The sequence below is a fragment of the Corythoichthys intestinalis genome, chromosome 18 (genome assembly GCF_030265065.1).
Source record: "Corythoichthys intestinalis isolate RoL2023-P3 chromosome 18, ASM3026506v1, whole genome shotgun sequence".
NCBI classification, from domain to species: domain Eukaryota; kingdom Metazoa; phylum Chordata; class Actinopteri; order Syngnathiformes; family Syngnathidae; genus Corythoichthys; species Corythoichthys intestinalis.
In genome coordinates this window covers 33,818,519-33,962,697 of record NC_080412.1, presented here as the reverse complement: position 1 = coordinate 33,962,697, position 144,179 = coordinate 33,818,519, and the positions used below count along the sequence as shown (strand labels likewise).

Below are 144,179 nucleotides of genomic sequence, written 5' to 3'. Positions count from 1 at the left end.
ATAAAATCAGTAAATAATAACAAATTCAAATTGATTAGAAACATTTACTCTTCAGGACAACATGCCAAAAAATTTGACCGAAAAAAAAAACAAAACTGAATAGAAGGGGGGAAAAAGGTCTTTGGACAGAAGGAAAGTTTTTATTTTCGCTGATTCACCACAGTGCTCACTGGTTTACTGATATAACACTGACAAAGCAGGACGATTGTGACAATTGGCAATATTCGGCACGTTTTCGCTGAAAAACAATCAAGCGGCTTATCAATGAGATTGAGGTCTAATGTCTTTAAGTGGCGTCTTAACTGATTTGGCTTCTCCGCTATAATCATTTTTAGACTCAGTAAACAGTGGTCTTTCCTCATTTCCCACTACAGGGATTCCCCTATATTCAACAGATTGTGGCGCACCGCCACACTAAAATGAAAGCCGCCACGCCTGGCAAATGAGATGTATTTTATTTATTTATTTAAATTTTAAAAAAAAATTTTTTAAGGCCGCTTCAAACTAGCGGCAGCCGAGTGGGAGGAGTTCAGCGGACACCTATTCATTGTGTATTGTAGCCTAATGTTCGTAACTATGCAGGCCCCCCCCTTAAGAGACGCAAGGGGAACGAGTAGGAAGAATGGGAGAACGAGCGAGATAGCGAGAGATAGCGGTCGCATGTCGTAGCAGCCCGCTGTTATTTTGTTATTGTTTTTCTTTATTATTGTTACAACAATAAAGTGGGTAAGCAAATACAGACTTCTCTCCTTCTTGCCCATATCCGGGGCATTACAATAATTTGGATCGGACTTTTCGGCGAAAGTGAGCGGTGGACGGCCGTCTTGGACGGAAAGCAAACTTTGACTAACTTGCGCTGAGAGACTGCGGAGAGGCGGGGCCCAAAATAAAGCCTTGCTCTATTTTCATTGCGTTGGTCACAGTAAACGATTTATCAGTTCAAGCAGAGTAAAATGATACATATTCACGGTACAAGAACGTCGTTTCTGTGTCCATCGATTGGTAAGAAAAGGCTGTTTGTACGAGTGACGTGTGGGCGCTCTCGTCAGGGGAGACATTTCACGTGGAGTGGCTATTTTTCGGCACAACACCGGCGCGCCAACTTCAGACAATTACGGCTGACGAAACTTTGATAAATGCGCCCCCCCACCCAAATTTCGCGAGCTCTGGGACACTCGAAAAATGACTCTCATACCTCTCCTTGCTAAGTTAATGGTACCTCGACGTGCCTTTGTGTGGAAATTTAGTTTACGAACAACGGGGAAAAAACTATTCACCTTCTCACCGAATCAAGTAAAACTCTTTACACGGCTATTAGAATTCCCCCAGTGCTCTAAATGGGTCAGTTGACAGAAGGACTGTTATTGTTGTGGTAATGTAGTACTTATGAGGGTCAAATAAAAGGAAAAAGGAGGACTACGACGGTGGTCTGCAACCCGCGGCTCTCGGGCCGCATGCGGCTCTTTAGCGATGCTTCAGAGCTTTTTTTTTTTTTTTTTAAATGGAAAAAGATGGGGGAGGGAAATATATTTTTTTGTTTTAATAGGATTTCTAGGAGGACAAACATGACACAAACATTCTTTCAATTCATTAATATTGTAATGAAGTTAAACTTGTGGTGGCATAGTACAACAGAGTAGTCACGTGGTGCATCATTCTCTATAGGATCCACTGCAGGGAAAACAAACATTTAATCATGAAGGCTAATTACGTATTTCTATAGTAGGCTAATATAGCTAGTATCGATAATTATAAGGCTTGTAAAAGGCTTTTAATTTTTTGTGGCTCCAGACATACTGTATCAGTTTTTTTTGTGTTTTTTGGGGGGTCAAATATGGCTCTTTCAACAGTTTGGGTTGCCAACCCTGAGTCACTACGAGATGTAAGTCGTACTATTGCCACGAGAAAAAAAGTCGCATTAGTACATCGGGTAACGTAGCTGTAATCAGCTACGCATTTTACATACATGTACTGTAGCTGAGAGGTACAACATTAGCCTGGCTAATGAAATATTTCAAATATATCTTTGTTATGGTTCTTCTTGGGGGAAAAAATGAAGAAAAAAAAATTCGCTGTGGCACGACATGGTGAGGCTGTCCGACTCCGATGCAGCTCACCACCACAGCTTCAAAAAATCCTAGGGGAAACACTGCACTATATTAAAAGTCAAAGGCAAACGGCCCGAAAAAAGCGCATTCTCGGCGGCCGAGGGAGAACCGTAGGTGAGGGCGGTGGTCGTGACGATCCCAAGCCGAAAACGGCACTTCTCGGCCGGACACGTGAGAACCGAAGACAGTGGGTCGCTGCGTGAGTCCAGCTCTGCATGAGTCTCTTCCGTGTGCTCTTGCTTACTTCAAAAATACTGCACGCACTTTGAAAATGAGAGCGCCACTGCCACCCACGGAGTGGATGTGCAAGTACACTTTATTCTAGTACGGCAAAAAAAAAAAAAAAAAAAAAAGCATGTTCCCCGAGGTCACTCGCGCCCCCCCTGGCATCGCTCTGCGCCCCCCTGGGGGGGCGCGCCCCACCATTTGAGAAGTACTGCTCTATTAGCAGCTAATCATCGCTGATTTACGTTGATGCAAACCTGTTTGTTATTGAGGACGAAATTGATTTGTTTCATTTCCATTTTTAGTTTCACTCTTCAAGTGATGGTTGAATAAAGTCAGCAAATTATACCAACGTCTTCTGTATCGTCATTTCGGAGTTTAGCTAGCTGTATAGCTGTCTCGGTGAGGACAGTGCAGTCTATTCCCTCCCGATGCAGTTATCTCCACCTTGCAATGACTGCAAGTCGTTTTGTTGTGATTTTTCCTCGTGAAGTGAAGACACACTTTCGAGCGTTTGAACCTACGTGCTGTCATTGTTATGTTTACGGCTACAATGCTCGTGCTAAACCATCGTAACCTTTCATTTTCACCCTCTTTCCTGGTGAAGTGTAGCCAAACTTTGGAGAGGGTGGTTCTTGGTGCCATGCTAGTTTGATGCGTCTGGACAACAAGACAGTCACGACGCAATATGCGTCTTTAGGAATCATTAAAGGGATCATTAAGGCTTTTGCATTGTGATGTCGAGGCCTCGAAACACTAGGAACTGGTTCAGAATTGGAATCGGATTTCGATTCCCATCCCTACTTAGGAATTTGGATTGACAGTAATTTATCATTCAAAACTCATATTCATCATCTAATCCGTAAACTTAAATCTAAACTTAGCTTCCTGTATAGAATCAAAGGCTGTCTGTCAACTTCTAACCGAAAAACCATTGTATTATCTACTTTTGTTTCTGTTCTTGATTATGGGGACATCCTGTACTGCCATGCAGCTCCATCAACTCTTCAACAGTTAAACCCGGTCCATCACAGTGCACTACGTTTCATCACCAATGACAATTTCTGCACTTATCAAAACGTTGGTTGGTCCTCAATACAGTCAAGATGAAATATCCACATCATGTTATTCATCTACTGGACTGTCTCAGGAAATTAGAATACACAATATTCTAATTTTTTGAGACAGTCCTGTGTATATATACAGGACTGTCTCAGGAAATTAGAATACACAATATTCTAATTTCCTGAGACAGTCAGGAAAAAAAAAAACATTCAAAGAAAAATAGCTTTCAAATGCATTTTTTTTTTGTTTCAAATTTATTTTTGCATTCAAACAGAAATGTTTTAAAATCAAATAATGAAGACACAAATCTACCTCCATATGGCTCCGCCCAGGGGATACAATTTTTTGACTGGGGTAACTACATTGGCACGACACCGGTGGGCGTATCATATTCAATGGATGACGATCTAGGCGAAAAGTATAGCTGCCCTAAGCTGCCTGATTTAGAATTACCCTCAAGAACGATGGGAAACAAAAAAATGCTTATTTTCAACATACTATTATAAATATTGTTGTAAGTTCATTTTATTGCTGACACTACGTTTTGGGGTCATCAACATGTTGTGCCTTCCCTGGCACGATCAGTCAAACCCCGCCAATGAATGGACAGTCCAGAACATTGAAAGGACATCCTTTCCTCCCACAAGGAACATCTGGTAACAGAGGAACCCAAAACTGAGAAGTGGACACTCAGTACTCACATGGCGCTGAGGAAGGCAAAATTCTCAACTCTCGTTGCCCTGACAACAGTAACGGCTGAATTCTCCTGTCAATCCCCAACAGACAATGCCCAAACACGCCCGACTTTCGGCCCACAGCTCGCCCCACAAAAGCCTTCAAAAGACTGAATTTTTTAGCTAGTGCTCTCTTTTCACGGGAATCTTTTGTTGACCTGTGATATGGTGACCCTAGATCCAGCCTTCCTCTTCATCTGGGTCTGTTTGCTGTTTTTGCCTTGCTGTCTGATCGCTGTCGGCTTGGAATCAATTGTCAACTTGTGTTTTTCCAGCTTTTAAAATGGAGTCAGTATCAGGGGTTAAAACTAAGGTAAACGCAGAGTTTGGCATTTTGGCCGGGTTGTTGATGTTGCGCCGGCCTGGGCCGTTGGAAATGCGCTGGCGCAGTTCCAGCTGTTTGGCTTGCGTGGTTCCGGCAATCTGACTAAAAGGTCAGATTCCAACAATACTAGTTTACTTTAGGTCTGTACCACTTTTGTTTCGTCAATGATGACGATAACAAAAATATTTCGTCAACAAACAATTTTTTATGACGACGACGGGACGATGACGAGCTCAAAACGTGTTTTGGGAGACTAATACATAACAAGACTAATGCCAGTTTTCATGTGACGAGATGAGAACGAGACAAAAACGTGCAATAGTTCCCGTCACATGTATGCAATGTGTGACATTTTACGTGTGTGACATATTTTTTGACATTCTTCCCTTGCAGTCTTAGAGCAATCACCTGTTACTGAACTGTTCATTGCCCCTAGGAAATGCCCCGATGGAACATCATCTTAGTTTTGAACAAGAAATTGCCAAGTCATCCTTGTTCCTGTATGTTTTTCTTTCATAAAAGAATCCATTCATCCGAATGCTCCGTAATTGTCCACACATTGTTATTGTAGTTACAAAGTGTTCCGACACTCCTCTGCCCCTTTGCGGTAAAGCAAAATTATAAACAGGAAAGCTGCTAGCTTCTTGTAAATGTTTTAAACAGAGCACACAATGATACGCATTGTGCATAAATCTTACTTTCCAAACTCAAGGGAACTCAATTATTGAAATATGGAATACTGAACTGGTAAAAATAAAGTGATTACGCTCAATTATAGCCAAGGTTTGTCAAACCAAACTTCCTCAGAGTTGCATGTGGTATTATTATATTTTTCACATTTTGGTTTTGAAAGTCGATAATCAAGCCAACAATGTACTGTATATCCCCTGCCCTCGCCTCCTTCCTCACACGCGCCTCTGTCCTGACCCCGCTCGTCAGCAAGCACGCCGCGAGCACGGTTTTACGACGAAAACTCTAACCCCGAGCCTCCCAACACCTGTCCAATAAATCACCGTCCCTCTCCGCTAAGTGTTACATAACCCTGCTGTGCTTGCCTGAAACCAAACACACAAACTTCACCGGAGGCCTGACACGAAGAGCAGGGTTGTCAAGGGTCGAGCCGTCATCGCCACACATGGATGGCGCTGCGGTACGACTGTGTTATTACAAGTGCGCCACGTAAAAATCTTTAGGTTTTCACTTGAATCACAACTCAGCTGCAAGTACCCTATATACTAAACAGGTGAGTATTCAAACGACTAAATACAAAAGCACTTGAGATTTTGACATACAGTGGGGCAAATGAGTATTTAGTCAACCAATTGTGCAAGTTCTCCTACTTGAAAAGATTAGAGAGGACTGTAATTGTCAACATGGGTAAACCTCAACCATGAGAGAGAGAATGTGGAAGAAAAAAAAACAGAAAACCACATTGTTTGATTTTTAAAGAATTTATTTCCAAATTAGAGTGGAAAATAAGTATTTGGTCACCTACAAACAAGCAAGATTTCTGGCTGTCAAAGAGGTCGAACTTCTTCAAACGAAGTCTAACGAGGCTCCACTCGTTACCTGTATTAATGGCACCTGTTTTAACTCATTATCGGTATAAAAGACACCTGTCCACAATCTCAGTCAGTCAGACTCAAAACTCCACTATGGCCAAGACCAAAGAGCTGTCGAAGGACACCAGAGACAAAATTGTAGACCTGCACCAGGCTGGGAAAACTAAATCTGCAATAGGTAAAACGCTTGGTGTAAAGAAATCAACAGTGGGAGCAATTATTACAAAATGGAAGACATACAAGACCACTGATAATCCCCTCGATCTGGGGCTCCATGTAAGAGCTCAACCCGTGGCGTCAAAATGATAACAAGAACGGTGAGCAAAAATCCCAGAACCACACGGGGGGACCTAATGAATGACCTACAGAGAGCTGGGACCACAGTAACAAAGGCTACTATCAGTAACACAATGCGCCGCCAGGGACTCAAATCCTGCACGGCCAGACGTGTCCCCCTGCTGCAGCCAGTACACGTCCAGGCCCGTCTGCAGTTTGCTCGAGAGCATTTGGATGATTCAGAAGAGGACTGGGAGAATGTGTCATGGTCAGATGAAACCAAAATAGACCTTTTTGGCAGAAACACAGGTTCGTGTGTGGAGGAGAAAGAATACTGAATTGCATCCGAAGAACACCTTACCCACAGTGAAGCATGGGGGTGGAAACATCATGCTTTGGGGCTTTGTTTCTGCAAAGGGACCAGGATGACTGATCTGTGTAAAGCAGGGGTGTCCAAACATTTTGCAAATGGGGCCAGATTTGGTGTGGTAAAAATGTGGGGGGCCGACCTTGCCGGACGTTCTTTACGTAGAACAACAAATTTAAGCAAAATTTAGCGAGCCATTCCTTGTGTCCCATTTGCTTTATTATTTTTTTTAATTAACTAGCCTTTGTGGCGTTCTCTTTCGACTCTTGGGCTCTTGTGAAATACTGCTTCTGTAAAATTAAACTAGCTTCAAGTTGCTTCAATTTCTCGCTACGTATCTTCCCTGTAATCTTGTCGTACATGTCAGTGTGTCTTGTTTGGTAATATCGCCTCAAATTGAACTCTTTAAAAACAGTGACTGTCTCTTTGCAAATGAGGCAGACACAGTTGTTGCGTATTTTAGTGAAGAAATAGTCCAATTTCCACCTATCCTTGAAGCATCGGCCGTCGCAGTCAACTTTTTTGTTGTTGATTGTCGCCATTTTAGAAAATTGGGAGTAAAGAGTCACACGGGGTAATGTTGCTTAGAGTGCTGCTGCCTTTTAGTGGGTATATGAGGAGCAGCATTTAGTGTGTAAGCTACTTCATATGCCGTTAGCAGTACTGCTGACCAATTTATTAAGTGTGTGTGCGGGCCAGACGTTATTGATTTTATGACAGAGGCTGGGGGCCAGATTAAATTTGACCAAGGGCCGCATTTGGCCCCCGGGCCGGCTTTGGACATGTCTGGTGTAAAGGAAAGAATGAATGGGGCCATTTATCGAGACATTTTGAGTGTAAATCTCCTTGATCCCAAATGATCCCAAACACACTGCCAGGGCAACAAAGGATTGGCTTCGTAAGAAGCATTTCAAGGTCCTGGAGTGGCCTAGCCAGTCTCCAGATCTCAACCCCATAGAAAATCTGTGGAGGGAGTTGAAAGTCTGTGTTGCCCAATGATAGCCCCAAAACATCACTGCTCTAGAGGAGATTTGCATGGAGGAATGGGCCAAAATACCAGCAGAAGTGCGTGAAAAACTTGTGAAGTTACAGAAAACGTTTGGCCTCCGTTATTGCCAACAAAGTGTACATAATAAAGTATTGAGATGAACTTTTGCTATTGACCAAATACTTATTTTCCACCATGATTTGCAAATAAATTCTTTAAAAATCAAACAATGTGATTTTCTGTTTTTTTCCACATTCTGTCTCTCATGGTTGAGGTTTACCCATGTTGACAATTGCAGGCCTCTCTAATATTTTCAAATGGGAGAACTTGACTTCACTTGACTACATACTTACTTGCCCCACTGTAAAGCGTTCGATGCTGATGCCAATCGATAAACCCGCGGAACTCATCAGAGTACAATGTGTTTCTTAACACTGTTTGATGTTTTTCTTCTATTGTTTTGCTTTTGTTAAATTCTGCTGAGACGCACAGTGAATTCCAAAGGACAAGATGTGTTTTAGAAAATCCCTAGTTACAAAGCCAAGACTTGATGCAACCCTTTTGCAGGGAGAGAGGGATGGATTTGGATGCAGTTCAGCAGCAGCACCCAAAGATATTCTCTTTCTTTATAATCCTTTTTTTTTCTTTCCGGTATATGATTATGATCATACTCATTCTTAAAATAACATCTGGTCATTACAACTGTGGTAAAGATCCCCTTAGCAGCCAGAAACGTGTCCACTCTTCTGGTAAGAACTTCTATTAGGTTTTGTAGTGCGCCCGTGGGAATCGAGGTCCATTCATCTAGAGGAATATCTGTGACATCAGTGGTCAATGATGACCATACTACAACTCCCTAGTATTCATCATAATCATGTACAGTGGTATGAAAAAGTATTTGAACCTTTTGGAATTTCTCACATTTCTGCATAAAATCACCATTTACTGTAATCTGATCTTTGCCAAAGTCACACGGATAAAAAAACAGTGTCTGGTTTAATTAAAACCAGCCATACATTTATAGTACAGCTGAAACGAATACTCGAGCAGCTCGAGTAACTCGAGTTTAAAAACTGATCCGAGTACTTTTATTCACCTCGAATAATCGTTTATTTTGACAGCTCTATGCATCACGTTTTGCTCGGACTACTTTTAATGTGGGACAACGCGCTGATGTCACGTACGTAGAGGAAGAAGCAAAAAAAAAAAAAAAAAAAAAACTTACTGCAACCGACAGCCGCTACAAACGACGCCGACTAGCCCGTACGATGCTACGTTTGTAGCAGGTAGCGTCTGATGCATCTCATAGAGATCACATGTATGTTGAACTAGATGCGAAATGACAGAGTCAGCGGGGTTAGTAAACAGCCGCCATCTTAAAGCAGTAGAGCGCTAAGCGCTAATAAAGAGCGCTAAGCGCTAATAAATAACATTAGGCAAGGCAAGGCAAAACGTTACTGTCACTAGCTCACGTAATGTTAGCCCTGCGGAGGGCTAGGTTTCTATTAATTATGAGTAGGCTACTGTCGATGCATGGCTAACGTGTCTTACATACAGGCTTTAACATGACATAGCGTTGTGGAGTGATGAGGATGTAAAATAAAAACTTAAAAATGCTAACTATCAATTTTAGCTCAGTAGTCATTGCTGGATAAAACACCAAGTAGCACTGGTCCCTAATGTGCTCCAATACAGCAGGTATCATACATTTATTTTGAACACTGCAAAAACTCAAAATCCTATCAGGACTTACAGTTTAGACCAGTGGTCTCAAACCGGTCCTCAAAGGGCCGCAGGGGGTACTGGATTTCATTCCAACCAAACAAGACAAATACCTTTTCACCAATCTGGTTTCTTACAAGTGTAATCAGTTGATTGCAATCAGGTGCTGCTTATGTTAGTAGAAACCTCATTGGTTGAACTGTTTGTGCTGGATCTGTTGGAACAAAAACCAGGACCCACTGCGGCCCTTTGTGGAGTCGGTTTGAGACCGCTGGTTTAGACTAACTTAAAACTTAACTAGAACTTAAAAATGGCTTGACACAAATAGAAATTCAATTGAAATACTTGGGGAAAAAATCCTAACTTTTAAGTGATGTGTGTTATCAAGCGTTTTAATAAGATCTAAAAGTTTTTTGAGTGAAAGCAGTGAATTAGTCTTTTTTTTTTTTTTTCTAGTTACATCAGAGATGCAATTGTTGGCTGTTTTCAACAATATATATCGAAAATAAAGACAATGATTGACTGAAAATGATTCAAAATTAGAAGAAATGGCTTGTTTTCTCATGTATATTTATAATTGCTCTTCACCTAAAAATATATTTGTTTTATCCAATTACTCGATTAATTGATAGAATTTTCAGTCGATTACTCGATTACTAAAATATTCGATAGCTGCAGCCCTAATTTATAGGTTTTCATATTTTGATGAAGATAGTATGCAAAAATGACATAAGGAGGAAAATAAGTAAGTAAGCAAACCATCAGATTTCATATTTTGTGGGCCCCCCTTTGGCAGCAATAACCTAACCAGACGCTTCCTGTAGCTGCAGATAGGTCTGGCGCATCTATCAGGACTAATCTTTGTTCGTTCTTCTCTACAAAACTGCTGTATTTCAGTCAGATTCCTGGGATTTCTGGCATGAATCGCTGTCTTTAGGTCATGCCACAGCATCTCAATGGGCTTCAAGTCCGGACTTTGACTTGGCTACTCCAGAAAGTGTGTTTTGTTCTTCTGAAACCATTCGTAAATTGATTTGCTTCTGTGTTTTGGATTATTGTTTTCCATCCTCTTTTTGGCTTCAAATGTCTGACAGATAACCTCAGGTCTTCCAGCAAAACATCCTGATAAACTTTTGAATTCATTCTTCAATGATTGATTGCAAATTGTCCAAGCCCTGAGGCAGCAAAACAACCCCAAATCATAATGCTCCCTCCACCATGCTTCACGCTGGGGATGAGGTGTCGATGTTGGTGAGCTGCTCCATTTTTCCTCCACACATGACGTGGTGTGTTACTCCCAAACAATTCAACTTTGGTTTCATCAGTCCACAAAATATTTTGCGAGCTTTGGAGTGTCCAAGTGCCATTTTGAGAACATTAAACGAGCAACAATTTTTTTTTTTTTTTTTTTTTTTTTTTAGACAGCAGCGGCTTCCTCCGTGGAGTCCTCCCATGAGCAACATTCTTGGCCATAGTTTTACATATAGTTGATGTGTGCACAGAGATATTGGACTGTGCCAGTGATTTCTGTAAGTCTTCAGCAGACACTCTGGGGTTCTTTTTTACCTCTCTGAGTATTCTGTGCTGAACTCTTGCCGTCATCTTTGGTGGACGGCCGCTCCTTGGGAGAGAAGCAACAGTGCCAAATTCTCTCCATTTGTAGACAACTTCTCTGACTGTCGATTGATGAACATCCAGACTTTTAGAGATGTTTTTGGATCCTTTCCCAGCTCATATCAACAATCCTTGATCGCAGGTCTTCAGAAAGCTGTTTTGACCGAGCCAGGATGCACTTGGCTTCAGGATGGATGCTTCTCATCGAGACAATTCTTAACAGGTGTGTGCTTTATAGTGGGCAGGGCAGCTTTAAACCACTCCTCAGTGAATGGGCACACACCTGACTTAAATTATTAAATTGCTCTTTAAGTGTGGTTTGCAGAGGGTCCACTTACTTATTTTTCCCCCTTCTGTAATTGTTTACATGCTATCCTCATTAAAATCTGAAAATTTATAAAAGTTTAGGTAGTTTTAGTTAAAAGCAACTGTTTTTTTCATCTGTACGATTTTGACAAAGGTCAGATCATATTTGATGGTGATTTTATGCAGAAACGCAGCCGCTCTGCAACTGGTGCACTTTCACTGCTTGACCTGATGGCATTGTTCCACTATGTTCATGCGGCGGCGAGGCTGACATGCCTGGTGTATTGCAGCCTTTACACCGCTACTTTGGGCTTCACTTAAGTCGTTAAATTTTTCCTCATTATTGTACATATTTATTTTAGTGCTGCAACGATTAATCGATTAACTCGAGTATTCGATAACAAAAAAATATTCGAATTAAATTTTGTTGCTTCGAGTATTCGTTTAATTAAAGTGGTGTTTTAATGGTTTATTTTGAAAGTGTTTGCAATTAGTTTTATTGATGAGGGTGGATACACTGCCCTCTGGTCTGCCTCTTTTCACATGGCAGAATCCAACTGCTCCCTGTAAAGACCAACGTTAGCTACGTTTTTGTTTGAGCTAACGTTTTTAATGCATTCTTAATTTAGTTTATAGGTATATTTAGTTGTGTTTTTGGCGGAATATGTGTCTGAACCATTTTTTAAGAGCATTGTATAAAAAAATAAAAAATTGAAATAAAAAAAGAGCATTTTTAGCATTTAAGCTAGCAGACTTTTTCTATGTAAGTTAGCCAGTTGTTCTTTTGTTGTACGTAGATCCTCCTTAAAAAAAAAAAAAAAAAAAAAAAAAAAACGTTTGAGGCTCAGCTCAGGTATTTTAATTTTTCATGTTCCTTATCCGATTACTCGATTATTCGAACGAAGTAGTCCATCGATTAATCGACTACTAAAATATTCGATAGCTGCAGCCCTACTTTATTTTTGCCAGAGATGCAAACATTGGTTGCCTCAGCAGTAACCGCATGACTCCATTATACAAATCAGAGGTAACAATATTTTTACACCACTAGAGGGCATTCATGCTCTTTGGATGGGTGATGTTTTGTCGTGTTGTTTTGGTCTGAATTCGATTATTTTGTGTCATGTTTTTGCCCTAATATGGTCATGTAATAGGTTATAGTACAGTATATTAATAACAATTCATATACTGTAAATGAAGTTGTGCTGAGAAAAAAAAAAATACCATTGTTTAAAAAAAAAAAAAAAAATCTGACATTGTAAGAAGTTACTCACAATGTTACTCATTACTTGAGTATTCTTTCAACATTTTTACCTGTACTTGAGTAAACTTTTGGATGACTAGTTTTACTTGAGTAATATTTTCTTTTTGGACTACTACTATTGGATCTCAGCGCCGCATTTGACACGGTTGATCACAACATACTACTCAGCAGATTGGAACAGTGGGTAGGGCTTACTGACACTATTCTTCAGTGGTTCACATCCTATTTACATGATAGGGATTTCTTTGTGTCAATTGGAAACTATCAGTCAGAACGAACCAAATTCACGTGTGGAGTCCCTCAAGGGTCAATTCTTGGACCACTCTTATTTAACATCTATATGCTTCCGTTAGCTCAGATAATGGAACAGTATGACATCTCCTATCACGCCTATGCAGATGACACACAACTGTACATTTCTGTGTCCCCACATGATTATAGTCCCTTAGTCTCCCTGAGTAAATGCATTCATCAAATCAATGAATGGATGTGCCAGAATTTTCTCCAGTTAAATGTGGAGAAGACAGAGGTGATCATTTTTGGGCCAAAACAGGAAAGGTCAAAGATAAGCAGCCAACTTAGCACAATGTCACTTACAGCTACAAATCAAGTCAGAAACCTTGGCGTAATTATTGACTCAGACCTAAAATTTGATAGCCATCTAAAGTCCGTCACTAAATCCGCTTATTACCACCTAAAACATATAACCAGAATTAAGGGGCTTCTGACTCAACAAGACATGGAAAAACTTATGCATGCATTCATTTTCAGCAGATTGGACTACTGCAACGGTATATTTACAGGTCTTGATAAAAATCAGTCAGGAAGCTGCAGCTAGTACAGAATGCTGCAGCCAGAGTCCTCACAAATACAAGGAAGCTGGACCACATTACACCGGTTTTGAAATCGCTACACTGGCTTCCAGTGAGTCAAAGGATAGACTATAAAATACTACTGCTCGTCTACAAAACACTTAATGGCCTTGGACCAAAATACATGCTTGACTTGTTAGATTCCTATGAGACATCTAGACCCCTAAGGTCGTCTGGAACGGGTCTTCTGCATGTTCCAAGAACAAGAACCAAGCAGGGTGAGGCAGCATTTAGTTATTATGCTCCTCACCTCTGGAACAAGTTACCCGAACGTCTGAAGTATGCTCAAACTGTTAGCTCCTTTAAATCAGGGCTAAAAACGCTTTTGTTTGGCACTGCATATCCATAACTGTCTATATATTTCAACCTACCTGCCTTCTATTCCTCTTGTGCTTATCTGCATTGCTGATTTCAATGATTATTAGTAGTAGTAGTTTTTGCTTTATTTTTATTTTTGTTTTATTTTTATTTATTTATTTTTATTCTGTGATTAAATGTGATCTTTTGTCTTGGTTTTTACGTTGTGTTGATTTAAATGTGATTTTTATGGTCTTCATGTGATGTAAAGCACTTTGAATTGCCTTGTGTTGAATTGTGCTATATAAATTAATATGCCTTGCCTTGCCTTGCCTTACTCCACCCACCTCTGGACACAACAGACAAACAACAAATTAGACTCAGTGGCGTTTTATCCAAGCAGCTTAGCATCCAAATTTTGATCCAACGCTAATTTTATGATTTCCCCTCTTCAAAAGCGGGAGGGTAAACTTCCGAGATGTTATGATGAAATTAGTGATCTCATGACTGCAGCAGTTGACCATAGTTGATTTAGTGTTCTGTTGGTACACACATTGGAAATATCTACAATGCACTTCAATTGGCTTTATTTTTACAGACTGACTTTTTAACAATGTGTACTGAATAAATCCGCTTTAAAAAGTAATTTATGTTGCGTATGGAAACACTTCATCCGTGCAGGGGGTTCTGTTCCTCATTTTTCTTAATTATCAAAGTCAAATATAGCAGGAACATCTCACACTTGTGGTTCATTCGCATAATGAGCGCCTAACTTCTGACGGAAAGAACTCTTGGCTCTGTCAGCTTCCAATGTGTTTCGATCCATCATAATTTTTATGATTTTAGGATCACACATTATTTTTTTTTCAGACAATCATGATGTTTTCGACTGAATCGCAACATTTGATTCAGCGAAATGTTCTTTACAAACGATCTCATCATTCACTCGAAAACAATCGGCAGCTGCATACAATATTTAGGGATCATTTCTGGGACAATAAACTGAATTTAAGTATGAATGCAACGCTGTCTTGAAATTGAAAAGAATAAATGAATAAACCACAGCCTTCCTTGTGTTGAAAGACGAAATGTTGACCACAAATTATTACTCAACATCAACAAACTGAATGAACTTGAAAGAATCAGCACAAAACAAACAAATGAACAAAACAACCACAGTTACATGAGAGAGGCAGAATCCAAAATCCAGCTCTCTATAGAGTACTCACAGAAAGAAATGAGTTTCAACGCTAAAATGAAAGACAATGGGGCGACCGTTGCGATATTTTCAGAAATTTAAAAAAGCTCATACGTATACAGTGGAACCTCGACATACGAACGCATCGACATGCGATTATTTTAACATATGATGTAAAATTTCACTCATCATCTGTCTCATATATGACAAAATCCTCGCTATACGACGATTTACGACAACATCGCAATTTCATTGTTTTCCCGCAAGACGGCAGCATGTTGGATTTTCTTGTGTAACAAATTATCATGGGCCCCATGAAGGTTAGTGCAAGTGGTAGTAGTGGTGATTAAAGGGTATTACAACCAGTGTTGTTAATAACGGCGTTAGAATATAACGGTGTTCTGCCAAAATATCGTACATCGACGAAACGTCCTACATTAGTCGAATTTGACACCTAAAGTACTACCGTGCGCTCTAAACTTGTTTTGTTTAGATGCATACAGGAATAACGTACTAAAGAAATGCCTGCAGAAAATACTTAAATGTAGTTATATCAAATAAGGACGGTTTAAATACGCTACGTGACTAATGTGGTCAACTGCTTCAAAGCTAACACAAAAAAACACAATGGTTAAAAGTATGAGAGGGTAATACATGCAAAAAGTATCTTTGAGGCTGTGAAAAGGTTCTAAATAACTAAATAAAAACAAAAATAGTGAGTACTCGCCGCTTCTAACCGATGTGCGCATGCGTGTGAATGCATGCGCAAGCGCCCTGAGCATTGTGTTGGACGTTTCGCCGCGTAGTAAGGAATAGCCGAACACCGGCGCTACTAACGGCGTTATTTTTTTCAGTAACGAGTAATCTAATTAATTACTTTTCTCATCTTGGCAACGCCGTTACCGTTACTGAGGCGGGAAAGGCGTGCGTTACTATGCGTTACTAAGTTGGTTGAATAAAAAAAGTCTGAGAGAAACGGACTCACGGAGACGAGACAGCAGAGCAGGAGTGGGGAAGACGCCGTTGCAACCGCGATGCTAGCTGGCTCCAATAATACCTGACTGTAGCCATAGCCGACAAACTACACCCACATGACACGGTAGATATCATATTATAGAACTAGATGCAAATGCCAGACACAGCTGCATTGGCAACATGTTTTAAGGACGACATGCGTTAGTAAACAGCCGCCATCTTAAAGCAGTAGACCTCTTAGGAAGGCTCTGATGTAGAGATCCTTCCTAGCGAACCTAAGTAACTTTTTTTTTTTTTTTTTTAAATCTAAAATGCTCCTAAATCGGCAAAATCTTAACTTAAATCTATCTTTAAATGAAGAAACAGTATTAAAACTTACACATGTTTAAAGTAGACAGAAGGGAACTAATGCAATAACGGGAGCAATTTTAACAACTTTAACGGTTGATTCACAACTTTAAATGACTTCCATACATAGCAAAGGTTACTATCTAGTTATCGCAATACCCTTGTTTCTAGTTAAGTGGAGGGTAAATAATTGGGCTAGGGCCAATTGTCCCCCAAACCCTTTAAACTTCACATTGCTTGACCTGTTTTTTTTTTGTTTGTTTGTTTGTTTTTTTGAGACAAAAAAGAAAATTATCACTAGTTACTTTGCCAAGTAACTAATTACTCTTACATTCAGGTAACTGAGTTACTAACGCAATTACTTTTTGGGAGAAGTAATTTGTAACTGTAATTAATTACTTTTTTAAAGTAAAATTAACAACACTGATTACAACACCTGGGGAAATGCTAAAATTCCATCATTTATCCATAAACGCATGCCTTTTGGATTCATATCATGCCACTTCGTGTAATTACACACATCGCAACACCAAGAAAATGATAGAAATTTGGATCGATTGTCAAGCTAAAATGACCGGTGTAGGTGCACTATCCTATTCCCCTCACTATCCACTCGCGGGGGCCTGCGCTTGTCAGTGACGTTCCTTATTCTCGCTATATGTTTATACAACTTTAACATTTGTTAATAATACGCTCTGCGTGGAGTATCATCCATCGCTTTTCCTTTTTAAATGTGCACTTTTAAGCGAACGCAAGAAGTAACAACGGGACATTTTTAAACAGGCATTTCACGGGACAGCATTTCCTCGGCCAATTATATAGACCCTACCCACGTGACGTCACAACTCCGCCCTCCTGACTGGTGCCGCCCAATTGTCCGTCAACACATCGTGTTTACCTGTTACGGCTACGTACATTCCTCCTATTTACGGCGTGTTTTTCTGCTCGTTAACATTAATAATCAAAATGGTGAAGGCGCGTGTGGCGGTCGGTTGCAATAACAGAGAAGATAGACGGAGAGACTTGAAGTTCTACCGGATTCTGAGAGACCCGGAGAGGAGAGAGCGAGATGGGCTGCTGCAATTCGACGAGAAAACTGGGCTCCAAACGATTACCACAGATTATGTAGTAGTCATTTTATATCTGGTAAGATGCATTTAATATATATTTAGAGGGTTTTGGGCTGACAACCACAATTAGGATCATTGCTAGGCTTATCGCCGACAACATACACGTATGTATGTAGTGAGAGTGCAATCGCTAAACCATATAAACATTAAAAGCCCTAGCTCCATTGACAAATGACATGAAATACATTAAACTTGACAGTGGATGTTAGCAAGAACAAAAGATTTTGAATTGAAAATTTCGTAACTCACCTTTCCAAGCACAAGATAGATTCCTGCCGAATTTTCGTGGACGAGGACCTGTTTCACCCAACTAGCAACGAAGTATTTGTAAGCCTCCAAGCTCTTAAAGTTTTTCAAACTTTCGTGAGAATAGGCTGATTTTGTGTGGACAAGATAGTTGTAAATATCAGGGTAGCTAGCAGATGTCAGTCAAATACGACGAAGACAGCGGGTCGAAAAACATCGATTTAGGCATCAAATATAGATCTGGCGAATGGATAAACTGAAGCTTTTCCACATAACGCCTTTTATGCAACGCATCAAGTGAGTTTACGGCATCTGAAAGCACCGGGTCTTCCATGAAATGCATTATAAATTGCTCGATCAATTGAGACCATTGATAATACAGACACAAAATGACGGACAAGGGGGCGGAACAATACAGCGATCACGTGATTTTGTGACGTCGGTGGGTAGGGTCTATAGTTTATACAGCGAGAGCGAGTGGATAGTGAGGGGAAGAGGATAGTGAACCTACACCGGCGCCCGAGATCCCGGAAATCTAGCATATTGTGTGCGTGACGTCACAACAAAGAAACAACCGGCTCAGTGCTTAGAACTGAATGGTGGCGGTGATGGCGGGCAATTTTGTTTCTAGTTGCAGCGACGAATCCGACGTAACGGACGTTCTTCTAATGGTGACGAGGAGAGTTATGAACCTTTCTTTGGTGTTTTGGGTTATTAATTTGAGCCCAAACAAAAGCCAATGCAGCCTAATGAAAGGATCATTGAGAGGAGCAATTACACTGATGAAACACCGGCAACAGATCGTGTGGGAAACACCCAATGGTTTGTTTTGCATTTCTTTTTGTGAAGCTGATACACAGTGAATGCAAAATAAAGTCATGTATAGAATAATTATCATTTATTGTGCTATCATAGGTTTTCTCTCTGCCAACTAGGCTCGAGCGTTTACATCACAGCAACACGGGATCATGCGAGATTTGCGACAACGCAGCCATATTGGGAGCACGTCTGCATCACGGGACATTTAAACTTAACGGCAAATACAATTCAACTACGAGTGCCAAAGATGGAAAAAAGTAAGGAAAACTTGCAAGTTCGATACAGAGACAAACTTGTTACCACGGCGAAGGACAGATATGTGAGCAAACTTAAGGACGTGAACAATGTTGACCCTTACGAGCAAGCCGAACACAAATGGAATAAAGATGTCGACAAGCTTCCACCACAACGCGAAATGGACATCATGCTGTAATTAGTGTTTGGTGTAAGTTACTACACTCATCAGCAATTCCGAAACTACAAATCGTTACAAGGTTACGAACAGTTTTGCTGCGGATCGGTGCAGGACCTGCTCATTATGACCGTAGCAAACGGCAACACCATCGTTCTTGCAAAGGTAGTCAATGTGTGTTTACATTTTCATTGTCATGAACATCTGAATTTGTGCTGTGCTGAGCTGTGATAGTTAAGTGACAAATCAATGCTGTGTTTTAGAAAACAGATTTGTTGCAAACAATGTAGCCTGTGTACAAATTCTTTGCCACTATCTCACGGCAACATGTTACAGCTTGTTCATTTAGAAACGACAGGAATTATGTCTTATGAAGACAATGCATATGTATGCATGCTAGTTGTTTAGCTGTAGCTATAGCTAACAACAGGCCGACTTAGGGCATAAAGTTACCAAAATTTCCCTAGACAAACAAAATTAACTTACCGGAGTGGAAGTGCATAGAGGAAACTGTGTAACTGGAGAATCAAACGTTATGCCCTTCTTTCTGATCGAGGCCACCCATGCCATTTTTCGACGTTTGGAAAGTTTAGATATGAGCTTTCCCTCGCCTTTTCTCCATGTAGGGGTCCGAAAGAAACTCAACGGGGTTCCGTCGAGCTGTACATTCTCCTTTCTATTCGATCGGTTGTTGCAATTCTTTACCGAACAATAATTTCTAATCATTTTTAAAGAGCGAACTGAGTCGAAATGCCTCACTGTTTATGTTTCCTGGAGTTCTGACACCGAACTTCCTGCTTCCAACATGGTGATAGGGGCGGAAACCTCGCGAGTGCCACGTCATACGCTCGAGCCTAACAGACACAAACATGAATGGGATTAGAGGATTTCTTCTATATATTTTACGAGCGATAATTTATACGTGTCCAGTCCTATATCCAATGCGTGATATGTTTTTTTTTTTCTTCTTCTTATAAAAGAGTACTCACTCTGGCCATTTCGAGTTTGGCTGCTCCGCTCCTTTGGTTAGCCTGGGGTGGTCTCATCAGAGCCAGTCATCGTCCTCTTTCTTGATATCTCGGGACATTTAGGTGGCTACGCGTGTATGGTGGGCACCGCATTTGCTTTCAGTAGCAATTTCTTAGCAAAACCTGATTTCATTTGTCCATAGTTCGAATAGCTTTCAGGTGTAAAATGCGCATCACACAAAACCGTGCCAGAGGCTGGGTCTGCAAAATTAGCCCTCTTAGCACGGACGAACTTTAGTCGTAGTCCAGCTCTTTTTCTCGCGTTCGGGAACTCATGGGTACTACATTGCGACAAATGGCTATTTGTAGACCACATAGCATGACAGGTTTGAACCATTTTAGCGATTTTTTGATAAAACACGAAGGGAACTCTCTCGTCGATAAACAACGATGGCACCTGCCACGACCTTTTGTTTCCCTGTTGTGACGTCTCCGCCCCATTCGGCTGTTTCCGGAATACTTTCAGAGATGTTCATAATTTTCGATCTATTTTCGATAATTGCTCATGAATGTGATTTATTTTTTGTTAACTTTATTAATATTTGCTATCTTGCCACATAACGGTTCTATTGATATCTCACCGCCCATTAGTATTATAATACCCTTTAAGAGGAAGGAAGGAGATGCTTTCCATTGAAATTAAGAAAGAAATCACAGAAAAATATGAGCGTGTTATGCACCAGTAAGTTAAGACTATTAAACAAAATCTTAAATAAACTATTTTTTCATAATTTGTTTTACATGTGCTTCTCAATTTTTTTCTGTTACGCCCCCCCAAGATGTTTCACGCCCCCCCAACTTTCTGTTACCACTGTAAATAGTATAATTTGTCTATAAAATTATTATGATATGTACACCTCTACATAACATTGTGTCCTTTTTTATATTAATATTGTATAAATACGTTCTATTTTTAATTGTTTCAGTGTCCCAAAGACGTATTTATACATCTTTTACGGGTTGTTTTTTTTTTTTTTTTAACAAGAGACCTCTGGGTTCTGATTCAATTTAGCACCAAAGTACAAAGCTGAACATCCATTTTAAAGCAATATAACTGGCCACTGGAGGGCAGTAGCGCATTTGGTAAGACCCGCAACCTGAGTCAACGGCAACGAACGGCCGGGCTGCACGGCCGGGCTGCACGGCCGGGGCGCCGGCGGAAGACAACCGAATGGTGTCCAGGATGCCAGGCGGCGGACGACCGAGCAGAACAACATCGAGGACGCCCGGGATGCCAGGCGCTGGACGACCAAGCAGAACGACCGGGACCACCACTACAGCGGACGATGCCGTTGAGTCCGTGCTGCTCGCCGAGCAGACCCCGCAGAGACTAAAAAAAAATCCATCTTTATGAGACAGGCGGCGATGACGGAAAAGTTTACCCGGCTGTCGCGGCCACAACAGCGTCATCTCTGTTAGTTATGTGTAAATATATTTTTACTTTGCTATCAAAAGCTCTATTTGTCTTGTTGTTTATGTTATTTTGTAAAAGGAAAACATTATTCAGATGTTTGGGATGTAACTAAAGCAAAAAATAGCTGTGTTAAAGTCAAATTAATGTTTGAAATGTATGCTTTCACAAAAAGCTCAATTTCTCTGTTTTTTTCATCAGAAATTGGGAAAATTGCTCAAACTAAGCTATTTTCTAATGCTGATTTCTAAAGAATGGAAGAAGATATGAACTTACTTTTTCGTCCTGCTGAAAGAAGAGAGTCAAATCTTGGGTGGGTTGCATGTTTATATAGCAATAGAACAGAATTTTCTGTGGGCCTTGCAAAATCAATCAAAATCCAGTAAGCGAAGGTGGTTGCACCGGCAAAAATGGCTGGGAGTGAATGAGTTAAACAAAAAAGTGTCATACATCAACTTCCAATAAAGTATAACTGTATTAACTTTGTTTTGTTTGAAAGAGAAACGACTTAAAGGGCATCAATTTTCCTGAATTAAAAAAAAAAAAAAAAGTCACATCCAAACTGTAAACATACACTCAAGGTAAATCAGGAAAAATAAAATGTAATAAAATCATTAAATAATAATGAATTCAAATTCACCAGCAAACAATAACTCAAAGTACAATATGCCAAACAATTTGACTGATAAAAACAGATATTACTAGAACAAAAAGAGTGTCATTGGAAAGAGGGACAGTTTTTATTTTTGTTGCAGGCAGGATCAGCTCCTTTTCTATGGTGTGGGTTTTTGTTGGTTTTCTCATTTTGCACTGAGCAACTTGGTATGCCACCTTATATGATGCTAACAGTGCTCGCTGGTTTACTGACGTAACACTGATTAAAGCGGTGACGATTGTTGGCAATATTCGCCACGTTTTCGATGAAATAAAATCAAGCGGCTTATCAATGTGATTGCGGTCTAATGTCTTTAAGTGACGTCTTCATTGATTTGGCTTCCTGTTGTCCGCTGCAAACATTTTTAGACACAGTAAACAGACTAGTCTTTTCCTCGTCTACCACTGTATTAAAAGTCAAAGCCAAAAGCTAATGTGCCATGCTCTGATTCACAGTACAAAAAAAGTATATACCGGTATTGGTAAAATTAGGCATTACTGTACATATAACGTCTACAAAATATAACAGACTTTGTAGGAAAAAAATGTGCATTACACTCCCGAAAGTACACTAATAGTCACAATGTAAAACCCATGTCACTTGATGAATAATCAAATTAAAACAGGTTGCGGCACATAAAGTGCTTAGTGAGCTCTACTTGGATAAGTAGACTTTATACAGTATTGTCTTTGCATCTATTGCATTCAAACTTGGCTCTTATATGACAAGTCATTGTTGCCACTATAAAATGTAAAATATGGATTGCTGTATCTCTACTCACAATAAATTAGGACAATAAGTAAAGACTATCATCTTACGTCAAAAAAAATTGAACATTTTGGGAATAAAAATATATTAAAGCCAACTTTGTCAATATGGGGGTCTTGTATTTGGTAGACCTACCGGTATTTAAAAAATAGCAGGTGTCAAAAGCGGTTCTCTGTGGCTAATTTATATATACAGTGGTAAGAAAACGTATCTGGACCTTTTGGAATTTCTCACATTTCTGCATCAAACCACCAGCAAATGTGATCTGATCTTTGTCAAAATCACACAGATGAAAAAAACTGTCTGCTTTAACTAAAACCACCCATTTATAGGTTTTCATATTTTAACGAGGATAGTATGCAAACAATGACAGAAGGGGGAAAATAAGTAAGTGAACCATCACATTTAATATTTTGGCAGCAATAACTTCAACCAGATGCTTCCTGTAGCTGCAGATCAGTCTGGCACATCAATCAGGACTAATCTTGGCCCATTATTCTTTAAGTCTGGACTTTGACTGCCACTCCAGAACATGTATTTTGTTCTTCTGAAACCATTCTGAAGTTGATTGACTTCTGTGTTTTGGATCATTGTCTAGTTGCAGCATCCATCCTCTTTTTAGCTTCAACTATCTGAAAGACGGCCTCAGGTTTTCCTGCAAAACTTTTGAATTCATTCTTCCATTAATGATTGCAAGTTGTCCAGGCCCTGAGGTAGCAAAACAGCCCCAAATCATGATGATCCCTCCACCATGCGTCACGGTGGGGATGAGGTATTGATGTTGGTGAGCAATTCCAGTTTTCCAGTTTTCCTCCACACATGACATTGTGTGTTACTCCCAAACAATTCAACTTTGGTTTCATTAGTCAACAAAATATTTTGCCAAAACTTCTGTGGATTGCCCAACTTTCTTTTTGCAAACATTAAACAAGCAACAATGTTTTTTTTTTTAGACAGCAGTGGCTTCCTCCGTGGAGTCCTCCCATTAACAACATTCTTGACCATAGTTTTACATATAGTTGATATGTGCACAGAGATATGGGACTGTGCCAGTGATTTCTGTAAGTCTTTTGCAGACACTCTAGGGTTATTTTTCACCCATCTGAGTATTCTGTGCTGAACTTTTGGCGTCATCTTTGGTAAACGACCACTCCATAGGAGAGAAGCAACAATGCCAAACTCTCCATTTGTAGACAACATCTCTGACTGTCGATTGATGAACATCCAGACTTTTAGAGATTGTTATGTATCCTTTCCCAGCTTTATACAAATCAACAATCCTTGACTGCAGGTCTTCAGACAGCTCTTTTGACCGAGCCATGATGCACATCAGACAGTGCTTGTCATCATGACAATTCTTACCAGGCGTGTATTTTATAGTGGGCACGGCAGCTTTAAACCACTTATCGGTTATTGGGCACACACCTGACTTAAATTGTTTGGTATAAATTGGTTTCAATTGCTCTTTAAGTCACCTTAGGCAGAGGGCTCACTAACTTATTTTCCCCCCTTCTGTCATTGTTTGCATGCTGTCCTCATTAAAATACGAAAACCTATAAATATTAGGGTGGTTTTAGTTAAAGCAGACAGTTCTTTTATCTGTGTGATTTTGACAAAGATCAGATCACATTTGATGGTGGAGAAATAACAAAAGGTTCATATATTTTTCCATACCACTGTTTTTATAAAATATTTCTGGACTTTTGTGTATACGTACCTAAAACGTAAGATTTGTGGACATTGCGCAAGAACCAACTGACGCTATTGCAACATGGGCTTAAATCCCACGCTCCAGGTACAAATCCATCATCTGCATGGGCTTCCAGCTGTGGGACAGCTGCAGCCATTATGTGGGAGTATCTTTGCAAAGATTGTGCAGGAGAGACCTCTGGAAGGAATCGTCGCTCGATTCTGGTATGAGAAACTCCAGCAGCAGGTCACAAATGCAGTAAATGAGATGCCTGCTCACAGACATACAGACACAAGAGATTATCAAGAACACAATATTGTACATTTTATTGCTTATGATACAATATTGTGATGTTTAATGTTATTAATGTAATTACCGTATTGGCCCGAATATAAGACGGTGTTTTTTGCGTTGAAATAAGACTGAAAAATAGGGGGTCGTCTTATATTCGCGGTCTAGACATTATACCCATTCACGATGCTAGATGGCACCAGATTTTTTAAATTAAATCGTTTTCTAACTGTATTTAACATTACAGACATAATACGTTACACTCATCCAGAGTCTTTAGTTTAGGCCAGTGCTTCTCAATTATTTTCTGTTACGCCCCCCCCAAGCAAGACGTAAATGTTTCGCGCCCCCCCAAACTATCTGCCTTCTCTGTAAATAGTATCATTTGTCTATAAAATTACTATCATAAATACGCATCTGCCTAACACTGTGTCCTTTTTTTCTAATAAAGAAAAAAAGTAACATAGATCAACTTATAATAAAGTATAACTTTATTAACGTTGTTTTGTTTGTAACAGAGAAGAGTTGACGAGCATCAATTTGCCTGAATTAAAAAAAAAAAAAAGTCAACGTTCAAACTGTAAAAATACACTCAAGGTACATTTTTGACCATTTGATACAGAAAAATAAAATGTAATAAAATCAGTAAATAATAACAAATTCGAATTGATTAGAAACATTCACTCATGAGGACAATATGCCAAAAAATTTGACCGAAAAAAACAAAAGTGAATAAAAGAAAAAAAGAGTGTCCTTGGACAGAAGGACAGTTTTTATTTTTGCTGCTCACACTCCGTATTACCTCCTTTGCAATGGTGTGGAGTTATTTTGCAATGAGCATGCGATCAATGCTCACTGGTTTACTATTGTTGGCAATATTCGGCACGTTTTCGCTGAAAAACAATCAAGCGACTTATCAATGAGATTGGGGTCGAATGTCTTTAAGTGGCGTCTTAATTGATTTGGCTTCTGGCTGTCCGCTATAAATATTTTTGGACACAGTAAACAGTGGTCTTTCATCATCACACACTGTATTAAAAGTCAAAGCTAAAAGGCAAACGGCACGAAAAAAGTGCATTCTCGGCGGCCGAGGTAGAACCGTAGGTGAGGGCGGTCGACGTGACGATCCCAAGCCGAAAATGGCACTTCTCGGGCGGCGACGTGAGAACCCGACAAGACCGTGGGTCGCTGCGTGAGTGAGTCCGGTCGGAAAACGGCTTTCGAATACGGCGGCGGCGCACTGCTCTTCATATCTGTTTTCTGTGTGCTGAGTGCTCTTCCTTAGTTCAAAAATACTGAACGCACTCTGTAAATGAGAGCGCCACTGCCACCCACTGAGTGGATGTGCAAGTACACGTTATTCCAGTACGGCAAAAAAAAAAAAAAAAAAAAAAAAAAAAAAAAGCATGTTCCCCGAGGACACATGCGCCCTCCCTGGCATCGCTCTGCGCCCCCCCAGGGGGGCGCGCCCCACTATTTGAGAAGTACTGGTTTAGGCTTAAGGTAGGGTTAACAAATTTATCCCGATAATGGCGGTAATTATTTTTTTTTAAATGTATCACGTTAAAATATTTAACGCAATTAATGCATGCGTTGCACGACCCACACACGCATTGTCGCGTTCAATCTGTAATGGCGCCGTTTTACCTATATAGAGGGATAAAAGGCAACGTAAAATGAGTAAAGTGAATTTTGACAGCCTTTGAGCCTTATTTTAACCGGCTAAAGCCGTACAATCCCTCGCCCTACGATTAGAAATATCATGGGAAGCAATGTGGGGAAGCAAGGTAGCAATTGATCTTTTCTTAACACCTTATGTTATTATCCAACGCAGAGAAGATATATCAATTGGTAGCACTACGCACAGTCATGGTTCCACTTCCCATCATGCATTTGGGCATGGCTACAGTATCATTTACCGAAAGCTCAACAAATACACTAGATGGCAATATTTAGTCACAATATACAAAGTCACAAGTCTTTCTATCCGTGGATCCCTCTCACAGAAAGAATGTTAATAATTTAAATGCCGTCTTGAGGATTTATTGTCATAATAAACAAATACAGTACTTATGTACTGTATGTTGAATGTATATATTCATCCGAGTTTTATTCATTTTTTTCTTAATGCATTGCCAAGCTGTATATGATCGGGAAAAATTATCGGGAGTGATTGGAATTGAATCGGGAGCAAAAAAAATCGGATCAGGAAATATCAGGATCGGCGGATACTCAAACTAAAATGATCGGGATCGGCTCGGGAGCAAAAAAACATGATCGGAACAACCCTAGTATTTTGCTTTCGTTTAAAACGTGTGAAGATGTGAAATGAGTACTACAACAGCACCAAATGAAAATGCAGTCAAAAGTTTAATGTCTCACTTGTTAATGTGGTGGTCCTGTAAAGACTCCAGCATGGTCTCCAAGCTCAGTCTGTACTTATCACTGCCTAACATGTCAGCGATGAGCTCTGTAGCCACAAACATCAGCACAAAGCAGACTGTAGGTCAAACTAAATGTGTCGAGCATTTGGGCTATTATGTGTGTTTTGAAGCAAACCAGGAAGGAGCTGCATGAGACATTCCAGGCATCGCTCCTTGGTTTCTTCCCTCTCTGCGGGACTGCGCTCCGGCTGTGGTTGGGCAGGCAGAGTTCCTCCGGGCCACACGGCCTCCTGCAGCACTTGGAGGTAAATCACCCAACAGGGGGCGCTGGTAAGATGGGTCACCCCGACGTCCATCCACCTAGGGTGAAAATCAAGTGAACGACGTCAGTGGCAATTGTAAGAATATCTGCTTAACACCAAGGCGTGACGTCTTTAAGCCATGCGTGCAAAATGATGCAACATAAGCAAGTGTGCTTACGAAGGTTAAAACAAAACAGCAGCTTGAATTACTTACTGGCATGCTCAGTGAGCACGAGACAACTTAGTGATGTTAACGACAGCAGAATACTGGAGCCTAAACAAGGGCAGTTCCCACAGATACTATGGTTAAACAAAACCCAGTGTTAATCATAGACATCCCTTGCTTGAAATCTGAATTTCCAATTTGGCATCAACATCGCATTGAAGACCAAAACAATTCTTTGGGAGGGAAATCTGACCATAAGCTATGCAGCATTCAGAAGTACTCATTTAAGTCTCCTTAATGTAGAAAAGGCCCAAAGGAGGATCATCTGTGAGAAGGAAACATTCACTGATTTTTGCAGTACTTTTAGCAAGGATCAAAGACTTACCAAAAAAGGGAAAAGTAAGAACATTTGTACCTAGTTATTTATAAATTAATTCCATAACCGGTCAATGTGCAATTGCAGGCACTGGCAGTCAGTGTTGTTAATCTTACTTTTAAAAAAGTAATTGCTGTAATTTTCGGACTATAAGGCGCACCCATAAACCACTGCCCGCCAAATTTGACACGAAAACGGCATTTGTTCATAGATAAACCACAGCTGTCCTCACCGTATTATGAGATATTTACACCAAAACATATTAACCTGTAAAACTTTTTTTGGCAGCGGCATCATAAGACTAAGACATAAGACTGTCATAAGACAAAACGAACCACCATGAAACTTTGAACCAATTGGCTTAATTGCTTCAAGAAGCTTAATTTGGCCATTACTGCTCCCTTGGGGGAGACAATCAACCTCTTCTGCCACCTGCTGTCAACACTGTTCTCGTCCAACATGCCTCCTAGCATGCATTGCAGCGCTGCAGATATATATAACAATCAACAACAATCAAAATTCATGTTCTGTGCTAATTATTTCTTCAGTTACTGTTCCAGTTGTTTCATTAATTGCTAGTTATGGTATTTGGTAACACTTTATTTGACAGTGACACCATAAGACTGTCATAGGACCATCATAATTATGACATGACACTACCATGGGCATTAATGAATGGGGTTGGTGGTGCGTCCCCTCTTCACATCCCTGAGGGCCGGTTGATGGGAGCGCGGGTGGGATGGGACCACCGTGGATCCCGGGGGGGCGACGATGGCTCCTTTGCTGGGCTGGATGTGATTGGGCGCGCTCAGGTGGGGGCTGCCGGTGCCGGGACTGGCGGTGGGGCAGCGTAGGGTCGGTTGCCAACGAGCTTACACTCACAAGGGATTCACATGATTACTGGGTTCTAGATCACAGAACTGATTTGTGTACACTCTACCCCTCCCAATCACTTAGCTTATAGACTTCCCCACCCCCTCCCCTTCTTTTCCTGGTCAACAGGCCCCCCACATGGTGTCAACCGGAAATAAATCTAGCTGACAATAGCACCGACATATTAATAGTTAGTGTAGGCGTTCAATTAATTTCTTGTTGTTGTTTGTTTCTTTTCTTTCTTTTCTTGTGTCTCTTTTCTGTTCCCCCATAACTCCTTCCTGTTCGCTGCTTTGTCATAATAAATGAGATATGTTGAATGATCACAATGGGAGTATGTCATACTCTCAATGTGAAACATTAAAACTGTTCAGATCAACCAGACACTTAGACTTTCGTTCTCCGTGTCAAAGAGCTGAACAGAACAGGTTTAAAAAAAAAAAAAAAAAAAAGAAAAAAAAAAAAACATTCCACTGATGTACTGATTTTTGTACTGAACCCGCACCGTGACCCCCGAACCGAAGTACGTACTGAATCGTAACTTGTGTATATCGTCACACCCACAATATATATATATATATATATATATACACACCGTAATTTCCGGACTATAAACCGCTACTTTTTTCCCTCATTTTGAATCCTGCGGTTTATAGTCCAGTGTGGCTTATTTGTTGATTTACTTGGGTTAATAGGTAACATTTTACTTGACAGTGGCGTCATAAGACTGCCATAAGACCCTCATAATTATGACATGACATTATCATGTCCATTAATGAACGCTTATGACAGATGTCATTAAGTGTCATCCGGCAAATTATGTCACTAAGTCCATTTATGTCCAGCTCGGATCTTTTACATCCATTCAAAAGGGAGATAATTTGTCAGATGATACAAAATTACATCTGTCATAAGCATTCATTAATGCTCATGGCAGTGTCTTGTCATAATTATGATGTTCTTATGACAGTCTGATGGTGCCATCTTCGAATAAATGTTACAAAATTCCATAACTAGCAATTGATGAAACAAGTAGAACAGTAACTGAAGAAAAAATTAGCACAGAACATGAATTTTGATGTTATTTACATCTGTAGCGCTGCAATGCACGCTAGGAGGCATGTTGGATGACAACAGTGTTGACAGCAGGTGGCAGCAGAGATTGACGGTCTCCCCAAGAGAACAGTGATGGCCAAATGAAGCTTCTTGAAGCAATGAGGCTTTGGAGCCATTTGGTTCAAAGCTTCATGGTGGTTCATTTCGTTTTACGACAGTCTTATGATGTCGCTGTCAAATAAAGTGTTACCGGTTGATATATTTTGGTATAAATATCCCATGATAGAGTGAGGACAGCTGCGGCTTATCGTCCCGTTGGGGCTTATCTATGAACAAATGTCGTTTTCATGTCAAATTTGGTGGGTGGCGGCTTATAGCCAGGTGCACCTTATAATGCGAAAATTACAGTAGATATATTTTTCAATACACAGGTGAGGCTCTGAATCTCCTGCCTTTGCTCTAGTTGTTTCGATTAAAAAACATCACGCAAGGTTCATGGATACGTCATTCAAAAAAAGCTCACCACGCTAAATTTGAATGCTAGCGAGAACGTGAATGCTCTGCTAACGCTCAGAGGCACCTAGCCAAACATCATTGCGTTTACACTGGCGTCACGAAACCCTTCCCCCTCCCGCTCTGCACTTTCCAGGGCAGGTAGTGACATGATAAGACAACTTGCACTTCATTCAACCAAATTGTGGTAACGCACTAATGCACCCCTTTACATTCTCAATAACGGTAACGGCGTTGCAAAGATGGGAAAAGTAATTACCATATTTTTTGGATTATAAATCGCAGTTTGTTTAATAGTTTCGCTGGGGGTGCGACGTATACTCAGGAGCGACTTATGTGTGAAATCATTAACACATTATGATATCATTTCACATGTTATTTTGGTGTTTTTGAGTGACACTGATGGTTTGGTAAACTTGTTAGCATATTCTTTATGCTACAGTTATCTGAATAACTTAATAGCTATGGCCACGTTCGCGTTCTGCCTTTGGCAGTGTGTGTTCAATTGTATTATTGACTTTTTTATATTAAAATGCATGCTTTTAGTCTGTGGCGCTTTCACGCCCAGTGGGGGCGCACTCGCACTTGTTTACGCGAAGAAGAGCGCTCACACGCCAGAAGAAGACGGACAGCTACGCAACGTCTCTGAGCGAGTGGGCGAAAGAGAGAGAGAGACAAGGCTGCGAACCTACGTTCACTGTTTATGCTTATAAAATATCTCTACAGAGGCAATGCCTGTGTGTATCATCTTTTCTGTTGTTGTTGTGTGTTTTCCACCCGCGATCGGACACTTACAGCCAGTTGTGTGGTTGTTTGAAGGATGTGCTAATGTTAGCGAACGCATGCTAACCGCCTGTGTCATTGCTGTAATAGCACTTAATTATCATTTATTTACGTTGATGCGAACCTGTTTGGTATCGAGGACGAAATTGATTCAGCAAATTATACGGACGTCCAGCATCGTCATTTGGGAGTTTAGCTCGCTGTATAGACCCTACTCACGTGACGTCACAGCCACGCCCCCGCGCCATGTTGTCCGTCTACTCGTCATGTTAATGCATTAGCGCTTCATAAATTCCTCCTATTATGGCGTGGTTTTCTGCTCGTTAACATTAATAATCAAAATGGTGAAGGCGTGTGTGGCAGTCGGTTGCAAAAACAGAGAAGATAGACGGAAAGACTTGAAGTTTTACCGTATGCCGAGAGACCCGGAGAGGAGAGCGAGATGGACTGCTGCAATTCGACGAGAAAACTGGGCTCCAAACGACTACCACAGATTATGTAGTAGTCATTTTATATCTGGTAAAATGCATTTAATATATATTTAGAGGGTTTTGGGCTGACAACCACAATTAAGATCATTGCTAGGCTAATCGCCGACAACATACACTCAGACGTTGTGAATGAACTACCTGAAAATATATAATTATAAGGGGATAATGAGACAGTTGTCATACAATTAATTTACAATTTCACTATTGAGGTCAAAAGCCAAAAAATAAATTAAACTAGGGACAATCTGGAGTAGTGCTATCGCACTTCATGTTTATTACATATTATATATGTATGTAGTGAGAGTGCTATCGCTAAACCATATAAACATTAAAAGCCCTAGTTCCATTGACAAATGACATGAAATACATTAGACTTGACAGTGGGTGTTAGCAAGAACAAAAGATTTTGAATTGAAAATTTCGTAACTCACCTTCCCGAGCACAAGATAGATTCCTGCCGAATTTTCGTGGACGAGGACCCGTTTCACCCAACCAGCAACGAAGTATTTATAAGCCTCCAAGCTCTTAAAGTTTTTCAAATTTTCGTGAGAATAGGCTGATTTTGTGTGGACAACATAGTTGTAAATATCAGGGTAGCAGATATCAGGCAAAGACAGCGAAGACAGCGGGTCGAAAAAAATCGATTTAGGCATCAAATATGGATCTGGCGAATGGATAAACTGAAGCTTTTCCACATAACGCCTTTTATGCAATGCATCCAATGAGTTTACAGCGTCAGATAACACCGGGGCTTCCATGAATTGCTCTATAACTTGCACGACTAATTGAAAACAATGAGAATAGGTCTAAAAAATACGGACAATGTGGCGCCCGGATACAGCGACACGTCATTTTGTGACGTAGGTGAGTAGGGTCTATAGCCAGGACCGAGCCGTAGCGTCCTGGTGTGGACAGTATATTCGCATTTCGTTGTTCATACACTGTACACTTATTCAGCATGTTGTTCTCTATTGCATTTTTATATTAAATTGCCTTTCAAGATGACATCTGTTCTATGTGTTGGATTTTATCAAGTAAATTTTCCCAAAAAATGCAACTTATACTCCGGTGCGACTTATATCCTTTTTTTTTTCTCTCTCTCTTTATTGGGCATCTTATGGCTGGTGCGAATTATACTCAGGTGCGACTTATAGTCCGAAAAATATGTTAATTAAATTACTCATTAAAAAAAAAATAATAATAACGACGTTAGAAACGCCATTATACTCCAACGCCGTTATTAACAACACTGCTGGCGGTCCCCTCTTAATTGACATCGACATTCTTATTCAGTTAATTTACCACCAACACATCAAGAAAGCCACCCTGTTGACAACAATCATTCAGACTCAAATTCAAATTTGCTATATTCAGCATTCATACATAAGAATGAAATGGTTGCATATGAAATTTATCCAAGAAGGCAGATTTTCATTGTTAAAAAAAAAAAAAAAAAAAAGCATGTTGTTAAGTGAGGGGGGAGTCGTGATTGATTCAAGTCTAACCTCTCAATAAAAGTGCCAAAGATAAGCCTGATGGCCTTCTGGATGTTCTCAGTGCACAGCCAACGCCACTGGTCCTTCATCAACAAGCACAAAATGTTCAGTGCAACATCCGCCACAGCTGTGTCTGAAAAGAAAATAAAGATTTGTTTGAATTAAAAAAAAAACAAAAACAAAACATAGCAGTACAAGACAAAGCGACACTTAAGTAGTATTTTTCGATGAGTGCAACTGCAAAATCTGGGCTTGGACTGCTCTCAAGTGAAACCACACTGTAAAAAAATTTCAGTGTAAAATATCGCTATCCAGCAATCCTCTGAACTTTAGTTTAATATAAAATATTTTAGGTACTACAGTATGAGTAAGACTTAATTAACTTACCATTTATAAATTGGTACACATAAATCCCAATATAAATTGAAGAACAAGCACTGAAGAGCAGCATATGTCATCTAAAGTCATCCTCTGAAGAGTCTCCAACATCCAAATTATGGGTAATTAGGTCCTCCAGGATTTGATGGCAAATTATTTGCGGTGTCTAGTTATTTTAATTTAAATTGGCAAAAAACATAGTCTATATAGCCACAATGTAAAATTGTCAGATTTCTGACCATGCTCCAATTTTCCAGTCAAAACTCATGTTGCTAACCCACAATGCATTGCTAACTACCCACAATGCATTGCTAACTACAGTAATAAACTGTTTAACTCAAAAACGGTATTTTAGTGGTGTTCAAAATTGGCCGTAAATTTAAAGCAATTTTTTAAAGTGCAAGACTGCACTAGACAGTTGAATGAAACTGTGAAATAAAAATTAAGTGAGCTCAATATTAGATGCATGTCTGGATCATGCATTGCATTTCTACAACCACTAGGTGACCTTTTACATCATGTTTGTGTTCAGCTGGTGCACTCATTACCTGGGCTGTGAGTTTTCCCACCAGTTGTTTTGTTTGTGCCTAAGGGCTCACTTTGCTTAGCCTGCTCTTTGCATAAAAGCCTTTCCTGCTCTAAGACAAAGTTCTCCAGTCTGGACAAGGACATGCCATTGAGAACCTGGAAAAAATTGCAGAAATACAGTGGGACAAAGAAGTATTTAGTCAACCACTAATTGTTAAGGTTCTCCCACTTGAAAATATTAGAGAGCCCTGTAATTGTCAACATGGGTAAACCTCAACCATGAGAGAGAGGATGTGGGAAAAAAACAGAAAATCACACTGTTTGATTTTTTAAGAAAATATTTGCAAATCATAGTGGAAAATAAGTATTTGGTCAATACAAAAAGTTCATCTCAATACTTTGTTATGTACCCTTTGTTGGCAATAACTGAGGCCAAACGTTTTCTGTAACTCATCACAAGCTTATCACACACTGTTGCTGGTATTTTGGCCCATTCCTCTATGCAGATCTCCTCTAGAGCAGTGACGTTTTGGGGCTGTCGTTGGGCAGCACGGACTTTCAACTCCCTCCACAGATTTTCTATGGGGTTGAGATCTGGAGACTGGCTAGGCCACTCCAGGACCTTGAAATGCTTCTTACGAAGCCCCTCCTTTGTTGCCCTGGCTGTGTGTTTGGGATCATTGTCATGATGAAAGACCCAGCCACATCTCATCTTCAATGCCCTTGCTGATGGAAGGAGATTTTCACTCAAAATCTCTCGATACATGGCCCCATTCTTTCTTTCCTTTACATAGATCAGTCGTCCTGGTCCCTTTGCAGAAAAACAGCCCCAACGATTGATGTTTCCACCCCCATGCTTCACAGTGGGTATGGTGCAATTCAGTATTCTTTTTCCTCCAAACACGAGAACCTGAGTTTCAACCAAAAAGTTCTATTTTGGTTTCATCTGACCATAACACATTCTCCCAGTCCTCTTCTGGATCATCCAAATGCTCTCTAGCGAACAGCAGGCGGGCCTGGACGTGTACTTTCTTCAGCAGGGGGACATGTCTGGCAGTGCACGATTTGAGTCCCTGGCGGCGCATTGTGTTACTGATAGTAGCCTTTGTTACTGTGGTCCTAGCTCTCTGTAGGTCATTCACTATGTCCCCTCGTGTGGTTCTGGGATTTTTGCTCCACGTTCTTGTTATCATTTTGACGCCACGGGGTGAGGAGAGAGTTGAAAGTCCGTGTTGCCCAACGACAGCCCCAAAACATCACTGCTCTAGAGGAGATCTGCATGGAGGGAATGGGCCAAAATACCAGCAACAGTGTGTGAAAAGCTTGTGAAGAGTTACAAAAAACGTTTGGCCTCCGTCATTGCCAACAAAGGGTACATAACAAAGTATTGAGATGAACTTTTGGTATTGACCAAATACTTATTTTCCACCATGATTTGCAAATAAATTCTTTAAAAATCAAACAATGTGATTTTCGTTTTTTTTCCCCCCACATTCTGTCTCTCATGGTTGAGGTTTACCCATGTTGACAATTACAGGCCTCTCCAATATTTACAAGTAGGAGAAGTTGCACAATTAGTGGTTGACTAAATACTTATTTGCCCCACTGTATGGTTAAATTTGGTTTCAAACCAAATATATTCTCATAAATAATGTAAGAGAACTTACAGGGCTTCCTTCACTAAAGCAGTAAGTCACTTTAGGATGTAGGTCTGGTATATTGAGAGATGGAGACACTTTGCTTGGGAACATGAGCCTCCTGACAGACAACACAAAAGCATCAGTTTCAGGAATTAGACAAAGTGGCTTAAGTCGTACCTGTACTTTCTGTTGTCCAGTGTTCTCCCGTCAGAGTCTCCCTCAAGATCGTCTGTAGGACTCATAGCCTCGGGGTGAGGAAAGGCTGTCTTCAATGTGTCTAAAGCGTTCTCCATCATCTGTAAAAAACAGTCATAGTGGACAAAACATCCATTCCTAGTTTCGAAATACATTATATCTAACAGTACACAGTAAATAAATGTATACCATTGAACTTAAAGTATAAAGAGCTTGACAAAGGCAGATGTTCATTCTTCAACACAAATCTGGTCTACAAATCAACACACATTCCTTGTCACCTTATCAATTCTTGACTTGACAAACGGCTTTTTCCCAAAATAAGTGCAAACCCCTGAGTTTAGCGAAAGGAACTCCTGCATGTCTTCACTTCTCGCTGTTTCAGGTATGCTGTTCAGTTGCTGGAAAACAATGAATTAAGATCAAATGACAAAAAGGGTAGACAATACAGATAGTCCCCAGCAGTGTTTTTAATCTTACTTTAAAAAAATAATTACAGTTACAAATTACTTCTCTCAAAAAGTAATTGAATTAGTAACTCAGTTACATGAATGTAAGAGTAATTAGTTACTTGGCAAAGTAACTGGTGTACACATAGGTCACACTATGTGAAGCTCAAAGGGTTTAAGGGGCAATTCGCCCTAGCCCAATTCTTTACCTTAAACTTAACTAGACACAGGGGAATTGTGGATATTGCGATAACTAGATAGTAACCTTTGCTATGTTTGGAAATCATTTAATGTTGTGAAATAACTGTTAAAGTTGTTAAAATTGCTCCTGTTATTGCATTAGTTCCCTTCTGTCGACTTTCTACATGTGAAAGTTTTAAAACTGTTTCATCATTTAATGATAGATTAAAGTCAAGATTTTGCTGATTTAGGAGTATTTTAGATTAAAAAAAAGTTACTTAGCTTCACTAGGAAGGTTCACTACAACATAGCCTTCCTGAGAAGTCTACTGCTTTAAGATGGCGGCTGTTTACCAACGTCGGCGAGTGTATCATTTCACATCTACTTCTCAGTACATTTGCTCACGTCGCCGTGTCTGTCATTTCGCATCTAGTTCTATATACATGTGATATCTAGCGTAGCATCAAATGGGCGTAGATTTTAGGCTGTCGGTCACAGTCAGAAAATATTGGAGCCACCTAGCCTAGCATCGCGTTTGCAACGGCGTCACAACACCCTTCCCTCCTTCCTATTCCCGCTCTTCTCTTTCCATGTCACTGACTTTTTCATTTCATTCAACCAACGTAGTAACGCATAGTAACGCACGCCTTTACATCCTCAGTAACGCGAACGGCGTTGCAAAGATGAGAAAAGGAATTAACTCATTTGCTCCCAAAAACGTATAAATACGTTCTATTTTCAATTGTTTCAGTCTCCCAAAGACGTATTTATACGTCTTTTACGTTTTTTTTTTTTTTTCACAAGAGACATCTCTGGGTTCTAATTCAACTTAGCTCCAAAGCACAATGCTGAAAGTCCATTTCAAAGCAATGAAACTGGCCACTGGAGGGCAGTAGCGCATTTGGTAAGACCCGTATCGCCGATACAACGGAATGAACGGCCGGGCCTCACGGCCAGGGTGATGGCGGAAGATGACCGAATGGACGTCCAGGATGCCAGGCGGTGGATGAGCGAGCAGAACAACCGGGAAGATGCCCGGGATGCCAGGCGCTGGACGACCGAGCAGAACGACCGGGACCACCAGTGCAGTGGACGATGCCGTTGAGTACGTGCTGCTCGCCGAGGAGATAAAGGCGGCGAGAAGGGGAAAAGTTTACCCTGGCTGTCGCGGCCACAACAGCGTCATGTCTCAGTTAGTTATGTGTAAATAAATTGTTACTTAGCTATCAAAAGCTCTGTCTTGTTGTTTATGTTATTTTGTAAAAGGAAAACATTATTCAGAGGTTTGGGATGTAACTAAAACAGAAAAATAGCTGTGTTAAAGTCAAAGTTATATTTGAAATATATGCTTTCACAAAAAGCTCCATTTCTCTGTTTTTTCATCAGAAATGGGAAAATTGCTCAAACTAAGCTATTTTCTAATGCTGATTTCTAAAGAATGGAAAAGGATACGAACTAACTTTTTTTCCTGCTGAAAGAAGAGAGTCTAATCTTTCTTTTGGCGGGTTCCATGTTTATATAGCAAAAGAACGGAATTTTCTGTAGGCCTTAACGGGCTGACGGGCTGCGCGCACGTTTGTTGCTTGTGAAGCATCCAGGGGCGACAGCTGTACATACCTTCTTTTGGACTGTTTATTGTGCGTTTTCAATTCTGGTTGAATACCCGGGTCGAGTTTACAGTGCCCTCCATAATTATTGGCACCCCTGAAAAAGATGTGTTTTTTAGCTTCTAATATATATTTTTTTAATTCAAATAATATGGGACCTTAATAGAAAAAAAGAGAAAAATCCAACCTTCAATACAAGTGCATTCATTCAGTGGGGAAAAAATCCCACATAAAGAAAAAATTATTTGACATTAAAATAATGTGTGTCACAATTATTTGCACCCCTGGTGTTAATACTTTGTACAACCCCCTTTTGCCAACAAAACAAGGTCTGGGGACTGAGATGGCCATGGGAGGAGCTTGATTTTGTCAATCTTGCTCAATCTTGGTCTCACACAAAAATACACACGGTCCTAGGCTTCAACTGGGACCGTGTGCTTTGGACCAAGATTGAGCTTTTTGGCAACAAACACTCTAAGTGGGTCTGGCGTGCCACAAAAGATGCGCATGCTGAAAAGCACCTCATATCCACTGTGAAGTATGGGGGTGGGTCAGTGATGCTGTGGGGCTGTTTCGCTTCCAAAGGCCCTGGGAACCTTGTTAGGGTGCATGGCATCATGAATGCTTTGAAATACCAGGACATTTTAAATCAAAATCTGTTGCCCTCTGCCCGAAAGCTGAAGATGGGTCGTCACCGGGTCTTTCAGCAAGACAATGACCCTAAAACATATGCCCAAATCTACACAGAAATGGTTCACCAGACACAAAATCAAGCTCCTCCCATGTCCATCTCAGCCACCAGACCTTGTTTTGTTGGCAAAAGGGGGTTGTACAAAGTATTAACACCAGGGGTGCTAATAATTGTGACACACATTATTTGATATCAAATAATTTTTTTCTTTATGTGGGATTTTTTCCCCACTGAATGAATGCACTTGTATTGAAGGTTGGATTTTTCTCTTTTTTTCCATTAAGGTCCCATATTATTTGAATAAAAAAATAATAATATTAGAAGCTAAAAAACACATCTTTTTCAGTGGTGCCAATAATTAAGGAGAGCACTGTATGTGATTGTTTTTGATTATGTGCGGACGCTAACTGATACATGCTAATCGTTTGTTTTTGCAGTATTAGCAGCTACTTGTAAACGCAAATTTGAATTGCTGTTATTGAAGACGAGACTGATTTAATTTCATTTTATTTTAGTTTCATTCTGCAAGTGTTGATGTCATGAGCAGCTGAATAAAGTCAGCAAACCACACTGACGTGTCACATCGTTATTTCAGAGCTTAGCTCACTGTCTAACTAGGACGTCTTGGCGAGGACAGTACAATGATGTATAATACATGTTTTTGGAATAGTATGTTTTATTATTTAGAGGTTGTTTTGAGGTATTTAAAGGGTTGATTCCGATTTACGAGGTTATTCGGGTTACATCACCAGCGCGGGAACGGAACTCGTTGGTAAACTGGGGACTGCCTGTAGTAGCCTGAAGTGTCCATGACCCCGAAAGTATTTACCTTCAGGAACGTATCCAGTTGGCCTTTACGGGCTTCTACTTTCTCCCAATCTGTGTTCCCGAAGGGAAGGTCGGGGAACATTTTCTTTGGACCTTTCACATCTGCAATACAAGCGTATTGTATTTGACGTGTGTGAAAGTGTGTCAAGATATTGTAAAGGCTAGAAATGAAATTTCTTACTCTTGACAAACTTCTTTACTTCTGGGTTTTCCTCTAATCGTGTCTGCAAGTTGAGGAACTCGCTGTACCTGCGATTGACCGTGTGACAGGTCGCAGGTTGCAACGGGTCACTGTTTTCAGGGCATGTTGCCGTCTCAAACTGCAAAAGCCAAAATGTTGTGTTGAAAGAAAAAAAAACACAAGTCTTTACACACGAGGTCAAACTTGTAATGTTACCGTGATAGTGTAGAGAGTATAAGGATGTGTTCCAGTGCCACGCTGCTCCTTTGCAGTAACTGTACCAGCAATCTGTACATTCTGGATGTCCACTGTTGGTTTGGTTGGAGTGTCAAAGTTTAAGGGGTTCAGGCAAAGTCTACTTGAGGGGCCTGCCGGGGATTTCTCTTGAGCAATACCAGCAGGCCAGTGGGACTCCACAGGCACCACTACCTTAGGCCCCAGATTTTTCAGCGGTGCGAAGCAGCCAAAATCGTCAGCGTCATCCCTTAAATTCATCGTGTTGCAAAAATTGGTTGAGGGGCCGCATTCGCACAAACGTTTGGTCACGTCATCTTCCGTGTTGGATTGCGTCAAAGAGTCCAGGGAGTGCATCTTGGACTCTTGAAGGTGAGAGAAGTGTCCAGATGTCAGGGAACAGCAGTTGACCTTACACGGTGTGAGCAGACCAGGATGGCAATTCTCATCCCTTCCAGAACAGGTCTCCAGGCTCAGCATGCTACACTGAGAGGAGTCCTCCTCACTTATCGGACTGAGCAGATCGGAGTTGCTTTCGCTGTTGAGGCTCGCTTGTTCCGAAGACGACAGGCATGTCATCCACGAATCGTGAAGAGCACACCCGTAAAGGGCGGTATCTTGAGGTTTTTGCGACCTGGTGAAGACATCTACTATAGTTTGATTGAGCCAGTCGGGATCAGACACCCTACTTATTAGCGGTAGAAGCACATTGCAGGTGATGAGTTCAGTAACCATGTAGCCTCCGGTCCTGGTTTCCATCTGAGGGTACGGAACAAGCACATGTAGGACGAGATTAACCAGAGCTCTGGCATAACTGAGCTCAGCGGCTGCGTCGCTCACGGCAGGATGAGGACTGTCTACTTCCTGGTAAAGCTGCCAAAGGCTAACGTTTTCACCCCTTTTTTCCAGCTGCATGTGTCTGGCGGTCATGTAGCTCTGAAGGTGGCAGCCATACACCTCTAAAAGGCGCTGGACCAGAGCCTTTCTGTCAACTCGCCTGGCCCGCTCCTTCAACTCCATCACTGAATCCAGCATGGAATTACGCACTGCACGTTCAAATTCTCCCTCCACTTCTGGCAGAAGAGTGCGATACCAGGAAGACACAAAATCCCGGACTGCTTTGTGGACGGCACAGTGGATCTCATGATTGAGCCTCCACTCGTGTTCGGCCGAACACTGAGGCGGCGTCGCCCCGCCGAGTGGCAAAAAATGCTCCAAGTGGAGAAGGCTGTTGGCGTCCAGAATGGCTCGCGATCCGAGCCAACCTCCTAAAGCAACCAGGAGACTAGTGAAAACGCAGAGAAGCCAAACGTTGACGAGGAGATGGAAGAGGACCAACCAGGCCAGCAGAGCGCCAAGCCCTAAAAGACGCCTTCGTTGGCCCAGAACCTCTGACAGTGACCAATTATTGGAAATCCTGGATGAAGGCATGGCAGCCAGCAGATGAGATGTAGCCTGCTAAGATAAATTGAACATGTTATTTTGTTTAAATATTTTTTAAATGCGAACTTAAAATACACGTCGTTATTGGTATATTGCATACAGTGGGGCAAATAAGTATTTAGTCAACCAGCAATTGTGCAAGTTCTCCAACTTGAAAAGATTAGAGAAGCTTGTAATTGTCAAAATGGGTTCTTCAAACGAGGTCTAACGAGGCTCCGATCGTTACCTGTATTAATGGCACCTGTTTTAACTCATTATCGGTATAAAAGACACTTGTCCACAACCTCAGTCAGTCACACTCCAAACTCCACTATGGCCAAGACCAAAGAGCTGTCAAAGGACGCCAGAGTCAAAATTGTAGACCTGCACCAGGCTGGGAAGACTGAATCTGCAATAGGTAAAACGCTTGGTGTTAAGAAATCAACTGTGGGAGCAATTATTTGAAAATGGAAGACATACAAGACCACTGATAATCTCCCTCGATCTGGGGCTCCATGCAAGATCTCACCCCGTGGCGTCAAAATGATAAAAATAACGGGGAGCAAAAATCCCAGAACCACAGGGGGGGACCTAGTGAATGACCTACAGAGAGCTGGGACCACAGTAACAAAGGCTACTATCAGTAACACAATGCGCCGCCAGGGACTCAAATCCTGCATTGCCAGACGTGTCCCCCAGCTGAAGCCAGTACATGACAAATGACAAGGGCCCATCTGCGGTTCACTAGAGCATTTGGATGATCCAGAAGAGGATTGGGAGAATGTGTTATGGTCAGATGAAACCAAAATAGAACTTTTTGGTAGAAACACAGGTTCTCGAGTTTGGAGGAGAAAGAATACTGAATTGCATCCGAAGAACACCATACCCACTGTGAAGCACGGGGGTAGAAACATCATGCTTTGGGGCTGTTTTTCTGCAAAGGGACCAGGACGACTGATCTGTGTAAAGGAAAGAATGAATGGGGCCATGTATCGAGAGATTTTGAGTGAAAATCTCCATCCATCAACAAGGGCATTGAAGATGAGACGTGGCTGGGTCTTTCAGCATGACAATGATCCCAAACACACAGCCAGGGCAACAAAGGAGTGGCTTCGTAAGAAGCATTTCAAGGTCCTGGAGTGGCCGAGCCAGTCTCCAGATCTCAACCCCATAGAAAATCTGTGGAGGGAGTTGAAAGTCCGTGTTGCCCAACGACAGCCCTAAAACATCACTGCTCTAGAGGAGATCTGCATGGAGGAATGGGCCAAAATACCAGCAACAATGTGTGAAAAGCTTGTGAAGAGTTACAGAAAATGTTTGGCCTCTGTTATTGCCAACAAAGGGTACATAACAAAGTATTGAGATGAACTTTTGGTATTGATCAAATACTTATTTTCCACCATGATTTGCAAATAAATTATTTAAAAATCAAACAATGTTGATTTTCTGGGTTTTTTTTTTTCACATTCTGTCTCTCATGGTTGAGGTTTACCCATGTTGACAATTACAGGCCTCTCTAATATTTTCAAGTGGGAGAACTTGCACAATTAGTGGTTGACTAAATACTTATTTGCCCCAATGTACATCAGAAATAGTAATAATACAAAAACTGATTTAACAGTGCATGTTATGACAATATGAGGTCATTAACAATAGAAAAATTTAATCCCATTCTTCATATAACACAAAGAATTCAAATTAGCAACAATCAGAGTACACCAAGGGCGTAGGTTTGCATAGAGACAGTAGAGACATAACACTACCATTTTTTAGGACGCTCAAATTGTCCCCACCAACTTTTAAGCAATCTAATATGCATGATATAATGAGTTCAGATATTAGTATATAGGTCGTTTACATTGTCTTCCCATATCTTGTAAGGATAGAACCTAGCCTACCATTATGAAGTCAATTATTTTCATTATGTTAAAACTTAAATTTACCCCCTTTCACTTGCTGAATGCGCCGGTCCATTTTTTCCCCCTCTCAAATGCACTTTTAATTGCCTGATGACTTGACCCACACTCAACACACACAAGCACGCTCACACACAGCCTCAACAAAAATACATGTCGATAACATGCCGCCTCCTCCGCCCCTTTGAAGAACGGGATATTGTAAGTTTTTTTTCGGCCAGCAGCAGCCACTGCAAGTAACGTAATGTGTAAGAACCTGCTTAGAGAAAAGTGTCCTTCTGTTTGTGTTTTCTTCTGTTAACGGTAATTAAACTGTGAGAAATGTAGTGAACTCTGCTGGAAACTATAGAAATCGGAAAACGTGAGCAAGAAGCTCCTCAGAGAGAGGTGCTGCATAACCATAAGTGGATTTTAAGGGGGGGGCAGGCCCCCCGGTGGCCGAAAGCGTCATTGCACGAAATTGACTTTCCTATATATAAAAGTTGTAAAGCAATAAAACTGCAACAAAAATGAATGAAATTAACAAAAAAATATATTTTTATAATGGGTCAAAATTATTTTTTAAACAGATCACGGACTAGCACCTTAGACGGTCATTTGCTTTGCATATAATTAAAAAAAAAAATTAGGGGAGGGCAATTTTTTTTTCAAATGATGTTTTTCTTTGATTGAAAATATTTTTTTTAAATGGAAGAAAACTTTTTCAGTGAATAATTAAGTGTTCAAATGCAGTTTTTTTCAATCTCAAATATTTTTTCGCATTGAAAAACACTTTCTATGATTGAAATTTTTCTTCTTTTTTTTTGATTTAAGTGATTTTTCTTTTTGAAAATAAATATATTTTTTGAAGCAACTTATTTTTTGATTGAATAATAAAATCCTAGCCAAAATGTGGCCCAAACACAAATCAACATTACTTCAATCAAAAAAGTTGCTTTAATAAAAAAGAAAAAGAAAAATCTGACCCCAATCAAAAAAAAACACACACACACACACAAAAATAAATTCAATCAGAGAAAAATAGCTGTCACATGCATTTTTTTGAGTTTCAAATTTATTTTGGCATTTTTTTTGATTGAAGCGATTTTTTTGGGATTGAATAATAAAGACACAAATCTACCTCCATTTGGTTCCGCCCAGGGGATACAATTTTTGACTGGGGTAACTACATTGGCACGACCCCGGCGGGCGTACCATGTTCAATGAATGACGATCTTGGCTAAAAGTATTGACTAAGCAGCTTGATTTAGAATTCCCCTCAATAATGATGGGAAACGAAAAACACTCATTGTCAACTTATGATCATGAATATTCTTGTAAGTTAATTTTATTGTTGACACTGCGTTTCTGGTCATCAACATGTGCCCGCCCTGCCCCAAAAGTCAAACTCCGCCTATGCTGTTTACCTAATCAGTTTGGTCTTATTAATGCCCCATCCCAAGCAAAAAAGTCATAGGCCCTACGCAGGTTATGCTGTTATATCGTTCCTACCAATGTTGAGACCAAACCTACACCCTTGGAGTACATCATAAAGCAGTTTTATCGTGAGAACTTTGCCGCTACGGGACGTGCTGTTGCCATGACAACCCTAGACACACGTACGAGTGTGCGTGCTGGGAGTGTTTACTAGTTTTCTTTACGCATTATGCCCCCCCCCCCCCCCCCCCCCCCCCAACACGTGAATTTAGATTTCTAGTGAGGCAACACTGCATATCTGACAGTAGCCTATGCTATACTATACTTAAGATCTGTTAAAATTCGTCAAATGAAGGAAATATAAGGCATCACCTGAATGGTTAGAGGTTCATGTCTGCAACTCGGGCGATCCTGCTTGTGTTTTAATCCTCCAACAAAGATTATCAGGATCAGCCTGTTTGTACCCAGCTTCTTTTAGGTGTCCACTTTACCTGCCGGATTGTATTTGTACTTCTGCGAATTCCTTCTTTATAAAATACAACATGATCATTTATGATTGTGAGACTATCGTTATAAACGTATTTTTTCTGTTTTTTGACCTCGTCAGAAAGCCATACAAATGACAGCACATGCCTATTGCCCGCTATTTTACATCCTTGCAGTAATTTAGATGTTTCGGTCCTCAATTTATATAATTGGGGGGAATGGGAATCATTATTTTATTATTAATCGAAGTGGCTCTGTGTCCCGCTCTTTTGTAGCGGTACAACACTGCCCTCCAGTGGAAATATTGTGAACCGTAATTTATGACAGGAAGCAAGCCACGTTCAAATGAAAGCAACAAAAACTGACATTGCATTTTAATCTGACAGATTGTACACCTCTTTGTACTTTGAATGAAGTCACTAAAAGTAGAATCAAATAACTAGCAAGTAGAGATAATTTTGATCATCCTAACTGACCTTTAAAAAAACAAACAAAGGAAAGGTTTTGTCTGAGCATTTCAATGAAGTCAAATTGAATCTATAACTATAAACAGAAATTTAGGTAGTAGTTAATTAGCTGAATTGAAAATTATTTAATACAACAAGGCACATCAATCAATTAACTTTATTCATGAAATGCTTCATATCCATACAAATACAGTTTAAAGTGCCTCAATGGGAAATAAAATGAAAGTCAATCCACTGCTAAATTAAATGACGTTACCCTATTGCAAAGCAAAAAAGGAATGTGACAAAACGAGTTTAATTGTCAGCAAAGAGGAAAGTAAATATCTTTACCTGTTGTTATCATACCTAACATGATAAGTAATGGAGATGACGCAATACATGATTTGATTATTTAAAATGCTGCAACACACATAATGGCACAACACAACTCACATCTGACTGTCACTCATCGCTTGGACCAAGAGCACCAAGACAGTTGTATCATCAACCCTTACTAATCTGATGTATCCCATCAATTATAGAGGTAAGACACTTCATAGTTGCATTTATATATTTTTACTATAAACTGTAAGTACAAATATCACATTTTTAAATATATGTTTAATATGAATTTATTGTGAAAATTTGTACAATGTGATTAGGACACTAACTATGGGGTGTGTAATAATTTTAAATTATTATTGTTTCTTTTTTGTTTTTTGGGGGGGAACAATCTGATAACACGAAAACAGATTTTACACGAAAACAGATTTTACACATTTGTTCATGACTATACACAAGCAGATGATTTGCGATTCAAATTTTTTTATTTTATTTTTTTTATTGTTGACATGTGAAACATTTATGCTTTATAAGATATAATCATACACTTCATAATGATATTGACTGGACACGGGGCCGATCAATAGGGGGCCTGCAGTGTTGGCGTGGCCGTCAAAGCTGACCGAGTGGAATCACAGACAAAGAGCTTTTTTTTGTTGAAAATTATTGTGAATAAATGCTTAAATATCTGAGTTCTTTATAGATATGGACGCAAAACAGTCTCGATTTTTGGTTAAAAGCAAAAAAAAAACAAAACGTGTAGTTAGCATTTATTTTACGTAAATGTGTCGAAGAATGATGCTAGTCTGTCAGTCATTGTGGCGGCCGCCATATGTAAACAGAGCTTTTCTGATGAAAAGTCTTGTGAATAAATGCTTAAATCCCTGAGTTCTTTATAGATATGGACGTAAAACAGTCTTGATTCTTGGTTAAAAGCAAAATAAACAAAAAAAAACAACAACGTGTAGTTAGCATTTATTTTCCGTAAATATCTCGAAGTACGATGCTAGTCTGTCAGTCAATGTGGCGGCCGCCATATGTAAACAGAGCTTTTCCGGTGAAAATTCTTCGGAATAAATGCTTAAATCCCTGAATTCTTTCTAGATATGGATGTATAACAGTCTTGATTCTTGGTCCAATGCAAAAAAAACGTGCAGTTAGCATTTATTTTACGTAAATATGTTGAAGTACGATGCTAGTTTGTCAGTCAATGTGGCAGCCGCCAAATCTAAACAGAGCTTTTCCGGCGAAAATTCTTGTGAATAAATGCTTGAATCTTTGAATTCTTTATAGATATGGACGTAAAACACTCTCGATTTTTGGTTAAAAGCAACAACAACAACAAAAAACGTGTAGTTAGCATTTATTTTACGTAAATATGTCGAAGAATGATGCTAGTCTGTCAGTCAATGCCGCGACCGCCATATGTAAACAAAGCTTTTCCGTTGAAAATTCTTGTGAATAAATGCTTAAATCCCTGAATTCTTTATAGATATTGACGTAAAACAGTCTCGATTCTTGGTTAAAACAAAAAAAAACAAAAAAATGTGCAGTTAGCATTTATTTTACGTAAATATGTAGTAGTACGTTGCTAGTCTGTCAGTCAATGTGGCGACCGCCATATGTAAACAGCTTTCCCGGCGAAAATTCTTGTGAATAAATGCTTAAATCCCTGAATTCTTTATAGGTATGGACGTAAAACAGTCTTGATTCTTGGTTAAAAACATTTTAAAAAACACACAAAATAAACATGCAGTTCGCATTTATTTTACGTAAATATGTTGAAGTACGATGCTAGCCTGTCAGTCAATGTGGCGGCAGCATTACAACAAAGAGCTTTTCACGTTGAAAATTCTTGTGAAAAAACAAAAAATATAATAATTACCTTGAATCCTCGAACAAATCACTCCTGAGACAATCCTTCCTGTTTGTAGGCAGTACAGCTTTCGTACTTTTTCAACATAAATCCGGCGTTGGGTCATTGCATGTGTTGCTGCGACCGACCGCGAATAACTGAAGCGGATTGTGGGATGGCCCCTACTTGAAGGCGCGGCGCATTGAAGGTCGAATCTGACCTGTCAATATCGTTATGAAGTCTATGCTATAATGCTGTTGATGTGTGTGCAGAAGATGCCAACAGAAAAGAACTTGGAAAGGATTTGGAGACCATCGCTTCTCTAGTCCGCACTGTCGAAGAGACCCCTGATCCAATCCCTGCTGAGGTAGAAGGGACCATTCCTACTTGGCTCAACGGCAGCCTGCTCCGAAATGGCCCTGCAAAGTTTGAGTTTGGAGACACTCAGTGAGTTCAACAACTCCCCCTCCAAAAACCCAATTCTGAGATATATAGTCAAACCCAACTATTTGTGTTTTTTTTCTCATCGGCAGCTACAACCACTGGTTTGATGGGATGGCCTTGCTCCACAAGTTCAAAATAGAGAAAGGCCAGGTAACGTACATGAGTCGTTTTCTGCGCAGCGATGCCTACAAAAAGAATAGCGAACGGAACCGTATCATGGTGTCAGAAATTGGTACTGTCAGCATGGATGACCCTTGTAAAAGCATCTTCCAGCGATTTTTCACTCGATTTGAGATGATAAGTGAGTATTATGTATCAATGTTTTTATTGTCAGTACATACTGCTCATCTTTTATAGGGCAAAGATGTGATAATCTTTTACAGACTGAGTATTTGCCTGTTCCAGAGCCGACAGACAACGGCAATGTCAACATTGTGAAATACAAGGGAGACTACTACCTTTGCACAGAAACCAACCTGATACACAGAGTTAACCCAGAGAACCTAGAAACAATGGAACAGGTACAAATATAAGTTGACTTGATAACTAGTAAACCAATCAGTTAAATTTAAAATGGTGAAAAAAAATTCAGTGGTGTGAAAAAGTATCTCAACCTTTTGGAATTCCTCACATTTCTGCATAAAATACGCTTCAAATGTCATTTGATCTTTGTCAAAATCACACAGATGAAAAAACAGTGTCTGCTTGAACTAAAACCAGCCATACATTTATAAGTTTCCATATTTTAATGAGGATAGTAAGCAAACAATGACAGAAGGGGAAAAAATAAGTAAGAGAACCATCACATTTAATATTTTGTGCCCCCCCCAGACTGGCACATCAATCAGGACTAATCTTGGCCTATTCTTCTGTACAAAACTGCTGTAGTTCAGTCAGATTACTGGGATGTCTGGCATGAATCGCTGTTTTTAGGTCATGCCACAGCTTCTCAATGGGATTCAAGTCTGGACTTTGACTTGGCCACTCCGTGTATTTTGTTCTTCTGAAACCATTCTGAAGTTGATTTACTTCTGTATTTTGGATCATTGTCTTGTTGCAGCATCCATCCTCTTTTTAGCTTCAACTATCTGAAAGACTGCCTCAGGTTTTCCTGCAAAACTTTTGAATTCATTCCTCCATTAATGATTGCAAGTTGTCCAGGCCCTGAGGCAGGAAAACAGCCCCAAATCACGATGATCCATCCACCATGCTTCACGGTGGGGATGAGGTATTGATATTGGTGAGCAGTTCCAGTTTTCCAGTTTTCCTCCACACATGACATTGTGTGTTACTCCCAAACAATTTAACTTTGGTTTCATCAGTCCACAAAATATTTTGCCGAAACTTCTGTGGATTGCCCAAGTTTCTTTTTGCAAACATTAAACAAGCAACAATGTTTTTTTTTTTTTTTTTTTAAGACAGCAGTGGCTTCCTCCGTGGAGTCCTCCCATGAACACCATTCTTGACCATAGTTTTACATATAGTTGATGTGTGCACAGAGTTATGGGACTGTGCTGGTGATTTCTGTAAGTCTTTAGCAGACACTCTAGGGTTCTTTTTTACCTCTCTGAGTATTCTGCATTGAACTCTTGGCGTCATCTTTGGTGGACGGCCACTTCGTGGGAGAGAAGCAACAGTGCCAAACTCCCTCTATTTGTAGACAACTTCTCTGACTGTCGATTGATAAACATCCAGACTTTTAGAGATGGTTTTGTATCCTTTCCCAGCTTTATGCAAATCAACAACCCTTGATCGCAGGTCTTTAGACAGCTCTTTTGACCGTGACATGATGCACATCAGACTATGCTTCTTACCATGACATTTCTTACCAGGTGTGTGCTTTATAGTGAGCAGGGCAGTTTTAAACCACTCATCAGTGATTGGCCACACACCTGACTAAAAATGTTTGGTAAAAATTGGTTTAAATTGCTCCTTAGGCAGAGGGTTCACTTACATATTCCCCACCCCCTTCTGTCATTGTTTGCATGCTATCCTCATTAAATTATGAAAACCTATAAATGCTTGGGTGGTTTTAGTCAAAGCAGACACTGTATTTTCATCTGTGTGATTTTGATAGGTCAGTTCACATTTGATGGTGATTTTATGCAAAAAATACAAGTACATCCGAAGAATATGCCTTAGAAATTTCATTGTGATTCATCCACAAATCACAGAAAAAGAGATTTTAAAAAAATACGACAACAACAATATGAGCAGAAATTGACAGGCCTTCACTTTGGAAAATAAAACAAAAACAAACAAATAACAATGAAAGAAAAAAAACTCACCTGTACACCCTAATCACCGAAGGTGGACTGGAGCACATTTGTTGCTGTTAATGCAGTGTCTGCCCACCCTCACTACGACCCTGATGGGACCAGCTTCAATATGGGCAATTCTGTTGGAGGAAGAGGTCAGTCCTTTTGATGAGTTGCCAACTTAAATAACATGCTCTTCATGTTGTAAAAAGTCAACATTAAAATTAAGACTCACAAACTTAAAAAAAAAAAAAAAAAAAAAACAAGAAAGAATCGCTGTATCTCTGGCTTTGTGGCTATACAACACTGTGTTGTTTTAGTGTGCGAATGGTATTATACAGTGGGGCAAATAAGTATTTAGTTAACCACTAATTGTGCAAGTTCTCACACTTGAAAATATTAGAGAGGCCTGTAATTGTCAACATGGATTAACCTCAACCACGAGAGACAGAATGTGGAAAAAAAAAACTGAAAATCACATTGTTTGATTTTTAAAGAATTTATTTGCAAATCATGGTGGAAAATAAGTATTTGGTCAATACCAAAAGTTCATCTCAATACTTTGTTTCGTACTTTTTGTTGGCAATAACGGAGGCTAAACGTTTTCTGTAACTCTTCACAAGCTTTTCACACACTGTTGCTGGTATTTTGGCCCATACCTCCATGCAGATCTCCTCTAGAGCAATGATGTTTTGGTGCTGTCATTGGGCAACAAGGACTTTCAACTCCCTCCAAAGATTTTCTATGGGGTTGAGATCTGGAGACTGGCTCGGCCACTCCAGGACCTTGAAATGCTTCTTACGAAGCCACTCCTTTGTTGCCCTGGCTGTGTGTTTGGGATCATTGTCATGCTGAAAGACCTAGCCACGTCTCATCTTCAATGCCCTTGCTGATGAAAGGAGATTTTCACTCAAAATCTCTCGATACATGGCCCCATTCATTCTTTACTTTACACCGGTGGTGTCAAATCGATTCCACAAAGGGCCGCAGTGGGTCCTGGTCTTTGTTCCAACAGATACAGCAAAGACAGTTCAACCACTGAGGTTTCTGCTAAAATAAGCATCATCTGACTGCAATCAACTGATTACACTTGTAAGACACCAGATTGGTGAAAAGGTATTCATCTTGTGTGGTTGGAATCAAATCCAGTACCCACTGCGGCCCTTTGAGGACCAGTTTGACACCTGTGCTTTACACAGATCAGTAGTCCTGGTCCCTTTGCAGAAAAACAGCCCCAAAGCATGATGTTTCCACCCCCATGCTTCACAGTGGGTATGGTGTTCTTCGGATGCAATCCAGTATTCTTTCTCCTCCAAACACGAGAACCTGTGTTTCTACCAAAAAGGTTCTATTTTGGTTTCATCTTACCATAACACATTCTCCCAGTCCTCTTCTGGATCATCCAAATGCTCTCTAGCGAACCGCAGACAGGCCTGAACGTGTACTTTCTTCAGCAGGGGGACATGTCCGGCAGTGCAGGATTTGAGTCCCTGGCTGCGCACTGTGTTACTGAAAGTAGCCTTTGTTACTGTGGTCCCAGTTTTCTGTAGGTGATTCACTAGGTCCCCCCGTGTGGTTCTGGGATTTTTGCTCCCCGTTCTTGTTATCATTTTGACGCCACGGGGTGAGATCTAGCATTGAGCCCCAGATCGAGGGAGATTATCAGTGGTCTTGTGTGTCTTCAATTTTCTAATAATTGCTCCAACAGTTGATTTCTTTACACCAAGTGTTTTACTTACTGCAGATTCAGTCTTCCCAGCCTGGTGCAGCTTTACAATTTTGTCTCTGGTGTCCTTCGACAGCTCTTTGGTCTTGGCCATAGTGGAGTTTGAAATGTGAATGACTGAGAGTGTGGACAGGTGTCCTTTATACCGATAATGAGTTAAAACAGGTGCCATTAATACAGGTAACGAGTGGAGCCTCGTTAGAAGAAGTTTGACCTCTTTGACAGCCAGAAATCTTGCTTGTTTGTAGGTAACGAAATACTTATTTTCCACTCTAATTTGGAAATGAATTCTTTAAAAATCAAATAATGTGATTTTCTGTTTTTTCTTTCTCCACATTCTGTCTCTCATGGTTGAAATTTACCCATGTTGACAATTACAGGCTTCTCTAATTTTTCGAGCAGGAGAACTTGCACAATTGGTGGTTGACTAAAGACTTATTTGCCCCACTGTATATGTATGAATTGACTTAAAAAAGGACATCATAACTTTTTCAGGCGCCACATACAACATCATCCGTGTACCTCCCGAAAAGGAGGATGCTGAAGACACTCTGAAAGGGGCTAAAATTCTCTGTTCCATTACACCTGTAAACAAGTTCCAACCATCCTACTACCACAGCTTTGGTAAGTCAGTGACTTGTGAAACTGGTACTGCTGGTACTTCATCTGATCACTATTCTATCCTCCAGCCATGTCGAAGAATTATGTGGTGTTCATTGAGCAGCCGGTAAAAATAGACATAATGAAGATCATTGCATGTTTCGTGAAGAGCAAGCCGCTCTGCGATGCTGTTTACTGGGACCCCAAGCAGAATACCATTCTCCATCTGATCAACAAGCACACAGGCGAGGTGCGAAATCACAATCGGGAGGGAATGAAGTATCATTTAGTTTGACTCTACAAGGTGCTTTTCGCTCATCCAGGTCAGCCCAGTGAAGTACTTCTGCAAACCTTTGGCCAACTTCCATCAGATCAACGCCTTTGAAGAGGATGGATTCCTGATGGTGGATCTGTGTTGCTTTGATGACGGTCGAGCCCTCGATATCTACTTTCTTCAGAATTTGCGCAAGTCTGGAAAAGCACTGGATGAGGTCAGCTCAGATAGATTCCCTCTTTTTTGTTTGCACACTACTAATGATTTGAAGTCACAGTGGAACAAATTCCATATGTTCTGTAGTACGCTTAGTCAAATTGATAAACACTACAAACAAGTTTTGCAAGTACAGTAGTGCAATGTACTTTAAAAGTAATGACAGGTGGCAATACTGGACAAAATAAAGGATACAATGTGTGTAAATTAGGGCTGTCAAACGATTACAATTTTTAATTGAGTTAATTACAGCTTAAAAATTAATTAATCGTAATTAATCGCAATTAATCGCAATTCAAACCATCTATAAAATATGCTATATTTTTCTGTAAATTATATATATATTCTGTAAAATTAATTGTTGGAATGGAAAGATAAGAGACAAGATGGATATATACATGCAACATACGGTACAAAAGGACTGTAGTGGGCATTTCACTCTACTGTCATTTAAATCTGTCTATGCTGTCCTCACTCCGAAGCGTCTACTTTTTCCAAAACTAGACAGCTAGTGAACGACGCCTTAATAATCAGACTTCTTCCTTTTTCATCTGATTTATTAATAAAATGGCCTCAAACCATTGTCCTCAATAGACCGTCGTAAAACTACAAAAAAAGTACACAATTGCATTAGCAACAACGTTAGCTTAGCACGCTATACAGGTTCACTAAACATAAAGCAAAACAAAACAAAAAGCGTCTCATACAAAAAATATAACATTTCGCTTACTAACATGATATGTACATTCTTTACAACAACGATACTTACGGACAAATCTTGTCCAAGGATCATATAAGCACAACATTACAATGTAGGCGTCAGCCCGAGACGTCGTGCAGCCATATTGAACTGGCAAGAAAACAATAAACCATGTCGCAAAGCGACCACAAGAGTTTGCTGTTAGACAGCACAAAAAGCCTTGCTGTAAAACTTACCAAAAGGCAGAATACTGTCTGAGCGGGACATGTGCGTTAATTGCGTCAAATATTTTAACGTGATTAATTTAAAAAAATTAATTACCGCCCGTTAACGCGATAATTTTGACAGCCTTAGTGTAAATTGAAACAAGTTTTTTTGCAAAAACTCAAGCAAATATTCTGCTATATTAATTTGTGCTTCTAATCACTACCATTTTATTCGCATTCTTTTTATTCAGGTATACAACAGTATGAGCAGAGCTCTTCCTCGCCGCTATGTTTTACCCCTCCATGTCACTGATGATACACCGGTTGATCTAAACCTGAACACCCGCCCTTCCAGTACTGCAACATGCATCAAAACCAAGAAAAATGTGGTAAACTCAATGCATTATTCGCACTATGAGGCGCACCTGACTATAAGCCGCCACCCACCAAATTTGAAACAAAAACTAAATTTGTTCAACGTACTGGACCATAAGCCGCCGCTGTCCTCACTGTATTATGGGATATTTACACCAAAAGATATTAACCGGTAACACTTTATTTGACAACAGCATCATACAACTGTCATTAGACTAAATGAACCACCATGAAGAAGCTTCACTTGGCCATCACTGCTCCATTGGGGGAGACAGTCAACCTCTGCTGCCACCTGCAGTGCCTCTAACATGCCTCCTAGCATGCATTGCAGCGCTCCAGATGTAAATAACAGATGTTTTGTGCTAATTCAGTGGTTCTCAACTTGCTAAACATACCGAACCCCACAAGTATGACATGTGGATTCACCGAACTGTGCTAATTAATTCTTCAGTTACTGTTCTAGTTGTTTCATTAATTGCTAGTTATGGTATTTGGTAACACTTTATTTGACAGTGGCGCCATAAGACTATCATAATTATGACATTTCACTCCCATGAGCATTAATGAATGCTTATGACAGATGTCATTTTGTGTCATCTGACAAATTATCTAACTTTTGAATGGATGTAAAAGAACCGAGCTAGACATAAATGGAGTTAGTGAGATAATTTGCCGGATGACACTGAATGAGATCTGTCATAAGCATTCAGTAATGCCCATGATAGTGTCATAGCACAATTATGACGGTCTTATGGCACCGCTGTCAAATAAAGTGTTACCTATTAACCCAAATAAATTAACAAAAAGCCGCACTGGACTATAAACTGCAGGATTCAAAATGAAGGGAAAAAGTATCGGCTTATAGTCAGACAATTACGGTACTTCTTTTCTTAAACAACATGATTTAAAATAGTAATTCATGACTTTGCTTTGGAGTCTGCCAATTCTCCCTCAACCTGCTTCCAAATGCTGCCTTTCACCTCCTAACTGGAACACAGAAACAAGAGCACATAATGTAACTCCTATTCTGTATTGCAGTAATTCTCGTTCAGGAGTCGGAAGTATAGCTTTAGACAGCAATAAAAGCAGAAATTCATTTAAAAGAAACAAACAAACAAATCTGTACATCTTAATTTATTCCAGTCCTCAACCAACAGCTTGTGCAGTGACAACACATGACTCGTCAATCTGCCCTTTATTTTCAGGTGTTCTGCCAACATGAGGATCTCCATGGTGATGACATCCACGAGTACGGTGGCCTGGAGTTCCCACACATAAACTACGAGCAATACAACACCAAGCCTTATCGTTATTTCTATGGATGCGGCTTCCGACACCTGTTCGGAGACTCACTTCTCAAGATGGATCTCAAGGACAAGACATTTAAGGTTTGTAACTACTATGTGCAAGACAAGACAGCCCAATTAACTGCTTTAAAAAAAAAAAAATCTGTTAACTTGTCCTGTTCAGTTGCTTGACACGGAGGATGGAGATCTGAGTGTCCGATTGATCTGAACAGTTTTATTGTATCACATGGGAGTATGCCATACATCAATTTTGATCATTCAACCTACTTAATTCATTAGGAGAAAGCAGCGATAAGGAAGGGGTGATGAGGGAACAAAAGAAAAGAGGGAGAGAGAAACAGAAAAAGCACAAACAACAACAAGAAATACATTAAACGCCTACTCTAACTAACTATGACAGAGGTTCTTAACCTGGGTTCGATCAACCCCAGGGGTTCGGTGAGTCAGTCTAAGGGGTTCGGTGAAGGTTATGACACTCAGGGCCCTATTTTTGGACGCTGACTAAATCCAAGCAAAGTGCCGTTTTAGACCAGGTTTTGGACTGGCTAGTCCCCAATTTACAGGCTTTATTCCAATTCTTCTATTCTTCTATCTAATGGGAGGAGAAACTGGTTTGCTCAGTGGAAGTTTGACATAAAAAAACAACAACAACAACAAAAAACATTTGTGTCACATTTTACGCCATGAAAATAGTATGTGAGGCAAAGATGTGATTGAATGAAAATGTCGAGATGAAAAATAATAATAGAAACCGTGTGAAACGAATCCAGTTTAATTTCATTTTCCAACGTGAAAAGCAAATCAAAAGGAAAAATTATTTGTTCTGAATTCACTCTTGTTTATTGGATTTGTGAGAAGATTTTTTTTTTCAACATGATGACATTGTGTATAAATTTGTCAATATTTTGTGCAGGGTTTTTCATTAAATTTGATAACCTTTGAGATGTAAACATGACAAACTGCACAGTCAAGGGTAATGGAACTGAGCAGGTTTAATGCTGAACAATATAAGATATATTATTCCAAATTTGAATGAAAAATTATGCATATTGGGCCAGTCCTGGTTTAGTGGTCTGGTGATGCTTCAGGCATTAAGCTAAAAACATATATTTTGGCCTGTTTAAAACATGCTGTGTAAATGAAGAAATTTGAATGCAAATTCAGTAAAACCTACCTTAGATATATCGATTTTGAATGTGAAAAAAAACAAAATTAATTCCAAAGGGTTCTGTTAGCTCATGTGGGGGACTCATTGAATTCGGTACCTTTAGCAAGGTTAAGAACCACTGAACTATCATTATGTTGGTGCTATCGTTAGCTAGGTGTATTTCCGGTTGACACCATGTGGGGGGCCTGATAACCAAGGAAAGAGGGTCTGGGGGGTCTGAGAGATAAGTGATTGGAAGGGGTGAAGTGTACCTAAATCAGCCATGTTGTCAAAAATCACAGTATTTGTGTGAATCCCTTGCGAGTATAAGCATGTTGGCATCCTATTCTATGCTGTCTCATCGCTAATCCTGACACCGAGGTTTTCTGTTTGAGTGCGTTTAATTTCACCTAGTCATGCGTGAGTCCCATCTAACATGTGATAGTCCCGCAGCTGAGTGGATATGCCGCGTGGGTGCCACTACAGGGCCATGGCCCTTACTCTGCCACCACCCGCGTCCGACCACCTGGCCCTCAAGCCACAGCCACAGCCCCCCAACCGGCACGGCACATCGTAGGACCCCCAACGGCCCACCAAGCGCAGGGCAGGGCCCCCCGCCCGAGCAGGCGACATCCAGCCGACCCACTGGCATCCAGCCAGCCACCCGTGCAGGAGCGCAGGGCGGATACCCAGGCAGAGAATAGAGGGAAAAGCGGACGCAGGAGACACCGAGGAATCGCCGTGGGGCGACGCGAGACCACAGCCCAACTTCCCCCCAGTCCCGTGGCCAGCAGCCCTGGCAGAGAGGAGGCCACGCCCCGGGAGTTACGCCATAGAGAAAAATTGTGGGACTACCACCCTATTACTATGGCTGCCAGCCCAATTAAGTTCTTGACACGCAATTACTTGACACTTTAAGCATTAGGGCAAGGCGCATGCTTCTTTGGTGACTCAATTGGCAACAGAGAAAGTAAATTCCTTTAACCTCTAGCAGTCAGAAAGCGAGCTGCTTCCTGATGCGCTGTGATAGCATTTCCTAGCAGGGTTCATGGTTACTTTGTCGGAAAATAAATTAGTCTATCACTACTTTCAACCAAATTTGCAGAAAACGTGTTTCTGCACCTCAAGGTCTCCCGAAAATTGCTTTTTGGGTCATCTCTCAAACAGGCAGTTCAGCATTTGCCCTTTCACACCTGGTTGAGTATTAATGCTTTTGATCAACAATGATGGCCTAAAGTCCTTCAGTTCAAATCTGTCACACCCCATGCAAAATTCCATTTTAATGTCCTTGATTCTGCCAATAAATTTGACATTTACTCGACAAACTAAAGTGAAGCTATGGTAACGTTGCCTATTATATCTAATTGCCTGCCTAAAATGTTTTTTGCCCGCATGTGGATTTTAATCTGAAAAGGTTTTTAATTTAGCTATAAAGCAGACTGGTGCAGCTTATTTTTGCTCAGAGAAAGCACTATTCATGCCCATGTGACCTCAGGTGTGGTACCAGAAGGGTCTCTTCCCATCGGAGCCTGTATTTGTGCCCTCACCGAACGCTTTGGAGGAAGACGATGGCGTCATACTATCTGTTGTTCTCTCACCCTCACAGGTAAGATGTTGAAAGAAGTTTGAATTTGACTTAAATGTGTCTGATACTATGACGAGTGGTCAAGAACCTTGTGGGGTTTAAACCAAGGACCCTATGTCATTTATGCAATATTGATTCTATTTCAAAATGTGCCAATCTTCATTTTAATATTATTAAGTGTCTTAAAATAAACACTTGTCTGATGATTTTACTGTGGAGGAAAGTTTGTCGAACTTTTCAGAAGATATCTGACTTGGTCCACCAAAAAACACATAAAAAATGTATTTTTATTGATTTTTTTTTTTTTTTTTTTTTTTTTAAATCTCTCCAACATTAGGATAAAGGCACATTCGTCCTGGTTTTGAATGCCAAGACGTTTGAGGAGCTGGGGAGAGCCAATGTTCCTGTCAACATGCCCTATCATTTCCACGGTGTATTCCATGCGTCTGCTTGAATGTTTACATTACAACATGTTTTCTTAGTAGTAATCACAAAACAGTTGAGGCGAGGCAAGATCATGTTAAAGCTCCGATGATGATACTGCACTGATTTGCTATTCTAGCTAATGAGATTGATTGGTCTGTTCCGAAATGGATGCAAATGAATACAATTTGAGCCTAGGTATTTATTTATTTTTTTGTTACCTGTACACACGTTTTGTACGAGCATCTGTAACTGCTAAACCTCATCCAGGAAAGCAATGAACTTTCTTCATATAATGTTATTTTAACCAATGTAATCTGAATGTTGCATTTATTTTGGGGGGGTACAAATTTCATTAAAAACAAAACAAAACAATGATTGTCCTTATTTTTGCACACAAAGAAAATCATCTACTATTTTAAGATTCTGAACTAATACTGAACCTACTCTGTATATTCCATAAAATGTTCGTCTTATTTTGCTAATTGATTTTAATTTAGGGTCGATTATTTAATCATTAAACCGGGGGTCAGCAACCCGCAGCTTTAGAGCCGCATGCGGCTCTTTAGCGCAGCCCTACTGGCTCCCTGTAGCTTTTAAGAATGTTTGAAAATGGAAAAAGAGGGGGAGGGAAATATATTTTTCTTTTAATATGGTTTCCATATGAGGACAAACATGACACAAACATTCTTCGAATTCATTAATATTGTAATGAAGTTGAGGCGGCATCATACAATAGAGTAGTCACGTAGCAGGTTTTTTTGTTGTTTTTTTTTTTAACTTTGTTTACTGATCCTTTATGGTATAAGCAAATGAGGGAACGCCATTTGAGCCTTTTTCTCCTTTTTAGATATCAAACCAAACAAAACAACGAAACCAAGAAAAAGAAAAGAAAAAAAACCCTCAGCCCCCAATGCCCACGGCGCATATCTCCAAAATCCTATATTATTAATATTATTGTTCCCCTTTAAAGGGGAAAAGAGCACTGATCAAGAAAACAAATGTTTCCATATATATTGTGTAGTTTTCCAGGCATAGTTCAAAATTCCGCGCAGAGATGCAAGAGCATAGGTTTGGTACCAACATTGATAGGGACAATAAAACAGGAAAATTGATAATGACGTGTCGCATTTTTTTGGTATGTGGCAAAATAGATTTTGGCATGTGGAATTTTTTTTTTTTTTTTTTAATGTATTTGACAAAATTAATTTTGGTATGTGGCAAAATAGATTTTGGCATGAGGATTTTTTTAGGTTTGTGGCATATTTTTGTTTAGTATGTGGCAAAATGGATTTTGGCATGTGATTTTTTTTTTGAGGGGAGGGTATTTGACAAAATGAATTTTGGTATGTGGAATTTTTTTTGTTTTGTGGCAAAATAGATTTTCGCATGTGGAATTTTTTTCTGGTTTGTGGCATTTTTTTGGTATTTGACAAAATGAATGTTGGCATGTGGCCTTTTTATGTGGTTATGTGTCAAAATGGATTTTGGCATGTGGATTTTTTTTTTTTGTTAATTTGATAAAAACGAATAATGACATGTGGCAAAATAGATTTTGGCATGTGGAATTTTTTAGGTTTGTGGCATTTTTTTGTTTGGTATGTGTCAAAATGGATTTTGGCAGGTGGAATTTTTTCTTTTTTTTTTTTTTGTATTTGACAAAATAAATAATGACGTGGCATTTTTTTTCGTATGTGGCAAAATAGATTTTGGCATGTGGAATTTTTTAGGTTTGTGGCATTTTTTTGTTTGGTATGTGGCAAAATAGATTTTGACATGTGGATTTTTTTTTTTCTTTTTCGTTTTTTGACAAAATAAATTTTGGTACAGTATGTGTTTTTTTTTTTTTTTTTTTTTTTTGTTATGTGGCAAAATGGTTTTTGGCATGTGGAAATTTTTTCTGGGTTTTGGCATTTTTGTTGGTGTGTGGCAAAATGGATTTTGATATATGCCATTTTTATTTGGTATGTGGCAAACTGGATTTTGGCATGTGGAATTTGGGGGGGGGGGTATGTGGCAAAATGAATTTTCGTATATGGCATGTTTTTGGGTACTGTATGTGGCAAAATGGATTTTGGTATGTGGCATTTTTTTGGTTTGTGGCAAACCTGTATGTACACTTTTTGCTGGGGGCGAGACATTTATAAGAGGAAACAGACTGGGTGAACGGGGGTCAGGGCACCATTTCTCAACAATATAAACCTAATTAATTCTATAGGATTCGCTGGAGAGAAAATAAACATTTAATCATGAAAGCTCATCATGTATTTGTAGCCATCTTAGTCATTTTTGTAGTAGGCTAATATAGCTAATATAGATACATAAAGCATGTGTTGCCTTCATTATAAGGCTTATATAAGGCTTTTCTTTTTTATTTGCGGCTCCAGACATACAGTGGGGAGAACAAGTATTTGATACACTGCCAATATCAAATACTTGTTCTCCCCACCGTATTTGCTTTTAGTTTTTCTGGTCCAATATGGCTCTTTCAACATTTTGGGTTGCTCACCCCTGCTCTTAACTAACCATGCGCATGTAGTGAACGGCACCCGACCAGGAATGCGAGAACCTACTCGTGGTGCCTCATTTGACGCTAGTTTACCATATCAAGTCTCAATGGATTACATAAAGATGTTATGTAACAGCGACGCAGCGTGCTCAGCAGCGCCACAAATGCAACTCGCGCGCGGCTGACTTTTACAAGGCGTCAGAGACAGAGAGTAGTACACTTGTTCTCGTCCATCACAACACGAAATATGGACCCGGTCAATAATACAGGTAAGACTCTTGTATTAAGTAGGAATGTCATCAAAACAGCGTTTAGTTACTTTTTTTTATTCTCGTATTGATTGAAAGGCGTGACGTGGCGTGATGCTTCTGCTGCTGGTGTCTCATCAATTTTAGGTCGCATGGAAGAAAATATAAATCAAGTGTTAGCTTTGTTTTGCTTGGCTTTATTGCTATTTGTGATAGAGAGATGGCAAAGAAAACACATTTGGTTTCATGTTTTCATTTCTACTCATTGTTGTCCGCATGAGTGTCAATTTAATTATTGTGTAACAAAAGCAAATGCAAATACATTTTTTTCCTTTGGTCAATTTGGAGTTATTTAAACACTTGTTTAGGGTTAGTTGCCAACAGTTAGAAAAGTAAATTGTAAGCGCGGCATATGAACATTCAGTGAAGTGTGCAATCTTGTAATGCCTTACTATAAAACTAGTTATGAAGTACAAAGAATAAGCTCAAATAAGTGTAAAAGTACATTTATAAGGAAATCTTATGATTTTTCTAAAGGATCGTTTCTTATTAAATCTAATTTCTTGATGCCGAATTCAGGTTTATTGTCAGATGTAAAATTACTTATATTTAAAAAAATATATATATGTATAATACTTTACTATTTTCCACGATCTTAGTATCATTATTATTATCTTTATTGCAACTGCATAGTATTACCATATTGGCCCGAATATAAGACGACCCCCTCTTTTTCAAGTTTGAAAAAAGACTTTTTGAACACCAAATTATTTTTTATACAGAAAATAATTACAGTACATCTGAAACAAATGATTATAACAATATATTTGAGAGAAAAAGCAAGTTATTTTGCCTCATTCAAATCTTAATATCTGAACATTTAAATATGTAAACTAAAGTGCAATCACATTCGTAAATGAATGGGTTCTGGTTTTTGAAACGTAAATAAACCAATCTATTGTGATACAACAACAAAATTGCAATAACTGCATTAACCATCAAAGTGAAGTCAAACTGTAACTGTAGTCTTGAAACAAATCTGAATAAGGAAAACATTGCAATAAAAAAAATAATGCAAACTGGTTAAACTTGTAGCTGAGATCTATGACAAAACATCGCTTCAATGATATCTGGCACCATCTAGCGTCTTGAATGGGGAGCGTAGCTGAGATCTGTCATGAAAGAAAAACGCTTCAATGATATTTGGCGTCATGAATGGGTATACTGTCTAGACCGCGAATATAAAATGACCTAGCCTGGTACTCCAGACTCACCGCTGTCTGGCCACCAATAAGCGGATGACATTTCCAGGGCGGAGCAAGCCACAGCAAACAGACAGCGGAGTGGACCAATCAGCGACGGGCGGGACGAGGGACTTGCGCGCGGAAGTAATCATACGAGGAGAGCGGAGTTTATTCAACATGACTAGCGCGAGACAGACTGTTGTCAATGACTTGTGTCGATGGGTTTTTGGTAATTTAAAACTGATTTTACCGTGGATTGGAACATATTCTCGGCTCTCCTGTTCGCCATCTGTGTTGTTGTGGAGACGACTTCCGACGCGGAAGAGTGACGTTGCTCGTTAAGAACACGTCACGCAAATAAACGAATCTGATTTGTCAATTGATTTTGTACTTGCTCGAGAGGCCGTTAATGGGCTGGGTCCCAGACTATACTCTCAGTGTTTGAAAAACACAGGGAGAATAGTCTGGACGTGCCAGGCAAAAAACGACTCCCTCTTTTTCAATCTTATTTCAATGCAAAAAACACCGTCTTATATTCGGGCCAATACGGTATGTTGCAATGCTACGACTAACTAATTTTACTCAAAAAAAAAAAAAAAAAGAATATTGTTATATTACTAAATATATACTAGAATTGGAAACATTATGCTTTGGGGCTGTTTTTCTGCAAAGGGACCAGGACGACTGATCTGTGTAAAGGAAAGAATGAATGTATCGAGATTAGGGCTGTCAAAATTATCGCGTTAACGCGCGGTAATTAATTTTTTTAATTAATCACGTTAAAATATTTGACACAATTAACGCACATGTCCCGCTCAGACAGTATTCTGCCTTTTGGTAAATTTTACAGCAAGGCTTTTTGTGCTGTCTAACAGCGAACTCTTGTGGTCGCTTTGCGACATGGTTTATTATTTTCTTGCCAGTTCAATATGGCTGCACGACGTCTCAGGCTGACGCCTACGTTGTAATGTTGTGCTTATATGATCTTTGGACAAGATTTGTCCATAAGTATGGTTGTTGTAAAGAATGTACATATTATGTTAGTAAGCGAAATGTTATATTTTTTGTATGAGACTCTTTTTGTTTATGTTTAGTGAACCTGTATAGCGTGCTAAGCTAACGTTGTTGCTAATGCAATGCTTGTGTACTTTTTTTTTTGTACTGTAGTTTTACGACGGTCTAAAGAGGAAATTGGTTTGAGGCTATTTTATTAATAAATCAGATTAAAAAGAAAGGAGTCTGATTATTAAGGCGTCGTTCCCTAGCTGTCTAGCTTTGGAAAAAGTAGACACTTTGGAGTGAGGACAGCATAGACAGATTTAAATGACAGTAGAGTGAAATGCCCACTACAGTCCTTATGTACCGTATGTTGAATGTATATATCCATCTTGTGTCTTATCTTTCCATTCCAACAATTTATTTTACAGAATATATATATAATTTACAGAAAAATATGGCATATTTTATAGATGGTTTGAATTGCGATTAATTGCGATTAATTACAATTAATTAATTTTTAGGCTGTAATTAACTCGATTAAAATTTTTAATCGTTTGACAGCCCTAATCGAGATGTACCATGTATCGAGAGATTTTGAGTGAAAATCTCCTTCCATCAGCAAAGGCATTGAAGATGAGATGTGGCTAGGTCTTTCAGCATGAGAATGATCCATGATGAACCATGGCAACAAAGGAGTGGCTTCTTAAGAAGCATTTCAAGGTCCTGGAGTGGCCTAGCCAGTCTCCAGGTCTCAACCCCATAGAAAATCTGCGGAGGGAGTTTAAAGGGTATGACAACACCTGGGGAAATGCTAATATTCCATCATTTATCCATAAATGCATGCCTTTTGGATTCATATCATGCCACTTCGTGTAATTACACACATCGCAAAACCAAGAAAATGATAGAAATTTGGATCGATTGTCAAGCTAAAAGGACCCGCCCACGAGATCCCGGAAATCTAGCATATTGTGTGCGTGCCGTCACTACGAGGAAACAACCGGCTCAGTGCTTAGTACTGAATGGCGGCAATGATAGCGGACAATTTTGTTTCTAGTTGCAGCGACGAATCCGACGCAATGAACATTCTTCTAATGGTGACGAGGAGAGTTATGAACCTTTCTTTGGTGTTTTGGGTTATCAATTTGAGCCCAAACGACAGCCAATGCAGCCTAATGAAAGGATCATTGAGAGGAGCAATCACACTGATGAAACACCGGCAACATCGGCTGGGAAACACCGAATGGTTTATTTTGCATTTCTTTTTGTGAAGCTGATACACCGTGACCGCAAAATAATGTAATGTATAGAATAATTATCATTTATAGTGCTATCATAGGTTTTCGCTCTGCCAACAGACACAAATATGAATGGGATTCGAGGATTTGTTCTATATATTTTACGAGCGATAATTTATACATGTGTCCAGTCCTATTTCCAATGCGTGATATGTTTTTATTATAAAAGGGTACTCACTCTGGCCATTTCGAGCTTGGCCGCTCCGCTCCTTTGGTTAGCCTGGGGTGGTCTCATCAGAGCCAGTCGTCCTCTTTCTTGATATCGCGGGACATTTAGGTGGCTGCGCATGTATGGTGGCTGCTTTCATCAGCAATTTCTTAGCAAAACCTGATTTCATTTGTCCATAGTTAGAATAGCTTTCAGGTGTAAAATGCGCACTACACAAAACCGTGCCGGAGGCTGGGTCTGCAAAATTAGCCCTCTTAGCACGGACGAACTTTACTCATTGTCTGCGTAGTCCAGCTTTTTCTCGCGTTCGGGAACTCATGGGTACTACATTGCAACAAATGGCTATTTGTAGACCACATAGCATGACAGGTTTGAACCATTTTAGCGATTTTTTGATAAAACACGAACGCAACCCTCTCGTCGATAAACAGCGATTGCACCTGCCTCGACCTTTCGTTTCCTTGTTATGACGTCTCCGCCCCATTCGGCTGTTTCCGGAATGCTTTCGGAAATGTTCGTAATTTTCGATCTATTTTCGATAATTGCTCATGAATGCAATTTATTTTTTTGTTAACTTTATTAATATTTGTTATCTTGCCACATAACGGTTCTATTGATATCTCACAGCCCCTTAGTGTTTTAATACCCTTTAAAATCCGTGTTGCCCAACGACAGCCCCAAAACATCACTGCTCTAGAGGATGTCTGCATGGAGGAATGGGCCAAAATACCAGCAATAGTGTGTGAAAAGCTTGTGAAGAGTTACAGAAAACGTTTGGCCTCCGTTATTGCCAACAAAGGGTACATAACAAAGTATTGAGATGAACTTTTGGTGTTGACCAAATACTTATTTTCCACCATGATTTGCAAATAAATTATTCAAAAGTCAAACAATTTTTCTGTTTTTTTTTCCCCACATTCTGTCTCTCATGGTTGAGGTTTAACCATGTTGACAATTACAGGCCTCTCTAATATTTTCAAGTGGGAGAACTTGCACAATTATTGGTTGACTAAATACTTATTTGCCCTACTGTATATATATATTTGCCCCACTGTATATATACATACAGTGCCTTGCAAAAGTATTCGGCCCCCTTGAATCTTGCAACCTTTCGCCACATTTCAGGCTCCAAACATAAAGATATGAAATTTAATTTTTTTGTCAAGAATCAACAACAAGTGGGACACAATCGTGAAGTGGAACAACATTTATTGGATAATTTAAACTTTTTTAACAAATAAAAAACTGAAAAGTGGGGCGTGCAATATTATTCGGTCCCTTTACTTTCAGTGCAGCAAACTCACTCCAGAAGTTCAGTGAGGATCTCTGAATGATCCAATGTTGTCCTAAATGACCGATGATGATAAATAGAATCCACCTGTGTGTAATCAAGTCTCCGTATAAATGCACCTGCTCTGTGATAGTCTCAGGGTTCTGTTTAAAGTGCAGAGAGCATTATGAAAACCAAGGAACACACCAGGCAGGTCCGAGATACTGTTGTGGAGAAGTTTAAAGCCGGATTTGGATACAAAATGATTTCCCAAGCTTTAAACATCTCAAGGAGCACTGTGCAAGCCATCATATTGAAATGGAAGGAGCATCAGACCACTGCAAATCTACCAAGACCCGGCCGTCCTTCCAAACTTTCTTCTCAAACAAGGAGAAAACTGATCAGAGATGCAGCCAAGAGGCCCATGATCACTCTGGATGAACTGCAGAGATCTACAGCTGAGGTGGGAGAGTCTGTCCATAGGACAACAATCAGTCGTACACTGCACAAATCTGGCCTTTATGGAAGAGTGGCAAGAAGAAAGCCATTTCTCAAAGATATCCATAAAAAGTCTCGTTTAAAGTTTGCCACAAGCCACCTGGGAGACACACCAAACATGTGGAAGAAGGTGCTCTGGTCAAATGAAACCAAAATTGAACTTTTTGGCCACAATGCAAAACGATATGTTTGGCGTAAAAGCAACACAGCTCATCACCCTGAACACACCATCCCCACTGTCAAACATGGTTGTGGCAGCATCATGGTTTGGGCCTGCTTTTCTTCAGCAGGGACAGGGAAGATGGTTAAAATTGACGGGAAGATGGATGCAGCCAAATACAGAAACATTCTGGAAGAAAACCTGTTGGTATCTGCACAAGACCTGAGACTGGGACGGAGATTTATCTTCCAACAGGACAATGATCTAAAACATAAAGCCAAATCTACAATGGAATGGTTCAAAAATAAACGTACCCAGGTGTTAGAATGGCCAAGTGAAAGTCCAGACCTGAATCCAATCGAGAATCTGTGGAAAGAGCTGAAGACTGCTGTTCACAAACACTCTCCATCCAACCTCACTGAGCTCGAGCTGTTTTGCAAGGAAGAATGGGCAAGAATGTCAGTCTCTCGATGTGCAAAACTGATAGAAACATACCCCAAGCGACTAGCAGCTGTAATTGGAGCAAAAGGTGGCGCTACAAAGTATTAACGTAAGGGGGCCGAATAATATTGCACGCCCCACTTTTCAGTTTTTTATTTTTTAAAAAAGTTTAAATTATCCAATAAATTTTGCTCCACTTCACGATTGTGTCCCACTTGTTGTTGAATCTTGACAAAAAATTAAAATTTTATATCGTTATGTTTGAAGCCTGAAATGTGGCGAAAGGTTGCAAGGTTCAAGGGGGCCGAATACTTTTGCAAGGCACTGTATATATAGATACGTATATATATATATATATATACAAAATAACTGAGACCAAAATAGGTGGACATGACATTTTCTAGACCACATCTAAATTACTCAGACTATGATTTCCATATATGTGAACCAACAATAGCCATTTTAAAAACTAGCAGTGTATCCAATATAGCAAATACATCATCCAAAGATGTTAAAATCAAAGATTTAATTCATTCCATTTGAATACTCAAATGCATGCAAAGAGAGTCTTAAGATTAATTCAAATCAGATGTCAACTTTAAAACTTTGGGAGTTGTCTTTCTGGAGCAAAGCCAGGGAAAACACATACGTGGAATCCAATGTGAATCAGGTTTCTGCTCCACTCAATCATGCGATACAATGATTATCGTCAAACTCTTTACTGAAGTGCTTTCACAACAGCCGCATATACAGTGTATCACAAAAGTGAGTACACCCCTCGCATTTCTACAGATATTTAAGTATATCTTTTCATGGGACAACACTGACAAAATGACACTTTGACACAATGAAAAGTAGCCTGTGTGCAGCTTATATAATAGAGTTAATTTATTTTCCCCTAGAAATAACTCAAATATATCCATTAATATCTAAACCCCTGGCAACAAAAGTGAATACTTGGAAACTACGTACATCCCTAAATGTCAAAATTGAGTACTGCTCGTCGTTTTCCCCCCCCAGAATGTCATGTGACTCGTTACAGGAGTGCTGTCAGCTTTGCTGCAGAGATTGAAGAGGTGGGGGGTTAGCCTGTTAGTTCTCAGACCATACGCCGCACTCTACATCAAATTGGTGTGCATGGCTGTCACCCCTCTTGTGAAGACGGTACACAAGAAAGCCCGCAAACAGTTTGCTGAAGACATATCAACAAAGCACATGGATTACTGGAACCATGTCCAATAATCCGATGAGACGGATGGACTTTCTTTTTGAGGGGAAAATAAATTAACTCTATTAGATAAGCTGCACACAGACTACTTTGCATTGTGTCAAAGTGTCATTTTGTCATTGTTGTCCCATGAAAAGATATACTTAAATATCTGCAGAAATGCGAGGGGTGTACTCACTTTTGTGCTCCACTGTAAAACATGACAGGTCAATAATGGTCTTGATGTGCCATTTGTGTGCAGTGGAAGCCAACAATGAGGTGAAGGACGGTACCACAACAGGACAAAAAGGGTTGGAGACCATCGCTCCTCTGATCTGCTCTGTCAAAGAGACCCCTGATCCAGTCCATGCTGAGATACAAGGGACCATTCCCCTTTGGATCAATGGCAGCCTTCTCCGAAATGGCCCAGGGAAGTTTGAGTTTGGAGACACTCAGTGAGTCCAACCAGTCCTCTCCAAAAACTGCTATGGGTCTTAAGACTGCATTTACATGGTTTCCTTCCATGATAGCTACAACCACTGGTTTGATGGAATGGCCATGCTACACAAGTTCAAGGTGGAGAAAGGCCAGGTGACGTACACGAGCCGCTTCCTGCGCAGTGACGCTTTCAAGGAGAACAGCGAACGGGACCGTATCATGGTGTGCGAATTTGGTACCATCGCCATGCCTGACCCTTGTAAAAACATCTTCCAGAGATTTTTCTCTTACTTTGAGATGATAAGTAAGTATTGATTAGTCAAAAGTATTCATGTCATGTACAAACAGCTTATGTTTTAGTCCCTTGTAACTAAGCCATCTTCCTTAATGTAATGTGGCTTATTCAGTGGGCGGAGTCAATATATTTTAGTTTTCCAAGTGGAAATAGTTGTTGCTGTCATTCTCACTTCATGTAGTGCTATGGACGTGTCCTTTTAGTTCAACCCATCTTTTATGATCCTTCAGATACAGTGGGGCAAATAAGTATTTAGTCAACCACTAATTGTGCAAGTTCTCCCACTTGATAATATTAGAGAGGCCTGTAATTGTCAACATGGGTAAACCTCAACCATGAGAGACAGAATGTGAAAAAAAAAAACAAAAAAATCAAATTGTTAGATTTTTAAAGAATTTATTTGCAAATCATGGTTAAACCATAAAGTAAACACTTGTATTTAATAATTATATCACAGCAGCCATTAACAATAAGTTGTCTTTTTGAAGTGTACTGTTCAAGCTGCAAGTCATTTGTGTTACAATTACATGTTTGCACAGGCATATTGATTTTGACAATGTACATTGTTCAAGTCATACACGCTGTTATAAATGTTCATACTTGAATTCTTATTGCTTACAATACATTTTTATAAATTTAATGTTTAGACTGCATGTTCAATTCTTAAATACAGTATATCAAATTGAATGCTGGTAAATAAATCAACAAGAAATAGTTAATCTGTATTTCATGCATTGATTCAGATTTTCAAATTATATAACAGTCCGCTTGGGTGAATTTATCGTCATTTATCGTTATCGGGATAAATCTGCTCAATTTATCGTGATACATGTTTAAGGCCATATCGCCCAGCCCTACCAGGACGACTGATCTGTGTAAAGGAAAGAATGAATGGGGCCATGTATCGAGAGATTTTGAGTGAAAATCTCCTTCCATCGGCATGGGCATTTAAGATGAGACGTGGCTGGGTCTTTCAGCATGACAATGATCCCAAACACACAGCCAGGGCAACATAGGAGTGGCTTCGTAAGAAGCATTTCAAGGTCCTGGAGTGGCCTAGCCAGTCTCCAGGTCTCAACCCCATAGAAAATCTGCGGACGGAGTTGAAAGTCCGTGTTGCTTAACGACAGCCCCAAAACATCACTGCTCTAGAGGAGATCTGCATGGAGGAATGGGTCAAAATACTAGCAACAGTGTGTGAAAAGCTTGTGAAGAGTTACAGAAAATGTTTGGCCTCCGTTATTGCCAACAAAGGGTACATAACAAAGTATTGAGATGAACTTTTGGTATTGACCAAATACTTATTTTCCACCATGATTTGCAAATAAATTTAAAAATTAAACAAAGTGATTTTCTGTTTTTTTTCCACATTCTGTCTCTCATGGTTGAGGTTTAACCATGTTGACAATTACAGGCCTCTCTAATATTTTCAAGTGGGAGAACTTGCACAATTAGTGGTTGACTAAATACTTATTTACCCCACTGTATATCAGGGGTAGACAATATCCTCTGGGCCAGTGGCTTTTAAAGTTCACTGGCCCCACTATCTAAACCACTGGCCCAGGTCAACGTGTTAGTTATTGATCCCAATAATCACGAATTAGAACATAAATAACATCTATTTTTTTTAGGTAGATTTAATGAAAAGTGCAGCAAAACGGTGCAAAAACATGAATCTAGTGCAAATAATTGTATCCGAAATCCATAATCACTCCAAAATAGCCAGTTCTTCCTCTATCTCCTCCTCACGATTCCAGGATGTCCCGGATTGCGCTGGACATCCTGGAATATCGTAACTTCTTATATTCCAGGATGTCCAGCGCAATCATGGACTGTTGGCAACCCTATCCTCAGTTGACTGATTTTTGCGCCCTGACGACCAGGTAGTGCATCCAGGGCGAATATTTTTGTGTAACGTTCGCATGTAACAAACCGGCGAGTGGTGTCAGCATTTACCCGTACCTACGAGCCCGCGGGAGAGCCCCGTGCTTGGACAAAGCTTTCCCCTTATCGCCCTCTGGAAGTCTCCACTGGCTCAGTTGTCGTTGCAACAGTTTAGAAGTCAAAGAGATGACTAAGGCAATAATGGCTAACGATTTTCAAACTTGACTGTCGTTATGACGATATTTCTCCCTAGTCATGCGGATGAATTATCACGTAATGTTCATACCATATGTTTCATACTCGCTAACTATACGCTAACTTACTTAATTTACTTCCAGCGGTCTAGCCACTGGGGCTGAAACTTTCCCTTTTCATATTGGATTTCGCTTTCCCTCAACTCCTCCAGTGACTTCCTCTTTTTTGAGTGCTCTTTTTTTCCCCCAGTGCTTGGCCAGGTGCTGGGGGTTTCAGAAACGTCATTTTGTAGTATAACGTTAGGTGGGTGCTGAGATTCTGACATTCAGTCAGCAGCAGTAATCAGGTTCCGCACGTTCAGTTGGGAGCGAGCGAACGAGGTGTGTTTAAGCCCCACGGAGAGCAACGGCTGGCTGCAAAGACTGCTGTCTTTGAACGGGATAGCGTAACGTCATCACAACACGGAACCACTGGGAATTAATGGGAAATAAGATTTTTTTTTTTTTTTTTTTTCTTTTTAATCGACGCATTCTTTTTACTGACCCCACCAGGCCAATGGTTGGAGCATTCTGGTGGCCTTGATTGTTGTAAAAGTACTTCCGGGCCATTTATATTGTTGATCCCTGTATATTATGATTAGGGTTGTTCCGATCATGTTTTTTTGCTCCCGATCCGATCCCGATCGTTTTAGTTTGAGTATCTGCCGATCCCGATATTTCCCGATCCGTTTGCTTTTTTTTTTTGCTCCCGAATCAATTCCAATCATTCTGATAATTTTTCCCGATCATATACATTTTGGCAATGCATTAAGAAAAAAATGAATAAAACTCAGACGAATATATACATTCAACATACAGTACATAAGTACTGTATTTGTTTATTATGACAATAAATCCTCAAGATGGCATTTATATTATTAACATTTTTTCTGTGCGAGGGATCCACCTATAGAAAGACTTGTGACTTTGTATATTGTGACTAAATATTGCCATCTAGTGTATTTGTTGAACTTTCAGTAAATGATACTGCAACCATGCCCAAAAGCATGATGGGAAATGGAACCATGACTGTGCATAGTGCTACCAATTGATACGTATATCTTCTCTGCGTTGGGAAATAAAATAAGGTGTTAAAAAAAGATCAATTGCTACCTTGCTTCCCCACATTTCTCCCCATATTTCTAATCGTAGGGAGAGGGATTGTAAGGCTTTAGCCAATTAAAAAACGGCTCCAAAGGTTGCCAAAATTCACTCTATTCATATTACGCTGCCTTTTATCTCTCTATTTAGGTAAAACGGCGCAATTACAGATTGAGCACGAAAATGCGTGAGTGGGTCGTGCAGCACATGCATTAATTGCATTCAATATTTAAACGTGATACATTTTTGAAAAATTAATTACCGCCGTTATTGGGATAAATTTAAACTTAAGCCTAAACTAAAGACTCTGGATGAGTGTAACAATTCATGTCTGTAACGTTAAGTACAATTAGAAAACGATTTAATTAAAAAATATATATTAAAAAAAGGCATGGCCGATATTTTTTTGCCGATTCCGATGCTTTGGAAATGACGTGATCGGACCCGATTGATCGGCATCCCGATCAGGACATCTCTAATTATGATGTTTGTTATGATGCAGTTGCCTAAATAAATTCTAGGACAGAGGTTACTATGTACCTAATGAATGTCGTAGTAGAGGGAATGATCATTTGTTTATAGGTTACTCTAAAAGAAAGTCACGCTGAGGATGTTTCTGTCGCAGAGCCCACAGACAATGGCAATGTCAACTTTGTCAAATACAAGGGAGACTACTATGTCAGCACAGAGACTAACTTGATACACAAAGTCAACCCAGAAAGCCTAGAGACAATGGAACAGGTACAAATGCATGCTGCCTATAGAAGTAAGATCATTAAAAGCATAAATGCACTATTAAAAAAAAAAAATACGACTAAGTGTTTAAAAACTCTAACTGTATATATTGTATGGTATTCTATGTAGGTAGACTGGAGCAAATTTATTGCTGTGAATGGAGCTACCGCCCACCCTCATTATGACCCTGATGGTACCTGCTTCAACATGGGCAACTCCTATGGAAGGCAAGGTAAATCCCTTGTCTTCTTAAGCTTCCAACTTTCTCGCCAGTCTTAAAAATAGCTTAATGGCCTGAAAAATCTACCTTGTACGTTTTCAGGAGCCATATACAACATTATTAGCGTACCCCCTGAGAAGTCCAGTACTGAAGAGACCCTGCATGGCGCCAGAATTCTCTGTTCTATTACCCCTTCAAACAAGTCCCATCCCTCCTATTATCACAGCTTTGGTAAGTTATACACCATACTGAATGGCGGGTAGAACTGGTCACTTGAGCCCAAATTCCCTCCAGCCATGTCGGAGAACTACGTGGTATTCATTGAGCAGCCAATTAAAGTCGACCTGTTGAAGATACTCACAAGTAAGATAAGGGGTAAAGCATTTGGCGATGCTGTATACTGGGACCCCGAGTTGGAAACCATCCTGCATCTTATTGACAAACATACAGGCGAGGTGAGAGGTCACAAACTGGTTAGAGGAATCGCTCATTTGAATTTCAGTCATATAATGTGCGCATGTCTCCTTAGGTCAGCCCAGTGAAGTACTACGCCAAAGCTTTCTCCAACTTCCATCAGATCAATGCTTTTGAAGAGGATGGATTCTTGGTAGTTGACTTGTGTTGCTCAGACGAAGGACAAGCCATCAACATATACTCCCTTCAAAATTTACGCAAGTCGGGAGAAGCACTCGATGAGGTCAGCTGACCACATTTGCTTATTGTTCATTGTGTTAATGCTAGCAATAACACCTGGTTAACTAGATAGGCCAAATTTTAAGGAATAGGAGCAGGGGTGAAAGTGGCTAGAATTTCTTGCCGGAACTCCCCGACGTGAAGGTCGCTACGGAACCAGAAATTTTATTTTATTTTTTTCAAACCTCTTAAACTACTGAAATGCAAAGAAAACTGTTTTAGCACAGTTATTTGTATAACACATACAAAAACTGATTTTCATTCAAAATAGTATTTTTTCAATGATTTGCAAAATAAAAGATAAAACAAAAACAGCTATAACCCCAACCTTCATCTCCTAATTTTTATTTTCCCTTATTTCCTCACAAAATAAATGCCAAATCTCAATTTTAACTACTAAAGAACATAGGATGTATATTAAAATTGAAGTTAATGTAAACATTTACTTTTTTTAATAATAATAAATAGGGTTGTTCCGCTCATGTTTTTTTTTTTGCTCCCGATCCGATCCCGATCGTTGTAGTTTGAGTATCTGCCGAGTACTGTACTTGTTTATTATGTATTTGTCTATTATGACAATAAATCCTCAAGATGGCATTTACATTATTAACATTCTTTCTGTGAGAGGGATCCACGGATAGAAAGACTTGTAATTCTTAAAGGATAAATGTGACTTTGTATATTGTGACTAAATATTGCCATCTAGTGTATTTGTTGAGCTTTCAGTAAATGATACTGTAGCCATTTAACTGTTCTGCCCAAATGCTTGATGGGAAGTGCAACCATCACTGTGCGTAGTGGCACCAATTGATATATCTTCTCTGCGTTGGGAAATAACATAGGGTGTTAAGAAAAAGATCAACTACTACCTCTCTTCCCCACATTGCTTCCCACGATGTTTCTAATTGTTGAGAGAGGGATTGCTTTAGCCAATTAAAAAAAGGCTCCAAAGCCTGTCAAAATTCACTCTGCTCAGTTTACGCTGCCTTGTAGCTCTATATATAGGTGAAACGGCGCCATTATAGATTGAACGCGACAATGCGTGAGTGGGTTGTGCAGCGCATGCGTTAATTGAAAAAAATTAATTACCGCCGTTAACGTGATAAATTTGATAGCCCTACTTTAAGCCAAAACTAAAGACGCTGGATGAGCGTAAGACATTTTGTCTGTAACGTTAGATACAATTAGAAAACGATTTAATTATAAAATATATATATATATTAAAAAAAGGCATGTCCGATATTTTTTTGCCGATTCCGATACTTTGAAAATGACGTGATCGGACATCTTTAATAATAAAGATATAAGAAACATACATTCAGAAAAATAAGTACAAATGACTTATAGTATGCCGAGTGAAATGAAATATAGTTTGAACATTGTTTTTTTAAATCATAAGGAAATGAATAAGTAGCCTAAAATAAATGAAATATAAGTCCAAAGGGCACATTGACAGTTAAGATTTTCTGAACCGCCCCATCAGAGCAAATAAAACTAAATATAATAAGCTTCCTCAACTCTTTCGTTGCTCTTAAAGATTTGATCCATTTTATGTTGCATTGCCCTTTTTTGTCGCATCAATTCAACGACTTTTTTTTTTTTTTTTTTTCTTGCTGTTCCAGAAAACATGCACATTTGAACCAATCAGAGCTAACTATCTCTGCTGATCACATGTCAGTATGTCAGCCAACTGAACGGATAAAAGAGTACAGCCGTTTTGCTTTGCTGCGTGCATTTTCAAATTGAGGTGACTCATCATCGTCAGACTCTGATAACTACAGGAGCTGGGGAACCCTCCATGCCGTCCGTGGAATAAAATAAATTGTAAATATTGGTGGAAACGGATTACGCTACACAAGCACTTTATTATGCTTGTTGTTAACACTTGTGTATGTAAATCTGATGTTGGTAGATTGTTTTCTTCTTGGCATGTGTGGCAGCTTAGCATTTTTTTTTTTTTACATAGCGTTTTGACAGTTGCCGTCATATTTTCGGAATCAAAGCACAGTGTACCGGAACCAGAGGTGGGAATCTTTGGGCACCTAACGATTCGATTACGATTACGATTCAGAGGCTACGATTCGATTATAAATCGATTATTGATGACACCCCCCACCCCACCCCCCGCTATTAGCTGCTTTTAATGTTTTGTACATTGGTTACAAAAACTGTTACAAAAAAAAAGCCTCGCAGGCTTAAATAAACGACTGTTTCAGTATCAAGTTAACAGTTAAAAACAATAAATAATATACTCAAATCCCCATTCTGTATCAGCAGACTACATTCAATTAATTTAATGTTGTCAATCAACCGTTAAAGTTGTTAAAATAGCTCCCGTTATTCCATAATTTCCCTTTTGTCTACTTTCGATATGTGAAAGTTTTAAAACTATTTTAAAGATAGATTCAAGTCAATATTTTACCGATTTAGGAGAATTTTAGATAAAAAGTTAATTAGGTTCACATGGAAGGTTCGCTACAACAGCCTTGCAGGGAAGTCTACTGCTTTAAGATGGCAGCCGTTTACTTACGCCCGGATCTAGCTTTCTGGACATGTGCTGCTATCGCCACCAAGTCTATTTTGCATCTAGTCCTATATAAATATGATATCTACCGTAACATTATGTGGACGTACTTTGTAGCAGCTGTCGGCAGCAGTCAGGTATGTTGTTGTTGTTTTTTTTTTTTTATCTCGCGGCATGAGTTGAGCTAGAGCCGTGAGTTGAGCATTGGCGTTACCCGAGGGGAAAGGTAATGACAAGCATGATGTTTAGCTACTCTCGCTCCGTTCCTCATTGCGTCCCGATGACCGCGCGGCGCGCTGAGTGTGTTTTACTTGACATATTTCAATAATCGGAATTTGGATGTTTGTGAATCGTTCTCGAATCTTCCAAGGCTGAATCGCGAATAATCTAAGAATCGGAAACTTCGCACACATCTAACCGGAACAACATTACGGCCCTGAATCTTATACCCGAACTGCGTTCTGGCCCTGAATCTTATACCGGAACTGCGTTCATGACCGTTCTGGCCCACTTTCATTGCCTGGTACACCAGACTCACCGCTGTTACAGCTATTGAGTCTGGCCACCATTCAGCGAAAACAATTTCCAAGGCGGAGCAAGCCACAGCAAACAAACAGCGGAGTGGACCAATCAGCGACGGGCAGACGTGACGTTAGTAAAACGACGAGGGCAGGACGAGGGACTTGCGCGCGGAAGTAAACAGACGAGGAGAGCGGAGTTTATTCAACATGGCTAGCGCGAGACAGACTGTTGTCAATGACTCGTGTCGATGTGTTTTTGGTCATTTAAAACTGATTTTTACCGTGGATCGGAACATATTCTCGGCTCTCCTGTTCACCATCTGTGTTGTTGTGGAGACGACTTTCAACGCACAAGAGTGACGTTGCTCGTTAAGAACACGTCACGCAAATAAACAAATCTGATTTGTCGATTGATTCTGTACCTGCTCGAGAGGCTGTTAATGGGCTGGTTCCCAGACTTTTCTCTCAGTGTTTGAAAAATACTGGGAGAACAGTCTGGCCGTGCCAGGCAACCACTTTCACCCCTGAATAGGAGTAACAATCGTGAGGGAAAAAAATGAACCACTAGTGCATACAAGTAGTTTAACCACAGTAACATATCAAGATCTGATTTTCTGCAGGCATCTGTAAAAGAATCTAACAGATCATTTTTATTCAGGTGTACAACACCATGAGCAGAGTTTTTCCTCGCCGCTTTGTACTCCCTCTTCACGTGACCGATGACACGCCGATTGACCAAAACCTCAACACTCGTCCTTCTAGCACAGCAACATGTGTCAAACAGAGCAACATCAGGGTAAGTCCGGATTCATTTCAAACTTGATGTAAATCTAAAAAATATGCAGTACAAATTGAACTAACAATTGAAGTCATATAAGCCAAAACAAAAACCTTTGACCATTTCATCTTCAGTTCTAAACTCCCAGCTGACACCAGCTGAACTAAAATTGAATCTTTGCTGACCACATGTGACAATGACGAGCTGATCCTCTTTTTGTTATTAGATCTTCTGCCAGTATGAGGATCTCCATGGTGATGATCTCTCTCAGTACGGTGGTCTGGAGTTCCCTCACATCAATTATAAGAAATACAACACCAAGCCTTATCGTTATTTCTACGGATGTGGCTTCAGACACATGGTTGGAGACTCACTTCTCAAGATGGACCTCAATGACAAGACCCTTAAGGTATGTACTATGTCAACATAAGCCAAGTTGCAATAATGCCATCAACTTGTAGTTATACAACAAACAAAACAGGCATGAAAATCTCTCACCTTTCGGCGAAATTCGCCGTTTTGAAGTCAAAAAGGATGACCTACGTGAATCGTGTAGATCCGAGGAGAAAACTTATAAGGGGGGTGGGGGGGTTCGGGTGTAGGCATGTGCCGGTTACCTTCACGGTTTACCATGCTATGAAAACGTGGCGGTTACAAAACCACTAAAATCTTCCGTCATACAGTAGTACGTATTCGTTATTTTTCATGTGTCGAAAATGCAGCCAGAAGTGGCTTGGCGCGGCAGCACTTACCCCTTCCTCTGTTTGATGGTGCGAGTGTCAGTGACGCTATTCCAGCAAACCCAAAAAGAAACACTCCAAACGCAAGGCGTAAATTCTTCAATTTATTGATCTCTCAAATCGTGGTAACTGAAATATACCAAATGAATACATTTAAAACGTTGTACAATCGTATTTTTCCACGTGTGAGTCGCTTCAACGGTTTAGCTTCATGAAAAAGTTTGCCAAAAACAAAACACACATTTTCCTTTCAAATTCAATACACAAAGTTACTAAAAACTTACAAAGACGAATGATAGGCAAGGCTTAGTTAGGAGAGCAACTTCATTGAGGTTAATCACAGCCGCTGAGAGAGAATCAAGTTTGTATGTGGGGAGGAGAAAAAGAGCGTTAAAGATCGCTAATTGCGACAGATGATCTTGTCCTAAGAACAAATTCACGTTCGCTAGACGAGGTGAGGTCTCACTCCCAATTTTTTTTTTTTAGATGAATGCATTCGCCAGCATATTGAATTTGGTGAGTAATGGTTTTAATCGTTTTCATATTTTGCGGTATGACAAAGTTACTGCCGTTTGTCGCAGCTTGCGTTGAACACTGCCAGAGCGTCCAGTGAAAAAATAGCTCCCGTTAAGGTAGCGTCAAGCTTGTCTATTTAACGGTAATATAAAAGCAGTGTTGTCAGTAACGCGTTATGTGAGTAATGCGTAACTGTAATCTGATTACTTTCTTTCAGAAAAGAACAATCTAACGCGTTCATTTTTCTAAATCAGTAATCTGAGTAAAATTACTTTCCTTGATGCCTGTGCGTTACTATTTTGTTATTGCCCCATAATGTATGTAGAATGAAGAATACTGTAGTCATGGGAGTGACATCACATGTCACATTTTCTAATCAAGGATGGAAAAAAAAGGGTCACGTGTATTACCATGATGCGTGAGCCGTGAGCGCTGGGAGTTTGCGGCCAAAACAACACAGCCTTGCTTCCCCTCCAGGATGCAATGAAATAGGGAGGAGATATACTACAAACGGCTGCATTTGCACACTGGAATTACAGCCATTACGTCACATTTTTGTCCAGTAAAGATGACAAAAATATCTCCGTGCGCTGCGAACTTTGCGCTGGCTCAAAAAGACTGTCGACCGCTATAAGCATCCAATTCAAGCACCACTTGGAATTACAGCACAACAGGTAACACGAAAGCCAGGACTTTTTGATACTGCTCGTGCTCAATCCTCGGTTCAAGCTCAGTTGTTGTTGAAAGTTTTGAAAGCTTAGGTTTAAAGAAATTCTAAATATCCATCTTGCCTCCTCAGCTGTAGTTTTGGCTAAGCAATGCAAACGGCTGTCTCTAAGGTGCTGTAGTCACATGATCTGTTCGAAAAATAATTTGGACCCATTATGAAATAGTTTGAAGGATTCTTGTTCATTTCATTCATTTTTGTTGTTTATTTTATTGCTCTAAAACTTTTATAGACAACATTTTAATGGCCATATCCAATGGTCTTTATTTTAAAGGGGAAGTTCAGAATGTTTACATTAGGCTTAATCTTTGAGTTAGCCGGGGTTTAATTAGTCGTTGGATTTGATTTGAACAAATTCTGTGCAGTTTGCCAGTTATTTGTTAGTTTCAGGGGTCCGGAGTGGCTAAGCTAGTGCGAGTCAATGGTGGTTGAAATCAACTCCTTCAACTAATTAAACCCCCGCTCGAATATTAAGCCTTATGTGAAAAATTAAAATTGTCAAATTCGCCACATGTAGGACATTTCGCCGACAGAGGACATTTTGGCAGAACGCCGGAACATATTTCCTCCACACCTTTCCCACCTTTTTAACCCCTGACCCATTTTCATGCCTGACAAAAAGTCATAGGCTAGTCGTCAGTCAAATTTAACCAGTGTTGGGAATAACGCCGTTATAAATAACACTGTTACATAACAGCGTTATTTTTTTTCAGTAACGGGGTAATCTAACTAATTATTTTTTTCCGCTGTTACAACGCCGTTACCGTTACTGACGGTCAAAAGCGATGCATTACTTACTTTGAATAAATTGAAGAAACTACTAGCCGTAGCGAGTGTACTCTGCTGTTTATTTGTCATCCAAGACTTGGGGTGCGTTCAGGTTCGTGGCAATGAAAATAGTAAACACAAATAGCTTACCTTTGCAAGAATGATGGAGTTGCCGTTTGATACGGTCATAATGTGCAGGTCCTGCACCCATCTGCAGCAAAACTGTTCGTAGCTTTGTAGCGATTTGTAATTTCGGAATCGCTGATGAGTTTAGTAACATACACCAAACAATAAATACAAAGGAATTTCCATTTCGCGTAATTGTGGAAGCCCGTCGACATCTTTACTCCATTTGTCTTCGGCTTGCTCGTCAACTGACTCGAATACTGCTCAGAAAATCTCAAATTCTTTGACATACAACAACTTCTTTTTAAAGTAACGGAAATAGTTACTTTCCCTGATCACTAGTTACTTTTACTATAGAGTAATTCAGTTACTAACTCAGTTACTTTTTGGAAGAAGTAGTAAGTAACTATAACTAATTACTTTTTTTAAAGTAACGTGCCCAACACTGAATTTAACAATGAACTACAGTACGCTTTTGATAAACAAAATCATTTGACTTAGATTCCTCTGTTTGTCCTCCATGCCCATGTGACCTCAGGTGTGGTACCAGAAAGGTCTCTACCCATCCGAGCCAGTATTTGTGCCTTCACCAGATGCTGTGGAGGAGGACGATGGTGTCATCCTCTCTGTGATTCTCTCCCCTTCTCAGGTAGCATGTTGAAAGACACACTGTTCCCACTTCCTTACACATTTTGGTCATTCTGCCGCCGTTTAAACAAGTTTCCTGAGCGAAAATTGGGTGGCGCCATCTTTGACATTTTCTGCTACGGACGTTTTGAGAAAATAACATGAAGTGCCGTTGAAGTAATCAGTGTGTTGACAAAGTTAAAACTGCAAAATCCAACTAAAGGAACCAATGGAATCTCTAAAAACTGATTCAGGACAATGTAGATGAGGCTCTGGGATTTTCTGTGCTGTGCGTGAACTCCTGGAAGCACCTATATATGTTGTTGGAAGTGGAATGTTTTGATCAGCGACCAGCTCGTAGCTACAAAGTGCCAGTGGGGATCTACCTCGCCATACGCCTTAAATCGAAACCATCAGCAGACAATAAGTTAAGGATGTGCTTTAAACCTAAAGAATCCACCAAAAATATTGTATGTTTGTTCTGATCACTTCGTTGATCATTCATGGACAAAATTCTAACAATCTGTTTTGTTAACATGAGGGGTAGATTGATACTTGAGTGACCAAAATGAGGTGCATTTGTTTGTGTAATTGGTGCATGTGCAAAACAGGTCAATAAATCACAATTTATAAAATTATTAGGAAAATATTAACGAAGGTGGAACATAAATCGAACCTTCCGTCATCAAGGTAGAATGCACGTAGTCTCGATGTATGTCCGTCAACATAAGTGTTGTTGTGAGGCACATCAAGATGTCTTCCCTTGCCTAACAGTGATTTCCACCTGTAAACAAACAAACAAAAAACGTGCATATAGAGTAAAAAGCCTGTGTATGACTTATAGTAGATGAGTGTTTATTTTCAATGTCTTTATCGTTGAAGCTAATGCAAAGCTTATGATGTCTCAGCTGAGACGCAACGTACAGAATTGTCGTCAAATTTAAATTCTACTGGTTATTGCTTTGTTGTGGCACTGTCTTGGTTCCACATCTGCCTTCATGAACACAAATCCCCCGTATTCATGTACGTATTAGGTAGAGGTGTGCATCGGCACTGCCGTCACGATTCGATTCGATTACGATTCGGAGGGCCACGATTCGATTCGATTCCATCCAGAGGGTCAGGATTCGATTCGGTTCGATTCGGCAATGCATCGCGATGCATTAAAATTCTAAAGCAAAGCATATTTTTCGTGACTCATGAGGCAACACAAGTGGTCAGACATTAAACAACTTTTTATTGGCTCTTGTGTCACTCCTGGTTGAAGTCAAATGAAAATACTTTCAGATAAATATATTTAAAAAAAAAAAACGGATCACAGCATTTAATTAGTGCTTTGAATGAAAGCAGGGCTTTCTCTTTTTTTACACACAGTAGCAGCCTTTCACACAGTGCAACATCTGAACTCCTGTGCAAAATCAGTAATAACAGTCACGGTATTTTAGTCACAACGACCCATCAATAAAAATATTCAAGTAAATATTAAAGAAAACGACAAAGAAAATATTGTAGTGCAGCAGCATCTTTATCGCAATATCAATCCAGGGATCAGTTCAGTTGCAAACAAAACATCAACTAAATTGCAATGTAGAACGAAAGTAAAATGTAGGCCTAGCCCACTAAATATGTGCAATAGAGGTTAAATCGGGCCTAAAAAAATCCAGCCCGACCGTCACGACCCGCTGGTATTGAAGCCCGACCCGGCCCGAGCCCGATCAATTAACTAGATTTGCAGGTCCAGCCCGAAAAACCTGATTTTTGTTGTTGTTGTTGTTGGAGTGACGCGGGGAAAAACACGCAGCAGCAGCAGCAATTTATTTTCATTTCGTCGAGTTGGCAGAAAAAAGGCAAGTTTTCTAAATGTTTAAATAGTCTACATATTTTTATGATCATTATAAAAGCATTTACACGACCAAATAACGCCGGGAAAGTTTAATATTAAAAAAAAAAAAAAAAAAAGAAAAAGAAAAAAAAAACATGCAGTTTTGCAGACACACAGAGAAGATTCAAAAGGATCAAATTTGTGTTGCCTTTGTGTGCATAAATAAAAGTGTCTTTCGTAACAAATTCTCAGTTGGCAGAAAAAAAAGCAAGTTTTCTTAATGTTTAAATAGTCTACATATTTTTATGATCATTATAAAAGCATTTACACAACAAAATAACGCTGGGAAAGTTTAATATTAAAAAAAAAAAAACATGCGGGCCACGGCGTTCATGTGTGTGCACAAGCAAATGCACAATACAGAGAGCCTGCTCTCGGTTTTATCCCTTTTTTTTTTTTTATTTATTTTTTTTTTTTAATAATTTATTAGTCCGGCGCGGAGGCCCGACCCGACCCGAACGTGAATGCTTAACATTTTGGCCCTGACCCGGGTCGTGCCCAAAATGTTAATCGGGTTTGGGCACAAGATCTAACCTCTAAGAGATAGGACATAACATAACAATGGCTGAAGCGGAGAAAGAGGGAGCGAGAAAGATTATTGATGCATCTAAGACATTGAAAGCAGACATCTAGAGACATTTTGGCTTCTACGAGGTTGTATAAATCTCCAGCTACAAAACACAAAATGAAGTGTCTGGCCTGGTCCTCTAATACATAATTGTTTTTCTTCCAACAATAGGATAAAGACACATTCCTCCTGGTTTTGGATGCCAAAACATTTGAAGAGTTGGGACGAGCCAAAGTTCCTGTCAAAACGCCCTACGGCTTCCACGGTGTCTTCAGTGCCTCTGCCTAAATGAAATTGTTACTACATGTTTGCTGCATAATGATATCCAAAATAATAGTCAACCCAAAACACTAAATAGGGACGATTACATGATTGTACTTGAATGAATTCCTGCTTTATGCTTTACAAAGGTACATTGTGCTCTTACCAAATGGATGCAAATGAATGCAATTTGGTTTGTGTCCAATTTTATTCTTGTTTTGTATTTACACAACTTTTGTATTACTCAAAACTGCTATTTCTTACACTAAGTGCCAATAGCTATTTCTAATCAATATCATTTGAATCTTGCACTTTAACTATTTTTGTATATAATTCAAATAAAATGTAAAACCCTATGATTGTCTTATTCTCATTCCTATGCGATTACAGAGAAAGTAACACAATGTGACCAAACGAGTTTGATTATCATTGGACTAGGAATGACAGCATGAGGTAATTTTCACAATAAGTCATCAAAGTGGAATGAATGACATACTAGAATTGTTATTTAAAAACACCAGTGCATGCTCAGCAGGCATACTGTTCACTTTTGCGAAGGTTGACAGCACAGACATGTACCAAGTCATGAATGCAGGTAAGATGATTCTATTTTGCAGATAACACAATACAGTTGGGCCTACGCTCGAGCATAAATGATAGCATAGTTTCACATTGGGACCTAAGTTTTTGTTTTTTATTAAGCATTTTTACTAGACACAGCTCCAAAAATAGTGTTTTTGCTACAGAAGTCATCTGAAGTGAATTAATTCCTTTAATAGTACTGCAAAGCTAAATTTGTTTGCTTTAATTGAATCATAAGTGTGTCATGGGCTATGGGATTGGTGAAACAGTCACGTGACAAGTCTTTATCTAATGTGGAGAATAAAGTTAACATTTCTCTTTAAACCTATTCACTGCCAGTCATTTTCAGAACAGTCAACCACTATCGCCATCCATACTAAAGCATTTTAACAGATTTTTCTAGAGCTATAGATATAAGCGGATTTTAAGGGGGAGGCAGGTGGTCCAGGCCCCCCCCCCCCGCTGGCCGAAAAGTGTCATTGCATGTAATTGACTTTCATATATATATAAAATACTTTATATATACACAGTATGTATGTATAACTTATATACTGTATATATTTATATACACAGTATGTATGTATGTATGTATGTATAACTTATATACTGTATATATACTGTAGATATAATATACAATAATGTATAATAATATAATAATACAATATATATTTATATATTTTATATATTGTATATATATCTATATGTTGTAAAGCAATAAAACTGCAACAAAAATGAATGAAATGAACAGAATTTTTTTTTTTTTATCAAGGGTCAAAATTATTTTTCGAACAGATCTTGTGACTAGCAACCTAGTCGGTCATTTGTTTTGCATATAATTTTCAAAATTAAAAAAAAATAGGGGAGGGCAATTTTATTTATTTATTTATTTATTTATTTATTTTTGATTGAAGCAACTTTTTTTGGCGATTAAATGATTTTGGACACAAATGTCCTAACCATAATATGGCCCAAACGCAAAAAGGACTGCTTCAATCAAAGAAAACTTTTTCAATGAAAAATTAAGGGTTCAAATGCAATTTTTCAATCTCAAATATTTTTTTCACAATCAAAAACTTTTCCATGATTGAATTTTTTTTTTTTTTTTTTGGATTGAAGTGATGATTCTTTTTTATTTATTTTTTTTATTTTTTAAGCAACTTATTTTTTTGTTTGAACAAAAACGTCCTACTCAAAATGTGGCCCAAACACAAATCAACATTACTTCAATCAAAAAAATAAATAAGTAAACAAACAAACAAACAAATAAATAAATCAAAGAAAAATAACTTTCACATGCATTTTTTGTGTTTTTTGAGTTTGATATATTTTGCATTCAAACACATTTTGTTTTGATTGAAGCGACTTTTTTTGGGGTTAAAAATATATTTTTTGATTGAAGCAACATTTTGTTTGTTTTTTTATTGAAGTGACTTGTTTTGATTAAATAATAACGACACAAATCTACCTCTATATGGCTCCACCCAGGGGATACAATTTTTGACCTGGGTAACTACATTGGCATGACACCGGCAAGCGTACCATATTCAATGGATGACGATCTTGGCGAAAAGAATTGCCTAAGCAGCCTGATTTGGAATTCTTCTCAAGAATGATGGGAAACAAAAAAGGCTCATTGAAAACATTATTATAAATATTCTTGTAGGTTAATTTTATTGCTGACACTGCGTTTCGGGGTCATCAACTTGTTGTACCTCCCTTGCCCCAAAATTCAAACTCCGCCTATGGCTATAGACTGGATATTACTTCTTTCCATTGTTCCACAGTAAGTCATTTTAGCATTGATGAGCACACAGGTGGAGGTAAGAAAGGTTTGGAGACCATCGCTCCTCTGGTCCGCTCTGTGGAGGAGACCCCTGATCCTATCCCGGCTAAGATACAAGGCACCATTCCCCACTGGATCAATGGCAGCCTTCTCCGAGACGGCCCAGCAAAGTTTGAGTTTGGAAACACACAGTGAGTCCAACAAGGCCTCTCCAAAAACTGCTGTGTGTCTTAGACTGCATTTACACGGTTTCCTTCCATGACAGCTACAACCACTGGTTTGATGGAATGGCCATGCTACACAAATTCAAGATGGAGAAAGGCCAGGTGACGTACACGAGCCGCTTCCTGCGCAGCGACGCTTTCAAGAAGAACAGCGAACGGGACCGTATCATGGTTTCAGAATTTGGTACCCTCGCCTTGCCTGACCCTTGTAAAAACATCTACCAGCGGTTCTTCTCTTACTTTCAAATGATAAGTGAGTATCTTTTTAAGGGCAAAGCAGGAGGATGTTACATTCCACTGTTATGAAACAGAATGCACAGCAGGAAGGAAAATGGAAGAAGGAGTAGACATTTGTTTAGAAGCTATGACATGCTGCAGACTTGCACTTCGATAGCCACTCACAGTGAGTATTTGTCTGTCACAGAACCCACAGACAATGGAAACGTCAACTTTGTAAAATACAAAGGAGACTACTATGTCAGCACGGAGAGCAACATGATGCACAAAGTCAATCCAGAGAGCCTAGAAACACTGGAACAGGTACAAATTATTAAACCAACAACAGCCAATATTTAACGCAGTTCTGTAAGGTAGTAAACCTTTAGATCAAGGTTTACCACATACATGGCTAAATAAATCTGTGTGCAGTGCATGCTTTTCGCAAGAAATGTTGTTTTATCAACTTAGGTATTACTACTACTCATAAATAAAGAATTGTTTGCGATTAACTCATTCACTCCCAGCCATTTTCACCAGCGCAAGGCCCTTCGCTCCTGGCCGTTTTTTCTGGAATTTGACTGATTTTGCAAGGCCCACAGAAAATTCTGTTCTATTGCTATATACAGTAAACATGGAACCCACCAAAAGAAAGATTAAACTCTCTTCTTTCATCAGAAAAAAAGTAAGTTCATATCTTTTTCCATTCTTTAGAAATCAGCATTAGAAAATAGCTTAGTTTGAGCAATTTTCCAATTTCTGATGAAAAATCGGAGAAAATGAGCTTTTTGTGAATGCATACATTTCAAACATAACTTTGACTTTAACCAAGCTATTTTTTTGCATTAGTTACATCCCAAACATCTGAATAATGTTTTCCTTTTACAAAATAACATGGACAACCAGACAAATAGAGCTTTTGATTAAAGATGTCCCGATCGATCGGCATCGATCGGGTCCGATCACGTCATTTTCAAAGTATCGGAATCGGCAAAAAAATATCGGACATGCCTTTTTTTAATATATATATTTTCCAATTAAATTGTTTTCTAATTGTATTTAACGTTACAGACAAAATGTCTTACACTCATCCAGAGTCTTTAGTTTTGGCTTAAAGTAGGGCTATCAAATTTATCGCGTTAACGGCGGTAATTTTTTTTTTTTTTAATTAATCACGTTAAAATATTTACCACAATTAACGCATGCGCTGCACGACCCACTCACGCATCATCACGTTCAATCTATGATGGCGCCATTTTACCTATATATAGAGTTAAAAGGCAGAGTAAAATGAGTAGAGTGAATTGTAGCAGTCTTTGGAGCCTTATTGCAATTGGCTAAAGCCTTAAAATCCCTCTCTCAACAATTTGAAATATCGTGGAAAGCAATGTGGGGAAGAAAGGTAGTAGTTGATCGTTTTCTTAACACCCTATGTTATTTCCCAATGCAGAGAAGATATATCAATTGTCATGGTTGCACTTCCCATCATGCATTTGGGCAGAACAGTTAAATGGCTACAGTATCATTTACTGAAAGCTCAACAAATACACTAGATGGCAATATTTAGTCACAATATACAAAGTCACATTTATCCTTTAAGAATTACAAGTCTTTCTATCCGTGGATCCCTCTCACAGAAAGAATGTTAATAATGTAAATGCCATCTTGAGGATTTATTGTCATAATAAACAAATACAGTACTTATGTACTGTATGTTGAATGTATATATTCGTCCGAGTTTTATTCATTTTTTTCTTAATGCATTGCCAAAATGTATATGATCGGGAAAAATTATCGGGAATGACTGGAATTGGATCGGGAGCAAAAAAAAAAGCAATCGGATCGGGAAATGTCGGGATCGGCAGATACTCAAACTAAAAAAATCGGGATTGGATCGGGAGCAAAAAAACATGATCGGAACAACCCTACTTTTGATAGCAAAGTAACAATTTATTCACACATGACTACTGAGAGATGACGGTTTGTCGCCGAGATGACGCCGTTGTCACCACGTCAGCCGTGTAAACTTTTCCCTCATCGTTGTCTCACAAAGATGGATTATTTTTGCGTTTCTGCGGGGTTTGCTCGGCGAGCCGCTACACTGGGGGTCTCACTCGTTTTACTCGGTCGTCCAGCGCCTGGCCTCCCAGGCGTCCTCTGGGTTGTTTTGTTCGGTCGGAGCGCCGCCTGACATCATGCCTCCAGCGCTCCGACCGTGCTGCCTAGCCGTTCATTGCCGTTGAATCGGGTTGCGGGTCTTACAAAATGCGCTACTGCCCTCCAGTGGCCAGTTTTATTGCTTTAAAATGGGTTTGGAGCCCTGTTTTTTGTTTTTCAGATAGATCGGAAGCTATAGACTTTTCTTGTAAAAAAAACAACAACAAAAAAAAAACGCAAAAGACGTATAAATACGTTTTTGGGACAATGAAGCATTTAAAAATTGAACGTATTTATACGTTTCTGGGAGCAAATGAGTTAACACGCGACTCATCTAATTTCTATGCAACTTCTCCTAACAAGCACACAGCTCGACATGCACTGAGCAATTCCACCGAACGCACGTCACATACAGTGTTGTTTTCGTCAACGATTACGATAACGAAAATATTTTGTGATGAACAATTTTTTTCATGACGATGACGTGACAATGACGAGCTAAAAACGTGTCTTGTGAGACTAAAACATAACGAGACGAATGCTAGTTTTCGTCTGACGAGAACGAGATTAAAATTCACTATAGTTTCGGACGTAAGTTCATTATGCGTGACATTTTCATATCGTATGTGTCGTTAGAACGCATCATAGAAGTGACACACACACACACGCCTACTCATCGGCGTACTCCAGACTTTCCTATTGTGAAACACATGTCAGGTGCTGCTTAATAAGTTTTGTTTTCTTATTTTGGCGAGATATGCCATGTTGCTTGGGGTCTGTGCTGACTGATCATCACACACTAAATGTAACTTGAAGCTTTAGCATAGCGTTCACATTAGCATTAGCATTTAGTGTGGCGAGTATCGTCTACTCTTGGAAAACTTTTTACATACAGTTCGTGGTGTCCAGGTTAGTTTAATTAATTGAAAATGGTTGCCGTTGTCCTTGCATGTTCATTTGAAATAGTTAGAAAACTTTATTTATTCATTTATTTTTGGAGTAGTTTTTTTCAAATTTATTTTACAGACGAAAATATTTTTAGTAAACGTCGACTAAAACTAGACCAAATTTGTCTGATTTTTTTGTTGACTAAAACTTGACGAGACAAACACGTTTTGAAAAATATGACTAAGACGAATAAGTATTTTTGCCCAAAAGACTAAGACAAAGACGAAAATTAAAAGGGCTGCCAAAAACAACACTGGTCACACATTGTGTCTGGTTGTGCCAATAGTTTTTAGAACACGTGGACGCGTTTGTTAGTGGCTTGTGTCTAAGCAAGACTTTTCTATGAGCTCTCAATTGCTGATGTAATTTCTCTGCAGGTAGACTGGAGCACATTTTGTGCTGTGAACTCAACCACTGCCCACCCTCATTATGATCCTGATGGTACTTGCTTCAATATGGGGAACTCATATGGAATCACTGGTAAATCCTTGACATTCATACCAAAAGCCTCCATAATGTGACACATCACGAGTGTGATCTTTTCAAGGGTATGAAAACGCAAAGGAGATGTGAGACATCAATAGAACCGTTATGTGCCAAGATAACAAATATTGATAAAGTTAACAAAAAAAAATCAATCACATTAATGAGCAATTATCGAAAATATATCGAAAATGACGAACATTTCCGAAAGTGTTCCGGAAACAGCCGAATGGGGCGGAGACGTCATAACAAGGAAACAAAAGGTTGAGGCAGGTGCCATCTTTGTTTATCGACGAGAGAGTTGCGTTCGTTTTTATCAAAAAATCGCTAAAATGGTTCAAACCTGTCATGCTATGTGGTTTACAAATAGCCATTTGTCGCAATGTAGTACCCATGAGTTCCCGAACGCGAGAAAAAGAGCTGGACTACGCAGACAATGAGTAAAGTTCGTCAGTGCTAAGAGGGCAAATTTTGCAATTTTATGGGGAAAAGGGAACCTGAAGAGCCCGAAGATGTGCCTACAACTTCAAAGAAAACAAAATTTATGCTACTTCCCAATCACTAAAGACCCACGAACTGCGAAGGAGTAAATTCGTGACCCGTATGTGAATAAATCGAGTGATTCGAGCATGTCTGTGGAACAGGAATATCAGCTGGTAGAGATCGCAAATCACGGCGAATTAAACGTACATTTGAGACAACAACTCTACTGAAGTTCTGGATTGAAGTCATTTCGGAATATCCTGACATCGCTAGGAGTGCGCTGAAAACTGTGCTACAATTTCCAACATCGTGTATTTGTGATGCTAGTTTCTCTCACTCTCCCATCTCGGGACCATCTCGTCTCAACGAAACAAACTCAGCCCTCCCACTGATTCAGCGGGTGAGTTGTATTTTTTCCCTGCACTTAACACGACGGGGCTAAAAACAAATGCTATTTTATATTTGCTGTATTTTTCTGCCGCACATTGCCGGTGTTCTGACAAAGTTGGCATGCGCATAACGTTAAAAAGGACCGCGAATGCAGCGATTCCTAAGTACACACTACAAACTTTCTTTAAAGAAAGGAATATTAACGTTTGCCATGTTTGGCGCACACAACAACTGCACGTAGCCCTCTCACTTAAAGACTTCGCCGTGTCGTTAAGCGTTAATTTACGCCATTTCCGTGTTGCACATGTATGTTTGTGATGTAAATAGTTTTTTAGCACCATTGGATAACATTGAGAGTCCAACTGAATATAAAAAAGGGCTTTTTTCACTGCCACAAAAGCTTTGGGAGCAAAATTTTATAAGGGTGCAAAATTTGACAGGACACCGGTCCGTGAAAAAAAGACCCAAATCACACCGGTCCGTGGTGCAAAAAAAAGGTTGGGGACCCCTGCTCTAATCCCATTCATATTTGTGTCGGTTGGCAGAGCGAAACCGATGATAGCATATTAAATGATAATTATTCTATACATTACTTTATTTTGCGGTCACGGTGTATCAGCTTCACAAAAAGAAATGCAAAACAAACCATTCGGTGATTCTGTTGCCGCCGGTGTTTCATCAGTGTGATTGCTCCCCTCAATGATCCTTTCATTAGGCTGCATTGGCTTTCGTTTGGGCTCAAATTGATAACCCAAAACACCAAAGAAAGGTTCAGAACTCTCCTCGTCACTATTAGAAGAATGTTCGTTACGTCGGATTCGTCGCTGCAAATAGAAACAAAATTGTCCGCCATCATCGCCGCCATTCAGTACTAAGCACTGAGCCTGTTGTTTCCCGAAAGTGACGTCACGCACACAATATGCTAGATTTCCGGCATCTCGGGGGCGGGTCCTTTTAGCTTGACAATCGACCTAATTTCTATCATTTTCTTGGTGTTGCGATGTGTGTAATTACACGAAGTGGCATGGTATGAATTCAAAAGGCATGCGTTGATGGATAAATGATGGAATATTAGCATTTCCCCTGGTGTTGTCATACCCTTTCAGGACCTCAGTACAATATCATTGCTGTACCTCCGGAGAAGTCTGATGCTGAAGACACCCTGCAAGGTGCCAAAGTTCTCTGTTCCATTACGCCTGCAAGCCGAACCCAACCCTCCTACTATCATAGCTTTGGTAAGTCAGCACATACTGATTGGCTTTAGAAATTGTCACTTGAGCCCGCTTCTTCCCTCTAGCCATGTCGGAGAACTACTTTGTGTTCATCGAGCAGCCGAGTAAGATCGACGTGGTGAGCTTAGCCACATGTAAGTTGAGAGGCAAGGCGTTCTACGATGCAATATACTGGACCCCGGAGCTGGAAACAATTCTGCATCTTATCGACAAGAGGACAGGCAAGGTGAGAGGTCGCAGTCAGGCTTGAGGAATCACTCAAACGGATTCAGATTTTTTTTTTAAAGAAAAAAATGTCATTTTTCCTACTGAGGCCAGCCCAGTGAAGTACTACACCAAGGGTTTCTTCAGCTTCCATCAGATCAACGCCTTTGAAGAGGACGGATTTTTGATGCTGGACATATGTTGCTATGACGACGGCCGAACCCTCGATATTTACTTGCTTCAGAATTTACGTAAATCAGGAGAAGCACTAGATGAGGTCAGTTTGCAGTCATGGCTTGTTTTTCTTCAAATTCGCAACCAACTGCTTTAAAACGACATTCGTTATCTGTAGCGCTTACCATCACATGGGTTACATTAGTGATGGAGCATTTTCAACACGTGTAAAAGCAGTGGCACAGGAAGTGAGGTGCTGAGGGTGCTCCAGCACCCCCTGGTATGGGGAAAAAAAAAAAACATTTTTGTTTGTTTTTTGGTTAAAAATAAATTAGTGCTGTCAAATTTATCACGTTAACGGGCGGTATTTAAATTTTAAAATAATCATATTAAAATATTTGACGCATTTAACGCATGCGCGGAATGACCCGCTCATGCATTGCCTAAAACAGATTACAATAACATTTTTCTATGGCATGGTTCCCGAGGCATGGCCTCCTCTCTGCCTGGGCTGCCGGCGGCGGGAGTGGGGGGAGGTCGGGGCTCCGGTCTCGCGTCGCCCCACGGCGGCTCCTCGGCGTTCTCCTGCCCCCGCCTTCCCCTCTCTTCTCTAACTGGGTATCCGCCCTGTGCTCCGCCACGGATCGCTGGCTGGGCGGCGGTGTATCGGCTGGATGTTACCTGCTACGGTGGGGTACCCTGCCCTGGGCTTAGTTGGCCGCTGGGGGCCCTGTGGCGTGCCGTGTTGGCTGGGGGGCTGTGGCGGCGGCTCGTGGCCCGGGTGGGCGGACGGGGTTGGGGACGGGTGTGGAGTTGGTGGTGCGTCCCCTCTTGCCATCCCCGAGGGCCGGTAGATTGGCCGCGGGTGGCCCGGGGGACCACCCTGGATTCCGGGGGGGGGGGGGGGGGGGGCTCCTTTGCTGGGCTGCGGGAGGAGGGATGGGCTGCACTATCCATGCTTGCTACCGGGTCATGTTGAATAAGATGTTATTGGAAAAGTTAACTGTTGGCACAGAAGGTGTTAACATGGCGCAAAAACGAATTACTGTTTTTTTTCATGACAAAAACAGCGAAATTTTGAAAAATCCAATTCGAGCTTGAAAATAAAGATGATTATAATGATAGTTTTATCTACCCTTGGTGTCTTCAAATAGGTAAGACATGCTTGCATTATAGCCATATTATTGTTTGTTGTTGCTGGTGACCTGCTGCCGTGCACAGCGTTGTTGGATATTTGTGTGCAATTCATTCTAGTGTTGTGAAAAGTAGGTGTTAAACTGAGGCTTATTGGAACTTTTAGTTTTTAAATGTGTTTGTGTGTTATTGCGCCATCTAGCTGCACTGATTTGCGTTAGACTGTAACACAGGGTGCTTTTATTTCCAATACAAAAACTCCAACACGCACTGTAAGGAAATAGAACACTGTCTTTGTAGTAGCCGAGTTTACGTACTACACGAAACTATCCAGCATGCTTATGTACTGCCATTGTGTATGCCTTGTATGGAGAAAACGTGCAAGCATGACAAATTTGGACCGAAACGGCTTTTTTTGGATGGGGAAACACTAAAAAAGATCTTCAGCACCCCCTGCTGTGAGTGACTTCCAGGGCCCCTGTGTTAAACTATACTTGTGACTTTGTTTCCATCCAGGTGTACAACAACACAGGCAGAGGTTTTCCTCGCCGCTTTGTTTTACCCCTTCACGTTACCGATGACACGCCGACTGACCAAAACCTGAACACTCGTCCTTTCAGTACAGCAACATGTGTCAAAGAGAACACAAATAGGGTAAGTCAGGAATTTCACTTTACGCTTGTCCAAGAAGTAATTTTTTTGAATTTTTAGATCAATAAGTTCTGCTTAAAGCTGATTCACTACAAACACTTTAAGAGTCAGCAGTGTAACTTTAACCAACAATCAAAATCGGCAATTATTACAGTACGTACAATATATCTTAAGCAGAGGTGGGTAGTAATGCCTTACATTTACTCCGTTACATTTACTTGGCTAACTTTTCGAGTAAAATGTACTTCTAAGAGTAGTTTTACTCAGCCATGCTTTTTACTTTTATTTTGGTAGATTTGTGAAGAAGAAACTGTACTCTTACGCCACCACTTTGGGCTACCTTGGTCGTTACATTTTTCCTCTTTATTCTCCATATTAGATTTTACTTCTTTTGTTTTTTTTAAACAGTGGCTCAGCCAGTTTCACCAATGAGATGTCGCAAGAATAATCACATGACTCCATTATACCAATCAGACTCAAGCTTGCCGTCCTGTTCAATCACGTGGCGTCTTTAAAGCACCATAAAAACTTAAGTATTTGACATAGAGCGCTGCTGTCAACTTGACTCGAAAGCACAGATTTTAATCTCTCCCCCAGTTTTTATTTGGCACCGATTGACCACGAAAAACCGGAGATATTGTCCTTTTAATGTCATGAGAGGAAATATGTTTTCTCCACTAGAAGGCAATCATGCTCTTTGGACAAATGATGTTTCATTTCTGGAGATTTTTTTCTCTCGCCAGAATACAATGATTTTTGTTGTTGTTGTTGTTGTTGTATTTCTTTGGCTTAATTTGGTGATGTGATACAGTGTAGTACAGATAATAATAATAATAAGAGTTCATATGGAAAACTTTGTGCTGAGAAAAAAAATCAAACGTCGTAAGCAGTTACTCACAATTTTTCTCATTATGTGAGTATTCTTTTCACCAAATACTTTTCACTTGTTCTTGAGCACATTTTTGGATGACTACTTTTACTTGAGTACTTTTACGCTACAATTGAGTAAAATTTTGGGCTACTCTACCCACCTCTGATTAGTACGACTAAATAAAGGCACAATTTTTACAGCTTGCTGTGGGTTAAAAAAAAAAATCACATAACGTCACCTTGAGACACATGACACGTGGCTAATTTTGCATCTTTAAAAACAACTTAAAGACGTCAAGGATCCTCTTCTTGTTATCAGGTTTTCTGTCAACATGAGGATCTCCACAACGATGACTTCTACCAGTACGGCGGGTTGGAGTTCCCTTGCATCAATTACGAGCGATACAATACAAAGCCTTATCGTTATTTTTACGGTTGCGGTTTAAGACACCTGTTTGGAGACTCACTACTTAAGATGGACCTCAATGACAAGACGTTAAAGGTGCGTTATATAACATATGCCAAATATAATGAACAATTAGATTTCAAAACATTTAATACATTCATTATTTACCCATGTGACCTCAGGTGTGGTACCAGAAAGGTTTCTTCCCATCGGAGCCAGTGTTTGTGGCCTCCCCTAATGCAGTGGAGGAGGACGAAGGTGTCATCCTCTCTGTAGTTCTCTGCCCCTCACAGGTAACATGAAGAAAGAAGGATTCAAATTTTAAAGTGCCTGTGACAGCATTTATAAATCTTAAATGAATTAGAATCATATTTTGAGACGATTCAACTATATACACAATTTGGCAAAGCCGGATGACGAGAAATTAGTCTTTTAATCTGCCGTTTAGCCCTGCCTGTCATTATAGCGCTCTAGCGTCCCCACCTGGAGGATGACGTTGGCAGGGTCACGATTTCATCTGATTTAGAAGTCAGCCCATTGAGGGGGAATTATTCAGAATGAGGAAAATGCGATAAGAGAGCAGCAAAATGTCATTGTTTCTATCGTTCTACTCCAATATTTTTTTACAGGATATTCTTTTTATCAAAGTACTTTTCCCCAATTGCTAAATAAATAGTACAGTCATGACTAATAAAAGTCTCGTGCTAAATGGAATATGAAATATTAAAAATGCATTTATTCAGTACGTCATGGCCTAATTACTCCATAATGGTCAAACTGTCGACTTCTTGCACCTCCCGAACTATAATTTGTGCCACCAGAGTTAGTCCGGCTTTTGTCATTTCCCTGCCCCGGATTCGGAGAGCGTAAACAAACCAGGAGGCGTCACAGCTAGCTGACATGCTAACCTGAACCGAGCGGCCTTTCCAAGTCTTATTCTCGCATTTCGAAGCGAAAAATCACACAAAACTACCCCGGATCATATCACACGGCGGCAGGGTTGTCGATTGTCTTCATTGATTAGCAACCCCGCCGGCGGCGAGCAAGTTACAATTCGTCATTCCCCTGCTGCGGGCAGGAGAGGTCGTTTGCCGGGGAAGCAGCTGGAGAATGACCGCCGGACAAACCGGCCGACGTCGGAGGAGCGTGTAGCTGCCCGAGCCCAACCCGAGGATAGTGGTCGATTGCCGGGCACACAAAGAGGGCAGAGGGGGCTGGACGATATAGAGAACCGCATGATCATAAGCCGAGTATAGTGCTCTCCCTGCGGGCACGCGAAGAGGACCGAGGGGGTGTGCGACAAGCTGCCGGTCGTCGGCCGAGAGGCATTCTCGGTGGACAAGGAGCATTATCAGCCACAAAATGCAAGCCACCTCCATATTAAAACGTGTGCCATGATTCCAGTATTTGACATAATGCAAAACATGATATTTACTCACTTCCCCGTAAGTCCAATGGTCCCACAGTTGTCGAACTTGTTTTGGCCAATCTCAGGGTGAACGGGACCTTTTGGAAACCCAAAAAGCCTCACACACCTCTCCTTGGTGCAGCAACAAAACCCTGCAGCACATTTGGCTGGCGTGATGCGCAAAATAAACGAATTAATCTGCAAAATCAGCTGAATCCGCAGTCCATCTGCATGCTATACAGCAATGCTGTATTGTGAGATGCTGACCCGGGTGACGTCACATTCGCATTCCTCCTCAATACAGGAAGTTACTCATTTTCATGGCACCGGATTCAAAAAATTGAATATATAAATCGATCGCTTCCACACACATCCAAGCGGTCCATTTCATTCAGTTCAATTCTTCAATTTAATTCTTTTTTGCTGTCGTAGGCACTTTAAATTAAATGTTATAGCTAAAAAAAGAAAATGCAATAAAGTACTTGATCTAAATTCAGTCCGTACTGTAGTTTAGTTGTAGCCCAGGTTACATCTAAATTAAGTGAGATGTCACTTTCAGGCCCGCTGAACACTTGAATAACACTCTGTCCAGTTTAGTGTTTGGAATATGAAAGATTTTCTAATGTTCTCAAGTAGCATTGCATAATCATGATTCTGGGCTAGTTTGACAATATAAATATCTTTTTCCCCCCGTGAACAATAGGAAAAAGGCACATTCCTCCTGGTTTTGGATGCCAAGACATTTGAAGAATTGGGAAAAGCCAGTGTGCCCGTCAACATGCCCTACAGCATACATGGTGTATTTAACGCATCTACTTGAATTAATCAGTTACGTTTCCTCATTATAATTATATTACTGTACAAAAAATTCCCGCGAAAACATTGTGTTGTCCAATTTGTTAAACTTCATTGTAGGCATTCATCCAGGATTTTATTTGGAAAATGTTTATCTCAAACCTGTTTTGAATAACACTTGAGATTTTAACTTGTTTCAAAAATAAGGGTGTAGGTTTGGTGTCAACATCGGTAGGGACGAAATAACAGCATAACCTGCATGTACATTTTTTGCTGGGGACGGGATATCATTAAAACCAAACAGATTGGGTGAACGGGGGTCACGGCTACATTTCTCACGAATATGAACCTAACTAATTGACAGGCTAAATGATCAATGCAAAATAAATCTGTATTGACTTATAATTGCATATGTATTGGTTCGGATGATACAGCATTTGATTCAAACTTTTGTTTTCAAAAACTACTAAAGAAACATTTTGAAAACTTCCACCATAATAATGACACAATAACTTCTGGATAAAAAGCAAATTTAAAACATAACTTACACAATAAATACAAATACAAATAGAACTAAATATGATAAATAAGCCTCCTCAACTCTTTCGTTGCTCTCAAAGATTTGATCCATTTTATGTTGCATTGCCCTTTTTTGTCGCATCAATTCAACAAGCTTTTTTTTTTTTGCTGTTCCAGAAATCATGCACATTTGAACCAATCAGAGCTAACCATCTCTGCTGATCACATATCAGTATGTCAGCCAATTGAACGGATAATTGAGTTTAGGCGTTTTGCTTTGAACTCATCATCGTCGGAATCGGATAACTGCAGCAGCTGGGGAAACCTCCATGCCGTCCGTGGAATAAAATTAATAATAAATATCGGTGGAAACAGATTACGCTACACAAGCACATTATTATGCTTGTTTATAACACTTGTGTATGTAAATCTGATGTTGGTAGATTGTTTTCTTCTTGGAGATTAAATGCATGTGGGGCAGCTTAGCATTTTTTTTTGTTGACATTTGTTGACATTTGTCGTCATATTTTTGGAATCAAAGCACCGTGTACCGGAACAGCATTCCGGCCCTGAATCTTATACCGGTGTAGGCGCACTATCCTAGTCCCCTCACTATCCACTCGCGGGGGCCTGCGCTTGTCAGTGACGTTCCTTATTCTCGCTATATGAATATACAACTTTAGCATTTGTTAATAATACGCTCTGTGTGTAGTATCATCCATCGATTTTCCTTTTTAAATGAGCACTTTTAAGCGAACGCAAGAAGTAACAACGGGAACATTTTTAAACAGGCATTTCACGGGAGAGCATTTCGACTCTTCGGCCAATCATATAGCGAGAGCCAGTGGATAGTGAGGGGAAGAGGATAGTGAACCTACACCGGAACTGGGTTCTGGCCCTGGATCTTATACCGGAACTGCGTTCCTGACTGTTCTGGCCCACTTTCACCCCTGCGTACATCCAGCTATAAGGTTTGAGAATCTAGATTGTTTGAGAATTTCCACCTAAAAAATATTTTCCTGGAAATTAGGGTAGTAAGCATTTGCTTTAAGAACAGAATGTTGTTGGACTGCTTTCAATTGTGCTTGTTTCCCCCCTTTCATTTTAACTATAGTATTTTCAATATTATTCTGAAAATAGCTAAATAATTAATAATGCATCAAGTGGTGCTAAACCCAATCTGTATAAAATGAATAATGGGTCTCTTTAAGCTGAAATGCTCGGCATTGTAAACAAAAAGGTCCTTCTTTTCCTACTTACAAAATGTTGAATGATGTTAAACTGTTTTTTGAGTTAGTGGAAAGTCCCCATATGACCGCTAGAGGTCAGCATGTGAACCAGACTTTACCCTCTGGGATGTGTGAAGAAAATAAAAATCTCAAACCAAAGTGGGAATACTGTAAGAGTAATTTGGTGTATATCGAGTGTTTGTAGTTCAATACGATCCGTGTGGAAAGTATTCATTGTATAACTGGGCTGTGGGTTTTAGTGGATTCACTGCAATTACCTGTTGCATTAAAGAGAAAATGAGACAAAAAGGAAGCAGGTGCTTGGGTGGGCCGTTCAAACCTGTGACTCTTGAATAACGGCCTAATATGTTCCCTCACTTGCTCCCTAAAAGTAATAATAATTAAAAAAAAAAAAAACACCAGAGAATGCTGGAAATGGTTAATTATTTCTTAACAACTAAAAGCTGCCGGTGGATTTTTTTTTTTTTGTCAGAGTGTTGTCACATTGAATTAATTTCAACAAATATCTCAGCAGGGGTCCAATAAGACTTTTCGGGCCCCGTGAAAACATAATATAGCACGCTCCATTAAACAATTACTATCGTGTTTTGAAGTGAGAGATCCTCCCAGCTATGGGACAATATTTGTATCCTTGATGGAAGTTCCATGCTTGTACAGTGGTTACTGTACAGTCGTATATAACATGTTTTCAATTTGGATAAAAGCTGCAATAGTCACTGGCAAAGCCAAAGAATTGTGATATGGATTGTGCAGTTCATTAATACATAAAGCCTGTAAAATATGTTTGATATTTTTTCACTTGGTTTAATTCACTATTCTTTGAATTTGAAAGCTATTGAGATGTTAACAAATGTTTGAAGTGAATCCAATTTTATTTGGTTTACACTTCATTTTGATGGCTTTTTTTAATGTCACACTTCAACACCAACACGTTTTACATTCGAGTAGGTCAAGCAGTTTTTGCAGAACTCTACTCAATAGCTTTTAAGCTGTGTTATTTTCACAATAGAATATGCATCAATAACTCCCACAAGTGCCCATTTGATCCGCAAAGCTTAGTACTATGGCTGACATCATGTAAAAATTTAACTCAATTACTATTATTTCATTGGATTATTGGTAACACTTTACAATAAGGGTACCCTAATTAACATTAATTGTAACACTTTAAAATAAGGGTACCTTAATTAACATTAGTTAATGCTAGGGCTGTCCCAAACGACTAGTTTTACGATTAGTCGACTAATCTAATATATATATATATATATATATATATATATATATATATATATATATATATATATATATATATATATATATATATATATATATATATATTTTTTTTTTTTTTTTACTAATGTAGCAATAAAATTTTTGTTTATGATTTTTAATTCACAAAAAACATTTTGAAACACTTAAATTCTTTATTAAAGAATAAATAAAAACGTAAAAAAGAATAATAAATCAAATAAACAATGAGGTCAAATGCTGATAGCATTATCTAGTACAAAGAATGGAATGTAAACAGATTCAGAACAGTGACTTATCCTTTCCAACATGATTCAAAACAATTCTTAAAAAAGATATCTAGCATTAATATTATAGTATACTACTATATATAATAGTATTAGAATAATTATAATACTTTTTCATTGCCAATCAAGATTTTTCATAAAGGGTGTCATTTTAGAGCTATTTTTAGTGTTTAATCTGAATTCTGAAGTATGTGGGATTAACTCCAGAAATCGTTATTTATATGACGAACATGACGTGCTTTTATTTTGAATGTTAACTGGAAGTACGTTCGCTAAACCCCTAACCGTAAGCTTTCCACTCCGAAAAAAAGCACTTTTCATCAATAGATTTAAAAAAAAAAAAAAAAAAAATTCATTTTTTGGATTCCACATGCTGTTAACCAGCGATTTTTTATGTTTGAAGTGTCACCTTTTAACCGCAAGTTTGCGTTTTGGAGAAGAGTAGGTTGTGTTTTTTCCCCATTAGCCTCAATGTATCAATGCTAACGTTTAGTGTTTAATATAAATGTGTTTCCTTATTTTGTATGTCTGAACTTTAATTCTACGGCGTGTTGATGACCAATAAACATCTGTGAAAGGAAATGGGGTCCCATATGCCATCAACACGTACGCACAAATGTATGCACGCACTCGGCGATAAAACGCAGCCGTGAAAATTACCTACCTCATTTTTATTTACCGTGCAATAAATTGACTCATTGCATATCGCGACAGGCTTAGCAACTGCAATAAAACATGTCATTAGTTAGTTAGATGGAATTACGATCTGCCAGCTTGTTGTCTCCAGTCGTCTTCCAGAATTACAACTGGGTAGCGGCGCTTTTAGGTGTTCATTCACGGCCGATGTGCAGCCAAGCTTGGCATTGAAGAGACAGGACACAACAGTGTACCCTCCTTTGTTTCGTTAAAATAAGTCAATTCCCCGCTTGCATACAGAGTGTCCGACATTCTCAACTTTCCACGCATATATTTTTGTAACACTTCATTAACCGCCGACGGGATGCTGTGCTTGTCGACGCATTTACGTCATCGGTGACGTCGACTGGTCGGAACAGCTCCAGGTAATGTATTTTTTAAACAATACCTAATGTTTAAGTAACATTATCATAATTCATATAATCCCTTAACTAACATTAATTAATATATTAAATGCTACTCAAGGGTTACATTTGGTCCACTTTAAATTAAAGGTCCAAAAAGCATTCAGTGATGGTTAATTATGGTTAAGGGGAGGCACTTAAGCATTTTTTAAAAATAATTTTTTTGTTAAGGGACAAATGTGCTACACTTTACAATAAGGGTCCAGATACTTTTCAGTAGACGTTAACGAAGGTTAAGTAATACTTATAAGACACCTGTACGCATATTTTAAAATTCAGATTAGGTAATAAACGTTAAATAATACCGTACTTAAAGTTAGATTCGCAGCACCCAATGACTCACGGAGCAATGTTTACCAATTTGGAAGAATATTTTCACTTACTCAGACCAGTATACATTAATAACTGTGTATTAATTAATACACTAATGGATATGTGAATTAATGTTAAGTATTGCATTATATCATTTTTTTAATGGTACTTAACCATTAGTTACTGGTTGTAGTTACTGTCTGGTTATGCATTAATTACTGTCAATTAATATATTAATTAATTTTAGATAATGGATTATGTAAATTATTATACAGGGTGTCCATAAAGTCTCTTTACCATTTCAAAAATTTATTAAAAATGCAATTCATTAGATATTTTATTCAGATTTGTTCTATTGTGTTCAGCGTTTATTGAAGCTTTTTTACCTCTTTTAATACACTTCTACATGGGCACCATTAGTTGCACGAAGCACATAGAGAAGGTACTCGATTTCTTGCCATGTTCGCTGCAGCATAGCCTAGTCAATTGTGGCAATGGGATCAGTAATCCTTCGCTTAAGGTCAGTAATGTCCCTTATCTTTGTTGGATACACGATATCTTTAACATAGCTTCATAGAAAGAAGTCCAAGGGAGTGATACCTGGTGAACATGGCGGCTAAGGAATTGACCCATCCCTTCCAATCCATCGGTTTGATTGAGGAACCAGGAACCTGCAGCCTCCAATGTGGTGGTGCACCATCTTGCTGAAAAATGATGGTTGGTTGAAGGTCACTCAGTTGTGGTGCCACATATTCAGTTAAAAGGTCAAGGTAAACATTCACCTCTTTGACAAACAGGATCCCTGAAACACACAAATGCAGTGTAAGAAAAAACTTTAATAAGTCACTGAATTCAATAGAACAAATATGAATAAAATATCTATACATTTTTGAAATGGTAAAGAGACTTTATGGACACCCTGTATTGTTACTTAAACATTAGGTATTGTCTAGAACAGGGGTCCCCAACCTATTCCACTAAGGCACACTGTGGGTGCAGGATTTCATTCTTACCAAACAAGATGACAACACTTTTTCCCCAATCTGGTGTTTTACAAGTGCAATCAGTTGATTGCAGTCAGGTGTGGCTTGTTTTAGCAGAAGCCTCATTGGTTCAACTGTCTCTGCTGGATCGGCTGGAACAAAAACCAGGACCCACAGTGTGCCTTGAGGACTGGGTTGAAAACCCCTGGTCTAGAAATGCATTAACTAATGGTAATTAAGGGACTTATTGTAAAGTGTTACCGTCCGCCACTGCCACATAAATCATAACACACACACAAATAGACACAATAGTGGATTTTACAAGTCTTAATTTGATCTGTTCATAAAAAAATGTTTTTTAATGTCGTATTACACTATACTGCAGTGGGGGTTGAATAATTTTGAATGAAACTCTATCTGTATAAAGAGAAGTGTTTAGATACACACTGAACTGACAAATTGTAATTCAACCTGAATCGGTTTTAGGTTTCTGTTGTCTGCAGTGGTGTGCAAAATGTGTTTTAAATTTAGTATTGTTAACTAAAGCAGATGAACACACCCGTTTTTCATCGCGCTGAGCGTTTTCTCCTGATAACGGTACACATGCGAGGAATCTCATTTCCTATTTGCACACTGCACCAGTCTGTTTTCACTTACTCCATGACTACAGTGCATGTGTGTGAACGGGCGCCCCTCTGACCTCGAAGTACTGTATACTGAGTGAGGCTCAACTCCACCCCCCCCCTCGTGGCATGCACAATGTGTCTGCCTCACCCACTGGGATTCCCATTCATCCATATTCTATACTGCTTATCTGACTACACCCTCAAATTGGTCACCAGTCAGTCACAGGGCACATTTCAAGACAGACAAGCATTTACTCTCACTTTCACTGTGTGGGGAACTGAAGACACGCTGGCTACAGTGTAGTCAGGCGAATGTGCCACTACTCCACCAATGACCCAGCCGGATTCCCGTTAACCCATAAAACATGTCTGACATATTAATCAGGTCTGTATGTGGGGGGTAGCTGGGCTGTTGCTCTCATTGGGCCGTGTTACGCTGCCTAGCGGCCAATAAGAGAAGGTTGGCTTTTCTCCTTCTCCTAGCAACAACACTCCTTTTCTCTAAAGCAAAGCAGCGGGCAAAGCGACACCCCTAATTTGATATGATGAATAATTGCAACTTAATAGCTTTGCAGCAGAAGGCGGGAAGCGGCAGTTTAGACGTTTTAGCTCGGCGAGACGATACAATTTCAATCATCCGCTCGCTCCTCTCTATCCTCCTTCTGCTTTCAGGCAGCTCGTAACCATCTTAAAGGAGCAGCCCCGCATAGTTCAAGTCTTCTTTTTTTCCCCCTCCCTTGTCCAGAGGCATTGTGGGTGATCATCTGTACTTGTTGACCTCACAGTGCTTAAATGGTGGGGCCTCACTCAGGAGGGAGAAGGAGTACCTTGGCAAAGACTTTGCTCTGGCCTCTAAGCCAGTTTTTCCCAACCTTTATTGAGCCAAGGCACATATTTTACATTAGAAATATCTGGCGGCACACCACCAAACACAAATGTCACGAATATAAATAACCTGAAACGCTGATGATCTCATCTTAATTAGTCTGGGCCTCTTTCGTTAAACAGCCACTCTGCTGTTTAAATGGCAACAGGTTGCATATATAGACTGGTTATTCGGACTTTCTGCAGTATGAGAATATATTTGTTTTGCCTGTCACTATAAATAGTGGACAGATGAGCATATGTAGAATATTTTTAGTAAATACATAAATTATGCTTTTCACACATTTTAAGTGAGACTGTTGATCATTGATTCTACCGTATTGGCCCGCATATAAGACGGCCCTGATTATAAGACGACCCCCTCTTTTTCAAGACTCAAGTTTGAAAAAAAGACTTTTTGAACAGCAAATTATTTTTATACAGAAAGTAATTACAGTACATCTGAAACAAATGATTATTACAATACATTTGAGAGAAAAAACATGTTATTTTGCCTCATTCAAATCTTAATATCCGAACATTTAAATATGTAAACTAAAGTGCAATCCCATTCGTAAATGAATGGCTTCTGGTTTTTGAAATCTATATAAACCAATCTATTGTGATCAAACAACAAAATTGCAATAACTCCATTAACCATCAAAGTGAAATCTAACTGTAACTTTAGTCTTGAAACAAATCTGAATAAGGAAAAACATTGCAATAAAATAATGCAAATTGGTTAAACTTGAGAGTAGCTGAGATCTGTCATGACAGAACATCGTTCAATGATATCTGGCGCCATCTAGCGTCGCGAAGGGTATAACGTCTAGACCGCGAATTTGATCCCCACTTTTTCAATCTTATTTCAACTTATTTATATTCGGGCCAATACGGTAATTTGTCACACAACCTATATGTTGAAATTTGTTTGAAAAATGTCGACTAATTTAAAGAAAAAACTTTATAATGATATTGACGGGACATGGATTGTTGCATTGTTGGCGTGGCCGAGTGGAATCACAAAGATAGATATGGACGTAAAACACTCTCAATTCTTGGTTAAAAGCCCCAAAAAAAAAGGGCAGTTAGCATTTATTTTATGTAAATATGTCGAAGTACGATGCTAGTCAATGTGGTGCCCGCCACATGTAATCAGAGCTTTTCCAGTGAAACTTCGTGTGAATAAATGCTTAAATCCCTGAATTCTTTATAGATATGGATGTAAAACAGTCTCGATTCTTGGTTATGAGCAAAAAAAACAAAAACGTACAGTTAGCATACATTTTACGTAAATAAGTCGATGTACGATGCTAGTCTGTTAGTCAATATGGCGGCCGCCATATGTAAACAGAGCTTTTTATGTTGAAAATTATTGTAAATAAATGCTTAAATCCCCGATTTCTTTATAGATATGAGCGTAAAACAGTCCGGATTCTTTGTTAAAAGAGCAAAAAACTGGGCAGTTAGCATTTATTTTGCATAGATATGTCAAAGAATGATGCTAGTCCGTTAGACATTGTGGCCGCAGCCTTACAACAAAGAGCTTTTTGCGTTGAAAATTCTTGTAAAAAAACGAAAAATATAATAATTACCTTGAATCCTCAAACAAATCACTTCTGACACAATCCTTCCTGTTTGTATGCGGTACAGTTTTCGTACTTTTTCAACCTAAATCCAGCATTGGATCCCTGCATGTGTCGCTGCGACCGACTGCGAATAACTGGATCGGATTGTTGGATGGCCCTCTACTTGAAGGCGTGGCGCAGTGAAGGTCGAATCTGACCCGTCAATATCATTATGAATTCTATGGTTTGAGGTAAATTCCCTCTAAATAGCACAATATATTTTTACTGCCACAGTGGGGGAAAAAAAGCACACGGTCTGTCCATAGAAAGAAAAAAAAGGATGGAGTCCACCTTTTGCCTGAGGTCAGCTGGGATCGGCTCCAGCACCCCTTCAACTCTGACAAGGAAGGATAAGCGGTGTTGAAAATGGATGGATGCACAAATATACCAGAAGTATTAATCAAAGTGTTGTCAGCCTTTGGCCCAAAATCAGCTGGAATATGCTCAAGCACCCCCGCGACCCTGACAAGGATAAGCTGTGTTGAAAAGGGATGGATATTAATGTAATTTTTAAAATTGTGGTTAGGCCGAAAATGATAGAGTACATTGTTGTTTTCGTATGTAGCTTACCATTGTTCGGTGCCTTTTTTGTTTTAATATGAGTATTTATACAAGCACTACACCAGGAAATAATTTTGGGGCTCCCAGACCTTATAGCAATTCAGCACATTACCTCGCACTGGTTCAAAGTCACCGAGTATGGCATGCAGAAACTGTATGGCAAGCAAAGGAGCAGATAATTAACTACACATATGACCCGTCAACCTTTTTCGGCATCCCTCATCGTGCCTCTCAATTGTTTAACAGCGGGAGCAAACCCCCCCACAAAGCTCATTTAGGCTGTTTTCAATGAGGCTGGACCAGGAAAAAAATACACCCTATCCCTTTGAAGTATGTTCAAGTGTGCCGTCCTGCCCGGGCCCCGCCTCCTGTCCGGACCGCTGGACCGTTACTGTACTAGCGGCTCAGCGCGCTAGCAGCATTCAACCTTACGTGACCCTTGCTCCGTACACCCGCCTCCCGGAATGCGGCCGATGTGACTTTTTTTAATATTCGCCCACGCTGCGAGCACTCAAATTTGGCAGTGCGACGTTAACACAAGCTGACACCACAGATTAGCCACAGACATCAGGAATGCTACAGCCTTTTTGTGCCACGTGGACTTTGGCCAAAAGAGCCGTTGGCTGCATAGGCCATGATAGAAAGATGGACACTAGATTCTGTTCTTCCAACTTTGCCGCAACAATTTGGGAACGGCCCTTTTCGAGTCCAGTGAGGTCGATAAAAGGTATGCTTGAGTTGTGATCGGTGTGAAAAGACCTCATTGAACATGTTTGGGGTATGATACAACAGAGATTATGAACAAATATTTGACACAAACGCTCCAAACTCTTGAAGAAAGACTTCCCAGAAAAATAAAAAGTGGCACTGACTCTGTATTTTCTTACGGTTTCACCTCTTCTGTCTTACGGCAAACCCTGTAGTTTGCAGAGTATCAGAAAATTGGTGACATACAGTGCCTTGCAAAAGTATTCGGCCCCCTTGAACCTTGCAACCTTTCACCACATTTCAGGCTTCAAACATAAAGACATGAAATTTTATTTTTTTGTCAAGAATCAACAACAAGTGGGACACAATCGTGAAGTGGAACAAAATTTATTGGATAATTTAAACCTTTTAAACAAATAAAAAACTGAAAAGTGGGGCGTGCAATATTATTCGGCCCCCTTGCGTTAATACTTTGTAGCGCCACCTTTTGCTCCAATTACAGCTGCAAGTCGCTTGGGGTATGTTTCTATCAGTTTAGCACATCGAGAGACTGACATTCTTGCCCATTCTTCCTTGTAAAACAGCTCAAGCTCAGTGAGGTTGGATGGAGAGTGTTTGTGAACAGCAGTCTTCAGCTCTTTCCACAGATTCTCGATTGGATTCAGGTCTGGACTTTGACTTGGCCATTCTAACACCTGGATACGTTTATTTTTGAACCATTCCATTGTAGATTTGGCTTTATGTTTTGGATCATTGTCCTGTCGGAAGATAAATCTCCGTCCCAGTCTCAGGTCTTGTGCAGATACCAACAGGTTTTCTTCCAGAATGTTCCTGTATTTGGCTGCATCCACCTTCCCGTCAATTTTAACCATCTTCCCTGTCCCTGCTGAAGAAAAGCAGGCCCAAACCATGATGCTGCCACCACCATGTTTGACAGTGGGGATGGTGTGTTCAGGGTGATGAGCTGTGTTGCTTTTACGCCAAACATATCGTTTTGCATTGTGGCCAAAAAGTTCAATTTTGGTTTCATCTGACCAGAGCACCTTCTTCCACATGTTTGGTGTGTCTCCCAGGTGGCCTGTGGCAAACTTTAAACGAGACTTTTTATGGATATCTTTGAGAAATGGCTTTCTTCTTGCCACTCTTCCATAAAGGCCAGATTTGTGCAGTGTACGACTGATTGTTGTCCTATGGACAGACTCTCCCACCTCAGCTGTAGATCTCTGCAGTTCATCCAGAGTGATCATGGGCCTCTTGGCTGCATCTCTGATCAGTTTTCTCCTTGTTTGAGAAGAAAGTTTGGAAGGACGGCCGGGTCTTGGTAGATTTGCAGTGGTCTGATGCTCCTTCCATTTCAATATGATGGCTTGCACAGTGCTCCTTGAGATGTTTAAAGCTTGGGAAATCTTTTTGTATCCAAATCCGGCTTTAAACTTCTCCACAACAGTATCTCGGACCTGCCTGGTGTGTTTGTTGGTTTTCATAATGCTCTCTGCACTTTAAACAGAACCCTGAGACTATCACAGAGCAGGTGCATTTATACGGAGACTTGATTACACACAGGTGGATTCTATTTATCATCATCGGTCATTTAGGACAACATTGGATCATTCAGAGATCCTCACTGAACTTCTGGAGTGAGTTTGCTGCACTGAAAGTAAAGGGGCCGAATAATATTGCACGCCCCACTTTTCAGTTTTTTATTTATTAAAAAAGTTTAAGTTATCCAATAAATGTTGTTCCACTTCACGATTGTGTCCCACTTGTTGTTGATTCTTGACAAAAAAATTTAATTTCATATCTTTATGTTTGAAGCCTGAAATGTGGCGAAAGGTTGCAAGATTCAAGGGGGCCGAATACTTTTGCAAGGCACTGTATACCATAATTTTCGGACTATGATAAGACGCACCTGACTGTAAGACGCGACCCGACAAATTTGACGCGAAAACAGCATTTGTTCATAGATAAGCCACACTAGACTATAAACCGCAGCTGTCCTGACCTTAATATAGGATATTTACTAGGGCTGTCAAACGATTAAAATTTTTAATCGACTTAACTACAGTTTAAAAATGAATTAATCGTAATAAATCGCAATTCAAACTATCTATAAAATATGCCATATTTTCCTGTAAATTATTGTTGGAATGGAAAGATAAGACACAAGATGGATATTTACATTCAACATACGGTACATAAGTACTAGGGTTGTTCCGATCATGTTTTTTTGCTCCCGAGCCGATCCCGATCGTTTTAGTTTGAGTATCTGCCGATCCCGATATTTCCCGATCCAATTGCTGTTTTTTTTTTGCTCCCGATTCAATTCATTCCCGATAATTTTTCCCGATCATATACATTTTGGCAATGCATTAAGATAAAAAAATGAATAAAACTCGGACGAATATATAATTTCAACATACAGTACATAAGTGTATTACATTATTAACATTCTTTCTGTGAGAGGGATCCACGGATAGAAAGACTTGCAATTCTTAAAGGATAAATGTGACTTTGTATATTGTGACTAAATATTGCCATCTAGTGTATATTTTTTTTTTTTTTTTTTTTTTTTTTTAAACCTGTCCTGTTCAGCTGTTTGACACAGAGAATGGAAGTCTAAGTGCCCAGATTCTGAACAGTTTTAATGTTTCACATTGAGAGTCTGACATACTCCCATTGTGATCATTCAAAATACCTTTTTATTATGACAAAGCAGCGAACAGGAAGGGATTATGGGGGGACAGAAGAAAAGAAATACAAGAGAAGAAGGAAAAGAAACACATACACAAACAACAACTAGAAATACATTGAACATCTAAACTAGTTACTAATATGCTGGTGCTATCGTCAGCGAGATGTATTTCCGGTTTACACCATGTGGGGGCCTATTGGCCAGTGAAAGAGGAGAATGGGGGTGGGGGTGTCTATAAGCCTATAAGCTAAGTGATTGAAAGGGGTAGAGTGTACACAAATCAGTTCTCCAAGCCCCAGGCAAGGCAGGGTCCCCCGCCGGTGCAGGTGACACCCCGCTGATACACCGGCGCCCAGTCAGCGACCCGCGACGGAGCGCAGGGCGGATGCCCAGCCAGAGAAGAGAGGGGAAGGCGGAGGCAGGAGAACGCCCAGGAACTGCCACGGGGCGATGCAAGATCGGAGACCCGACCCCCCAACCTACCCCCGCGGCCGGCAGCCGAGGCAGAGGGGAGGCCACACCCCAGGAGCCACGCCATATAAAAAAGTGTGGGACCCACCTACCACCCTATTACTGTGGCTGCCAGGTTCCCGACTGGCAGCCATCACCCAGCACCGTGATGGGGGTGTGAGGGGAGGGTAGTGGAATGTATGCATTAAAATAGGAGAGCTTGGCTTGGGGCAGTGGGACCGCAGCATGGAGCTTCTGCCCAGCCGCCCGTCCCACCGCCCTTTGCCAGAGCTCTCCTGTGGAGTATGATGTGTGGTGCATTTAAAAAAGGTGCAGAGATGGCGGGGCCTGTGGTGAGGAGGCAGCCGTGAGGTACCCCCACCCCCAACAGGTCCCAACCATCCCACAACCTTGGTGTGTGGTGCATTAAAAACAGGGGGGAGCCGGGCCGGGACTGTAAAGCCCCGTCCCAACTCTCCCCGGAGAAATGTATGAGCATATAAGTGCCAAGGTGAAAAATATTTACAGTGCCGAAGTGAGAAGTGCGTGAGTTAAGAGGCAGGCTCCCGCGGGCGTGGCCCCGTCCACCGGAACCACCAGCCGCAGGGCAGAAGAGGCGTCAGGGCCCCGATCAATCTCCGCCCCAGACCACCCACGGCGCCTCCGCGACCGCCCCCCCCCCCCCACCCACCCACCGAGCACCCACCCCGCACTCCGAGCAGGCGCCACACCAAGCGCCGGCGACCAGGGGACGTCCACCCCACCGATCTAGTGTATTTGTTGAGCTTTCAGTAAATGATACTGTAGCCATTTAACTGTTCTGCCCAAATGCATGATGGGAAGTGCAACCATGACTGTGCGTAGTGGCACCAATTGATATATCTTCTCTGCGTTGGGAAATAACATAGGGTGTTAAGAAAAAGATCAACTAGCAATCAAATAAATTTCTTCCCCACATTGCTTCCCACGATATTTCTAATTGTTGAGAGAGGGATTGTAAGGCGTTAGCCAGTTAAAAAAAAGGCTCCAAAGACTGCCAAAATTCACTCTACTCATTTTACGCTGCCTTTTAGCTCTATATATAGGTAAAACGGCGCCAATATAGATTGAACGCAGCAATGTGTGAGTGGGTCGTGCAGCGCATGCGTTAATTATGTTAAATATTTTAACGTGATTAATCTAAAAAAAAAAAAAATTTTTTTTAATTAATTACCGCTGTTAATGCGGTAAATTTGATAGCCCTACTTTAAGCCAAGACTACAGACTCTGGGAGTGTAAGACATTTTGTCTTTAACGTTAAATACAATTAGAAAACGATTTAATCAAAATATATATATATATATATATATATTAAAAAAAGGAATGTCCGATATTTTTTTGCCGATTCTGTTACTTTGAAAATGACGTGAACGGACCCGATCGACATCTTTGATAAGTACTGTATTTGTTTATTATAACAATAAATCAACAAGATGGCATTTACATTATTAACATTCTGTTAAAGCGATCCATGGATAAAAAGACTTGTAGTTCTTAAAAGATAAACGTTAGAACAAGTTATAGGAATTTTATATTAACACCCCTCAATGTTTTCGTTTTAATAAAATTTGTTAAATTTTCAATCAGAAAATAAACTAGTAGCCCACCATTGTTGATGTCAATAATTTCACAATGCTCATGGGTGCTTAAGCCCATAAAATCAGTCGCACCCAAGCACCAGCAGAGGGTGACAAAACTCCAAAAAACACAAGTAATACGTAACATTGCACTGTGCTGTCATTTTAATCTGTTTGAGCGGGTCATGTGCGTTAATTGGGTCAAATATTTTAATGTGATTAATTAAAAAAAATAATTACCGCGCGTTAATGCGATAATTTTGACAGCCCTAATATTTACACCAAAAGATATTAACCGGTAACACTATATCTAACGGCGGCATCATAAGATTGTCATAATATCAAATGAAACACCATCATTGCTTCAAGAAGCTTCATTTGGCCATCACTGCTCCCTTTGGGGAGACAGTCAACCTCTGCTGCGGCCTGCTGTCCACACTGTTGTCATTCAACATGCCTCCTAACATGCATTGCAGCACTACAGATGTAAATAACAATTGAAATTCATGTTCTGTGCTAATTATTTCTTCCGTTGCTGTTCCAGTTGTTTTATTAACTGCTAGTTATAGTATTTAGTAACACTTTATTTGACAGTGGCGCCATAAGACTGCTGTTATAAGACCATCATAACTATGACACGACACTGCTATGAGCATTAATGAAAGCTTATGACAGATGTCATTTTGTGTGATACGGCAAATTATCTCACTTTTGAATGGATGTAAAGGTCCGAGCTGGACATAAATGGAGTTAGTGACATACCGTATTGGCCCGAATATAAGACGGTGTCTTTTGCATTGAAATAAGACTGAAAAAGTGGGGGTCGTCTTATATTCGCGGTCTAGACATTATACCCATTCACGACGCTAGATGGCGCCAGATATCATTGAAGCGATGTTCTGTCATGACAGATCTCAGCTACTCTCAAGTTTAACCAGTTTGCATTATTTTATTGCAATGTTTTTCCTTATTCAGATGTGTTTCAAGACTACAGTTACTGTTAGACCTCACTTTGATGGTTAATGCAGTTATTGCAATTTTGTTGTTTTATCACAAGAGATTGGTTTATTTACACTTCAAAAGCCAGAAGCCATTCCTTTACGAATGTGATTGCACTTTAGTTCACATATTTAAATTTTCAGATATTAAGATTTGAATGAGGCAAAATAACATGCTTTTTCTCTCAAATATGTTGTTATAATCATTTGTTTATGATGTACTGTAATTATTTTCTGTATGAAAATTAATTTGGTGTTCAAAAAGTCTTTTTTCAAACTTGAGTCCTGAAAAAGAGGAGGTTGTCTTATAATCAGGGCCGTCTTATATTCGGGCCAATACGGTAATTCATAATGTCCTTAATGCCCATCCGCTGTCAAAGAAAGTGTTATCTATTCATCCAAATCAACAAATAAGCTGCACTGGACAATAAGACATAGGATTCAAAATGAGGGAAAAAAGTAGCGGCTTGTCGTCCGAAAATTACAATAAGTGTGCTTTAATTTGACCAAATTTAGATACTTTGCAGTAGAAAATGAAAGGAATGTTTTCCCTTCAAAGTTTAACACAAGAGATGAATATATGAGAAAAATAAACGTTTTATTACTTCTTCTTTTTTTTTTTTTTGCAAAGTTAGTGCAAAGTTAGTAAAACTATGAAACTCTAAGAAAGTATTTACGGCCATTGCTCAATTTGACCTTTCTCGCAAATCCAAATGTTATCAAAGCGTTTATCCCACCTAATTAAAGAGTTTAAATCAGTGCTATTAACTGGTGTTTTTAACTTTGATCACGCTGTCATTGAATGACCGGTGCGTAGAATTGTGGGAGGAAATTAATTCAATCCATTCTGGAACAAAGCTGCAACATAAAATATAGAGAAAATAAAAGACTTAAATACAAAAAAATTGGACAAAAGTTTTTGAGCCTTTATGGTTTGGTGAATTTATGTATTCTTCAAGAAATTGAAACACTGACCACAGTAAAAATGAGAAGCATGAAAAGCAGTGAGATGGCAGATTAAGTGATGGCAGAGACCTCAGAGTAACCAGCGAAAACTCAATCAAGCTTGAAGAGAACATGCAAACACACACATAGGAAACCCAGACCCAGGAATCAAACCCTGAACCTGGCAGACGCGAGCAGACTTGCTGCCCGCTGATTGAAACACTTCAGTTCCTTTTTTTTGTTCCTTTTTTTTAAGATTCGCAATATACAGTGGTACCTCAACATACGATTTCTTCCACGTACAACGTATAATTTGACTGGTCATCTGTAACGACATTTGACGACAAGCTCGAAATACAACGATTTACGACAGTGTTGCAATTTCATTGTTTTCCCACAAGATGGAAGCACCTCAGATTTCCTGAGACAGCGAGAACCAAAATGAATTTTGCCATGTGGCATTTTTCTTTGCTATGGGGCAAAATTGTTTTGCCATGTGGCAAAATATTTTTGCTATGTGGCATTTTTTTTTTTTTGCCATGTAGCAAATATTTTTGGCCATGTGGCAAAATGTTTTGCCATGTGGCAAATTTTTTTTGCCATGTTGCATTTTTTTTTTGCCATGTGGCAAATTTTTTTTGCCATGTGGCATTTTATTTGCCATGTGGAATTTTTTTTTTGCCATGTGGAAATTTTTTTTTGCCATGTGACAAACTGGAATTTGCTATGTGGGAATGGCAGAGCCTTACTTGGGTGCCCGGTTGAATGTCAATGCGCTCTAATGTATAGTGTATGGTCAAAAATCACAGCCATACATGTTTTTCTGCCATTTAAAATGAATGTAAAATTTGGACGTGCATAGCTGTCAATGGCAGAGCCTTACTTGCATGCCAGTTGAATGTCAATGTCCTGTAATTCTAAGTGTATGGTCAGAAATCACAGCCACACATGTTTTACTGCCATTTAAAATGAAAGACATGGAAGGCATGGACTTGTGTGGCTTGCAAAACAGCTATATACTCCAAAAAATGCCATATACATCCCCCACAAACCAAAATGCATTTTGCCACATACTAAAAAAAAATGTCCCACGACGAATAAAAAATGCCACATGGCAAAATCCATTTTGCCACATAGCAAAAAAAAAAATGCCAGATGGCAAAAAAAATTGCCACATGGCAAAAAAAAAAAAAAGCCACATGGCAACAAAAATTTGCCACATGGCAAAAAAAAATGACACATGGCAAAAAAATATTTGCCACATGGCAAAAAAAATGCCGCATGGCAAACATTTTTTGCCACATGGCAAAAAAATGCCAAATTGCAAAAAAATTTTGCCACATGGCTAAAAAAAAATGAGCGCATTAACATTCAACCGGGCACCCTAGTATGGCTCTGCCATTCCCACAGAGCAAAATCCATTTTGTCACATGGCAAAAAAAAATCCACATGGCAAAATTTTTTTGCCACATGGCAAAAAAAAAAAAAAAAGCCACATGGCAAAAAAAAAAAATGCCACATGCAAAAAAATTCCAAATGCGAAAAAATGTTGCCACATGGCAAAAAAATGCCACATGGCAAAAAAAAAAAAAAAATGCCACATGGGAAAAACACTTTTGGTTTTCAGCCCTGCTGCAGATTTCCTTGTGAGAGAAATCATCATGAGTCCCAAGAACGTTAGTGCAGGTGGTAGTAGTGGTGAAAAAAGGAGACGCTTACCATTGAAATGAAGAAAGACATCATAGAAAAATATAAATGTGGAGTGCATGTGAGTGAACTGGCTAAACAATACAGCTCATAACTAAGCCTGTCGTGAGATGCAATAAGTGAAATTATCGCACGGTAAATAAAAATGAGGGCGGCAATTTTCCTGGCTGCCATTTATCGCCGCGGGCATGCGTCCATAAATTTGTGCGTGCGTGTGCTGCATGCACTCGGCACCCGTGCATGTTGATTGCATATGAGACTCCAGTAGCTTTCACAGATGTTTATTGGCCATAGACACAGTTCAGACATACAAAATAAGGAAACACTTCTATATTTAACAATGTAAAACGTTAGCATTGCTACATTGAGGGTAATGGGAAAAAAAGACAATGTACTAACCACTTTAGCCTACTATAAAACATTGCCAGTCTTCTCCACAACGCAAAATTGCGGTTAAAAGGTGACACTTCAAAAATGAATACTTGCTGGATTAAAGAATATCCAAGTAATGTGAATAAAAGAAAAAAATCTATTACTGATACCACATGCATGACGAAAGTGAAGTGCACTTTGTTTTTGTTTCTTTTTACTAAGTGTGAAGCTTACGGTTAGTGGCTTAGCAAACGTACTTCCTGTGGACATTTCAAAATAAAAGCACATCATGTTCAGATTTCTGGAAGCAATCGCATATACTTCAGATTCTACACTAAGAATCAATTTAAAATGACACCCTTTATGAAAAATCTGATTGGCAATGATAATATGATGTAATAAATGATAATAAATTGGCTTCAAATTTGTTGCATGCATTCTTTGCAAGGACAAGATGACAGTCATTTTGGATAAAATTAACACTTTTAATGGGCTCTAATTGGTGGACAACAAAAAATGACATTGCGTTTCTCACCTATTTCATATTCTGCACTTAACTAGCGGGGTGGCGTGGCTCAGTGGTAGAGTAGTTGTCCCCCCCAACCCAGAGGTTGTGGGTTCGATTCTTTGCCCTGATGAACTCGCCTAAGTATCCTTGAGCAAGATACTGAACCCCACGTTGCTCCTGGTGCTGTGTCACCAGTAGGTGAATGGCGAGATAGTGTAAAGCGCTTTGAGCGCCTTGAAAGGTGGAAAAGCGCTATATAAGTATAACACCATTTAAATGATGCATTGTGTGTGTTTTTTTTTTTTAATATTTAAAATTTTTAATAATTTTTGTGTTTTATTTAAGTAATCTTTGTGTTTTATTTAAGAATAACAATTTATTGCATTTGAATCAGAAATTTATTAGGATGTATTGTCACTATATTTGTGGTTACATAGGTTGAAAAAAAAAAACACAATAATATCGGATATTGGCAATAATTATGAGACAATATATCGCCTACTAAAATTTGTTATGTTAATTTGTTAAATTTGCCTACTCACAACACAGCCCCTTCCTGTACCTACACACCCGGTGTCTCCTCCGACCTCCGTTCGCCAGTAAGTTATGATGACAATTAAAACGCTTTTTAAAATTTCTTATTATTTACATGTGTCTAATTTAACGCATTAGAATTACACAGAACACGGCTACCGTATCTTCCTCTATGGCAGTGTTTTTCAACCTTTTCTGAGTCACGGCACATTTTTACATTGGAAAAAATCTCACGGCACACCAAAAACCAAAAATGTTCCAAAATTACTTTATGTACAGTATCTTTACTTTTAAAATAATTTCTCAATATTTATACTTACTCAGTGTGAAACTTGAGCCTGTTTACTATTGATGAACACAAAGCCGATATCCTAGCAGGAATGATCGTCAACAGCCCTCAGTCTCTCTCTGTTATTATTTTTTTTTATTGCAGTTAGGCTTGAAAAGTTCAGAATTATCAGACGGGGATTTTAGCAATGTCTTTAACCGCATCAGGGACGACCATTTCACTGATAATAGCTTTGCAGGCAGGTAGTTTTAAGGTCTCTGCCACAGTGTGGGACTTTTTTTTATTTAGCAACACAGGGTTACTGGCTTTGAGGGCGTTCTCATTTACCAGTGTAATTTTTCTCAAAAAAATTGCCTGTTTCTTTGTGTTTTCACGTAGGCGAACAAATTAGTCCATCGACTAGTTTTGAAGTGACGGGTGTTTCGTTTGGAGATGACATTTAGGATAGCTGCTCGTGTCGCGTTCAAGTACTGCTCGGATTTCTAGCCGTAAGCCATTTTGCTATTCTCGACAATGTGTTGGAATAAAACACGGGGAGAATTGACGGTCGTCACTTATGGATAAAATGGAAAGGACACTTTTGTACATATTGACTGTAGACGAGTCTAATCAAATGATGTAGAGTAGACGTGCTGTGGTTCACATTGTCGCGGACAGCAAGGTTGCTGATGGCTAGAAATCCGAGCAGTTATTGAACGCGACATGAGCAACACTTCGTTCATCTGGACACGACTTCAACTTTCTATCTAATCCTTCCTTCCAACTACAACTCGGCCCGTTGAATTGACAAATGTTTTTTTTTTTTTTTAAAGCAATATAGGATAATTTCTTGCGGAACACCTGATGATCTTTCACGGCACACTAGTGTGCCATGGCACAATGGTTGAAAAACTCTATGGTACCTCCACACCCGCAGTCTCCTCCGACCTCCGTTCACCAGCTCAAGGTGACGATAAAAACACTTTTTTTATTCCCGATTTATTTGAAACTTATTTGTTTTGCTATGTGTAGTTGCTATTTGTAATTGTGCCTGCAGCATTTATCAAGGATTTAGCATAGGTTTTGAGGCTGTGGAAGCAATCGATTGAATGATAATGTATTCTAATATTGAAATCCCTCTCGACATTCCATTTCCAGGAACGTATTAAATTCGTATGTCGAGGTACCACTGCACTAGCTGGCAATGTAATATCCAAGATAATAAAAGGTAACGCTAACCCCAGGATGGACGTGTGAGGTTAGAACAATGTTTTAGAACCTGTATGTTTACAAAAGCACAAATATGAAATCACTTTTGAGTTGCCATCTGCGATGAAAACCCTCCATTTAGAGCGGATTTAGCTTAATCGCCCCCTAAATGTCGAATCCCTCCTCATCCCGAGCCTCTTCTTTAGTACTGTTACCTTTGTGTTGGCTTTCAAAGTAAATCAGCAACTGACCACCTCTGAGGATTCGGCTACTGACCGCACTCTCAGTGTTTCTGTGATGTGCAAATAAACACAGGGGATTGAAATTCTACCGCAGTCTTTTACATTTCATTCCATCGTCAAACAGGCGAAGGTGAAAGCAAGCCCCGACGAAGGACTAACTGCTTAGTAAGGGGAAAAGGGTGTAAAGATGCAAGCAAAGCCCGGTGGGCCCGTGGGGGGAGTGGAGAAATGGGTTTCCCTTCAAGTTCACAATCGCATACAGAGGCCCTGTCTCATTTCTATGGCAACCTGGAGGCTATTATCATACTTTACCTTTATTAAGAAAGGACTAAGGTTGACAGGGGGTAATAAGGGGGGGTCATTGTGGAGGATTTTCTCTTTTTACAGCAGGAATACAGAATGAGACAGCGTGAATGAGTGTGAGAGACTTTGCGATAGTGAAAGACACTATATAAGAGGTTTTATACTGTACTGTATGGATGTATAAAGCCAAGGGACAATAAAAACTCAGCCTTTGTTTCGTGGGATCATAATGCATTTTTACCACAAGCGTTCGCGGGATATATTTGCCCAATTTTGAAACCAAAGATGAAATTGAATGCCATCATTTCAACACGTTTGTTTGAATTGCATTATTAAGAGGACCAGGATAATAGTTTTATTGAAGGAGTGTAAACGCAGAGGTTTATTACAGCAACAAAGATTGTCAGAACACATTTGTTATGGTTTAGCTTTAGCTGAAAAAGTTGCGGGACATCTCCAGGCAGATTAGTCAATAAAAGGGGACGCTGTACAGTTAGATCCGGAAGTATTTCACCAATGACAGACTTTGACATGAGAGGAAATGTAACAGTTAACAGTGAAAGAACAAAACATTTGTCAAGGCTGCTTCTCCTGCTCGCCCTTTACTTTGTTACCACAGACAAGCGACTTGTTTGAAAAAGACCATATTTTCGTACTCTACCCAGTTGGCTCAGTGGAAGGCTGGCTCGCAAATGATACAAGGAAGTACGTGCAGATAACATGAATTTGGCCAGGGAGAGAAGGGCAGTGAGACCTGTCACCGCCTTCCTCTCCAATCATTCGTGTCAAGTACACAAGATACAGTAGGGCAAATAAGTATTTAGTCAACCACCAATTGTGCAAGTTCTCCAACTTGAAAAGATGAGAGAGGCCTGTAATTGTCAACGTGGGTAAACCTCAACCATGAGAGACAGAATGTGGGGGAAAAAAACAGAAAATCACATTGTTTGATTTTTTAAAATTTATTTCCAAATTAGAGTGGAAAATAAGTATTTGGTCACCTACAAACAAGCTAGATTTCTGGCTGTCAAAGAGGTCTAACTTCTTCTAACGAGGTCTAACAAGGCGCCACTCGTTACCTCTATTAATGGCACCTGTTTTAACTCATTATCGGTATAGACGACACCTGTCCACATCTCAGTCAGTCACACTCCAAACTCCACTATAGCCAAGACCAAAGAGCTGTCGAAGGACACCAGAGACAAAATTGTAGACATGCACCAGACTGGGAAGACTGAATCTGCAATAGGTAAAACGCTTGGTGTAAAGAAATCAACTGTGGGAGCAATTATTAGAAAATGGAAGACATACAAGACCACTGATAATCTCCCACGATCTGGGGCTCCATGCAAGATCTCATCCCGTGGCGTCAAAATGATAACAAGAACGGTGAGCAAAAATCCCAGAACCACACGGGGGGACCTAGTGAATGACCTACAGAGAGCTGGAACCACAGTAACAGAGGCTACTATCAGTAACACAATTCGCCGCCAGGGACTCAAATCCTGCACTGCCAGATGTGTCCCCCTGCTGAAGAAAGTACACGTCCAGGCTCGTCTGCGGTTCGCTAGAGAGCATTTGGATGTTCCAGAAGAGGACTGGAAGAATGTGTTATGGTCAGATGAAACCAAAATAGAACTTTTTGGTAGAAACACAGGTTCTCGTGTTTGGAGGACAAAAAATACTGAATTGCATCCGAAGAACCCCATACCCACTGTGAAGCATGGGGGTTTGTGAAGCAAGGGGGTGGAACCATCATGCTTTGGGGCTGTTTTTTTCTGCAAAGGGACCAGGACGACTGATCTGTGTAAAGGAAAGAATAAATGGGGCCATGTGTCGAGAGATTTTGAGCGAAAATCTCTTTCCATCAGCAAGGGCATTGAAGATGAGACGTGGCCGGGTCTTTCAGCATGACAATGATCCCAAACACACAGTCAGGGCAACAAAGGAGTGGCTTCGTAAAAAGCATTTCAAGGTCCTGGAGTGGCCTAGCCAGTCTCCAGATCTCAACCCCATTGAAAATCTGTGGAGGGAGTTGAAAGTCCGTGTTGCCCAATGACAGCCCCAAAACATCAGTGCACTCGAGGAGATCTGCATGGAGGAATCGGCCAAAATACCAGCAACAGTGTGTGAAAAGCTTGTGAAGAGTTACAAAAAATGTTTGGCCTCCGTTATTGCCAACAAAGGGTACATAACAAAGTATTGAGATGAACTTTTGGTATTGACCAAATACTTATTTTCCACCATGATTTGCAAATTAATTCTTTAAATATCAAACAAAGTGATTTTCTGGTTTTTTTTTTTCCCACATTCTGTCTCTCATGGTTGAGGTTTATCCATGTTGACAATTACAGGCCTCTCTAATATTTTCAAGTGGGAGAGCTTGCACAATTTGTGGTTGACTACTTAGTGGTTGAATACAGTAGTGCTACTAATGAATGACACCTTGTTAGGGGTGTGACAAAATATCGAAATGGTAATATATCGTGATACTTTGTATCCCAAAAGGTTATCGATATGCTCCTGTCAAGAATCGAGATATCGTTTTAAAAAGGTGTCAATTTCCAAAAAAAAAGAAGAAAAAAAAGGCTGCCATTGACGGTGCTCAACGCCCAATCCATTTAGACTGGGAACGTTCGTTCATTCAAAACCAGAGCATTCACAGTCATTCAGTCCGATATTCGGGGCATTTACAGGTCACTTCCTGTTTTGTAACGCAAAATAAACAGCACGCGACCCATAACATACCCCAAAATCAACAGGAAGTAACTGAAAATCAACAGGTAAATGACCTTAAATGCCCCAAAATTACTTATTGCCTAGCAGTGGCTGCCACTGACGGCCAGACGTTCAATCCATTTGAAGTGGGAGGGGTGGCAGCGAATGAACATTAGAGTACTAGTCTAGTAGATTGGACATCTACTAGTGATAAACTCAATCCAATTCACAGCAGAAGCTTGTTTTTCTGTTTATTCGTTTTTTGTAGAATATCCTAGAATGATTTCCTAACCAATTCATCGAAAATCGTTGTATCGCTATATCGTCAGATCATCGTTATCGTGAGCTTTGTATCGCAAATCGTATCGTGAGGTACCAAGAGGTTCCCACTCCTACAGCTTGTACGTTGCGAAGTATGACCTACTAATTAAAAATATGACGAAGAGTATTTGTGTTTTTAAAAATGGTAAACTCCCCCATTAATTTAGTGTACTGTTAACTGACAGTACCACTGTTTAGTTTGCTGCTGCTACAGCTAAAATGTGAGTGTGTGTCTGTGTGCATGCTGGGTTAGTGTGACAGTGCATTAGCAGCCAGAGTCCATTCGCTCCGTCCCCAGAGAGACCAGCGCGGCCATATTAACATTCTTCTCAGAAAGGCCACAGGATCTCCTCTCAATGCTGTCTGACTCCAAACAAAAGTCATATGTGTGTGTGTTTGCGTGCGTGTGCGTGTGACACAGAGACAGGCTGGCGGTGTATGTAAGATGAGGAGGAAAAAAACTGGGAGAGTGAAATGAAGGAAAGGGGCAGCAGTAGCAGGAGAACACCAGCTTCTTTGTAGAGTACATGCGCGGTACTGGAATATAGATTTATCCGTTACCAGCTATCATATCATTGTGATGTTTGAAGGCAATCATCAATATGTTCATATATAAACTGTTTATTTATTAGTAACTTGTATTAAGGCTGATATATTTTACGTATTTTACCTCTCAATAGCTGATTACCTTCATTTTCAGTTTACAAGGCGCACCTGACTATAAGCTGCCACCCACCAAATTTGACACGAAACTGCATTTGTTCATAGATAAGCCGCACTGGACTATAAGCCACAGCTGTCCTTACTGTATTATGGTATATTTACCCAGTGGTGAAAGAACGGTCAGGAACGCAGTTCCGGTATAAGATTCAGGACCAGAACGCAGTTCCGGTATAAGATTCAGGGCCGGAATGCTGTTCCGGTACACGGTGCTTTAATTCCAAAAATATGACAGCAACTGTCAAAACGCTATGTATATAAAAAAAAAAAATTTTAAAGCTAAGCTGCCACACATGCATTTCAGCTCCAAGAAGAATAAAATCTACCAACATCAGATTTACATACACAAGTGTTAACAACAAGCATAATAAAGTGCTTGTGTAGCGTAATCCGTTTCCACCAATATTTATTATTAATTTTATTCCATGGACGGCATGGAGGTTTCCCCAGCTGCTGCAGTTATCTGAGTCTGTCGATGATGAGTCACGTCAATGTGCGAATGGACGCAGCAAAGCAAAATGCCTGGACTCATTTATCCGTTCAATTGACTGACATACTGGCATGTGATCAGCAGAGACGGTTAGCTCTGATTGGTTCAAATGTGCATGTTTTCTGGAACAGCAAAAAAAAAAAAAAAAAAAAGCTTGTTGAATTGATGCGACAAAAAAGGGCAATGCAACATAAAATGGATCAAATCTTTAAGAGCAACGAAAGAGTTGAGGAGGCTTATTTATCATATTTAGTTTTATTTACTCCGATGGGGAAGTTCAGAACATCTTAGCTGTCAATGTCCACTTTGGACTTATATTTGTTCATTTACGTATGTTAGGCTACTTATTCATTTCCTTATGATTTAAAAAGGTCAATATTTGTGCGATCTTCAAGATATATATATATATATATATATATATACCGTAATTTCCCGACTATAACGCGCACTTTTTTTCCCCAAAATCAACTTGTAAACTCATGGTGCGCATTATAAACGGGTACATGGATGGAGACAGAAATATATATGTATTACATATATATATATATATATATATATATATATATATATATATATATATATATATATATATATATATATATATATATATATATGAACCGATTTTTTTTCATTGACACGGCCACGTTGTGTTGAAGAAACGTATGCGGCGACTCGTTGCCGACCATTACGGTACGTGACGTCACCATTTTGTTTCGGTAATACTTCACTCTAATCGGCCGAATGATTTCGTCTGTGTTAAATTCTGCTTTTTTCACTCTTCATAAAGCACAGAATTTAGTTTCTTGAACTCATCTGAGTCGACGTTTATTGCAGCTCCGCAATTCGGACCATAACAAATGTAAGGACACACACTTCCTGTGTCCGTCAACTATATCGGTCCCTCGGGAAACTCAAACCCAAATAACAATAGTTCCTTTTGTTACTGTCGTGTTGACAGCGATGAGCTCTCACGGATTTCCGACTTACGTTCTCACTTTCATTTTACCGTATCAATCCATGGAAGAAACATTTATTCATCATGAGGAAACAAGCAAGTTATACAGCAGCCTTTAAAAGAAAAGTCACATCTGTTTTGTTTTCTCCTAGATTCTGGTAAGTTGGAGAAGTTGTCTAATCATATTATTACCGTAAATATTGTCAGTTTACGGTAATATTTTGAACTACCAATGTGCTATGCTTGTGCTGTGTTTCACCAGTCAGTAAAATTACATCTCTGTATCTGTACACGAGCTCTGTTTTCTTGTATTCTTCTATTTATTGGTGCTAAAATTAGGGTGCGCGTTATAAACGGGTACAATAATTTTCCCTAGATTTTACAAGTAAATTTGGGGTGCGCATTATACACGGGTGCGCCTTATATTCGGGAAATTACGGTATATATACATATACATATATATATATATATTATATATATATATATATATATATATATACAGTGGGGAGAACAAGTATGTGATACACAGTCAATAGGAAAACCCATTGGCAGTGTATCAAATACTTGTTCTCCCCACTGTATATATATATATATATATATATATATATATATATATATATATATATATATATATATATATATATATATATATATACACATATATATGTACAGTACATATACAGTACTTATTTTTCTGAATGTATGTTACGTATATCTTTATCATTAAAAAAAAAAGTAAATAATAATAATACATCAAACTTGTATAGCGCTTTTTTGGACACTCAAAGACGCTTTACATAACATAACACATAAACAGAATTAAGAGGTGGGAAAAGCTAGTTTGAACAGGTGGGTTTTTAGGAGTGATTTGAGGTTTTGTAATGAGTCCCAGTTCCTGATGGGTTTTGGGAGTGAGTTCCAGAGTGAGGGGGCAGCAGCGAAGGAAATGTATATATTAACTTCTTTAAAATTGAGATTTGGCATTTAGTATGTGAGGAAATGAGGGAAAATAAAAATTAGGAGACAGAGGTTGGGGTTATTGCTGTTTTTGTTAACTTTTATTTTGCGAACCATTGAAAAAAAATACAATTTTGAATGAAAATCAGTTTTTGTATGCGTTATAACTGTGCTATAAATGTTTTCTTTGCATTTCGGTACTTTAAGAGGTTTGACCTCCTCCCCAAAAAATGAAAAAAATAAATAAATAAATAAAAATAATATAAAATTCTGGCGACCTTCACGTCGGGGAGTTCCCGCAAGAAATCCAAGCCACTTTCACCCCTGGATTTACCCCAAAAGATATTAACCGTTAACACTTTATTCGACAGCGGCATCATTGGTTCAAAAGCTTGCTTCAAGAAGTTTCATTTGGCCATCACTGCTCCGTTGGGGGACAGATTCAATCTCTGTTGCCACCTGCTGTCAACATATTTGTCGCCCAACATGCCTCCTCGCATGCATTGCAGCACTACAGATATAAATAACAATCAAAATTCATGTTCTGTGCTAATTATTTTTTCAGTTACTATCCTGGTGTTTCATTAATTGCTAGTTATGGTATTTGGTAACACTTTATTTGACAGTGGTGCAATAAGACTGTCATATGACAATCATAATTATGACATGACACTGTCATGAGCATTATTGAATGCTTATAACAGATGTCTTTTAGTGTCATCTGGCAAATTATCTTGTTTTTGAATGGCTGTAAAAGATCTGAGCTGCACATAAAGGGAGTTAGTGCATACCTGTCAAGTTGTACGGTTTCGACGTAATTTGTACAAGTGAGCACTGATTTTTAAATGTGTACACCGTACGTTCAAAATCTGTACGTTTTTCCTGCATTACGTTTTCTCCATTCGGATTTTATCACTGTTTCGGCAACGAGACAATGTGCATTACTATGCGTTACTACGTTGGTTGAATGACGCGAGAAAAGTCAGAGACATGGAGAAAGAAGAGTGGGAAAACAGGAGTTGTGACGCCGTTGCAAACGCGATGCTAGGCGGCTCCAATAATACCTGACTGTAGCCGACAGCCTACAAACTACGCCCACAAGATGCTACGCTAGATATCACATGTATATGAATTAGATGCGAAATGATACACTTGCCGGCGTTGGTATACAGCCGCCATCTTAAAGCAGTAGACTTCTGAGAAAGGCTCTGTTGTAGTGAACCTTCCTAATGAACCTAAGTAACCTTTTATCTAATCGGTAAAATCTTGACTTGAATCTGTCTTTAATTGATGAAACAGTTTTAAAACTTTCACATGTCTAAAGTAGTTTGTCGAATAAAGTGTTACCGATTAACCCATATATATTAACAAAAAGGTTTAAAATTAGGGGAAAAAGTAGCGGCTTACAGTCCGAAAATTATGGTAGGTTAAAAGAAACACAACTTTATGTAAAGCGTATTATTAGGAATTTATGAGCAACTTGCTCCTTCTTTAACGGACTGTTCCTTTTTTCATGAAAGTCCTGTGCTGCTTTTAAACAAGCAGTAATCTGAGAGAGGGTCTTTGTTAAATTTGATTATACAGTAACCACCAGCACTGGTGCCTGTGCGCATCACTGTCATAAGCAGTAGCAAGTGTAGAAAATGGACTTCCTATGCATAACTCCAACATCTGGTTTTCGTTATTGGGAGGCGGAAATCTTTCTACATTTCATGTGAAAACTGCTCCTTGTCATGCCATCTGTGAGAATCAACTCAACAATACTTTGTCTCATCACTGAATGGTTATTACAATAATGGATTTATTTCCCCTTATTTATGTATCACTCTGTTGATAAAAATTGTCATTGAATAAAAACAAACTACAAACCTTATTTAACAGGCATAGATAAACATCTAGCTGGTGATAGAAAACAATACAATATGGATTGTATTATAAAAATGACCTGGTACAAAAGTGAGTAAAAAATGGAATATTTTTATATTCAATAAAAAAAAAAATTGTACAAAGATTAGAATAATACTGTATTTATATGAAACCCTTAATTCCCACTCTGATGCACATGTAGAATACCTGAATAAAGGAAAATACATTTTTATTGAAATGAGCATTAGTTATTTTAGTGATTTGATAAGACTAGACTTGACTAGATGTTGCTAAGCAGTTAAACTGTATAACCTAAATGGCTTTTCCTACAGTATGTGAAATGCATAAAAGACATTATTTGCTAAATGCCATAGTCAAGATTCATCAAAAATAAACTTGTGAGTTGAGAGAACGAGCAAACGCTAGACGCTAGGTTTGTGATTTTGTTTGAGCGGCGGCGAGCAGACCGGTGGCACAGGCACTAACAAGATGGCGGCGGTCTGCAGCAGGAAAACTAGTGAGCCATGTCCAGCGAGGGCAGACAAAAAGCTGCTGATGGCACCCAGATGCCAAGTAACACAGTGATTTGGAGCTTGTCCATTCCACAGGGCGGGGTGTACCCGGTGGCGCCCCCACGGCCCCTTCACCTAGAACATCACTTTGTGCCAAACAATAGAATCGCTGCCTCCCAGACAGCTGCAACACTGCAGTGATAAGAGAACAGGAAGGAGGGAATGTGAGAGGAGGGGTGCACATAAGGTAGCAACACCTGCTTCTACTTCTGTTGCTGCAGCCACGAGCCGAAGACACAAGCGGAAGAGAAGGACTGAACCATCTGAGGGCATCTCAGGACGGCGCCTTAACACGGATGATAGACGATGTAGCTGGAGGGACGCCGGAGCGCTGACGCCAACACGCTAGCTCGTATGTTGTAACCTCATGTAACACATTTACTCATGTCATGAATATTTATAAGTTCCCTCTGAGTGAAACAGTAAAAACAAAGAATCTACATGCGATATCTCCATCTTATTATACAAATCTAGAACAAAGGTTACCTCAAATAGCCCTGAGTTTAACTTTAGAATTCCAGATCTAGCCTCAGAAATTCATTTTTATGTATATGTAATCAATATTCCTCATTAAAAATTCAAATGCCTTCTAATCAATTCCAAATCCCCAAAGTGCAGCATTTTTTTTTTCTTTAAACAGCACTGTATTATAAAATATATGCAGTGTTCCTATTTGAACCTCCTCTCTTAGTTCATTTTGGCCGGATCTCCTCCTGGATTGACCTATCTTGTTGTGAGCACTTATTTTCAGGCTGGGCGGGGTGGCTTCCGGAGCAGTCATTTTCCTACACGCCAGCAGCAGATCAGTCCATAGTCAAGGAGGGCCAGTAGGATAAACCGAATCTAGAAAGCGGGTCTACAAATCAGCTGCTTATTTCCTCTGTTGCTTGCTCCAAGTGGGGATACTCCTCTAAAAGTTGACAGAACACACCACTTTCTTCAGCTTTTATGATGGCCTGGTATGACCCGGGACACCTGAGAGTTTAGGACGGCATCAATCTGTGCCTGAGAAAGGCCTCCCTTCCCCTCGTATATTTACTTACTCTCACATTGTGGTTAGGCCTGTCGCGATAACAACTTTTAGTGTGCGATAATTTATTTCATAAATTATTGCGATATGCGATATTATTGCAGCCCCACAATTAAAAAAAAAAAAAAAGGGGAAAAAAAAGTTACAATAACACTGTGAGAATACAGTATATATTAATAGATCACGTACACCCATTTAAATGCAATAAATGTTTACTCTTAAATTCAAAAATACTTTTTAGGAAATCACAACTAAAACAATAGACCATGCCTCTTTTAAGTAAAAGACAACAATATTAATACTGCACAGAAATACAGAAGAAATAAAATGTGTTTTTTAAGAAAAATTAAATTTCACTTAATAATTTAAGCATCTAGGCAAATGAAAACATTTCCCCTCATAGCTTCTGCTATGGCATTCCATGTGTAATACAGTGGTACCTCTGGATACGAAGTTAATTCGTTCCAGGAGCTTGTTTGTAAGTAGAAATGGTCGTATGTCGAGCAGAATTTTCCCATAAGAATACATTATAATTCCAATAATTCGTTCCACAGCCCAAAAAGCCACACTACATCCTTAATAAATACTGCTGTTACTATTGCAAATAGCAATTACAAAGAGCTAAACAAATAAAATATGAATAAAAATCTGAATAACAATACTATAATCATTGCAATAATAACAATAATACTATACAGTACCTATAATAATGTAACGAATTGGCTTCTAATGTGGCGGACTTTTTTTGCAGTACCTGAACGCACCGCGGGGCTGATGGTGAGCAGGAGAGCGCTATTTTACTGTTTCGATCCTGGCGTCAACAGCAGTGGACACTCGGCGAGTTGATGGAATAAATGATTTCTTAGGTGATGTTACCACAATAAGAACTGTCACCTTAACTTATAAAGACTGGCGAACGGAGGGGGACCGCCGGCCGAGATCGGCATTCTACGACCCATTTCGTGGATGCACACACCATGCTTATTTTTTGCTATCATTCACATCTTCATTTCAATGGTAAGCGTCACCTTTTCTTTTTTTTCTCCACCTGCACTAAACTTAAACTACACTAAACTAAAAACAGAACTAAAATGCATTTTGCGTAGTTGGTAACAAGGAAGCCGATTTTTTAACAGCACGTCAGCCGTAGGCGCGCACGCAGGTGCACACGAGGCGATAAATCGCAGCTGAAAAATTATCACCTTCATTTTTATTTATCGTGCGATAAATGGAATTATTGCATATTGCAACAGGCTTAATTGTGGTGGATTAAGTCTTCGACCTACATCTGTCAGAATTTGAATACTGTGATTGTTACCATTATTGACTGTTTCTCCAAGTCTGTCCTCTATAGCCCACCTTCTGGTCTTGAAACTGCCGCATACACATTGACATCGTGTCCAGTCTTCAGTTCATATTCCAGGTGTGGAAAGATATTTGCAACACCTCTCCTTGGGTTACCATCCCCAGACCAACATCAAGATACAAAAGGCAAATCAAGAACCAAGCCCACACGGCTGGCTGACCTTCACCGCTCCCTTGACCCCGATTACTAAGTCTTCTCAAGAACTCACACTTCAGACCATATCAAGTAACAATTTCAAGAGAACTTATACCTTCCACCATCTACGAATGTCCACCCCGACCCCAGGTGTCTCTCCTTCCGTCAAGCAACTTCATTTCAGTGATCATTTATTTAGGTAAGGAGGATTTATACTGAACATAAAAAAATGACTATGACTTACTAATACTTGGTGAGTATTCATTTAAAGTATTAAATTGATTGTTTCTTCTTTAGGAATCTTTATTTTGACATTCTTCAAATGGGTTGAAATCACATGTTGGAATAAATGCAAATCATTTTAATGTGTAAAAATAACTACTAAAGCAACACTAGGTAACTCTTCAACCTTTATAAAATGTTTTCATAGCACTTGCGATGATATATCGACTGACAACGAGTTGAATGACACCTCTTTTATATCTTGAGGGGGGCTGTATCGATTTCACCGGCACGAATTAACTTTGAGGAGGGTGGCAGGAAACCTGCCACACACAAAAAAAAAAAAAACTACAAATGTGCTAACTGCATTATGGGATACGTCACTTCCCCCTTTCCTCGTTCATTATCAACAAAAGAGGCAAAATGTTTTGTCCGAGGAGGGAAAAAAAAGGGGATACTCAAGAATAAACACTGGCCTGGCTTTCACTCGCTGCTCCCCCCCACGCCTCAACCGAACTTGTCAACGCTGACGAGTTCAGGTGGAGTTGGGGGATTAGCCACACTAAACCACACGGTTGCTAACCGTCATATGCTATTGTTTAGCCACAACTGGTTTCATTACCTTATTACTATTTATCCTTCACACAGCCGCTGGAAACAGAAATGTCGTTTAATCCATCTGCAGGCAACTGGGAGATCATGATTTTACGACACTATTCAGGTGTGCGCTGGTCCTCATGGGAAACACAGTCTTCCTCAAGGCAAAACACTACCGGTTTCGTCCAGCGGTATCGCGAAAAATCGACCAAAACTGAGAAGTTACTTAGTGTTGCATTAAGTGAGGGTTGGTGTAAATGGTCCCATCTAATCATTTGATGACAAGAATTTGTTCAGAACTATAACAAATAAGGCCAACATTAGTTTTAATTGTGCCTTTTTCCACACAATAGAATAGAATAGAATAGAATAGAATAGAATAGAATAGAATAGAATAGAATAGACATACCGTATATTGTCATTACACATTATTTCAGAACACTAAAATTGATTCCATTTACAACCCGCCAAAAGGAACAGATACAACAAACACATTGGAAGGCGCTCCGGTTCATTACTAGAGTTTTTACCTCTGCCAGTAGGTAAAACTTACAGAGGCAGAGGTTATGTATTTAGTTCTGTGTGTGTTTGTCAATATTTTTGAGCTCAATATAACTCAACAAAAAAGAAACTGGTTATTATCAAAGTTGCAGTTGTGTTTGGAAATGGAAAAGGTGATTTAAATGTTGGGATTATGAGATGAAAGGTTACAGGGCCCAATTGAATCTGCACTCTCAGTTTTTCTTAAATTCACTGTATATGCTTTTGCTTTATTTGTTACTGTGTGACCACTTACCTGTCTGGTTCATTCTGGATTGTTCCTTATGGTCACATCCTTGCAGTGAACTGAAAAGAATCTGTAGAATTAAACACCCAAAATGGTTAGTTGACTTTGTGTATACAGTGCTGGCCTATAGAGAATTGGCACCCCTGCAATTCTGTCAGATAATGCTCAATTTCTCCCAGAAAATGACTGCAATTACAAATGCTTTGGTGGTAATATCTTCATTTATTTTGCTTGCAATGAAAAAAATGCAGAAGAGAATGGGGAAAAAAAAAATCATTGTCATTTTACACAAAACTCCAAAAATGGTCCGGACAAAAGTATTGGCACCCTTTGAAATATCATGTGACGCTTCTCTAATATGTGTAATTAACAGCACCTTTTACGTACCTGTGGCACATCACGTGTGGTGGCAATAAATAAATCACACTTGCAGTCAGCTAAAATGGATTAAAGTTGATTCAACCTCTGTCCTGTGTCCTTGTGTGTACCACATTGAGCATGGAGACAAGAAGAAAGACCAAAGAACTGTCTGAGGACTTGACAAGCAAAATTGTGAGGAAGCATGGGCAATCTCAAGGCTACAAGTCCATCTCCAAAGACTTGAATGTTCCTGTGTCTACCATGCGCAATGTCATCAACTGTGGCTAACCTCGCTGGATGTGAACGGAAAAGAAAAATTGACGTGAGATTTCAACAAAACATTGTGCGGATGGTGGATAACGAACCTCATCTAACATCCAAACAAGTTCAAGCTATCCTGCAGTCCGAGGGTACAACAGTGTCAACCCGTACTATCTGTCGGAGTCTGAATGAAAAAGGACTCTATGGTACAGGGGTGGGCAAACTATTCTACAAAGGGCCACAGTGGGTGCGGGTTTTTGTTCATACCCATCATGAGGACAGCCTTTCACCAATCTGGTTTCTTATAAGTGCAATCAGTTGATTGCAGTCAGGTGCTTCTTGTTTCCACTGAAACCTCATTGGTTAAGCTGTCTGTGCTGAATCAGTTGGAACAAAGACCAGGACCCACTGCGGCCCTCGAGGACCGGTTTGCCCACCCCTGCTATGGTAGGATACCCAGGAAGACCCCACTTCCAGGCTAGAGTTTACCAGAGCTTACCTGAGAAAGCCAAAAAACATTTTGGAAGAATGTTCTCCAGTCAGATGAGACAAAAGTAGAGCTTTTTGGGAAAAGGCATCAACATAGAGTTATTTTGTCTAGAGGTTGCGCTACCAAGTATTAGGCTGAGTGTGTCAATACTTTCGTCCGGCCGATTTTTGGAGTTTTGTGTAAAATGGTAATGATTTTTTTCCCTCCATTTTCTTTTGTGTTTTTTAATTTCAAGCAAAATAAATGAAGAAATTACTACCAAAGCATTTGTAACTGCAATCATTTTCTGGCAGAAATTGACCATTATCTGACAGAATTGCAGGGGTGCCAATACTTTTGGCCAGCACTGTACTTATCAGTTGTTGTGTAACATGCATTCTTCAATGACCACAGGACAAGAGAGGACTCAAAAGTTAAAATGAAACCAGAGCTATCGTCACTGCATCGTCATCATCATTCCATCACATTCACACCAATAAATGATCCAAACCACTGCTGTAAAAATATTGCTTGTTATAGAATGATTGCGACTTACACATAAATAGTAGAAAACAAAATTGCGAGAGCTGATAATAGGGGAGCAGGAAATGAAAATACTGAGATGGCAGACCAATTATAGAAACAGACATTTGGCTCCAGACACATTTCAACACACATGGCAATAGTTGAAGGAGAACTGAGCGCTGAGACGACAATCCCCAACAAGCCATGCCTTCAGCTACAAAACTGAAATGTGACTCTTGTACAAAATGACGTATAGGCCATTTACATATCACACCGTTTCACTGAATCCAAATCCAAATGCCTTGGCACACCACAGAATACATGCACATGTTTTGTCGATGACATGCAATACTGGCTGATGATCCACTGTATGTTGATTTTCATGAGGTCAAACACACATGTACCGAGCTTTAAGTTTCACGCTCTCAACAGTACTTTGTGCTGCTCTCAAAATGAAGCATAAAGCCAGGAAAATAGAAAACCCATTTCGTTTTAGTTCTTCCAATTTAAAAATCCTAATATTAGACATAATGGGTGTGGTAACCACCTGCTTATGAATTGTTTTCGGGGGCTCTTGGCTTGCTGCACATTCACTATTAGAAATGTTCCTCACAAATTCCTAATTGTTCGTGCCCATGAATGTGGCAGGCAGCTTTTGCCATATCACCCCAGTCCGTGTGGACATCCCTCCATCTTAGTCACGTGCCCTTCATAGCCACATTCCTCTATCCATCCCCCCGCCCTCTCCTCCAGCCAGCACCCCACACGCTGTGCTCGCCTCTGGGTCTAAACCCCTCGATAACCTGAATGAAACCCAATTCTTCCATTTGGCCCGCTTCGATCTCGCGCCGTGTGGCCGTCTCAAATTAATGATCTCTGTCATCACCGCCCGTCGATGCCGCCGTCCCCTCTTTGTTGCGCTTTGTCTTTCCGCCATCTTAGTGGACGTTTTCATCGGGGTTTGTTTTACGATGAAGAGATGTGTGAGTGCCCCTCGCAGCTCCCAAGAACCCAACCCGTGCACATCACAGCAAAACGTCACAAGTTAGGGTCTCAGGGAATGAGAGAGGTACAGATTGCTTGTATCTAGCTACAGTTATGCAACTTGGGTATACGTTAATCTCTCGGATGACCAATTAGCTGTGACTGGAGCAGACAATGGCACTTTCATCTCTCTGTGGCTTTGTGCTTTGCTTCACTCCCTATTGCCACATTACCTCAGTAAGTCTGCATTAGCCACAGTACATGTTTTCTGTTTATTTGTAATGTAATATGTAGGATAATAATGCAGGCTCTAAGTCGCGAGCAGAGAAAAAGACGCTGTTTTTGAGACTTACTGCAGTCACTGCTGAAAGCGATACACACCCAGACAGATGTCGCTTATCATATGACATTCATGAGAATGGCTTTGGTTCTGCATATTGGTGCTTCTTTGTCGTTGTCGAGTCTTAGATCGAGTGAAGCTCAGGTTGGTAAGTAATCTATGATAAAACACAAGCAAGCACGCGTCCCCGCAGGTGATGAAGGCATCCGCAGCACGGATAAAAATGAACACCCGAGTCTACCTCGTCAAAAACGTTCCTCTCTTCTGGGGACGGACAGGGTTTCTCATCAGTTACTGCGTTTGAGCAATGTATCCCAAAATTGCAAAGCTGCTCTGCCCTCAGAGCTGCACTTGTACAGTAATGCAACTCTCACATTCTTAGGGGAAGCGCTTATTTATATGACAGACAGAATTGTATGTGAGACTGACGAAGAGCGAGGAAGGACGGACGACAACTCACCCGGCTGCATGTCGTTTCGATGGCTGACACGGTCATCTGTCAGTTTCCCTCTACCGGTCGATCCTGGCCCAGGAAGGAAGAGGACGTGGCCTGACAAAATGGAAGGACAGGCATTTAGCGTAGACGAGCAATGCGAGCAATGCGAGCCAGAGAGAAAAGGCCATTTTAGGTAGCACGGCTTGGATGAGACTAGCACATGAAGCTGCGACAGCAGATTGCTGCTGTCTAGCCGTCTGCTGCTCAGACATGCAGGACTGTACCATGTGCATGTGCAGCCAGCGAGAGCGAGAGGGAGACAGCGGGAAATAGGGGTAAATCAGGTGAAAATCAAATAGGTCATGACATGTTTAGACTTTAAGGAACTAAAAAAGAATGACTAATGATCACAATCTATGGGAGAATGATGATGATAAGAAAAGGAAATTTGAACTATCAACATCAACTACAAACGATTAAAGCAACTTTTTTAACATCACTATCAAACTAAAGAATTCCTACGCAAGCAAAAGGGAACAAAGAATAGATGAGTGACCCCGTGCGGCTATTGCGAATGCGTGACAAGTAATGAATAAGAGCAAGGCCAAATGAGGCAGCAAGGAGTCAAGAAATGAAAGTCTTTTGTATGCCTGCGACTAAGTTGACAGCCGAAGCAAATGGAACCAGAAAGACGGGCAAACCATCCACTCCACTACACGTGGCCCCACTTGAAGCTTTTCTCTAAATCACAGCTTTATGCCAGAAACCGAATTCCTTGTCATGGTATACACAGATGAGGAAAATAATGGCAAAGTGAGGAATACCAAGAAAAACATGTCTATTGCTTTTTGCTTTCTGTCGCTCCTCCTTTCCTCTCCATGTGACAATACAACAGTGTTTCTGCTCTCGCTGAATGTCTCACACTTCCTATCCATCTTGCGATATCACACCTTTATCGTTTCTTCCCTTCCCTGTCATGGACTACAAGATCAGACCTTCAAAGTAGAGAAACTAGGGAGCCTCACCAGTCTGCCTTTTACACAGAGCATCAATACAGCTGAAGACGAGAAGGGCAAGAGGAATAAATAACCTTTAAGAGCTGAAATCACTCACGCGGCCTAATATATGCAGCAAAAGATTGATTAAAAGAGGGAAAAGAGGGGCGGGACAATGAGAACAAGAGCAGATAGAAATACCACCATAGACAAAAGGGAAAAACAGCCAAGCATACATTTGTCTTACAAACCGCTCCTTTTTCATTTCAAAACTAAACGAAATGATCAAAATCCTTCCCCGGTCGGCAAGTCCTGTATTCTGTTCCTGTCTCTCGCTCCCTCTGTGTGTGAGAGTGAGTGCCTATTACAGCATGTGTGGAGAAAAGGAGGGCGGGAACATGCCGGGGAACTAAGGGAACAGCACTGAGAAATGAAAGGAGAGCGCAAAGGAGCCAAAACGTGAAAATTCGAAGAGTCGTCGAGGTAACGTATAGCTGGAGGCTGGAAGCGATGCGCATAAACTGTAGTACTATTAATAGCTATAAATAAGCGGCGACAGCTCATGAGGCAGACATGATGGTAGGAGAGCAGTACAAATAGAGAGAAGAGGGAGTTCTGTAGACAGGGTTCTTGTGACGGGCAACATTTGCGGCTTAGATCAGTGACAGCAGAGATATTGCCTATGTGCTCATGTGCATACATGTCATTTCTATCTTACAACAACACTTGCAAGAGTGTTAATATTTATGAAATACTTCATATATTTCCAAAATAAATGTATTTCTTAAGGTTAATGTATATGGCGGAAAACACAGACAAGACTGAAAAAGCAGTTTCTGCTCTTGCACTCCTCTTTAAAAGAAACTGCTGTATTTTAAGCCAAAACAACTGTTGTGTTTGATAGAACAATATGTCGATATGCTGCCATAGCAGATTCATGGCACATTAAGCCCATGAACAATTTTTAATTTGTCCGTTCTACCCTGGAATCCCCCGTTTACAGACGTCGCGCAAGAGCTTTTGTTTCAACCTAGCCATAAAAAGAAGGTATGTAAATATATTTATCATTCAAAATGTTTATCATTTTTAGCTTTGAATCATTAATTGTTGTCTAATATTTAGTTAAAAAAAAAAAAAAGAACGACTTAAAAAAATTATTCACTCGCATATTTTAAACTTTTAAACAAATGACGTCACAATGAAAAATTTGGCGTCTGTAAAAAAGTCACGGATATCTACCACATAATTATCGCTTCATTGTATTTTTTTTGTTACTGTCACATTTTCCCCGATATGTTAGATGATAAATAATCAATCCAAACAAAGAAAAATTGTTTCACCCATAAAAAAAAAAAAAAAATTTTTTAAATCCAACTGTGGCCATTCACAGCTGTGTCTTGACACTCGGTGATACATGCTACATGGAGTTTTGGGATCGAAACAAGGTAAGAAGGTGATAATATCTCGTTAAAATCGTCGCGTCTTTAATTCTGCTCTCGCGTGCTCTCGCCTCCAGTTAGGGTTTTTTTTAAATGCCCTCCTGTTCAAAAATTTTCTTTCCCCAGAAATTGAGATTTAAAGCTTTCCAATGATGTATCACACATGCATATAGGAAAATTTTGAAATTTGGACAAATTGGGGGCCTCAGAGCGGAACTTCAAGTCACCTCAGTGTTTTCCGCCATGTATATAATTCATATACAGTATATGGCACAAAACACGGGCAAGACTGAAAAAGCAGTTTCTGCTCTTGCACTCCTTTTTAAAATAAACTGCTCTATTTTGAGCCAAAAGAACTGTTGTGTTTGATAGAACAATATCTATATGCTGCCATAGCAGATTCATGATGCATTAAGTTCCCAAACTATTTTTAATTTGTCTGCCTTACCCTGGAAACCCACGTTTACAGACGTCGCGCAACCGCTTTTGTATCAAACAAGCCATACAAAGAAGGTAATTATTTTATTAATCAAAATGTCTGTCATTTTTATCTTAGAATCATTAACTGATGTCTAATATTTTGCTTAAAAAAAACGACTTTAAAAAAATTATTCACTGACATATTTTAAACTTAGAAACAAATTATTTCACAATGAAAAATATGGCATCTGTAAGAAAGTCACGGATATCTACCTCATAACGATTGATTAAGTGTATTTTTTTTTTGTTACTGTCGCATTTTCCCCAATAAATTAGATGATGAATAATTGATCCAAACAAAGAAAAATTAAAAAAAAAAAAAAAAAATGTTTAAAAGGGTAAATATATGAAAAAGAACATCTCGACCACACCTTGATGTCTGCGATTTCTGCATTGCGACCCTTGTTATATTACCATGTTTCACCCATAAAATCCCCCCAAAATCCGGCTGTGGCCATTCACATCTGTGTCTTGACACTCGATGATACATGCTACATGGAGTTTTTGGATCGAAACGAGGTAAGTACGCGATAATATCTCGTTAAAATCACGGCGTCTTTAATTCTGCTCTCGCTTGCTCTCGCCTCCAGTTAGGGTTTTGCTGTTTAATTTTTTTTTATTTTTTTTTAAATGCCCTCCTGTTCAAAATTTTATTCCCCCAGAAAATAGAGATTTTAAGCTTTCCAATGATGTATTACAAATGCATATAGGACAATTTTGAAATTTGGTCAAATAGGAGGTCTCAGAGCAGAACTTCAAGTCACCTGAGTGTTTTCCGCCATATATAATATAGCATCATCTGTAGACATTGTACCCCATTTTTTAAGCCACACAGCTAATTTCAGCACAGAGAATTAAAATACTTCATGTTTCAATTCCACAAAAGAATCTAATGTACAGCATGATAAAGATACTGTACTTGCAACTGCGATAGTTTGACATCAACTGTTAGTGCTTGCTCACTCACTCACACTTCAAACTACTGCCCCGTACAGTGGGCCCCTGCTTCTTTCTGGCCCAAGGAAAGCAACAACCCCCCTCTTCCATTCATCCCTCCCCACCTTGATCGAACCCGGTGGCCTTGAGACAGAGAGCGAAGAGTTTAAGTGGAAACAGTCTTTCATCACCATACCACTCCTTGGGCTGCACATCTGCACGTAGAAACTCACCATACTACGACTAACTGTCCAGTACCCAGAAGCAGAGGTTGGTAGAGTGGCCAAAAATTCTACTCAAGTAAGAGTAGCGTTACTTTAAAAAAAATATTACTCAAGTAAGAGTAAAAGTAATTGTCCAAAAAATAAAGTAAGTAAGTAAGTAAATAAGGAAGTAAGGAAGTAAAAAAGTATTTGGTGAAAAGAAAAACATAAGTAATGAGTAACATCCGCTTATATTTTTGCTGGATTTTTTTATTTTTTTAAAACAATGTATTTTTTTTCTGAGCACAAAGTTATCTATATGGACTGTTGTTTAATGACACAATACAATAACCCATTACATAACCACATTAAGCCAAAGAAATTAAAAAAATAAAATAAAATCATTGAAATCCAACGAGAGAAAAAAAAAAAAAAAACATAAATGAAGCATTATTCGTCCAAAGGGCATGACTGCCCTCTGGTGGAGAAAATAGTTCCTAGTTTGAATAATGAAGAGTTCCTTTATAATTAATAATTTTGAAATTAAAAGGATCATACCTCCGAACTTCTAAGGTCAATCAGTGCCAAATAAAAACTGGGAAAGAGGTTAAAATCTGCGCTTTCCAGTCATGTTGAGGGCTGTGCTCTATATCAAATAATTGTTTTTTTCCGGTGCTTTAAAGACAGCACAAGATTTGAACAGGCTGGCGCGAAGACAGAACGACAAGCTTGCGTCTGGTTGGTAATAATGACATCATGTGATTATTGTCGCAACGTCTCATTGGTGAAATCGGTAGAGCTGCCCCGGTAATACAGCAAGCACGTCTTTACTCATGGAATTGCTGGCAAAAAAAAAAAAAAAATCTAATATGTAGAATAAAGACGAAAAATTTAACGTGTAGCCCAAGTAGTGGAGTAAGAGTAGTGTTTTTTTCACAAATCTACTCAAGTAAAAAGTATAGCTTAGTCAAACTACTCTTAGAAGTACATTTTTCTCAAAAAGTTACTCAAGTAAATGCAACACAGTACATCTATATTGACTGTTGTTATAATGATACTGTACAATAACCCATTATTATTATTATTATTATTATTACCGTATTGGCACGAATATAAGACGGTGTTTTTTCATTGAAATAGGATTGAAAAAGAGGGGGTCGTCTTATATTCGCGGTCTAGACATTATACCCATTCACGACGCTAGATGACACCAGATATCATTGAAGCGATGTTTTGTCGTGACAAATCTCAGCTACTCTCCCCATTCAAGACGCTAGATGGCACCAGATATCATTGAAGCGATGTTCTGTCATGACAGATCTCAGCTACTAGTTTAACCAGTTTGCATTATTTTATTGCAATGTTTTTCCTTATTCAGATTTGTTTCAAGACTACAGTTACAGTTAGACTTCACTTTGATAGTTAATTCAGTTATTGCAATTTTGTTGTTTTATCACAATACATTGGTTTATTTACATTTCAAAAACCAGAGACTATTCATTTACGAATGTGATTGCACTTTAGTTTACATATTTAAATGTTCAGATATTAAGATTTAAATGAGGGAAAATAACATGCTTTTTCTCTCAAATATATTGTTATAATCATTTGTTTCAGATGTACTGCAATTATTTTCTGTACAAAAATTAATTTGGTGTTCAAAAAGTCTTTTTTCAAACTTTACTCTTGAAAAAGAGGGGGTCGTCTTATAATCAGGGCCGTCTTATATTCGAGCCAATACGGTATTATGACTATAATTATTATTAACGCGTTACACGTTACAACCCACCTCTGCCGAGGAGGCTTGCTTCATTAAAATTACGCAAAATCGTTTTTACAAAGTTAAATGCTAAAAGTAATATAGAATTTTACCAAATCAACATGTGCTAGGTAAAGTAACCATGAAAGTGCTTTAAAATAAAATAATAAATATGAAACTACTCATTTGAATGGTTAATTACTGACCAGAGCATTAAGTTAACGTAACAAAGATTTTTTCTTAAATTCCTTTAAAAAAAGCACAATTCATTGTTCCAGTGAGCAAGATAAGATTTGGGTTCTGTGGTATCCTTGGTTTGATTCTGCGAAAAGTTATTACTGGCTCTTTGGATCACAGTAGAGGAAATACATCGTTTTGCTTAAGTGAAACTGACCATTGCGCATAATTGGGCACTAAGTCACAGTTCTTCCCCCTGCGGCTGTATGGCGGTTCCCCTCAGTTGCACGTCTTTCATTAAACTAGCCCGCAGAACTTGTTGGCTGCAGCAAGTTGGTTCTGTGTCCCTAAAACTAATGCTTTCTTCCTCTTTTAATAGCCTTAATTTCACTCTAGTCTTGACAACATACATGACAAACGAAAATAAAATATAGAGCCTAATCGAAATAACGTAATAGTGTAGAAATGTGTGTGATAAGAATTCTGATGAAGACAGGTGGTTTCTCAGGGAAAGCTAGGAGGCTGTACAGTTATCTTCTTTGGTGTCACTCTGAACTATACAACCTACTACCTCACCCTGCGGACCACAGCGACGAAAACAGCAAGGATAATTTTCCGTCAAAGTACGAAAATAGCCGGTCACGTACAACTTTGATTAAAAACAATCGTAACATTCTGTCGTCTGGAAGGCGGCGTATTTTCCGTTAAATTCTTTCTGTTTTATTAAAACAACAATTATAACCTAAAATTCATTATGAGAACTGTTTTCTTAAAATGACCCAGTGGCCTGATTTAGTAAGTGAGTAAATCATCACGACATCATGACTGGCAGATAAAATGTGACGTGGGAAATCTGTGGTAGGAATGATCCTTGCTAGCCCGACATTCAAGGTCATTAAGGATAGTGGTTTAACCTTGACATTTTAACAACAAGGGAAGGTTTGTATTAAAAAAAATCTTCACTGTACGTATTCGGCCAAGTCAAAAATGTTTTAAGGGGAAATCGTTGAGCAGGTGTTGCTTCTGCCAAGGAGACACATACCTGTAGATACGAGCTTGTGCAGGCTGTCACCACAAGTTCGGATCTACGGGTTTGTGGCGGCTGGCATTACCACTTGAGGAAAACATGAAGAATATT

The 144,179-nt window shown here is 39.6% G+C and overlaps 4 protein-coding genes across 8 annotated transcripts; 3 read left to right on the top strand and 1 right to left on the bottom strand.

Moving 5' to 3' along the window:
• Window positions 1-24,298: 24,298 nt before the first annotated feature.
• Window positions 24,299-137,297, bottom strand: snx19a (sorting nexin 19a). 4 transcript variants are annotated; one of them, XM_057820680.1, is made up of 18 exons: window positions 137,077-137,297; window positions 133,687-133,747; window positions 104,510-104,529; window positions 104,328-104,431; window positions 82,837-82,944; window positions 50,663-50,772; window positions 48,851-48,877; window positions 40,030-41,502; window positions 39,814-39,952; window positions 39,634-39,734; window positions 36,159-36,278; window positions 35,860-35,978; window positions 35,710-35,800; window positions 34,063-34,198; window positions 33,146-33,269; window positions 27,256-27,440; window positions 27,079-27,166; window positions 24,299-24,676 (listed from the first exon to the last, which is right to left on the bottom strand). In XM_057820680.1, exons 8-18 carry the CDS (start codon window positions 41,476-41,478, stop codon window positions 24,562-24,564), a joined length of 2,667 nt encoding a protein of 888 aa, XP_057676663.1. In that variant the 5' UTR covers window positions 41,479-41,502; window positions 48,851-48,877; window positions 50,663-50,772; window positions 82,837-82,944; window positions 104,328-104,431; window positions 104,510-104,529; window positions 133,687-133,747; window positions 137,077-137,297; the 3' UTR covers window positions 24,299-24,561. The 4 variants fall into 4 exon arrangements, with proteins under 4 accessions (XP_057676663.1, XP_057676664.1, XP_057676666.1 ...); XM_057820681.1 differs by lacking the exons at window positions 104,328-104,431; window positions 104,510-104,529; window positions 133,687-133,747; window positions 137,077-137,297 and adding an exon at window positions 96,977-97,192; XM_057820683.1 differs by lacking the exons at window positions 48,851-48,877; window positions 50,663-50,772; window positions 82,837-82,944; ... (2 more) ...; window positions 133,687-133,747; window positions 137,077-137,297 and adding an exon at window positions 45,174-45,752 and having other exon boundaries at window positions 40,030-41,505.
• LOC130906387 (carotenoid-cleaving dioxygenase, mitochondrial-like) lies at window positions 44,892-59,551 on the top strand. 2 transcript variants are annotated; one of them, XM_057820687.1, is made up of 12 exons: window positions 44,892-44,983; window positions 48,203-48,377; window positions 48,464-48,675; window positions 48,780-48,895; window positions 50,685-50,787; window positions 52,854-52,982; window positions 53,048-53,208; window positions 53,282-53,449; window positions 54,606-54,743; window positions 55,935-56,117; window positions 58,679-58,789; window positions 59,106-59,551. In XM_057820687.1, the coding sequence occupies exons 1-12, from the start codon at window positions 44,965-44,967 to the stop codon at window positions 59,220-59,222; spliced, it is 1,632 nt and encodes a 543-aa protein (XP_057676670.1). In that variant the 5' UTR covers window positions 44,892-44,964; the 3' UTR covers window positions 59,223-59,551. The 2 variants fall into 2 exon arrangements, with proteins under 2 accessions (XP_057676670.1, XP_057676669.1); XM_057820686.1 differs by lacking the exon at window positions 44,892-44,983 and adding an exon at window positions 46,022-46,277.
• LOC130906386 (carotenoid-cleaving dioxygenase, mitochondrial-like) lies at window positions 61,804-85,219 on the top strand. Its single transcript, XM_057820685.1, has 12 exons — window positions 61,804-61,969; window positions 69,497-69,689; window positions 69,765-69,976; window positions 73,811-73,926; window positions 74,050-74,152; window positions 74,243-74,371; window positions 74,435-74,595; window positions 74,670-74,837; window positions 78,537-78,674; window positions 78,883-79,065; window positions 82,072-82,182; window positions 84,782-85,219. Exons 1-12 carry the CDS (start codon window positions 61,948-61,950, stop codon window positions 84,896-84,898), a joined length of 1,653 nt encoding a protein of 550 aa, XP_057676668.1. The 5' UTR covers window positions 61,804-61,947; the 3' UTR covers window positions 84,899-85,219.
• On the top strand, window positions 85,425-101,246 carry LOC130906388 (carotenoid-cleaving dioxygenase, mitochondrial-like). The gene is made up of 12 exons (XM_057820688.1): window positions 85,425-85,466; window positions 87,268-87,427; window positions 87,502-87,713; window positions 87,885-88,000; window positions 91,159-91,261; window positions 93,244-93,372; window positions 93,435-93,595; window positions 93,683-93,850; window positions 95,398-95,535; window positions 96,722-96,904; window positions 96,991-97,101; window positions 98,920-101,246. The coding sequence occupies exons 1-12, from the start codon at window positions 85,445-85,447 to the stop codon at window positions 99,034-99,036; spliced, it is 1,620 nt and encodes a 539-aa protein (XP_057676671.1). The 5' UTR covers window positions 85,425-85,444; the 3' UTR covers window positions 99,037-101,246.
• Window positions 137,298-144,179: the final 6,882 nt, after the last annotated feature.

Bases quoted from the DNA above. Each gene is read 5' to 3' on its own strand.
- snx19a (XM_057820680.1), bottom strand. From the start codon at position 41,478: ATGCCTTCATCCAGGATTTCCAATAATTGGTCACTGTCAGAGGTTCTG. The intron at 36,279-39,633 runs GTAAATACTTTC...ATTGTTTTCCAG, and splicing joins AACTGGATACGTTCCTGAAG to CAACTGAACAGCATACCTGA. The intron at 24,677-27,078 runs GTGAGACATTAA...GTCTGTGAGCAG, and splicing joins CAGGACCACCACATTAACAA to GCATCTCATTTACTGCATTT.
- LOC130906387 (XM_057820686.1), top strand. From the start codon at position 46,256: ATGTATCCCATCAATTATAGAG. The intron at 48,378-48,463 runs GTGAGTTCAACA...TCTCATCGGCAG, and splicing joins TTTGAGTTTGGAGACACTCA to CTACAACCACTGGTTTGATG. The intron at 48,896-50,684 runs GTACAAATATAA...TAATCACCGAAG, and splicing joins ACCTAGAAACAATGGAACAG to GTGGACTGGAGCACATTTGT.
- LOC130906386 (XM_057820685.1), top strand. From the start codon at position 61,948: ATGGACCCGGTCAATAATACAG. The intron at 74,372-74,434 runs GTAAGTTATACA...AATTCCCTCCAG, and splicing joins CTCCTATTATCACAGCTTTG to CCATGTCGGAGAACTACGTG. The intron at 82,183-84,781 runs GTAGCATGTTGA...TTCCAACAATAG, and splicing joins TGATTCTCTCCCCTTCTCAG to GATAAAGACACATTCCTCCT.
- LOC130906388 (XM_057820688.1), top strand. From the start codon at position 85,445: ATGTACCAAGTCATGAATGCAG. The intron at 87,714-87,884 runs GTGAGTATCTTT...TGTCTGTCACAG, and splicing joins CTCTTACTTTCAAATGATAA to AACCCACAGACAATGGAAAC. The intron at 91,262-93,243 runs GTAAATCCTTGA...ATACCCTTTCAG, and splicing joins GAACTCATATGGAATCACTG to GACCTCAGTACAATATCATT.